Source organism: Lepisosteus platostomus, chromosome 14, assembly GCF_059453375.1.
Source record: "Lepisosteus platostomus isolate fLepPlt1 chromosome 14, fLepPlt1.hap1, whole genome shotgun sequence".
In the NCBI taxonomy this organism is placed as follows: domain Eukaryota; kingdom Metazoa; phylum Chordata; class Actinopteri; order Semionotiformes; family Lepisosteidae; genus Lepisosteus; species Lepisosteus platostomus.
Window position 1 is genome coordinate 2499814 of NC_142624.1, and position 121914 is coordinate 2621727.

The 121914-nt window shown below is 53.8% G+C and overlaps 5 protein-coding genes and 1 long non-coding RNA gene across 13 annotated transcripts; 2 read left to right on the forward strand and 4 right to left on the reverse strand.

Moving 5' to 3' along the window:
• Nucleotides 1-1350: 1350 nt before the first annotated feature.
• LOC148648683 (somatostatin receptor type 5-like) lies at nt 1351-18642 on the reverse strand. 2 transcript variants are annotated; one of them, XM_088606485.1, is made up of 2 exons: nt 18256-18642; nt 1351-5020 (listed from the first exon to the last, which is right to left on the reverse strand). In XM_088606485.1, the coding sequence occupies exon 2, from the start codon at nt 4960-4962 to the stop codon at nt 3337-3339; it is 1626 nt and encodes a 541-aa protein (XP_088462611.1). In that variant the 5' UTR covers nt 4963-5020; nt 18256-18642; the 3' UTR covers nt 1351-3336. The 2 variants fall into 2 exon arrangements, with proteins under 2 accessions (XP_088462611.1, XP_088462612.1); XM_088606486.1 differs by lacking the exon at nt 18256-18642 and adding an exon at nt 9767-10605.
• A 10633-nt stretch (nt 18643-29275) lies between these two features.
• rac2 (Rac family small GTPase 2) lies at nt 29276-51208 on the reverse strand. 2 transcript variants are annotated; one of them, XM_088606488.1, is made up of 7 exons: nt 51049-51208; nt 42179-42250; nt 41210-41327; nt 39644-39706; nt 32821-32980; nt 30984-31116; nt 29276-29732 (listed from the first exon to the last, which is right to left on the reverse strand). In XM_088606488.1, the coding sequence occupies exons 1-6, from the start codon at nt 51081-51083 to the stop codon at nt 30986-30988; spliced, it is 579 nt and encodes a 192-aa protein (XP_088462614.1). In that variant the 5' UTR covers nt 51084-51208; the 3' UTR covers nt 29276-29732; nt 30984-30985. The 2 variants fall into 2 exon arrangements, with proteins under 2 accessions (XP_088462614.1, XP_088462613.1); XM_088606487.1 differs by lacking the exon at nt 51049-51208 and adding an exon at nt 43258-43384.
• A 2977-nt stretch (nt 51209-54185) lies between these two features.
• On the forward strand, nt 54186-76084 carry LOC148648685 (cytohesin-3-like). Its single transcript, XM_088606490.1, has 14 exons — nt 54186-54344; nt 55060-55149; nt 62545-62627; nt 63867-63931; nt 66439-66505; nt 69131-69249; nt 69987-70067; nt 70770-70882; nt 71795-71943; nt 72244-72355; nt 73164-73240; nt 73497-73568; nt 74118-74272; nt 74808-76084. The coding sequence occupies exons 2-14, from the start codon at nt 55107-55109 to the stop codon at nt 74887-74889; spliced, it is 1218 nt and encodes a 405-aa protein (XP_088462616.1). The 5' UTR covers nt 54186-54344; nt 55060-55106; the 3' UTR covers nt 74890-76084.
• A 3424-nt stretch (nt 76085-79508) lies between these two features.
• Nucleotides 79509-92441, reverse strand: LOC148648686 (scaffolding CK1 anchoring protein F-like). Its single transcript, XM_088606489.1, has 5 exons — nt 91695-92441; nt 85447-85614; nt 84484-84605; nt 82638-83446; nt 79509-82275 (listed from the first exon to the last, which is right to left on the reverse strand). The coding sequence occupies exons 1-5, from the start codon at nt 92163-92165 to the stop codon at nt 82214-82216; spliced, it is 1632 nt and encodes a 543-aa protein (XP_088462615.1). The 5' UTR covers nt 92166-92441; the 3' UTR covers nt 79509-82213.
• LOC148648687 (uncharacterized) lies at nt 84751-85176 on the forward strand. The gene is made up of 3 exons (XR_015926423.1): nt 84751-84831; nt 84896-85006; nt 85053-85176. It is a non-coding gene; the product is annotated as an uncharacterized LOC148648687 (long non-coding RNA).
• A 2590-nt stretch (nt 92442-95031) lies between the features above and the next one.
• On the reverse strand, nt 95032-116350 carry LOC148648688 (GRB2-related adaptor protein 2-like). Of its 6 annotated transcripts, XM_088606491.1 has the most exons (9): nt 114968-116349; nt 111972-112070; nt 106689-106849; nt 100883-100974; nt 99421-99540; nt 98536-98725; nt 97328-97432; nt 96806-96916; nt 95032-96191 (listed from the first exon to the last, which is right to left on the reverse strand). In XM_088606491.1, exons 3-9 carry the CDS (start codon nt 106764-106766, stop codon nt 96015-96017), a joined length of 873 nt encoding a protein of 290 aa, XP_088462617.1. In that variant the 5' UTR covers nt 106767-106849; nt 111972-112070; nt 114968-116349; the 3' UTR covers nt 95032-96014. The 6 variants fall into 6 exon arrangements, with proteins under 6 accessions (XP_088462617.1, XP_088462620.1, XP_088462622.1 ...); XM_088606494.1 differs by lacking the exon at nt 111972-112070 and having other exon boundaries at nt 114968-116350; XM_088606496.1 differs by lacking the exons at nt 111972-112070; nt 114968-116349 and adding an exon at nt 111901-111933.
• Between the last annotated feature and the right edge of the window lie 5564 nt (nt 116351-121914).

Below are 121914 nucleotides of genomic sequence, written 5' to 3' on the forward strand. Positions count from 1 at the left end.
GGGAGTCTCCTTTTTTAAATAGATTTTAATAGAGAGACCATTAATTTAATAATTGTTGTAGCCACTAAGTCTTGTGAACTGGTTTGCGGGTTGTGGGCTGACTCGTCCAAGTGTATGTCCTGAGTGGCTCTAGGGTGTGTTTTTGTAGTTGACGATTTCGCTACCCGTTTCTCTCGCAGCTCGCTACCCATGGGTACTGGAAGACCGGCGTCGGTTTAAACACGTACGTCCTGGAGAAGGTTGCGTGGCTCCAAAATGTTGACCGAGTTGAATTAATTATACTGCAGCTTCCGGCTCTTTTCTCCCCACTGTTAACACCAGAAAACACCCCCATAAAAAGACCCCCCACCCCCACACCCCTCTTTTGCGGATGACCTTGTGCTTCCATGTGCCACGTTGGTCCTGCGCTCTTCCCTGCAGCCCTGGGAATGAGGCGCGGTCTGGGAACGCTCGGACTCTGTTTGCGGGTTCCTACAGGGAAAACGACAACTGCAGCTGAAAGGCAGCCAGCGCATATTAAATCAAGAGTGATGGACTGCCCAGCAGGAGTAAGCGAGTGGAACTGGAGAAAAGCAGATCTGATTGATCTGTCATTACTCTAGGCTCTCTTAGGGCTTCTTGGTGGGGGGAGCGGCGCTCGGCTCATCAAACTAATTGGGCAGGCTCCGGTCAGAGAATTCGGCTCGGCTCTCCCTGCGCCTGTGCTGGGGGGGATGAGTGCCCTTTGCACTTCCATTCGATTTCCCCGCAGGGCGTCAGACCCACCACCACTCAATTAACGTAAGGAGACTCTTAATTAGCTAATCAATCCTGCTGCTGAAACCCGCTTCGGTAATTAAGTCTCGGCGCTGCCAGAGCTCTGTTACGAGACTCAACTTCTTCTCTTTTCGCCCGAGAGCCGGGAGGGATTCAAGATGAACACCTGGTAGAGGAAAAACACGTAGGTCCAGCCAGTGGTGGGGAGTGTTGGAATACTGGCCAGCCCCCTCGTTGTCATCGCGCATGTGTTCGCACTGGCCAGTATTGCAACACGGGCTGCAAGGGAACAGGCGAAGGTTCATTCCACACGAAAAGAAAACAGACCCAACTTTGCGTCTCTTTTCCTTTCAGTCTGGAAGAAAGTTTTCCCTGTTCCTTTCCTGTGCAAGGAATTGGCGTGGAGGAACTGGTTTGCAGCCTTAATGTGGGATTTAGATGGAATCGGATTGTACCCGTAAATTGTAAATGGCCAGTAGACTTGTCTTGGAACAGAAGACTCTTGCCCACAAGGGAGCCCCAGAATAAGGAACGCTCCCCTGACGCTTGTCCCTGTCTGATGAGCCCTGTGAATGCATTCCCAGCTGCAGTCCGTTCTCAGGTCTCCATTGCACTTCAGTTTATTACAACCAGAAACACTTGATTGTTCAGCGATTACAGGCTGGGCAGACACGTACAGCAGAAGGTACATTGGCTACTGCACGATCTGTTCCCCAGGCGCCCGGCCGCGAGCACGGCACAGATTCGCCACCGTCGCGCAGGCCGGCACGAGAGAGGTGTTCCCCGAGGGCCGGCCCGCGCACAAGAAGCGAAAAATCACACGTCTGTGCTGGGAACAGGAGAACAAAACAATATACACACAGTCACTCTTACATTACACCTTGTACATGACCACACACATATGCAAGAAATAGATTTCTGTAATGGTCTGAGAGTGTGAGCCAAGCCTTAAAGGGGACTGTCTGTCAGCTTTAAGGCCTCTGTAGAGGCACCTCCTGAGAAGCTTGCGTGAGCAGAGGGGTAAAAGCGTTCTTTTTCAATCCAGGTTGGACAGTGGGGGTTCGGAACAATCCGAAAGTTGGCTAAATCTTTTTAAGGCATTTTTCTTAAATGATGGGAAGAAGTGGAAAGGTCCAGGGGTCCACAGCTGGATGTTTGTGATTGGGGAGAAGCCTTTGAGCCAGGTAGCCACCTGCCCCCCACCCCCACACTGTGTAGATCTCCTTTAATAAGCGTCAGAAACTTGCTTTCTAAAGCTGTTGGGGGGCCACGAGCGGAACGGAGAGGAGGAGAGAGAGAAGTGTGTGAGACCATGGTTCCGATGTATTTATAATCGAACGCCCACTTGGGGGGGAAGAGTCAAGCTTGGGATCGTGGGTATGTGTCGCGTTGTCCCCCTGCGCTCATTGAGCACGGGGAGTTGTTTCAATGGGGATATTCGCCGTGGAATCGGTCGAAGAGGAGGCTGACTGTTGTGGAGCAGGGGCTTGCACAGCTCAGTTCCAGGAGGTTGGAAAAACCGCAGCACCTGTCCCTCCACCTGCCTGGATGACTGGACGACTACATTGGCTCAGGTGTTGCTGTGCATGGGAACAGAATATTTTACAGTTCCAAAGTTCGTTTACTCGTGGTGGAGCACATTTTCCGCAGAAAACAAGCTTCTGTCTGAAATCCCTCGGATGGGACCCCCTTCTCTCACGGGCACTTGGAGACCTCAATCAGCTTGGGCAGCCCATCTGGAGGAGCTGGGGGACACCCGGGCAGGAGGAGGGACCCCAGAAAAAATGCAGGGGAAACTCCTGCACGGAAGAGGCGCCCCTGACTGTAGTCGAATCCAGGAAACCAGAGCCGTGAGGCTGCAGCACTTGCCGGCTTCCCAGCATGCAGCCCCACGCATCTGGTTTTCTCTTCAGGCAGTAATTGGTTCAGCCGGTTCGTTAGGTGAGTAACTGATTCAATGAAGTAATGAACCGGAGGCGAGCGGACCTGTATTGAGGAGGCAGCTCTGTAATAACCCAGTCCCCTTCGCAGGCTCTTTCCAACTCTTTCCTCGTGTGCCCTATTATTGGCAGGACCTGAGCCCCGCAAGCTTCTGCCATTTTCAAAACCTCGCCGCGGAGTCGTGCCCTCCTCTGGGTTTTCCGTCTGCACTGGTGTAATCCTTTTCCCCCCGGAGGATTCCTGCTTCGGTGCTCCCCTCGTTGCATCGTCGATGAACGCGCATACCGCGGGACCACGGGCCGCGGCTCCTCCCTCCCTCGACCGCGTCTTTTAGACGTGGCCTACGCTGTGCGGATGTCAAGATGGAGGTGGCACTTGCAGTAGTAACGGTTGGAGAAAACTTCGTTCGGGGTCTACGAGAAAGCACAGGTGGATTTTAGACAGCAGCTGACCGCCGCTGGGCTGCGTCGGGAAGTGTCCTGGTGCCGCGGTGGCTGACGCAGGAATCCCGCGGGGTACTTCATGGAGGATTTAGTTGGAAAAGAGGTCGGATCGGGGTGGGGATCCAGCCTCTGCTCGCTGCAGGCTGTACCGCGGCGGGAATCCTGGCCCCAGGTCTCTGTCACGGCTGCCTAAGGGTCACAGGTAGCTGATCTCCAGCAAGGTGTTCTTCTCCCCAGGCTCCTCGGGTAAGGGCTTCATGCTGCCGTTGGTGGCGCCGTTGAGCAGGCAGGGGGCCGGAGCCGGCGCTGTGCCCGAGTCCGGCGTCTTCCCGTTGGGCTCGGCGGCTTTCCTGGGGTTCCGGGAGGTTGGGGAGACGGTGGACGTCCCCGACCTCTGCCCTTTGGGCAGGAAGAGGGCCCGGGCCGCCTCGGGCTGCCCGTTGCCGTTCTGAGCAATGTGGCAGATCTCGGTCATCTCGGTGGCCTCCCCGTCCTCCTCCTCCTCCGCCTCGTCGTCGTCGTCATCGTCCTCCTCCTCCTCCTCCTCGGTCCCCCTCCCCCTCCTCCTCCTCAAGACATCCCTGGGCTCCAGCGCCCGCTGCCTCCTCCTCCTCCTCCTCTCCTCTTCCTCCTCCTCTTGCTGCCCCTGCCGCCGCGGTGGCGGCGGCTGCTGTTGCTGCCCCAGCTGCCCCGGCTGCCCCAGCTGCCCCGGCTGCAGCCGGTGGGCCGCCAGCTGCTCCTGGCTCTCGACTTTCCGGGAGGAGCGGCACAGGGTCTTGCGGAAGCCCCTCTTGAAGTTGTCCGACAGGAAGCCGTAGACGATGGGGTTGGCGCAGCTGTTGGCGTAGGAGAGGACCACCACGAAGAAGTAGACGCCCTTGGGCTCCTCGGGCAAGGCCACCACCAGGTTGATGATGTTCAGGGCGTAGAAGGGCAGCCAGCAGAAGACGAAGACGGCCACCACGATGACCACCATGCGGGTCACCTTGCGCTCGGACTTCTTGCGCTTGGTGGAGGTGGCCCGCACCTTCTTGCCCGAGCTGCGCACCTTCACCACGATCAGCAGGTAGCACAGGCAGATGACCAGCAGGGGCCCGAAGAAGCCCAGGGTGGAGGTGTAGATGATGAAGGCGGCCCTCCACACCTCCGCCGGCTGGGGCCAGTCGATGTTGCAGATGCCGCCGCCCCGGGGCACGTCGGCGAAGATCACGACGGGCAGGACCACGACGAAGGAGACGGCCCACACGGTCCCGTTGACGGCCTTGGCCACCTGGGGCTTCCGCCACCTGCAGGAGCGGATGGGGTGCACCACGGCCAGGTAGCGGTCGATGCTCATCACCGTCAGGCAGAAGATGCTGGTGAACTGGTTGATGCCGTCCACGGTCATCACCAGCCGGCACATGAAGGAGCCGAAGGGCCAGAAGGAGAGGGCGTTCTGCACGGCCAGGAAGGGCAGCCCCAGCATGAAGAGCTCGTCGGCGATGGCCAGGTTCAGGATGTAGATGTTGGTCACCGACTCGGTCTTGGAGTAGCGCAGGACGATGTGGATGACCAGCGTGTTGCCCCCCAGCCCGATGATGCACACCGTGAAGTAGATGAGGGGGATCAGCACCCCGGCCACGCCCGGCCCCGCCCCCTCCCCCTCCCCCTCCCCTGTGCTGTTGGGGAGGCTCCCGTTCTGGAAGAGCTCGCCCAGGGCCAGGCCGGAGAGGAGGGCGTCGCCCGTGGGTGGGGGCAAGAGGGAGGGCGGGACGCTGGCCCGGGCCTCCGACAGGGACGGGGCCATCCAGGTGGCCTGTGGTGGTCCAGGTAAGCTCTCCATCGAACCGCGGCGCAGGAGTAGCCTCTCTCAGTAGCGGCCCATCTCGGTGGCTCCTGTTCTGCAGAGACACAAGCAGGAAAGACTTGGGTGAAGCCATACTCCCACCACACACCCCCCAATCCAGCTCATCCAGAAATCTGCTCGCCCTGTTGTCCAGACTGTCAAGCTCAGCTCACGGTCTGACGTCTTTTGCATCAAAGGTCTGCTACATAATCGGTCTAATTATTTCATTAACTACGCTGTTCTTAAAATGTCTCGCCAGACTCGGAGGTGTTCGTATTGGTAACTGTACTGTGACAGAAGTGCATTTTCCCCCACGATCAATTGAAACTGTGATTATAACTTGAGGAAAAGGTTCTATATAGGTCTCTTTGAGACAGTGATTAAGTTCATTGATTGCTCAGGTTAGCCTACAACCCAGAAGACGCCAGACACTCCAGGACGTGAGTCTGACACCACGGGGGATGTTGTTCCTCTGGCTCCGGTCCCTCGGTTCCTGTGTGGTTTCAGTCCTTCCTCTCCCCTGCTGCACTGCCAGCCCTGCCCTCCTCTCCCTCCCCCTCCTCTCTCTGTTCTCCTCCAGCCTGTCGGCCCCCTGCACGAGTCAGAGGTCTTCAGGGCCAGCCTACCTTTCCGCCCACTTAATTATTATTTATTATTATTGCAATCTTCAATGATCCAGGAGGAAAAACGCGCTTGAGGGGGGAAAAGAAAGGTGTGGATCAAGCATCTCGTTAAACCAATTAAGTATCATTCAATTAAGTAACGAGCTTTTCCACAATGCACCCCCCGCCCCTCCCCTCACCAGTCAACCCAGACCCAGGATTGGGAACCCCTCCCAAAAGACAATAATCTACAAGGAAGAAAAGGCGTGGGGAGGGAGTAAACGTTTATCAACTCCGTTCTGCAGAGCAGAGGAGCTGGGAGGAAGGGAGAGGAAGAGCGAGTGTCTGTCTGGGCGCTTGCCTGGAGCCTGTTGACACCCCAGCCAAGTCAAACAGAGCCGTTCCTGGGCCAATACTGCAGCCTTAATGGCCCCTAATTGACATCTTTTCCGTAACCTAGGAGAGGAGCCCTGCTCCGGGAACGCAGTGCAGAGTAGAGGGCTTCGGAGGGGACTGCCTGGGTTTTTGTGTTCCGAGTGGCCGCGGTTCAGACCACGCGCGCGGAGAGAGCCTCCTCTCTTTCAGCTCCCCCTCGCGCCGGCAGATCCATCGTCCCGAGGCGCTAGAGCAGACCACCCTGCTGCTGCTGCCCGCTTCACGGCGGGGGTGACCTGCTGCCCCCGCCGGCTGTGTGCTCTGGAGACGGGTTGCCAAGCCGGGACCGAGCCCGAGGCGTGTTGCTAATGCTCCAGACCCGCGGCCAGCGACCTCCTAATGAAGTGCTTCGTTTCCTCTAAATCTAATTCACTCGGCGCGTCGTCCCTCAGGCTCAGGTCCCCCCCGACGAATTCGCGTCTGGCAGTCGGCAGATTTCTCCACTAACCGCCCAAACAGTGCGCGCATACCATCCGAGTCTTTCTAAAGCCAGCCTCACAGGCTGCAGCAGGCTTGTGTTACAGACCTTCGCTCTGGCAGGAATGGCGGGTGTGGCGTTCCCCAGTTCCCCAGAGCTGGCTGGGTGGGGGGCCGAGTGTCTTCGAACCCCAGCCACAATCCCAGCGACGTCAAACTGGAAGACCATAGGCCAGGTCCTGTTCTGGGTGAGGTTTGTTATTTTTATCACCACTACTTATTAGAATTAATTATTTATCATTATTCAAGTGTTATTATTATTATTATTATTATTATTATTATTATTATTATTATTATTAATTAATAACAGATGTCATAATCATCTATTGTTTTATAGAGCAGCTTTTCAAATTGCCTGGGGTTAAAATCCTAGGGCACGATTCCCGGTTCATTTGCCTGAACGCGTGAAAAAAGCGCGGCTCATTTCACAGAAAAGCCCTCTGCCGCTGTTTGCGGAGCATGACCAGTGTTCCGTACAAGTGGCGGAAGAATTTAATTTGGGCCAGCGGATCTGAACGCCCATTAGCACCAGCTAATACCAGCTGAAGCCAGTCTATAATTTCTCCCAACAGCACTCTGCCTGACAATCTGCCTCGCGGGTGCTTTCCCTGTGTCAGGCCTTCTGCCTGGTGACTCCCTGGATGGCTCAACTGGACACAGCTTAAGCTGGACAAAAGGTCTGGAAGCATACAGCAGATACAAGGACCATTCCTTAGGTAGGGCAGTATGATTCAACCCTGCTTCATCCGGTTATATAGGGAAATGATCATCCTCATTGAGAATTAATAGTATCGTACTGAGAACTAGGAATGGTGGCATTATGGACCAGCTGAGTGGACTATTGATTCAAGTCAGTAAAGACGTGCCCAGGATCCCAGATCAGAGAGGACTGGAGATCCAGACACACACCTGCAGGGATTTCATTGCTTAGTTCCATTAAAGCCTTAATTAAACTAAGAATTAAGTCGTTGGACTGGAATATCTGAATGCTTCCCTTTCTGCTCAGGCGTTGGGGAGTTTACGAGACGGATGGAACGCACCAGTTAACGAGCCGAGACCGGCCGTGCAGTCAGTGAAGGGCTCAGCTCAGCTGTGTGGCCGAGAGCTCCGCTGGAGCAGAAACAGGCCGCTGTGGGTGGGTTTGTGTGGGTGGGGGTGCCCAGGGCCCAGGGCCCAAGATTGGGGACCCCTGTGTTCCAGGGTGCTCCAGTGCTCCAGAGCCTTAGGCCAGCCCCACACAGAAATCAGTTGCATCCTATAGAAGCCTCTGAGGCCCAGCGCCCCTGGGGTCGGCGTGCTCAGATCTTGCAGCAGGTATTTTTAACTTGCCCTTCTGCAGCCTGGAGGGGGCTGGGGGGCAGGGTGACAGGAGAGCCCCAGACTCCGACCGCTGCAGCAGCCGGGTGATCAGCACAGCCCGGCTAAGAGAAGCAACAATAATGGACAAACTAGAGCAGCATCTGTGTGGCAGTGGGTCCAGGTTTAAAATCAGGCTCAAGAACACAGGCCACCTGGCTCGCCTTCATTTCTTTATGCTGCATTTCAAGAGCGATGCTTTTTTTTCCCCCATGAGCACTCAATAGTACTTTCTCAGCCTCTACAGCCTGGAGATCACAGCCAGGGTCCCTACAGCCTGGAGATCACAGCCAGGGTCCCAGTCCAGGATGAGCCCCTACAGCCCGGAGATCACAGCCAGGGTCCCAGTTCAGGATGAGCCCCTACAGCCTGGAGATCACAGCCAGGGTCCCAGTCCAGGATGAGCCCCTACAGCCCGGAGATCACAGCCAGGGTCCCAGTTCAGGATGAGCCCCTACAGCCTGGAGATCACAGCCAGGGTCCCAGTCCAGGATGAGCCCCTACAGCCTGGAGATCCCAGCCAGGGTCCCAGTCCAGGATGAGCCCCTACAGCCCGGGGCAGTGGATTTATGATCTGCACAGCAGTCTTTTCCCAGTTGGAAAAATGTCAGATTCCCGACCTGGAGACACCCTCCAGACTTTTGCAAAAAAGGGTAACGGCCTTAACAGAGACCGTGCATGACCTTGTTCTCCATGAGGAGCCTTCTGAATCCCCCCAGCTGGTGTTGGGCTTTCAGTTCCATTGGCGTTGAATTCTTTTCGCGGAGGAAGCACTCAAAAGGCGCTCCAGATCCTTAGAAAGTCGAGGAGGGGGCGTGGGAAGGGGCGTGCTCTGGCGGAGGAGACAGGGGGAGGGGGCCGGTGGAGAGATAAGCAGTCCCGCTGCGCTTGAGTGCGATCAGGGGTGAGAATGAGCCGCGAGGGGTCATGCGACGCTACAGCTGAGCACACATGTTCAATCTCTTTATCACAGAGGCGGCACACATTAATCACGAGCGCTCGCCTTCCTGGAGTGGGGGGGCGGGGCAGGAATGACTGGAATATAAAAGGAGGTGTCCAGGGATCCCATCCCTGCTCCTCTTGCTGCTGGTCCAAGCAGAGAAGCTGCAGGAGTCCAGGCTGCTTTGCTCCCCATTATTGCGTAGCCGTATGCAGGTTGAGTGTGATAGACGATGGACTCTAATAATAAGAATTCCTGAGCTCTTTTCTGGACACCCCACTCACAGCGCTGGACAGGTCATGGGGATCCCCTCCACCACTACCAGTGTGTACCCCCACCTGGATGATGCTCCAGTCCGCTCCCCACACACCAGCTCTCAGTGGGGAGGAGAGCAGAGTGATGAAGCCAGTTCAGAGAGGGGGGTTATTAGACCCTCATGGGTAAAGGCCAGGGGGGAAATTTGGCCAGGACACTGGGGTTACACCCCAACTCTTTTTGAGAAACACCCTGGGATTTTTAATGACCACAGAGAGTCAGGACCTCGGTTTTACATCTCATCCGAAGGACGGCGCCTTTTTACAGTGTAGTGTCACTGTCTCTATACTGGCTCCATCTGCATGTATTGATCTGATCAGGGGCAGCAGCAGCACTGTCTCGCTGCCTGTGGGTCTTTTTCCAGCAGAAGGGTATTTAAGGTCCTTATCGCAAACACAGCTCAAGTGCATGACAGAAACTCCTCAGGGGCAATTAAGAGAAGTCCACTGCGTGTGCCTCTGGGAAAGGCAGGACAAAAGGCTTTTCCTATCTTACAAGGATGGCAGTGTGTTTCCACTGGAGTGCAGCAGTATTGCTAGCTTACCTACAGGACTTGCGGATATTCTCCATGTGCGGCGCTTTGTACATTTTGACCCTGTATATAGTGTTTTTAAAAGCCTTCAAAGCTTATGAATCTGAGCGTGTATCTAATATAGATTAAAAAAAACGCCCTTACCTCTGTGGTCTCGGTTTCGTCCGCGTCTGAAACCAAAGCACTGTGTGTGTGTCACAAACCCTGGAGTTTGCCCTTTGCTGTCACGGATGTAGGAGGTGGCGAAGCTAAAATAGTCGCCCTCGTTCGGCAGCCCCAACTGGTGGTGCTCCAGCCAAATAGATTTCAAGACTAATGTGCGACATTAATCAAGGCTTTAACAGCTCGGCTCCCTCTTCCCAGAAGACAGAGCCTCGCAAAGCGACAGAGCCGCCTGTTTCATCCACCTGGTCTCCGCACGCTGCAGCCAAATGCCTGGTGGGTAGAGATTGCTTTGTTGTCTCAATTTGTCCCTTTAATTGATGTAGGCATTGAGCAGAATTAAGAAGGCGCAGGCGTGCTCTCGAATCCATTTTCAAAAGCATGTTTCAGTCATGCTCTGGCTGTTTCTGGCTGAACTGCTCTGGTCTGGGTCCAGCAGTGCGCAGATTCACTGCACTTCGTCAGAACTAGTCATTTCTTCAGCTTTGCACGTGGAAACGTTTTCATCCGTTTCCAGTCAACACCAGACCTCTTTACAGATTCGTTTCCTGGAGCTGCGAGGAGGAGTTTTCCACCTTTCTTTTGGGGTCCCACCTGACTGCGTGATGCCGGGAGAGGGCAGGCTTTTAAGGTTACCCCTCCCTTTCTGAAACCGAGAAAGGTACAGTGTGTATTGAAAGTTGATTTGGCTGGTTTGGTTTTTCATAACATTACCAGGAAATAGCTTTGCGCCGAACAAGGTAGTGCCTTACAGATATAAAAAAAAATAATGACATGTTTTTTCCTGCGTTTCATGCCCACTTGTAATTTTCCTATCTTAATTTGTAAAAGGGAAGATAAGTTTCTGGCCAGACTTTATTCACTGTAGCCAATGTAAACATAGATTACTGGCATTATTTGTTGGAGTAATTAGTACTTAGCACTACTACCTCCAAACATGAAAGATTTCCAATACTTTTGGTGTCACTACAGCACGAACGCTACAGAATACAAACTACAGCTCTTAGCAATCTGTAATATTACTTTCTTGATCTGGCCGACGCGTTTGCCCAGTCCACTTTTTTATACAGCTTATGCAGATGAGCATGTTTACTGAAGGCAATCAGAGCGAAGTGCAACAGCTGTGCCACCCAGGATTTGAACCTGCCACCTTCTGGTGCCCACTGCTGCCTACGTTATATGATAAGGTGAGGACATAAGCTATTTAGTTTGTTTCTCTGGCCTGACCCATGACCTCATGAATACTTGTTTCTCTTCTCTGTCGGGGTCTCACGGTACCCCTTCACTCTTTCTCTGACAGGTCACGATTTGGATTACATTGTCCAGTTTAACCCACTATCTCCTGCACCACCTCAATTTTTATTAATGCTTCCGGCCATTATCTAACTGCTTCTTCCAGTTCAGTGTCATCGTGGAGCTGAGTGTATCCCAGCAAGCAACGGGCACATGGCAGGGTACACCCTGGACAGGACACCAGTCCATTTCTTAGTCTGTTGTGTTTGTTTAGGCTCATTCAATTAAGGAGCGCCTGCAAATGAAGGTACATCCCACGGGGAGCTTGCGAAGGAGAAGGATGGGGGGGGGGAGGGGAAAAGGGAGGTGGGACCACCCACTTCGCACCCGTGCAAGATCAGAGCGGGGGGCTGAGCTGAGAACTGAACCTGAACGGGACGAAAACGGAACAGGATTGATCAAATGGCATGAAATAAACCAGGGGTGCACAGCCCCGTTCTTGGGGAAAAGGCTGTCTGCTTTTCATTCCTCTGTACAGAAAAATATTTTCTTTTTGGGGGGGGGGTGCGGGGACAAGCCCCCACACTGCCCCTACGCCCTTCTCCACCATCCGTGGCCCCAGCGCTGGCTGCCCCCCCGTTAATCCAGCTCCTAAAAGAGAGCCGCGGAGCTGCCAGCGGGCCACATTCATCCCTCTCCCCGCTGCTAAATACATCTTGTGCCGCCGAGCGAATCGAAGAGCGGCGCGATCAGATGGCGTCAGCCTCCCGGGACAGTTCACCGGGCCGGCGGGGGGGGCGCGCTGTTCCGTCACACCTGACGGCGCCTCCTTTCTTCTCGAACAAGCTTGAGCGCGGTTCTGCTTCCGCCTCCGAGTCCCGGCTGCCTTCGCCTCACCCGGCTCCCGGATGGGGGGGGGGGGGGTCTTTATTCCACATCACCCGCCCGCGAGCACCCTCTCCCTTTTCATCGAGCCGTGGAGCAGCGGGACAGCAGGATCGTGCTCGAACACGATCGGCACAAGAAACTGGACATTTAGAGCTAGTCGTTGTGGTGGGATAGTGGGGCAGTGGGCAGCATTCCAGCCTCGCCGTGCTGGGGCCCTGGGTTCGATTCCAGACCTAGGGTACTGTCTGTGTGGAGCTTGCACGTTCTCCTCAGGTTTTCGTGGGTTTTCTCCGGGCGCTCCGGTTTTCCTCCTACAGCCCAAAGACCAGCTGGTAGGTCGTGGACTCTGGGAAAACTGGCCCTGGTGTGAGCGCGTGTGTGTGTGTATCTGTGTGTGGCGTCCCATCCAGGGGTGTGCCCCGCCTTGCACCCAGGCACAGCCTTCATTCGCTGGAACGTTGACAGGTTCTAATAAAACGACTTTTCGGAGCAGGGCGAGTGCGCGCCCAGCTCGACCTATGGCACGCGGATGTGAAGCTGTGCTTCCCAGAGGACGTGAACCCGTGACCCCTCTCGGGGGGCCAGAGCCCCCCTCCCCCCTTCTCTGATTGTGCTCCATCAATCGGGATGCCCCGGCCGGGCCCTGCTCCACCCGCTGTGGAAACACCACAGCGGAAGGGCCTCAGGCGAGAGGAGAGAAACGCTCCCCAGCAGCAGAGGAGAATGGAGAAACGAGTACAAGACCGCCGAGCAGCTCTCCGGCCGCCAGGCTTGATAAGAATAATCCCACAGCAGCCCGCGCCTGAAAGCCCTGTTGATCAGATACGGCTCTTCTTATCGGCAGAGTGGAAAAGCCAACAGGCCCTGCGGCTCCAGAGCCTTATCAGGAGATGGGGGCTCAGAGCACCGAGGCCCGGCAGTGAAGGAGGCCCTTCTGGAGAAGCTGGGGGGGGTGGAGAGGGTGCAAACAGAACCGATTACCAGGCCTCTCGGCGGATGACAGATGAGGGCGAATTTCCAAGAGGCAGATCGAGGAGGGACCCCTAACGCTAACGAGCAGACGGCCGCGCGCCTCGTCTCGCCCGCCACCCGTGCGATCTTCCCCGGGGAGAGAGGTTCGGCGCTCCAGGCGGGGGTCGAGCAGCAACAGGGGGAAAAAAAATAAATAAAAGCAGCCCCCCTCTTCTCCGAGCCGCTCCGGGGGGACGGCTCTCGCGGCTTCTTCCTCCACCGGCGGCGATCTGGGTCTCTGTCGCCTGAACAGAGCAGGCGGACCCCCGGTCAGGGCGCTGACGGGGGGGGTGATGAGTTCAGTAAGAACCAGCTGAGCCCAGCACTGCACTGATGGAAGGCGGCAGGTGGGTGGGGAATGGAACCAGCAGCGAGAGGCAGCAGTGCACTGGGCCAGAAACCCAATCAAAAACACATCACCCTCCGTGTCGAAACCCGGTCTGATCAGCCCGGCAGGGCCAGCGCCCTGGTGATTCTCCCTGCAGCCCGCGGGGGGCGTGCCTCTCCTGCTGCCCCTCGGCCTAGCAGCCGCCCCCCGAGAAGGCGAGATGAGATAGCCGGGCAGCAGCTCTTGCTGGCCAAAACCCTTGCAGGGCGGCCCGTTCCAGGGCCGGACCCTATTGGGGGTCCTGGGTCGGCGCTTTTGCTTTCGGCTTATGTGTCTGGGCAAGTGGAAACGAGCCCTAAAAAGCTCAGGATCTTGACGATGGGAACCGGATTCACCGGAGACAAAGGAAGATCCAGGTTCACAAAAGGTCGGCTGGTTTCTGGGTTTTGAAATCCCAGCGCCGGCGGCCCGGTTTTGAAATCTGGGGACAGGACCCGACTGAGCTGTGGAAATGCTGGACGGGGAATTGTGCCCCCAGCTCGACCTGCTGCTGGGTAAGGTCACGTCAGATTCCGCTAGGCTGGCAGAGCTATCGGAGATGTCAGTTTACATACAGAGCCACCTTCAACCAGTTTTGCTCCAGGGGCGCCCCAGTTTCTGAAGCCTTTCTGTTGCTAAAGAGCGGGGAACCCCAGTCCTCTCCCCACGCCCCCTCGGGCACCCTGAGCGTGTGTCCGATCGAGAGCTGATGCAGTGGAACGTCGTTCTGGTTTTTAGCGCCCGGTGCGGTCCAGCTGGGGAAAGAAAGATGAAGGACGCGAAAAGCAGGTCTCAGTCAATCAAGTCACCACGCAAAACTGGAGCGAGACCGGAGGGCCAGAGAAGAGAAAGACATCATAAGGAGAGCATTAAACTCACAAGATATTTTCAGAGTTTAGTGCCCACCAGTAAGGTGGTGAATCAATTGCTCTTATGAAGGTCTTTAAATAGTCCCTGTTCATAATAATAGGAAAATGAGGGTTTTTTAAAGTGAATTGCGCAGAAGATTCTCGTCCTTTGCTTTCTGCAGGCACCCTGCGTAATTGTAAGAGACGTTAAAGCGCTTGTGCACCTGTTAAAAGACGGAATGCGATCCGGGAGAGGCGCAGGGCGACGCGCTGTACGACGGCTCTGGTGGTTGAGCAGGCTGTTCAAACTCTTTTTTATTATGTTTTTCGAGGATCAAGAGCTTGCAATCCGCCCTCCCCAATAAACGTCTTTCAGCCGAGATTATAGAGCTGAAGGCGTGAGATCCCCACCCGCCGCGTGGAGCCCATTCGCGGGAGATAGCAGAACGCCTCTGAATGAACGGTACTGACAAATCGCGAATCGTGCAAATGCAGATCAAGGCCGTCGCAGGTTCATAGGGGGCAGGTGTACAGGGGACATAAAAGCCTCTTTTGTCAAGTGATGCTGCTTATCCTAAGAGGCAGATTGTCAGCTGGAGTGCGGAGCGCGTTTTGCAAAAGCACCGCTAATTGTGCTTATGGTGAAGCACGCATTTATCACAGATGTTGTTTTTGCTTTTCTCCGCGCGCCGAGAGCTCCGACCTCGCAAACAGATGCACACGACGAATGCCTTTTTAATCGGCTCTCACACTAATGGGGCCGCTTTCAGGAACGCGCCCGCTGGCTTCTGGTGTTGAAAGGTAGTGGGGGTGGGTGCGGACCGTCACGTGTCTGTGCAGTCAACCCCTGAGTGTCGTGAACATTGGGGGGGCTCTCTCCGGTGAGGGACAGCTGCATACCCCCTTGACAGACACGCCTCCTACTGTGTGCCACTCAAGGAAACACACTCCCCAGGCAGGGAGAGATCATACAAACTGCGTATTACCTGAGATGGTGTGTCAGAGTCTTGGCATAGCTGCATAACAGAGACAGGCAGGTCTGCCTATCTACCTACCTACCTGGGTGCAAATATTCGCACCCATCTGCCAAATGGCTTAAACTGCACGACTGGACCACATCTATCTGGATCGTAGGAAAACAATGGCATGCTGCTCAGCTACTTGTTAACAGTGCTTTTTCAAGATCTACTAGTAATCCGCAGTTCCGTCAGTTTAAGTGAGGAACAAGAGCCTTAGAAAAGGTGACCAAACCAAAGGAGGCCATACTTGGTTTTTGCTCACCTGTAACCTTACGTCAAATACATTTTGCTGCCAGATGTCCGAGCTCAATGTGTCTTTAACCCTGCCTCGTCTCCGCCCAGCATGTCATTGAAAGCACCGCTGTACAGGATGGGTTGCAGCTCAAAAGGCTCCAGGAATCATAGTCTGTACTTCAACGCCTGGAAAAGCTCTTGATCTGGTCCCACTGCATTAGTAAGCCGCAGACACAGACACCTGCCCCCCGTCTGAGAGCGAATCAACTACTGCAGCAGCCTGCGATGTTACAGACCTCTCAGTGTAGCCAAGTATATGTGTTGGCCGTCTAGAGGAATGTCACAGGAGTGATTTCGACCTCGACATTGTGTTTTATCTACTCTCAGGGACACCTGAGGCACGCTGGAGCCCCACACTCACACAGACACGCACACGTGCCCATGCACACTGGGCAGGACACGCACATACTGGAGAACAATCTTACCGCAGGTCTTTGGACTGTGGGAGGAAACTCATATAGAGAACATGCCCTCCCCCCACCAGAAATCAAATTCGAACCCAGGACCCAAGACAGGGGGTCAGGGACACTGGATTTGTTTGAAAGGTTTCTGAAAACTGCACAGCCCAGCCCTCGATCCTTCAGCCTGCGCGCTCGACAGTGGGGGAAGATGTGAAAAGTACGTCAGCCCGTCTCGGACGCCCTGCAAACGTGGCATCCCGGGCAGGGGGGCAGAACCGAACGGGAGCCCCTTTTTCACGGCCGGGCTCCTGGAGTCGCTCCTATTCCGAGAAACGGGTGGGAGCCCCCCGGGCGTCATCCGTCCTGGTCTGTCGAAGCGGAAGATCGTGCCGCTCGAGTTCCTGAACGCAGCTCTTGGGAAGGGGCAGGAGCAGGAGGGGTTCCTGGACGCAGCTCTTGGGAAGGGGCAGGAGCAGGAGGGGTTCCTGGACGCAGCTCTTGGGAAGGGGCAGGAGCAGAAGGGGTTCCTGGACGCAGGTCGTCGGCGGGGAGCTGGGGGCTGTGGGAAGTGAGGGCCAATTTTCTCGCTAGGCTGAAGTGAGCGAACTCGCTAAACGAGCACTTACAGGAGAGCAAACAGAGGGGGAGGGGGAGAGGGGGGTGGGTCGGCGAAATCTGCCCATTGGGCTGCTTTCCAGACGTCTCCCAGATCCCGGAGCGGCGCTGATGGGGAGAGAGAGCTCTTCTCTGGTGGCGAAAGAGGCTGTGGCCGTGGGGCAGTGTGCCCCCCCCCAGTGAAGAGCACGTGGTCAAGTCGGACCCAACACGACCGAGTCCTTCTCGGACTCACGTCCCGGGTCTCGAGCCTCTGCAGTGGGGGGGGGGGCTCCGCCACCTCTTGAGGTCTCCCCCCTCGGCCCGGCAGGACCCAGAGACTCCCAGTGGATCTTGATCCCGGAGCTGGGGGTCCAGTGGTCGCAGGATTGGGGACGAGCAGTCCTCCTCCCGGGGAAGACGGGCCCCTCTGTCTCCGCCGCCCCTGGGAGAGCTCACCATCCGCCGGGGAGCCCGCGGTGTTCCCCCGATGGCGGGCCGAGCACGGCGCTGAGCTCGAGAGGACAGGGCAGCCCCTGGCGCCACACAGAGCTCACGGCGGTGCGCGGGATTCCCTTCCGCCCGGCGCCGGGCGCTGGGTCGAACGCCCTCCCCACTCCTGTGCCCGGAGGGACCCCGGTATCGCCTGGTGTTCATTCCCGCTGGGCTCTACATCGGGGGTGGCGCAAACCACCCGGGGTGCCCCCAAGTCCGAGCCGGATTTGCCAAGTGCCATCCCACCCCCCTCTCATGTGCCGAGATGTGTGCGCTCGGGGAATCGGCCGCCCTCGACAGTCAGGGGTTTTGGCAGGGCGCCCCCTGGTGGTCGGAGGCCCCAGCCCGCAGGGGCGCCCCGCTCTCCCCTAAGGCCAGCCCTGCCCTTTTATCGCCAGAGCTCGTGTTAACTGATCTGCCTGCCTGCTGGTTTTTGACTTTCTTTCGCCGCGCTCGGACCCGGGTTCCCCAGCTAAAAACGGACCATTTCCAAAGCCCTCGTCCCCCTCGTTGGCGCAGGTCTTGACGAGCGAAACGGCTGCTACGCGCAGACGGGTGGGGAGGACGATGCGTCCCCCGCCCACCCCGTCCGTCTGCTCTCCTCCCGGCTGCCGTGCCTGAGCCGGGCCGATCGGCGCAGGGCTGATCCCAGGCGCCGCACCCGCCCCTGTCGACTCCGCCGGAGCTGAAAGCCGGCGGGAAACTCCGCCCGGGGGGGGGGAGAGAGAGGAAAAACTGGAAATCGGCAAACTGGAGGACACGCGTGTTCTTCGGCACGGGTGGGGCTGGGAACCCCTTGAATGAAAGCGGTAGACTGAGGGGGAAACGGGTCTGCACCCCACTAAGGCTGACCACAGACCCAACCCCGGCTAGGAACATCCCCGCAGGCCGATTTCGGACCCTCCCCTCGGGAACCCCTAGCCTTCAGGAATGTCGGACGGTAAAAAGCCACTTCTGCGTGGACGCGTCGGGAGGCGGAATTGCGTGTGCACTCTGGCGGCTGTTGGCACCTTCCGCCGGTATTTGCGCACATTGCAAGAGACACCCCCACCACCGCCACACACACCTTCAAAGAGAGCGCAGATAAACTTGGTACCGCTCAGAAAATAAATACAAACCAACAAAAATATATATAAAAAAAACAGGCGTACGCGAACACCGTTTCCACTTGGGAAGCTAAAAAGATATAAAACAGCATTACTCCCAGGCAAGCGACGCCGCGCGTTACGGCAGAGCAGAACCAGGCGTTTGTTTTTTACCTCCAACGTTAATTTCCCCAGGAGGGAGACGCGCACACAGCCAAGGAGAAACACGGGCTTACCTGTCCGCCCTGTGGGATCTTGTCGGAAGTTGTTGGACTTCGGGAAAAGCTGCCCGGCTTGTATCCAGAAAGGAGGGTCTGAGGGAGCTAAGGACCGGCGGAATAGCTGTCAAGGAGGGGGAGGAGGCAGGAAATAAAGAGGGAGTCGCCGTGCGGAGCGCCTTGGAGCTCGCGGCGTGAGTAATTAATTAATACATGTGTTAATAGACACACAAACACGCGCGGTGCTTTCGCCAGCTGCTGCGCCCGCTCGACTGAGCCCGTGTCCATTAACGGGCGGGAATAAGTTGGCCGTATCCAGGTAACCACTCTCTCGCTCGCCGAGTGCTGGCGCTGTGTGCCGTGGGAGGTGTGGATAAATCACTTTAGACTTCTCTCTCTCTCCCTCCCTCCCTGCTTGTGTGTGTGTGTGTGCGTGCGTGTGCGCGCTCGCTCTCCTTCATCAGCCCAGGCGGTTCGGCGTCAGTGCAGGGGCAGGGGCTCGAGACGCGACGTCGCGCGGGGAAGCGCGTGTGTGTGTGTGTGTGAGCGTGGTGGTGGTGGTGGGGGTCTTCAGGGCACGAGGCAGCCTCTGGAGCCGGAGTCTCCCATCCTAAAATTCCCGGAGAGCCCCGGTCCGGTCTGGGGGATACTTGTCAAACTCCTGATCCACTAAGCAGTTCAGTCGCCCGATCGAGTGAGCACTGTCTTCAGATCTTCCGTCCAGATCGATTCCCGAGTGGCTTAGCATTGCGAATACCCGCCCGATCGGCCGCAGTTACACTGTCCCCCAGTCGAGAGGAAAGGATGGTTTCAGGGTCATGACCTGAGTTACAGCCCCTGCCGGGGAAATGTGGACAGATCCCAGAGAGCCCGTCCCTGTACTGATGGACACTGATGCAGTTTCTCAAACTGCAATGATTTCCCCATAATACTGATAAAGACTGAGCCCAGCTGTCGTTTCCCTTTACGCGCGTAAGGAGACAGCGGTGGCTCTGAAAACCACAGCAGGAAATCGTTAGACTGGCGAGCAGAGGCGCTTCTCCGGCGCCCTCGGGTTCTGGGCGAAAGGCAACGGGTCAGTTCCGGAAACGAGCCCCACCCCCACCCCCCCACTTCTGCGGGGTCGCCCTCTCGTTTGCTGCTTAATAATAAGGTATCTGCATCCTCGCGGCGGCCTTAATTACTTGTGACAGCGGAGGAAAACGAGCTTGAAAACTCGCCTGGCTTTGCGCCGCGCCGCGACCTCCCCCGGGGCCTCTCGGGGAATCGCGCGCCCAGCGAATTCCTTAGACTTATATAGCGCCTTTCTGGACAGGCCACTCACAGCGCCGTGCAGCTTAGGGGGGATCCCCTCCACCCCCACCAGTGCGCAGCCCCACCTGGATGATGCTCCAGTACTCTCCCCACACACCAGCTCTCAGTGGGGAGGAGAGCAGAGAGATGGGGATTATTAGGAGGTCATGATGGGTAAAAGCCGATGGGAATTTGGCCAGGACACCTAGGTAACACCCCTACTCTTTTCGAGAAACGCCATGGGATTTTTAATGACCACAGAGAGTCAGGGCCTCGGGTTTAGGTCTCATGCGAAGGACGGCGCCTTTTTTACACTGTAGTGTCCCCCATCTCTATAATGGGGCATTAGGGCCCACACAGACCGCAGGGTGAGCGCCCCCTGCTGGCCCCACTCACACCTCTCCCAGCAGCAGCCTCAGTTGTTCCCAGGAGTCTCCCCTCCAGGTACTGGCCAGGCTCACCCTGCTGGGCTCCAGTGGGGCTGCCAGCTGGGGGCTGCAGGGTGACGGAGCTGCTTTTCTCGAGGCGAAGCCCTTTAAATCTTTTTTTTTTTAAATTCTGGACAGTCCTGATCCAGTTCTGGGCCAGGGTGTGAGAGCGGGGATCCATTCCAACTCGGCTTTTAACAGCGTAAAGCAGCGCAGATCTCGGGACCCAGCGCACCCCTATATCAGCGCACCCCCATATCACACAGGTCCTCCGGAAGAGACCAGAATCCCTGCAGACACGCGCCGGTCTCGGGAGCGGCCGTGTAGACCCGTCGCTCAGCTCGTCGACAATTTCCGCGCAGAAATAACCATGGAAACTGTGACCTAAGTCACCAATTTTATTTTTTTTCTCAAATGGTAACCATAAGACCTTCAAGTGGACGATACAAAAGACGATATTTGAAAGCAGTGGGGGGAAAAAAAACAACTCCTTTACGCCGGGGGTGATTCCTAGCCCTCTCAGTAGCGGTGGTCTCTGCGTTTACCGAGCTAAAAACGTGATCTGATTAGTCACTAGGAATACTGTACATTATTGTCGCTTGTGGACCGTCCTTCGTCGAAGGATATTTTGTTAAATATCTGTTGTTGTTTTTTTACGGCTTTATAAGAATAGAAACGAGTCTTTTGAAGAAGGAAAATGTGCGCAGGCGTCAAAGTCCACATTTAAAAACCCCACTCATCTCGGACAGCGCAGGGCTGCAGGGTGTCTGAGAGCACTGGCCGCCGAGAGACGCGTCTTCCTCGCGTGTTTGAACAGTGTTCAGTGTTCAGTGTTCAGTGTTTTAGTGTTCAGTGTTCAGGAGGAGGAACACCTTCTACCCCCAATGCGTCTTTAGAGCGCAGTGCCCAGGCACAAGGCTATGGCAAACTACGGATCTTTAAATTGTTCCACACTCCTGCAACCCTTTGCGTAAAGAAGCCCCCCCCCCCGCGTTCCTGGTTTAGAGAGTGCACTTCCACAGTGGGTCCGCTCGCGGCCTCCGGTTTTATGTGTCTGTCCCCTGGTTCGTTGCCTCTGTGGACATAATCTCGCCTCTTCTTCCCATCCATTCCCCAGCCATCTCAGTGGAGAAAAACAAACCCCAAAACAAACAAACAAACAACAACCACAGAGAGCAGAACAGTGTCTGAGTGAAAGGAGGTTATTATTCAATAACAGACTGACCCCCCCCTTCCCTTCCTGACAGCGCCTGTCGAGAAACAGATTAAGTACTGTATTCACAGAGATAAAGGGGTATGATTACTAGGTTTGGAGCTAGCGACGTGACAGATCACTCCCTGGGGATCAACAGAAAACAACAGAAATTATAGCAGCTCACTAATTAAAAAAATGGCACGTTGGCGGGTCTTCCTTCCGTCCTCTGCTCCCCCGCCGCAGACACGCACGCAGCGTGAGCGCTGGCGCTATTACACCGTTCTTTATCCCGCTCGATGTGTGAACTATAGAGGCTTCAGATAAGAGGAAGAGAGTGGCGTAATCCTTCGGCCATCGTGACGGCAGACAACACCGCGGCTTCAGGCGAGGCGAGATCAATAACTCATTATTCGATCAGAGACTCTCCCGCCCTGCCGACTGGCGCTCCCGGCGCTTATCGCAGACGCGGATCCGGCTCCGGGAGCCGGTTGCCCAAGGCGGGGGTGGAGGGGGGGACCTGGTATGGAAACGAGCAGTTTCGCTCCGCAGGTAAAAGCCACCCGCCACAACGGGCGTGACCCTGCCCCCGAGAAACCCCTCCACAGGAGAGCCGCGGCCCCCGGGGACAGCGAGGTGAAAACACGGGGCCGCTGCAGGGTGATCTGAAAGGCACGTTTGGGCCCGCTGGGGTCCCGTAGTTAGTGAAAGACCCCCCCCCCCGCGTGGACGTGTGGCGTGCAGGCCGTGTTAATCAAAACCTCCCAAACGGCAAACTCTCACGTGCTGTACCGTGTTTCCCCCCCCGAGCCTGACCTTGTAAGGAAGGAAGGCAGGCAGGCAGGCTCGCAGACTTGTCCTCCTCCGACAAAAGTTCACAGGCTGTCGGCCGGGCCGGACTCAAGAAAGAAGCCTGGGTTCTGGGAGAGCCCGGGCCGAAGTATCGAAATCACTGTGCCATCGTCCGCTGGAGAAGGTGATCTTGTTGCAGGGGCGTTGTGGAGACCTGCTTCGTTCTGCTTCGTCGTTTATGGGTAGTTTATAGTGTTGCAGAAAGCCGTATCGCTCTGCATCGCTGCGGAAGCGTTGCATTGAGAACTGCGTTGTGCTTTGTAGTTTGGGTACACTCGCTTTATGAAGGCAGGCAGACATGTGTGTGTAGAATATTCTGATCAGACAGAGAAGCTGAGTATATTAACTCATAGGCAGGCTTAATTAGGGGCTTAGTGTCCTGTTTCTGAAGTTACTATCTTTGCAATAGGACACTTAATCACCCAGTGTCTATTTTCCAGGCTGCCTGACTGGTCACTTCATCGGAAACTGTCTGCCTGGACGGGACACATTCGATACTTCATAGGCTGGTCACTTCAGTCTGACATATTGGCAAGTGTGTGCTTTTGAAAAACAGGAGACTTGTCACTTGGCGATCTTTGCATAGACAATCCTTATTTTATTTACTGCTTGTTAATATTTTCTCCTTGGGCATGCATAAGAAAACCCTACACCATACTGGGGATATCCCTAAACAAATGGATTAGCGAGCCTGTTATCATGGAAGGACCTCTATTTTAACACTGGGGTTGTCAGCTGTCTGTCTCCTAGGTGTGTAGTGAAATCCCAGGGAGAAGCACAGTGAAAGCAATTCAATTATAGTGGACAAATGTGGCCAAAATGCCAGATGTCAGTGTCTTAGGATCTAGGAAGTGTGCAGGTCTTATCTAGGTAGACAAGGTGTACAGAGTGATTTATCGCCTGGTTCTGGAGACAGACAGCCGCTGGTGAGGAGCCAGCCCAGTGCAGTCCTGACGTCTCTTGCCTCGTGCTGCCAAGTTTTTCCGATGTCTCCCTCTTCTCGGTTATTACGAGAGCTTGGAGGTTCGCCATGCAAGTGAACATATGTCTGATGCATATCGGTGGGTAATTACCGCAACCCTGTGACGCGAAATGAGCACATGGCAGCCAGCTATCTCCTGGAAGTGTGGGCTGCTCATCGGCTCATCGGCTCGTCTCGGGCGGCGCCTGCCGAGACGGGGTACTGCGATGGCTTTGGGGTCGACCCCTGATCCACGTGCCGATTCTGAGCCTTGGTTTTTTCCGTTGCAGCGGTGCAGGTGACCACCAGCGCCCTTCCACTGAGCCAGCAGCTTATTCTGCCCATGTGGTTCCCTGGGCCCTCGCCCCTCGCTGTTGGAAGGGAGCTGAGCTTGAACTTGAACTTGAACTTTATTGCCATATGTAACCGGTACTGGTACAATGGAATTCTTACTGACAGAAAGTCTCTCGATTGTAAAACAAGTGTAAAAAACAAAACAAAGTGCAAACAGTGCGTCAAGACAATATACAAACAAACAATACACAATGTGCAAGTAAACATGTAGACAGTTTGAATGGTGTATGGTGATGGTGTAGGTGTGGTCCGAGGGGGATGGCTAAATGTGTTCGCCAGTCTCACTGCTTGTGGATAGAAGCTATTGAAGAATCTAGTGGTAAGTGTCCGTATGCTCTTACATCTCTTGCCTGAGGGCAGTGGGGTGAAGAGCTCATGCCCGGGGTGGTGACTGTCCTCTGTGATGGCCAGAATTCTACCACGGCAGCGGTCCTCATAGAGCTGTTTAATCTCGGTGAGACCGCAGCCGATGATCTTCTGGGCCATATTGACCAAGCTGCGCGTGGGGCTGCTGGGAGTTGAGTACGGAGTGCTCTAGCCAGCCCGCGTTAGTCTGGGGTTTTGGGGCGCCAGTAGCTGGACGTCCTGTGCGCAGCAAATCAGACCGGCTGTTCTAACGCATTCGCACAGTGCTGTAGAAGTAGGCCAAGCGGGCCACTGCAAAAGCTATTTCTGTCCTCTGGTGAGCCTCATTACGGCTGTTTCCTCTGATTTACACTGCTCGCTGAATGCTATAATTTTCTCAATTTCCCGGGGCAGCGAAGAACACGTCAACATTATTAGGTTGAACTTTAGGCAGTCAGCCTGTTGGCAAAACAGATCAAGCGCGATGTCACCAGTGGGTGCTGGTGTGCCGCCCACTTCAGAAGGATCAGGTCTGCAGCTGCCCGTGGAAACGGCTAGTCTTTCAGTGGTGCTTTATCATGGGCGACTTGTTTACAAAGAAGTTGTTTTGTAGAGTATTTGCAAAGAGGAAATCGTTGTCTTTGAAATGTCAGGCAATCTTGTTTTCTAGTCTCTGTGGTCGTTTTATCGCATTTTTAGTATTTTTAATACTAAATTAGTGTATTGCCCCACAGCTTAGAATGCTGCTGTAGGGACGGATATGTTAAATACATCTATTAGCCTCTTTTGACCCTGGGTTAAATACAGTACCTACGACTGCTGTTACTGCTGAAATCGACAAAAGCAGATTGCGTTCATGTCCACTCATGTTCATGTCTATTCAAATATTGACTCTAATGTCCACTCTGAGATTGACTATTCATGTCTATTCAAATATTGACTCTAATGTCCACTCTGAGATTGACTGTTCATGTCTATTCTAATATTGACATTCATGTCCACTCTGAGATTGACGGTTCATGTCTATTCTAATATTGACATTCATGTCCACTCTGAGATTGACCGTTCATGTCTGTTCTAATATTGACTTTAATGTCCACTCCGAGATTGACCGTTCATGTCGGCTCTGAGGTTGACCGTTTAGTGTCTGTTCAGTGATTGACTGGACTTGTATTAGCTCAGCCATTGACCAGTCGTGTCTGAGCACGGGTTGACTGTTGACTGGGTTATTGGGGTCCCTCCCGTCGTTCCTGAGAGGGGCTCGTAAAGAGGGGGAGAAAAAGAGAGCAAGAGGAAAGAGAGAGGGGGATGGCAGGCCTTTCAGGGAGGAAGAGTGGTTCCCAATTTTCGAAACAGGAGCCCACTTTAAACCTCTCAAGACATTGAAGACTAGAACTGTTGTTTAAAATGTAGTGTGAAACCACGGAGCTCGGATCAGACCTGCAAGGGACCCTAGAATTAACGGTCGACCTTCGGGGAGAAAACGCTTCTATTATTCTTATTAATGATCCCTCCCCTCCCTCATCCCATCATCTACCCCTTCCCCCCTCAGATGAAGGATTTTCTGATCTCCTGGAGACCCAGATCTCCTTCCTGCCCCTCCTCCCCCCCTGCCACGCGCTGTCTCAGCCTGGCTGATTCATCCCTCTCCCTCGCGCACTCGGAGCCACTTCAGGAGCATTAAGACGAAGGACGGAGGTAGGCAGCCTCTTCTGAATCAGAGTCCTCCACCGCGAACTCCATAATAGAGCTCGATTTGCAGTCTGCACAGAAGAGCACGCAGCAGCAGTCACGTGGGAAGAGCACTCCATCCAACAGCCCCCCGGCGGAGCTGAGAGCACCGAGGAGGGGCGGGTAGAAGCCATGACAGAGGAAGAAAAGGCAGAGGGCAATTGTTGGTAAAAAGCTTTAAGGGTTCATCCTGGACTGGGACCCTGGCTGTGATCTCCAGGCTGTAGAGACTCATCCTGGACTGGGACCCTGGCTGTGATCTCCAGGCTGCTGGGGCTCATCCTGGACTGGGACCCTGGCTGTGATCTCTGGGCTATAGGGGCTCATCCTGGACTGGGACCCTGGCTGTGATCTCCAGGCTGTTGGGGCTCATCCTGGACTGGGACCCTGGCTGTGATCTCTGGGCTGTAGGGGCTCATCCTGGATCAAAAATCCAGGAACTTTGATTTTTCAGGCATTAAGAACCCAGATTTCAGCACACAAACTGCACTTTTTTATATGAGATCATGCTTAAAACAAATCTCCGCCTACAGTAGCAGGAAGTCTCCTCCTGGCATTTGATCCATTTCGAGCTGTACCATCTGTGGGTGACTCTTGCGAGTACGTCAGTGTCAGTTGCTGGAGATTTATGCTTCTGATCTAATGTTTGATTGCATTTGCATAGAGAGGTGTGAGAGATAAAGAACCGAGTCTGTCTGTTTGCTTTTCTACTTAGTTGATCGAATCCGAGAACCCAAAAGCCTGCAGTTCATAAAAAAAAACCCTGGACTGGATCAGTCTGCTACAGATTAGGGGTCTTATTTCCTTATCTGTCTCGTATGCTACAGTTAGTCCGTGTACAGGGGGAGAGGAGATAGACAGGGGGAAGGAGAGAGAGGAGAGAGATGCTGTCCTTTCAGGCCCCAGAAGAAGCAGAACGAGAACTGGCCCATTGCTTTATATGTCATTATTTCTGATTAGACACCCATTTTCTAACCGTCCCTTCCAATTCAGGGTCGTGGGGGGAGCCTGTGGCTATCCCAGCATGCAACGGGCAGGATACCCCCTGGGCGGGACGTTAGTTCATCACAGACACATTTGCACGCGCACACCAGGGCCAGTTTTCCCAGCAGCCAGTCCACCTACCAGCAGGCCTTCGGACAGTGGAGCACCCAGGGGAAACTCGCGAGGGCGCGCGGTGGAGAACATGCTCTCTCTTCTCCGCCGCTGTCCTTGTCGCGCGGAGAGGCCGGGCGTCAGGAAGAGGACTCGGGGAGGGGGTGGGGGGGGGCTTCGGTCGAGCTGCCCCCCTCCCTGGCAGCGCGGGCATGACTGTCGCCTGCTCGTGTCACCCCTGCCGCCTGCGCTGTCCTGACATCCGGCGCCGGCCCGCGGCTGCTGTCCGCGTCCTTCCCACAATGCCGCTGGGGGGCTGCCCTGGCGCAACTGTACAAAGAGTGGTGGGGGTGGGGCTGTGCAGGAGCAGGAGGTTCAGGGTTCGACGATGTTTAGAAATGCATTCCTGTACCCCAGGGCTTGCTGTTTGTAAACACAACAGTACGGTTCCCAGTTCTGGCCACCACATTCCCATTCCGGGCGGCACATCCCCCTGGCTGCGTCCCAGGGAATCGGAGCCCGTGACTCGGCAGCGGCTGGAGCCCAGCGCCCGATCGCCGCGCCGCGGGGGGCGGGAGGAGAGTTGAAAGGCGGGCGTGCGGGGGGTCTTTGAAGGCGGGGGTCAGGGGGTTTTGAAGTCTCCGTCTCGCGGCTGAAGCGAAGGCAGGGGCGGCGTTTCTCCCACATGCCCCCGGGGAACGAGCTGCAGCCCGCAGGCTCCTATTTCATGACCTGCCCTGCCAGCTGGATGTGCAGGCCAGCTCGGTCTCAGCCAATCAACCACGCGGTCAATTCACCAATCGATCCAGTTAGCTGAGCTGACTTACTGACCATTTGCATGAAGCGTTGAGGTCAAGGAATGAGGTAGGATTAAAAGGGGGCTCGAGCAGGGAGCTGCGTCAGGCTGCGAAAGGAACAAGTAAAGGTTTACTTTCCCAGGCTGGAAAGAGAAGAAAAGAAACATGTTCGGGCTGTGGAGCTATCTTCGGGCGTGAGGACGAGAGGAAAGCCAGCAGCTGACAAAGCAGGAGGGAGACAAAGCTGGGAGTGGAGAAGAGGCGGGAGCAGGAGAGAAGCAGAGTGGCCACTCAGGTGGGCACTCGGGTCATTAAAAGGTGCAACAGGTAAATTAATGACACAGTGAGACTAATGGGAGCTGGACAAGCAGTGGACACAGGGCAGTAGTGTACAAGCTCTGTAGACCTGCATGTGGTTGGTGAGAGCGAGTCAGTGCCAGCACTTCGCCAGGAACAGGTTACAGATACCAGGGGCTTACACTTTTTGAATAAAATAGCCAACGTTAGTCTACTAGGTGGACTAGAACCTTTAAAAGGTTTCAAAGAGCAAGCATTACTGTACACAAAGGGTGGTAGGGGCTTGGAACAAGCTGCCCTGTCATCTTGCAGGACGCAGCTGGAGGAGACCCTCCGGTCCGGACAGGAGGCGCTTCTTAACCCAAAGAGTGGTGGGGGTGTGGAACAAGCTGCCCAGCCATGCTGTGGGAGCTGACACCCTGGCTTCTTTCAAGACACAAATCGAGGAGATCCTCAGAGGAGCACAGCAACGAGGTGCTAAATACTAAATGAGCTGGGCGGGCTCCTCTTGCCTGTAAACCTGCTGTATGGTCTGGGTCTTTTAAAAACAATCTGACGTTGGCAGCCACAGGGGTTAACACGAAAGATAGCAATATTGTCGTGATTAATTGTTAAAGCGCCAGTCTTCCCCGCTTAAGAATAATTAAGACACCTGCCACGGTCAGAAGGCGTCTCATCGGAGAAATCCAGCAGCGTTCCCAGCTATCCAGCTTGACTCCAGGAATCCTCTCCTGTTTCCACTGTGACACTGGAGGTTTCGACGGGAAATATTCGTCGATCCCTGTGATTTTTCAGGAATACTATGTTGGTGTGTGGCTGTTTAACGGTTTTAAATTATTTTGTATTGTAGGCAAAACAGAAATGAGGAACAGCAGAATGTGTGTCTTGTGTCACAACAGGATCCCCCCTCCCTTTCAAGGGCAGCGGGCAGTCATGACCTCCCTTAGATCCCAGTTTAGCGAAGGGTATGCCTTCCTCTCTGGGGGGCTCCATGTTTTTCCATGAGTCATTATAATGTACAGTTTTGTACTTGTGATCATTGTGCTATATACAGTACATATTCCACCCGTCTCTATGTCCTAGGGAAAGGCGTGTTGTTGAGTCAAAATAAATGATACCAACTATACCTGGACTGGGCTCCAGAGAACCAGGGTGGGGGGACCCCCCGATTTAGGGGTGACCTGTAAGAAGAACTGGACTGGGGCTCCACAGGAACAAAGTTGGAGACTCCTGATATAGGGTGACCTATAAGACAAACTGGTTTGGGGCTCCTTAGGACCGAGGTTGGGGACCCCCGAGTTAGGGAGACCTGGCAGACTGACTGGAGTGGGGCTCCCCAGGACTAGGGTCAGAGATCCCTGGTCTTGTAGCTTGTATCTTGTATCTTGTAGCTACAGCTCACTGCTCCGGAGAGCCCCTGCCTTTTCACTCCTGTTGAGCTCCAGGTGACCGAACTCCCCTCAAGAACCTCTCCCACTTACAGTAGGTGCTGAAGTTTCCTATAAAGCCTAAATCTAAATAAATCTGCCAGTGACAAAGCCTAACACATTTCATACCTGTTACACACACACCTGGACCCTGGGGGCCTTCAGTTCAAGGTCCCTGATTGCCATCCGTTCAGATCCGCTAACCCTCGTAAGAACGTACCCAAAGAAACTCAGAGTGGATTTGAGCCAGGGCAGGAAACGAAACGTATAAAGAGCAAGTTTTATTGCAATTTAAAATGCGTAAACACACTGTGCATCTCTCGCCAAATAGCATCTTAACCAGATATGATCGTAAAACAATGCTTCCATACTTTAATGACTTTACAGTACATTCTCTTGTACAGCCTTATAATACAAATGGATCAGCACACACCAGTCTGATAATTACTCGGTGTCGGGTTTAGTGGGTTACAGTCCAAGGGCTATGCGGACTGTACATTAACAGTAGGATACTGGCTCATGTCAAGAAGACACCGTTTCCTTGTTCTCTAGCTACTTACTACTAGTTATTAGTAAATGTTTAAATAAATTGAATTTTTATACACTAATTTGTTTTTAGGAAAAGTAGACAGATGATAATGAGAAAGGTAACTGCAGTGGAGAAGAGAGAGCAGACTCCCGGGGAGGCGATGGGCTTGGTCCTCACAGGGGGGCTCCACGTGCCTGTTGGGCGGAGGGAGAAAGAGGGCTGACTCGCAGACACTGCCCCCTAGTGGGTGGCTGACTGTCCCCAAGCCAGAAACAACGTCCCTTGCTTTTCAGGCTTGTTTCCTCTCCTCTCCTCACACAACGTTTATGGGGGTGAAGGGCCCCCCCCTCCCCCCTTTATATTAGAAAACAGGGCAAGTGGTCTATTTTTTTAATGTATTCGTACTGGCTAAGTCCAGGACAGGCCTTAAATCCAGTGCATTCCCTGCCTCTTGATTACACCGGCAACAGGCCGAGCTCTAGCCCTGTCGCAGATAATTAGTTTCCTTATCGACATTCTCCGCAGGCGTCAGCAGAATGTGTCGGCCGAGGTTCATTAAAACGGGCCGCAGAATGTAACCCGCCTCGCTGATGGGTTTTTGTAGCCGGTTTTTTTAAAAGAAAATGAATTGATCATTAGTTCCCGCCCCCCCCATCTAAACGTTTTTCCTCTTTTCACTCAGAGTTACAAAACTCCTGTCACCTCCCTCCTGTCACTCTCACAGCAGCGCACAGCTGGTCCCTCTCTTTCGGCCTCTCGTCTGTGCCTCCTCTTCCTCCCGCGGTCTCCCCCTCTTCCAGGCTCCCCCTCTTTCTTTCTCCTCCTCTCTCCTCAACCTGTCTCTCCCATCGCTCTCCTCCTGCCTCTCTCCATCTTTCTCCTCTCACCCTGTCTCTCTCCCCTCTTCCCTGTCTCTCTCTCTCTCCGCTCCCCCACTCCTCCTGACTTTCACCTCTCTCATCTCTCTCCTCTCCCCCCATTTTTCTTCTCCTCTTGTCTCTCCTCTCTTCTTCCCCATCTCTCTCCTCTCTCTTCTCCTCTCCCCGTCTCTCCTCTCCCCCTGTCTCTCCTCTCCCTCTCTCCTTTCCCTGTCTATCTCCTCTCACCCTGTCTCTCTCCCCTCTTCCCTGTCTCTCTCTCTCTCCGCTCCCCCACTCCTCCTGACTTTCACCTCTCTCATCTCTCTCCTCTCCCCCCATTTTTCTTCTCCTCTTGTCTCTCCTCTCTTCTTCCCCATCTCTCTCCTCTCTCCCTGTCTCTCCTCTCCCCGTCTCTCCTCTCCCCCTGTGTCTCTCCTCTCCCTCTCTCCTTTCCCCGTCTATCTCCTCTCACCCGTCTCTCTCATTTCTCTTCTTCTCCCCCCGTCTCTCTCCTCTCTCCTTTCCCCCTCGTCTCTCTCCTCTCTCTCTTCCCCTGTCTTGCCCTCTGCCCCTGCTCCCTCTTACCTTCAGAGCAGCATGCAGCCCCGTTTCTTGACCTTGGCGGGCTGGGGGCAGAGGACGGCACGGATGGCCTCGTCGAACACGGTCTTCAGCCCTCGCTGCGTCAGGGCAGAGCACTCGAGGTACTTCACCGCATCTGCGGGGCACAACAGCGTCACCGTCCAGCGCCTCCTGCCCACCGGACTGTTCCCTGCTCTGCTGGACTTGGTCTGACGTTCTTCTGCTTATAGGGCTCTCTCGGAATAGGATCGCCACCCTCCCACCCCTCTAGCATCTGAAAGCCCCTTATTCCTGACTGAGGCCCTTGAGCCACAGACAGAGGAGACTCCCAGGGGAACTGATCCGAGTATTCCGGATCTCCAAGGGCTGCCGTCAGCCCTGCCGACTTCTCCAGCAAGAAGAAGGAAACGCCCACCCAAAGACACTAAAGGCCAGAACGACAGGAAGGTGCCTTCAGAACCGAGGTCGGCAGGACAGCTGTTACACAAAGGGTGGTGGGGGTGGGGAACGAGCTGTGCGGCCATGTTGTGGGAGCCGGCGCCCCAGCCTCTTTCAGGGGACAGCTGGACGAGATGAGTTTAGAGACATCGGTCAGTCTTTGGGGTTCGAAAGAGCAAGCCCAGCAGACCCCCCTGTGGCTGTAGGAAGAACGTGTAAACTCCACCCTAAAGGTGCCCCCCGGCCAGACTTGAACCCAGGACCCCAAGAACTCACGTGCCAGTGTCGTGTGCTTTTGAGCATAAGAAATGGAGAAAAAAAATATTTTGAAAACTGTCTTCAAAATGCAAATACTGTGGCTCGCAATGGGTGGCTTGTCATCTGTTCATAATGCTGTAAAACTGATCAATTTAGGAGCTGGTTTCTAAAAAAAATGTTTATACAACATCCCTCAAGCCTGAGCATTAACTGGAAAATTAGAAATTAGTCACCACGCAGGCTTCAGGATCGGCCAATCAGTAAAGCTGCTGGTTCAGAGCTCAGATCAACTATCTAATTAAATAAATCAAATTAGTATCAGTCTGTTTGCTGTAATGTCTCAACTACGAAAAGGCAATCGCTCTCTGCTGAGGGAAAAGCTTTTTTTTTTTAAAGATTTAGCCTGCCAGGGCTATTTACCTACGTGCAGACGTCCCAAACCGAGGAGCCACTCGAAGCCGCGGCGCCATCTGGTGGCGACACGAGTCACACACCGGGAGGCATGAAGAAAGATGGCATCTTCAAAGCCCCTGTGTCAGCCACAGACTCAGGCAGTTCAGTGCATCCTATTCTCTCAGGTCCGGGAGAAAACCTGTGATCTTTCTGCGGGCCACGTACACTCACTGAACAGGCCCCTGAAAGGGTTAAGACAGCACTGGCCCAGGTCAGGGGGTAAAAGTGATCGCCGAAACAGCGGCGCAAAACTCTGGGGGTGGGAGGGCAGTGGTGCCGCACCTCTGGGTGCCACTAGGGGGCGACAGAACCCAAGGACAGGGTGTGAACGGAGCGGGCCTGTCCGACCTGAGCTGTGTCCCCAGCTCTCTCCCGCCCCCCGGCTGGCAGAATTGTCTCCTGCTAACGGGGAGGGGCGCTGGGGGGGCTCTGGCTAGCCGTCTTGCCCCAGCGCCCCCCCCTGTGGCCTCCCGGCCTCGCGGGAGCCCTCGCGGGCGCCGTGTACCCCCTGTGTCTGACAGGCCCTGCCGTTGCTCTGCAGCACGGTACTTCCCAACAGAACATCCCAACGGATCCTAAACGGAATCCCATCAAACCTGGCAGCGGAGGACAGGGTGCCTGATTTCACAGCTACGCGAGCCCCACGTCGCCCCCTCCTGGTCGCCCGACGCACACACGGGAAGATGCCCACCTATCTCCTTGGCCAGGGCCAGGCCCTGGGGGTACGTGATGGGCGCCAGCTTCTTCTCCTTCAGCTTCTCGATAGTGTCCTTCTCGTCCCTCAGATCCAGCTTGGTGCCCACCAGGATGATGGGGGTGGAGGGGCAGTGGTGCCGCACCTCCGGGTACCACTAGTGGGCGACAGAACCCAAGGACAGGGTGTGAACGGAGCAGACCAGTCCAACTCCCAGCCCCGGCTCTCAGAATTGGCCCCTTGTTATCGAACTCCCCATAACCCCCCCGCTGTTTTTTCTCGCACACGTCTGAGAGCAGCAGAAAGAAGAAAATCGTTTAATTCCTCTTGGCCGTGCTGTTTCTGACTAGATTTGCAATTGTGTGTTTTACAGCCTCTTTCAGTCAACTGGACGTGGACGCGAACTGGAGATAAAAGAAAAGGGCCGATCGAAGTGGCTTTCTCTCAAAGCACTGAGCCGAGTCTTGTCATTTCCCATTGTCCTGGTCTCTGTAACATGTATTGGCGATGCAATCTGTGCATTAGTAATTATCTGTGCAGGAAGGAAAGCTTTTTCTGGTATTGATGCACAATCTACTTGGACAAGACTCCCATTTATGGCATCCCAAATTGCTGGTTGAAATGCCTCCAAAACAACTAGGGTCAAATTTATTTTCTCCCTATATTTGTCCCTGCTATATTATCTTTGTTGACCGCCCTATCTTTCTTACACCCGAAGAAGGCTCCACAGCTGATAGTTGTGTTTTCTCCCTTCTCTTTTCAGCAGGGAATAAACCTCTAACTTGTTCCTTTGCAGCCTACGCACACTGATGCAGCTCCCCACCTGAACTACTAGAAATAATCATAATTCCTTACACTAATGTAGTGCTTTTCTGCTACAGAAATCTCTGCCATTACAGACTTTGAACCTTCCAACAAGTGCTGAATTGGTTCTTAGAATTCCTTAATGAACCCAGGAGCTACTTCGATAATCAACCACAGGCCAGGAACCAGGCTCGGACCCACGATGCCTGTTTATTACAGCCCAGCCTACACTGGGGTGAGCCCCATCAGCTAAAGAGGCCCCGCTAGTTAAGTTAGTTAGTGAGGCACTATGGCAACCGGCAGAGAGGAAGTTACAAGAAAACGCCTTGTTTTTGAGTTAAAGCACCACGAGGAGACAAAAATGCACTAATGCCAACAGTGATATGGCACAATTTTCCTATCCTATATTTAGCTCCCATTGTTTGAAATTTCAGCATCTAGCAATTCTCCCCTCAGAGCCTCATCTCATTAATGCTGTCCCCAGCAGCACCGCGGCATGCTTTCTGACAAACAGAGTGTCATCTATACAGCCTTTTCTTCCCCCTATCAGCTCTTTCTCTTTGTCAGCGAGTTTAGCAAAGAAAGATTCTTTTATGCAAGGGGGGCGGGGGGTTGGGGAGCTGTCGGTGAAATTCAGAAAACCGTTTTTTTTTTCTAACTGCTGCAAGTGAGTCACTACACACACAGTCGGCTTGAGAAAACGTGTTACTTGTTTTTTGGGCCAAGGACCAAAATGCAAAGAAGGTCGATAGGATGTGGGGGGGGAGGGGGATGGCAGGGCATGGAACAGACAACTGATGCTGTTGGACCAGAGGAATGGTGCTGTTAGAATAGAGGAATGATGCTGTTGGACCAGAGGGGTGGTGTTGTTAGACCAGAGGAGTGGTGCTGTTAGAATAGAGGAATGATGTTAGACCAGAGGAATGGTGCTGTTAGAATAGAGGAATGATGTTAGACCAGAGGAATGGTGCTGTTAGAATAGAGGAGTGGTGCTGTTAGACCAGAGGAATGGTGCTGTTGGACCAGAGGGGTGGTGCTGTTAGAATAGAGGAATGATGTTAGACCAGAGGAGTGGTGCTGTTAGAATAGAGGAGTGGTGCTGTTAGACCAGAGGAATGGTGCTGTTAGAATAGAGGAGTGGTGCTGTTGGACCAGAGGAATGGTGCTGTTAGAATAGAGGAGTGGTGCTGTTAGACCAGAGGAGTGGTGCTGTTAGAATAGAGGAGTGGTGCTGTTAGAATAGAGGAGTGGTGCTGTTAGACCAGAGGAATGGTGCTGTTAGAATAGAGGAGTGGTGCTGTTAGACCAGAGGAGTGGTGCTGTTAGAATAGAGGAGTGGTGCTGTTGGACCAGAGGAGTGGTGCTGTTAGAATAGAGGAATGATGTTAGACCAGAGGAGTGGTGCTGTTAGACCAGAGGAGTGGTGCTGTTACACTAGAGGAACAAAGCTCTGAGAAGAGAGTAATGAAGCAGCTACAGCAGAGCAATGATCTAGCCTGTCACGAAGCCGCTGTGTCTGTTTTTGCAGAATGAAGTCATTTAGCGAAGACAGCGCTGCCGTTTGTCAGCTCTGTTGCTCTTGCAGAGGCTGAAACCAATGGCAACAGCGGCTCTGTTTGGCCACAAGTGCATCTCGCCGCGCGATTTCTTTTTCACAGCCAAACACGTCTCTGTCCTTTCTTAGCCTGCTGCGGAGGAAGGCCAACGTCAGCCAGAACAAAGACCGGAGAGCCTTGAGGACGGACGGACCTTGGGCTTCACTCACTCACTCACTCACTCACTCACTCACTCACTCACTCACTCACTCACTCACTCACTCACACACACACACACACACACACACTGGGCCGCGTACCGCTGCGCAGCTCCCGTCTTGATCATCGCTGACCTTCACAAATGCCCGTTTTCCTTACAAGAAAAAGCCCCACCGCCTGGAGGGCCGATTCAGTTCGGCTCTCAGTCTTCCTTCCCGCGTTGATGTGCGCATTCCAGTGAGCACGCTGAGCTCTTGCGGCCTCTTGAGAAAAAACTGAAGCTCGATTGTTTGTTCTGCCAGGCTTGCCCGAGCCGATTTAAATCCTGATGAGGAGGAGCAGCAGCAGCAGGAAAAAAAAAAGGCATCCAATTTAGACCTTAATGAGGGCCCCTCTTGCTGTTTTAAACAAACATCCAGGAAACCTCCTCTTCTGTTGCCAGCTGCGTCAAACCAATAATACTACTAGCATCAAATGTAGGATGGCCATAATCTTTAAGCATGACCAGGGGGGGGTTTTGTAATTAGCCACTTGTTGATATCTATATTAATTACTCTTAAGACTGGAGAGCCATCATTTACATCTGAAGGTTTCATGAGTTTGCCCCCGGTTACTGCGGGCGTGGCAAGCCTGGGCACCCGGAATCTCTGCCATTGCAGGACTTTGAACCTGAATTGGTCCTTAATTGCTTAACGAACCCAGGCGCTACTTTGACGCACTCCGATACTTAAGGACTGGTTGGAGAGAAGACCTTCAATGGCCTATGAGCCAGGTGTCAAGGATGACCACTCGGGTCGTGTGTGTTGTTCAGTTTTGCCCCATAAGGGCAGAGCACTGCAGGCAAAATACAAAGCATAAATAAGGAGCAAAGCAACCCACAATGCTTTTGCAATACTCTGTAATTAATTACTTACTCTGTAAGTAATTACACGGACAAGGGTCTCCTCTCTCTGATGGCGATTATCAGACTAATCACCATCATCACTCATCACTACTACTGATTAAAAGTGGATGAAACCACCGATATCAACAGCTGTTTCAGCACGGCCGGCTTTTCCCACGAAGCTCCGCGTCTTCGGAGGTACGACCATCGGGACCAGATCCGCGCCTTGGAAAGGTTACCATGGATACTCCATTTCCATCTCTGCACGTCTGACGCGACGGAATTTCTTTTTACAATGGAAAAGGCTACTTGCGCTTTTATCTGGGGGGCGGAAAGAGGGATGACTTCGCATGAGGGCAGCAGCTATCGTTTGGACTTCTGAAAACTTCTTTTTTTTCCCCCTCTGCTCTCAGGGGCCGTCTGGCTGTGAAAAACTGGGCCGGACTGATTTGCGTGGCTGACGTTGAAGAGACAGGACTGGATCCTCTGGCTCAGCATGGGTGCAGTTCTGTCAGTCAGGTGCTGTTGGCAGGCCTGCGAGCTGCGGGGTACCTCTCAGCCTGTTGGACGGGCTGAAGACCTTGAGAGACGAACCGAATGGTCTCCTTTTCTAACAACTGACTGGCCTTTTGTCGGCGAGAGTTTAATTGTATCTAGGTGCGTCCTGCATTAACTTATTTTCCCCCCCCATTCATCAGTTCAGAATGAACAGTGACACGTAAACTACTGGGCAAAGAGGGACACGCATTTAAATAGGGGACAACCCAGCTTTACATCAAGAGTGGTGGGAGCGTGGAACGAGCTGCTCAGCTATGTTGAGGACATGGTTCTCTGGATTCCGGATACGAAACGGATGAACCCCTTACACAAAGGGTGGTGGGGGTGTGGAACAAGCTGCCCAGCCCTGCTGATGAGGCCTAACCCTGGCTTCTTTCAAGAGCAGCTGGTTGAGAGCCCCACATCAATTAGCTACTGACTCACAAACAGGGCTAAATGAGTCTAGAATGACCTCCTCTCATTTATAAGCTTTTTTATGTTCTGCTTGGACCTGGGCAGTTATCAAGAGATTTTAGTCAAAGGAGCGAATCTAATTTAAAAATTAATCTTGCAGCATCGCGTGTGCGGGAGGTGAAGAGTTGCACGGCGCTCGCAGGCGCTGAATACCCGGGTGGCCTGACGCCGCTCGGGTCACGCAACGGCACAGCGAGCGTCAGCAGAGGGAGATCTAACCAGCGGCAGTGTGAAATTGTCACGTCGCTCCGGGGCGGTTCGTCTTCCAGGGGGAGCACAGAGGTTAGGTCTCGTTTAACACCTTCCGAGAGAGAGAGAGCGCGCTTTGCAATTTACTCGTTCTGCTCGCTGCGCATCCCATCGGAGGCGAAAACGTGCCCCGCCGTGTCCGCCGCGAATCAGTGAACTGGCAGCTTCAGTTCACGCGTCGAGCGATTGTGCCGGCTGCCCCGGTATCCGCATTCATTTGTATTTCAAGGTTTTAAGTTTTTTTATTATTATTTATTTACACCCCGTCCCGCGCCCTCTGGCTCAGTCCCGGGCGGCCAGGAGCTGGTCGCGGTGGCGCGAGTGGAGCGCTTCACGCCGCGGACACGCGTGGTGTCGAGGGGCTGGTTGAAGTCGGTCAAACCGGTAAAAAAAAAAGGAGGGGCGCCCCTCGCTCCTTCACCCAGCCTCCTAGCCGAGACAGTGGTGGTGATATTTGCCCTCAACCAAGCCGTTTCACTCGGACCTTTCGAGTAAAACTCTGCTCCGGGACGTTTACGTGCTGTGGATATAAAACGTCTGCCCACCCGTATGGAAATGGCAGGTTTTTGTGATGTGAAGCCAGAAAGCAAGATGAATAATGTCTCTGGCTTTACATCACAAAAACCTGCCATTTCCATAAGGGTGGGTAGAGGGTGGGTAGACGTCTCATATCCACTATAGATCCGTGTTTCCGGTGTGACGCGTGTATTACAATACTAGAGTCTGGTTCAGGAAAAGCTAAACCGTGAACAAGTGTTTATTGCGCATTCACTAGCTCTTGATAAATTGTTCTCAGGTAAACTTTTTTAACGTAGACGTTATTCCACGGAACAAGTTAAAAGGTTTATTCCGCGTTGAAAAAAGAAGAAAAACGCAACGTTTCGGCTGTTTGGGCACCCGAAGAAGGCTCCACAGCCGAAACGTTGCGTTTCTTTTCTTCTCTTTTCAGCGCGGAATAAACCTGTACGGGTCCCCTCGCGGCCTGACGCAGCTCCCTACTTGCACGACTTGAGTCTAAGTTGTGGTTTTGTGAAACGTCTGTTAGTTGCGCGACTTCTCCCCAGCAGAGTTCGATTCCACACGTCACCCAGCCGCCGCGTCGCTCACGTCAGGCGGTTTGTCGGTCCGTCCAGCCCGTGATCTAGGCAGTGTGTGCGTGCCTGCTCACGGAGCGCACTGCCAGCTCCTCACCGCGGACCAAGGCGTAGCTCATCGTCAGTAGTTGGAGTGTGCACACACTGCCACCTAGTGTCTAGCACAAGTACTACCAAATATTTCCACCTGTTCCACACCAGTGACAAACTCGGGAAGCGCACTGCACCAGGGACTCTTCCACTCCAGACCCACCGGGGCATATTTACTTGAAGGCAGTTTTGAGTCTAAAAGTCTGCCTTCGTTTGCCCTCTCCTGTGAGGCAATAGAACTATCGGAATTCAGGCTGCTGATATGATCGGTTGTATGATAAAGATGATTGTAGCCTATAATGCATCAATAGGACCTGGTATAAAATATTGTGTACACATTTGATCATGTGACAAAGGATATGGCTGTGCTAGAATCCGTCCAGAGAGGAGCAACCAGAAACTGTACATTTCAGGGCTCTTGGGAATGAACTACACCGCCAGACTGAAGGAACTGAGTCTCTTCAGTCCGAAGGGAGTGTCCCACACCGCAAGACTGAAGGAACTGAGTCTCTTCAGTCCGAAGGGAGTGTCCCACACTGACAGGCTGAAGGAACTGAGTCTCTTTAGTCTAATAGGAGTGTCGTACGCTTCTGGGCTGAAGGAACTGAGTCTCTTTAGTCTTGAAAAGAGAAGGGACCTGATGCCTATATCCATAATGCTCCGAGGTGCTCACAAAGTCAAGATCCTCCTCAGATTAAACAGTGGCACAGGAACGGGCAGGAGCGTGGAACCAGCTGCCCAGCTGTGCTGCTGAAGCTCTCTGCCGGCCTCACCAGACCGTCCGGTCAGTCAGCTACTGGTCTGCCAGGGGGATCTCTCGAAGACGGGGAGAAGCTCCAGCACACAGGGCTGGTTGGAGGACGGACCCGCGGAGAGGAAGAAGAGGAGGAGGAGGAGGAGATGCAGCCGCCGCCGAGGGCACGCCGGTCACTCACCTTGGCCCGGACGTTCTCGTAGGAGGCCGGGCTCACCAGGGAGAAGCAGATGAGGAACACGTCCTGAGGGAGAGAAGGAAAGAAGACTCAGGCACCAGGGGGCGCCACTGCGCTGGAGCCGTGCAGCTGATCAGCAGGTCACGCCGAGTGAATGGGATTCTGCTTTTTCCAATCTGACCCGGCCCTCGGGCTTCTCAATAAGTTGGGCAGCGATAGCTTTGGTGCCCCCTACGGGACGCAGGAAAAAGTACAGGTGGTGATCGCTGCACTGTCATATAAAACAGTACAGGCCTTCTCTACGTGAAATGGCAGCGCACCCAGGCTGACAACACACAGACATGGGGAATCTCTGGAAAGGGAATTGGGCATTGGGAGCACAGTATATAAATCCTATAGGAACAGCAGGGTAGAGAGGGAATTGGGCATTGGGAGCACAGTATATAAATCCTATAGGAACAGCAGGGTAGAGAGGGAATTGGGCATTGGGAGCACAGTATATAAATCCTATAGGAACAGCAGGGTAGAGAGGGAATTGGGCATTGGGAGCACAGTATATAAATCCTATAGGAACAGCAGGGTAGAGAGGGAATTGGGCATTGGGAGCACAGTATATAAATCCTATAGGAACAGCAGGGTAGAAAGGGAATTGGGCATTGGAAGAACAATATATAAATCCTATAGGAACAGCAGGGTAGAGAGGGAATTGGGCATTGGGAGCACAGTATATAAATCCTATAGGAACAGCAGGGTAGAGAGGGAATTGGGCATTGGGAGCACAGTATATAAATCCTATAGGAACAGCAGGGTAGAGAGGGAATTGGGCATTGGGAGCACAGTATATAAATCCTATAGGAACAGCAGGGTAGAAAGGGAATTGGGCATTGGAAGAACAATATATAAATCCTATAGGAACAGCAGGGTAGAGAGGGAATTGGGCATTGGGAGCACAGTATATAAATCCTATAGGAACAGCAGGGTAGAGAGGGAATTGGGCATTGGAAGAACAATATATAAATCCTATAGGAACAGCAGGGTAGAGAGGGAATTGGGCATTGGGAGCACAGTATATAAATCCTATAGGAACAGCAGGGTAGAGAGGGAATTGGGCATTGGGAGCACAGTATATAAATCCTATAGGAACAGCAGGGTAGAGAGGGAATTGGGCATTGGGAGCACAGTATATAAATCCTATAGGAACAGCAGGGTAGAGAGGGAATTGGGCATTGGGAGCACAGTATATAAATCCTATAGGAACAGCAGGGTAGAGAGGGAATTGGGCATTGGGAGCACAGTATATAAATCCTATAGGAACAGCAGGGTAGAGAGGGAACTGGGAGCTAGGCTGTAGCGATCTTGTCTCCAGGGTGGAGCACGTCCAGTAAGGGATATGGACCCGAGGTGATACAGACTGCAGTGTGGTAGGGTCAGTGGTGTATTACAAGACTGGGGCAGAGGGGATGGTTGACACGGGGAGCTGTGGGTCCAGATGTGGCCGGGGCGTGTGCGCGGGGGGCCAGCCCGTCTCGGTCAGTGCGCTGTGCTGCACGGGGAGCCCGCGGGCCCTACCGTCTGCGGGTACGAGAGGGGCCTCAGTCGGTCGTAGTCCTCCTGTCCGGCCGTATCCCACAGCCCCAGGTTCACCGGCTTGCTGTCCACCATCACGTTGGCGGAGTAGTTATCAAACCTGCAGGGAGGAAGCCTCAGTCAGCCACGCCTCCCGGGGGGTCGTGACCTCTCGGGGGTGACGCTCTCCCCTCCTGCGTGTCCTTGAGCAGAGCCGCTGAACACGTCCCCCGCCACTAGCTCCTGAGTGAAAAGGTGTCTTATTTCAAGCTGGAGTTTCCCAGTACGGGGAAGGGCTGTCCCCAGACTCACCTGTGACCTGCTGCTTTAAAAAAAAAACAGTTTTCAATCTGCACTTTCATGCGTCACGATGAGACACCAGATCCCCCTGCCTGGGAGACCCTACAGGACAAATCTCTCCTCGCTTCCCTTGCAAAATGCCCCGGCTCTTCTTTCTTGTCTGCGCCAGCTGATCCTGTTTGGCCAGCGACGCTGGTACACGTCAGGCCTCTCTGAGCCCGAGGCCACATTCCCGCCTGCTGATGAGACTTGAGCTGTTCTTCAAGGCTCGCTCCCAGACTCCTGCCCCCCGACTGCTCTTCCACCCCCCCCCATGAGGTCAAGAGAGTGACCAAATCCACTAGATTCATTAGATTTGCTCCTCTTCCTGAGTGCAGAGTCTCACTCCCCCTGAATGCCAATTATCCAATTAGAACAGAGGGCGTCTTGCTCTCAGTCAGAGCAAGCGGGCGACGCTGAGGTCCGGGCTGTCAGCAGCGATCGGAGTCCAGGCCCCTCTGGAAGGCTGTGGGTTCAAATCCCAGGAGAGGGACCTGCTGCCGTGCCCCTGAGCAGATCACTGCATGCGTCAGACTGGTCCCTCCAGTCAGAGGGCCGGCTGTTAAACGTGACTTGGCTCGGATACAAGCTTCAGCCAAATCAAAACCGAACGACCGGGGGTCAGATACTCACACAGTGGGGATGTACTCTCCGGGGAAGGCATTTGTAGTGTAGCTGATGAGAAGACAAGTTTTCCCCACAGCTCTGAAAGGGGAAAAAAAAAAGGACACAGTCTTTTACTATTGGTACAGCCCCCGGCTACTGGCTTTGAGCTCTGGTCTCTGTGTCTGAGGTTAAAATGAAGACCCTTAGCATGTTTAAGTCGCGTCTGTATAGGGAGTCCCCGGTAACCGGAAGGCTGACTTTTATGTACCGGAAGCTTCGTTATCGATCGCTTAAAAGCCACTTTTCGGCGTGTTAAGAAGTCGGGGGAGCGCACCCATCCAACGTCTGTAAGCGAGAGACGGGACAGCCGCCCTCAGGACACAGCTCTGCTGGATGAAATTCAAGAGGACGTCCTGAAAGTGAGTGTCACAGATTTATACCACCGGCGCTTGCAGGGCTTGCTCGGGGCGAGAAAGACCACTGCGGACGTTATAGACTTGGAACGGGAAGACGTGGTTCGGTTCGGCTTTAACGTTCTACGGCGGACCTGACGGACCGAGAACGTCCGGCCCGGAGTCGCCAAGAGTCCAGGAGCTGTGAATGTGAGCACTGCTACAGAGGCGAGACTGACCCTGGTCAGTTCGTCTCCCGCAGAGCAGGTGTGGACTGTGGGCCATTTAAAAACGCCGAATCTCGGCCGCATTCACGCTGCGCTCTCCGCCAAGTTCTCCCATGAGCGAATGAAAGAAGAAAGCTTTTTGCAGCCTCTCCACACCTAAATGTGTTTTTTTTCCCGTCTGACTCGAGTCGTTGTTTCTAGCTGTATCGTCTGTGAATGCATCTCACTTCTCATCCTTGCAAAACGTAAAAAAACCCGATAATTTTAGCAATCTGGGAAAAGTATTTGCACACCTTGATTAAAACATTCCTTTAAGCGCCTATTATCACAATATTCAACACGAATGCAGAACTTCTAACTTCTCGTAATTATCGTTTTATTGAGAAACTCTTTAGTAACAAAAACAGAACTTCGGCCTCTGAAGGGTTAAACCCGGACACCAGAAATAAGGAAGATGGCGCTGGGGGGGGCAGGGACTTTCCGTTACCTGGTGCAGCGCTCTCCTGTTCGTGGGGAGGACTCCCCGCGGGTCAAGAGACCGGCCGGCCTGCGCGGACACGCCGCGGCGGAATGCGGCGCCTCGGGACGCATTCCTGCCGGGTGGCGTCGAGCTCGTGACGCGAGAGGAATTTCGCCTGGCGGAACATCAGGTGCCGTGCGCGAGAGGTAGAGGGTTCCCCCGCCCCCCGTGTTCACTTCCTGCAGCTGCGAGCTGTTGTGTGTGTGTCTCTCTCTCCCCCCCGCCCCGCGTTCACCGTGCTCTGTTATTCATGTGGCGTTGTGAGCGCGCCAAACCCCCCCTCTGCTACACACCCGTTCATGGCTGGGGGCAATAAGCCCCCAGCTCTGCTGCCCTGCTGCCCCTGGGACTGGCACCACCGCCTCCTACCTTCTACCGACGCATACTCGCACGATGGAACAAGTACAGGTTTGAAGTCATGCTTTAAAGGAGAAGAAGCTCAATGTTTCAGCCGTGGAGCCTTCTTCAGGTGTGAACCCTTTGCCATTGCAGCCTGATGCAGCTCCCTGCTTGAGCATATTTACATATTGATGATGTGTGTGTGATGACCTGTCGACATCGTGTGGTGTTGTCGGCTGTACTGTGTGTGTGTGTGACCGCTGACCCGTCAGGCAGCTCACTGGACACCCACAGCCTCGCTGCACTGGGAGCGAGAGAGACAGCACTGGCTGTCCTGGGTGGCACCACCGAGCTCAGGGGCTCCAACGGGGCCCGTCTTCGTTGTGCCCCAGGTTGGCACACATGCCAGCGACAGAATTCCCAGAGGGGGTGGTTGTCTAAGGGCGTGGCGCGGGGTGTTTTTCTTAACCCACAAAACAAAAAAGCAGAACCGGAGCAGAGGAGCCGCCGAGCTAAATCCGGGCCTGAGGCGGTTCTGCTTCGCCGTGGGTCGGCGCTGGACCGGCGCCGGAGGCACAGGCGCTGCCGGTCGGCCCCCCCCGCTGTCTCTCGGCCCCTGCCACCCCCCCGGCCGCCAAGGTAACCGTGGCAACAGGCGGGCCCACGTGACTTGCAGGAAGCCAGGCTGGGGGTTTTGCATTTCCTCTTTAAAAAAAAAACAAAACCAAACCGAGACGCAGGCGAGAAGATGTGGCAGGGCGGACAGACGACAGGGCGTGACGGCGACCTCCTCGCAGGGGTTTTGGGAGCTGTCTGTGTGGAGCTTGCATGTTCTCCCGGGGTTTGTGTGGGCTCCCTCTAGGTGCTCTAGTTTCCCCTCACAACAGAGCTAGGGACTTAAAGATGACAGAAGATTGATCACTAACTAGAGCAGCTGAGCTGTCCTGCTTGGCCCTCAGCGGGGACTGCAGATAACGCTCACGTTGTGTTCTGGAAAGTGTGAGAGGCACCTTCAGTTCCCCCGGCAAAAGCGCTTGCTTGCGCTGCTCGCTGGGTTTAAACTAGGCGAGGACACGAGCTCGTTTTCAAAACCGAATCTCTGAGCGTCATGATCGTGGCGTTCAGCAGCCAGGAAGCCACACAGCCATATCCGTTACCACCCCTGATTCAGAGCAGGAGTGTCACGCCAGCTCACACTCCTGCTGAGCTACAGGGAAGCAGTACAACATTTGCCTAAAGGGCTGCTTGCCGTTTCCATCTGTACAAGGAACTGAGCTCCCTGCATGACGAGTGGAAGCAGATTGGTTTCCCTGGGGACAGGGAAGGTAAAAGACAGAGATACAGGTCACTTACAGATGGGAGGCAGACATTAAGCCCATAGCTGGGTAGCTTGTTCCACACCCCCGCCACTCTTTGCATAAAGAAGTATCTGCCGTCCTGATTGGAGGATCTCCTCCTGCTGTTTCTCGAAGGAAACCGGGGTACTGGCCTCAACAACGACATAGCTGGGCAGCTCGTTCCACACTCCTACAAACCTTTGTGTAAGGGAGTATCCACTGTTCTGACTGGAGGATCTCCTCCAGCTTGTTCCCCGAAAGAAGCCAGAGTATTGGCCACCACCACAACGGCACATTTTCCCTGGTGATCGCTTATTGGCCCACCTGATCGGTGGGGGTCGGTGGTCCCAGGACCCTTGGGGTGGTCCTGTGAGACGACCCGAGGGGATCCCCGAAATGAAGGAAAACCAGTTCACTTGCTTCCCAGCTGTGCGGGAGTTCGACACTGTGACACGCAGGGGACCCCCTGATCTCCTGCTCTCGGCTAAATTCCTCATCTCTTCCCACCAGCCTTGTTTGTCCTGACCGTGGACTTTGGCTTCACTTCCAGTTTAATCGGGGAGTTCTTATTCCGAGGGACTTTGGCGTAAGGGGATCCCCCAGCAGTGGCAGTGGCTCTGCCCAGCCTCTGAGGAGAATCCCTGCCCTGGGAGAGGAACCAGCTCTGCCTTGAGCCAGGGAGCCCTCTGTTCCACACCCCCACCGCCCTTTGTGTACAGAAGTGCCTCCCGTCCTGACTGGGGGATCTCATGTAGCTGTTCCCCGAAAAAAGCTTGTTCCAGGCTCCCACCACTCTTTGCATAAAGAAGTATCTGCTGCCCTGATTGGAGGATGTCATCCAATCTTGAGGGATTTCTTGTTTCTTGAGGGCGCCCTTCCCGGCGTGGACTGTCAGGACACTGCCCGAGTTCTTCCAATGCTTCCAAGAAGGAAACCGCTCTCCTCTTTTCTTCTGGGAAAAGTGTCCATATAGAATAGCTTTTAGAGAAGAGTTTAAGATTAGGAGTAAACATTGTGTCACTGTGTGGTTCCGCAAAGTGGGAACTCCCCACACTGTGTAGTTAATAATAAACCTTTTCCACTCGTCTGCGTCCGATACTACCTGCTGGTAAAGATCTGGCCAGTCAAGTGAGAAAAAAGCAGAACCTGTCTCACCGTTCCCAGTAAATAGGCTACATCTTTAACTTCCATCCATTCTCAGTTTCACAGAACCAAATGCAAAAATGCCATTCTCAGGACCACTCGGAGGTTCTAAGTCCAACATAAGCCCCTACAGCCCGGATCACAGCCAGGGTCCCAGTTCAGGATGAGCCCCTACAGCCCAGATCACAGCCAGGGTCCCAGTCCAGGATGAGCCCCTACAGCCCGGAGATCCCAGCCAGGGTCCCAGTCCAGGATGAGCCCCTACAGCCTGGAGATCCCAGCCAGGGTCCCAGTCCAGGATGAGCCCCTACAGCCTGGAGATCACAGCCAGGGTCCCAGACCAGGATGAGCCCCTACAGCCTGGAGATCCCAGCCAGGGTCCCAGTCCAGGATGAGCCCCTACAGCCTGGAGATCACAGCCAGGGTCCCAGTGCAGGATGAGCCCCCACAGCCCGGATCACAGCCAGGGTCCCAGTCCAGGATGAGCCCCTACAGCCTGGAGATCACAGCCAGGGTCCCAGTCCAGGATGAGCCGCTACAGCCCAGATCACAGCCAGGGTCCCAGTCCAGGATGAGCCCCTACAGCCCAGAGATCACAGCCAGGGTCCCAGTCCAGGATGAGCCCCTACAGCCTGGAGATCACAGCCAGGGTCCCAGTCCAGGATGAGCCCCTACAGCCTGGAGATCCCAGCCAGGGTCCCAGTCCAGGATGAGCCCCTACAGCCTGGAGATCACAGCCAGGGTCCCAGACCAGGATGAGCCCCTACAGCCTGGAGATCCCAGCCAGGGTCCCAGTCCAGGATGAGCCCCTACAGCCTGGAGATCACAGCCAGGGTCCCAGTGCAGGATGAGCCCCTACAGCCTGGAGATCCCAGCCAGGGTCCCAGTCCAGGCAGTGCGCAGCAACCAACTGACAGTGTATAAACACGGGTCTGAGACTTGGCTCTCCCTGCCTCCCTCCTGGCTAGTCCTCTGTGGAAACCAGCCTTGCCATGCTTAATCACACATCCACTCTTTCTCTCATGAGTAGCGTCGTGACTCTTGTGCAAATCATGAGACACTCCCAGCCTCCTCCACTAACGCATTGGCCATGTTCCTGTTCTCACTGCTTCTGAGTTGCAGTGAATCATAAAACCCCCCACCACCCCTCTCCTGGACAGGTCTGCTGGTCCGCTTTGTGAACACGCTGTCCCCCCCCCCGGGAGAGGAGGAGGGTGCTGCCGAGACGCAGAAGGGGAACTTGCCGAGCCCGGAGAGCTAGCCGAGGGTGAAGAGGAAGTGTAACTGAAGAGTTTCGCAAACGCGTGTCAAAAAAACAGGAAGCGCTTTTCAAAACGATCTAGCTCACCGCCGCCGCCGCCCCCTCCTCGCTCCGTCTCCATCTCAGGCACGCAGATAAGATCGCGCTGTTGGGCGCGATAAGGCGCCATCTCGTGTCTTCTGTCCTGTTTCTGGCCTCTCCCCTGCAGCAGTCTGATTTCTGTAAGCCGGTGGCACTGGTGTGGCCTTGACGAACCAGCCTCCCATTCAGGTCTCATTCCCGCCCGGCTCCGGGTCCGTCTCCAGGACTCCCTGCCCGGCCCTGGTTCTGAGTTCCGAGTCGGGCCGCCCCCTCTCTCCGGGGCAGGGGTCTCCCTCTCGCCAGCGCTGCCTGCCCCTGTTGCAGACGCCTTGTTCGGCAGAGGGCCGCTGTGCTTCTGGACACGCGGGTGGGCGAGAGGAGTTCCACGCCACTAATGTCAAATTGCTCAACGCCTCTCGGATGCCGCTCGCCTCTGGAGCCTAGTGCCTGTTTCTCACGCTCTCGGGAAGCATTCGAATGTGATGCACGAGTCCCTGCAGCCCTTCGCCATGATACTGGGTGTGTGCGCACAGCGGAGCGGCGATCCAGGCCTGGCACCGGGCTAACGGTATGGTCAGCGCTGATGAGGCACAGCAGAGAGAGTAGGGAGGCTTTCCCGCCACTGAGCTCCGGGGTCAGAACCGGGCCATATCTGGGCCGGGACCAGGGGTGAACAGATCCAGTTCAGCAGAACCACGATCCATCAGTTTGAGCAGTTAAGTGTGGGCGAGGGGATCTTCCTTGCCAGTCTTGCCTGCTTTCCTAAAGCCAGGTTGCTCTTCCACTGAGAGAGCAGTACTTGCCACAGGCCACCTCCATCATGTCACCTCACTGAGGTCCTGAGGTCCCATTGCCAGAAGCACCATATTTAGCAAGACATTTAGCAACAGCTGGGTGGATGAAACGTTGTCATTTCCTTGGTTCACAAGCGACATCCCTGAACCTTCCTGGGTGTAAGTGTGCACAGTAAGCCTTACACTATTTCCAGCTCACAAGACGCTGCCGGGGCAACGATGGGCTGGTGGAACAGGAGCAATAAGGTGGCAGGAGGTGATGTTCTCTCCTAGCCCTGTAGGGGGCGCCATGTCTCCTGGTCTTCACTCCACCCTGGACTCTTGATGACTTGATTTGGATCAGCTGTTCACCTGACCAGTCCTTATTCCCACTGCTTCCAGGTTTTTACACTCTTATTGAGGACTTTTAAGTTACCTAGGACTGACTGGGACTGCAGTCCTCTCGGATCATATCCACTGATATCACTGGCGTGTCAGTGACACTCCTGCTTATGCCTTTATGCCTTGCTCTCTGCCTTGCAAAATGCAATGAGCTGAACTGTACGACGTCGTGCTCTAGTTTCAGGAGCCCGGATCTCTGCTCTGCTGCAGGAGAGCCGTCTTGTAACCATGCACCTCACCGGACACAGTTACCCCACCTCTCAGTGACGTTTTGCTTCATTGTGTAACTGTAGAGAATAAGCTGAATATTGCATCTGACCTTTATCTTAGAACAACGTGCATAACAGTGTACTAGATAAATTCTCTGCAGCACCGCACTACTCTCATGATAAATTAATGTAATAAAATACGAGTCACCTTAGATAAAGGGCAGGTAAATTATTACTGTCGAGAATGCGAGCAATTGAACAGGGCACTGGGAAGATGAGTGGAACGTGGACAGCCAGGTGCATTAAGGAGAGGGATCAGCTGGACACTCTTTGCACAGAGAGTTGTGGGTGTCTGGAACAGACTTCCCCAGCCATGCCGCTGTGGCTGAGTTGCTGGGATTCTACAAGAAGTGGACCGTGACGGAACTACCAGGGCGGGCCAGATGTTCTGAATGACCTCTCTCATCTGGACCCTTTTCTCTTCTGTCCTTGTCTGGCCAGAGAAGATTGTGTGAGGGTACCTGATTAAACTATTCACGGTTCTCAAAAGGCACAATTACTAGTGAAACACGAACCAGAGAGCACCAGTAGGAACTAGGGGGAAATGCATTTAAAACTGAGGACAGGAGGCACTTGCTTACCCAGAGGATGGTGGGGGTGTGGGACAAGCTGCCCAGCCATGTTGTCGAAGCCGATACCCTGGCTTCTTTAAAGGCACAGCTGGATGAGACCCTCAAGTCAGAACAGGAGGCACTGCTTTGCACAAAGAGTGGTGGGAGTATGGAGCTGCGTTGTTGAAGCCAATACCTTGCTTTCTCTCAGGACAGCTGGGTGAGCTACTAGCGACCAGACAGGTGGATGGGCCAAGTAACCTTTATGATTCTCTTGTGGAGCCAGTCAAAGCAAGGAGAAATGGAGAGAATGCACTCTACCGATTCGGAAAGTTACAGATTGGCTCCAGCAGCGCTTTCTGGGTCTGAAAGGCCTGTGGTGATGTCCGGAGGCACAGCCAGATCTGTGTTCTCCTCGATCGTTCGCTACTCGTTTAAAAGAGCATTTCAGCAAGACACGCTGACCTGCCGGGCCTCGTAAAACCCAAGAGCCAGGACACTACCGAAATCGCCAATTCACTCCTCCTTCGACCACGATAGAGAATACAGCCCTGGCGCAAGGGAACACGCTTCTGAACACCCAGGTTCTGTGCCGTTTGAGTTTTAAAAACAGGGCTTTCTCAGGGTACATGATATATCCGTTCCGTTGCCATCAGGAAGTAAATACGTGACGAAAAACTGAGCCAGCAACTGTACTGACAATGTCGCTCTGAGACAGACTTAATTAAGTCGCGCCGGCACTCTCGGCACAAATATTGACCGTTCCCCGATAAACATTATCGTTTTAAAGGTTTGGCGTGATGCTGTATCTGATCTACACCGCTTGCCTTTCGATCTATCGATCGGGTTAATGGAGTCTGTTTCTGATCCGGAGGAGTCCAGCTGCACAGGACCAGCCGGCTTCATGTTCCTCTGCGGGACCTGCCACTGTATCTGTGCCCCTCTCCGACAGCACGCGTGTGCAGGTCGCTGCGCGCCGCGCTCTTTCCCTCGTTTCGCGTGGATTTCAAAGTTTGTTTTGTTTAATCACCGGCTTTGAAAGCGAGCGCTAAAAAAAAAAGTTATTACAACCGATACTCCCACCCCACCTCCTCCTCTTCCACCCTTCCTCCGGCGAAAAGTAACTTCTGTACTCAGAAACCAGCGCAGTTTAAAAGGGAAGGCCGTCTCCCACTCTTGGGGTGCGCTACACGTTTTACAGCAGGGCAGCGAGCTCGGTCCGCAATACAAAAACCTAATTATGCCCGGTAAATTAGGTTAACCGTTCGCTTGGCTCCGTCCTCTCTCGCTATGAGCGCCGCTTTCTTGTACAGGACATCTGCGCTTTTCACAGGAAGCTACAGTAGGTCGACTGTCCTAGGTGAACTTCACACACTACCGTGTAGCCCGCGGCGCCGACTTCACCACGTTTTGACCGGTGTCTTTCAGCGCCGGCCTGGGCGCCGCATCACCCGCGACCCGAAGGAAGGGCGCTTTTTCAATGAGGGATGAAAAGTTTTCGAAGGAGCTGCCGTCTCTGAATTGATCCGCATCGTCCGGGGCACGGCACGGCACGGGAGTCTCAGTGATCAACTCCACCAACAAGATTTAAAAGCCACTTACCCATCGCCTACTACGACGCATTTGATCGCCTGCATCTCGCTGTCTCAATTTCGCTTTCTCGGGCTTTTGACAAACCTCCAGATCCGAGGCGAATGTAGAAAGGCAGCGAGCGAGCTGAGCACAAGATACAGGAAATAAGTTAACAGTTTTTTTTTCTCGTGCGGGGTGGCGTTTCTCTCGCTCTGTTTCTCTCTCTCTCTCTCCTCCACTTCTGTTCTCGGTCTCAGTCTCGAATTGCGTCAACTCCACCTTTTTACAGGAGCAAACGTGTCAGGGTTTGTTAATAACCACAGGTAATTAGAATGATTTACATCTCCCGGGGGATCACGAAGAAATAGACATATAGGAGGGAACTGCACCAGTAACCCCACCTGGGAGACGCACAGTGATCATTCTGCACCAGCAGCCCCTCCTGGGAGACACACAGTCATCATTCTGCACCAGCAGCCCCTCCTGGGAGACACACAGTCATCATTCTGCACCAGAAGCCCCTCCTGGGCGACCCACAGTGATCATTCTGCACCAGAAGCTCCTCCTGGGCGACACACAGTGATCATTCTACACCAGCCGCCCCACTGCACAGCACAGCAGGCGGACTGGTGAACTGGTCAGCCTTTGGAATAAGAGGGGACTTCAGGGAGCTCAGACAGTTCAAGCCCAGAGCCGCGGAATTTAGCCAGAACAGCAGGGTATACGGGTGTACACACCCCTGGTGTTACTGCCAGGACCTCCCCGTCTCCCGCCTGTGTGCTGGGCACTAGAGAGCCATAAAGCATGAAGAGACGATTCTGAAAGGCGAGAGACGGCAAGGACGTGGGCAGCGTCTCCGGCTGGACGCGCACACAGTGCGTGACCGGGTGAGCAGGCGGGTAGATGTGTTCCTGTTCGGCTCTCGGTACCAATTCCAGCAGCCATATCACCCTGCAACTCACAACTGGCAGCCCACTGAAGCTCAGCAGGTGTGAGCCTGGTCAGTACCTGGATGGGAGACCTCCTGGGAAGGTTGCTGCTGGAAGGGGTGTTAGTGGGGCCAGCAGGGGGCGCTCACCCTGCGGTCCATGTGGATCCTAATGCCCCAGTATAGTGACGGGGACACTATACTGTAAAACAGGCGCCGTCCTTCGGATGAGACGTAAAACCGAGGTCCTGACTCTCTGTGGTCATTAAAAATCTCGAAAAGAGTAGGGGTGTAACCCCGGCGTCCTGGCCACATTTCCCATTGGCCCTTACCAATCATGGCCTCCTAATAATCCCCATCTATGAACTGGCTTCATCGCTCTGCTCTCCTCCCCACTGATAGCTGGTGTGTGGTGAGCGTTCTGGCGCACTATGGCTGCCGTCGCATCATCCAGGTGGGGCAGCACACTGGTGGTGGTGGAGGGGATCCCCATTACCTGTAAAAGCGCTTTGAGTGGAGTGTACAGAAAAGCGCTATATAAGTGTAAGCAATTATTATTATTATTATTATTATTATTAATTCCGATACTGTGCGCCGAGCACGCGAGGGCCTGGGGCACAGACACAGAATGGCCACACGGGGGAGACAGAGCCCGTGCTAAACAAGGGGCTGATATTTCAACGGGGAGGCACGGTGGCGCAGGGGTTCAATTCCAGACCTGGAGCACTGTCTATGGGGAGCTTGCATGTTCCCCCGAGGTTTGCATGGGTTATTCCCACAGTCCAAAAAGCATTCTGGTAGGTTGTTTGGCTTCTGGGAAAACTGGTCCAGGTGTGAGTGTGTGTATCTGTGCGTGCCCTGCAATGGACTGGCATCCCACCCAGAGTGTATCCCACCTTGTTTGCCAGGATAGACTCCGACTCTTCCATGATCCAGTGTTGGATAATGTGGTTAGAAAATGAATAGGATTGCTGGATATTTCAATCGTGAGGTTATATGCGTCATAAAGTCAACCCAGTGTATGTTTTAAGTCACCACGTCTTATGTGCAATCGTCGTTGCGAGCTTATATACTTCAGTCCTAATAAAGACACATATTGGTGCTACAGCCCTTATTAAATTAACCTGGTAAGCGCTGAAATTAAAAAGCACACGTTTTGTAACACGCCCGTGAAAATTGTACGGCAGCGATGCTGAGTTTGACGGTACAGTCTGAGCACTGAACATGCTTAATTACAGCAGTGTGAGCCTGCCCAGTACCTGGAGGGGAGACTCCTGGGAAAAACTGAGGCTGCTGCTGGGAGAGGTGTTAGTGGGGCCAGCAGGGGGCGCTCACCCTGCGGTCTGTGTGGGTCCTAATGCCCCAGTATAGTGAGGGGGCCACTACACTGTAAAAAAGGCACCGTCCTTCAGATGAGACGTAAAACCGAGGTCCTGACTCTCTGTGGTCGTTAAAAATCCCAGAGTGTTTCTAAAAAAGAATAGGGGTGTAACCCCAGTGTCCTGGCCAAATCTCCCCCTGGCCTTTACCAGTCATGGCCTCCTAATAACCCCCCTCTCTGAACTGGCTCCATCACTCTGCTCTCTTCCCCACTGAGAGCTGGTGTGTGGGGAGCGGACTGGAGCATCATCCAGGTGGGGGTGGAGGGGATCCCCATGACCTGTCCAGCGCTGTGAGTGGGGTGTCCAGAAAAAGCGCTATACTGTATAAGTGTCGGGACTTAATTATGATGACACCCCTCCTTCCAAATCGCCCCGGTTGAGTTCAGTCTCGGGTTAAGTGCGCGCGTTGAGTGCTTTGCCCAGGTGCTGCGCCTGCTTTTAAATTTAAAAGAAGACGCCCCGTTTGTTTTTCGACAATGAAGGATAACACCGTGTCGGTTCTCCTCAGGTCTGGTCAAGTGTGGTCCTCACGGAGCCGGGGCCGCCACACCCCGTGCATTTCATAAACAAGCATACAAACATGAAAAACTAAGCAAGCGGCCAGCCCCAAAAACCTATTGCGTGGATCCCTGTTGATTTCCACCTGTGTGGGGAAAAATCTCTCCTTTCCTGCCAACATCTGCAGGCGCGCAGTCTTGAGAACCACCGTTTCAGCGACCGGGTCCCGAAAATTAAAGGCGAGGCAGCGAGCGAAGGACGTGTCGACGTTTCCAGCTCGCTCGGTTTGGGGAAGTGAGGCTGCTTCTGCTTTTGGCACTGATAGCTGGTAACTGAGAATTACGCGGGGGCCCAATGCGAGAGAGGGGGCGGGCGCTCGCGGAGCGCTGTGACGGAAAACTTCGTCCTGTAAAGAGACAGAGCGGTAACGATTATTTGTACTTTTATTTCCTAATTCGCCGGACACGCGATAAAATCGCTGCAGGAACGCGCGTAAATGACGGAATTCTGCCTCCCGGGTAAGTTGTCTTTCTGTTTAGATACAATTACAGGCGCATCTCTGGAGTCGCTTTACGTTGTATTATTTCTTTTGGGGGGACGGGGTAGAAGAATATTCTCTACGGTCCTCCATGCCGAGTCCCCCCCGCAGTGATCTTTTTATTGCCCTCCGCGTGTACAAGACCCTGGGTTTGTCAGGAAAAACAAACGAACCAAGTTTGGTAGCGGTTGTAATGAACTGACAGGCGTTTGCGTTTTTGTTGGGGGGGTGTTTTGACATATATTTCTAGCTTTGTTCCTGCTGCCTTCGCGCTCGGCGAGATAAGAGCACCCTGCTCTCTGAAAACGACGTTGTTCACGCAGGGTTTGCCACTGACCTAAGTCACGTTAGACACCGATTTGAAGTTGTTACCTCTCCGGCTGGCCCGTTGCGTCCGCGGTGCTCCTGGGTCGCTTGGAAGCTTTAGCGCTTGGGCAGCTGGGAGAAAGCTGATCCAAATCTGCCAGTAACGGTCCGATCTGGGTCTTTAACACCTGCCTGTAACACAAGACTCACCTGAAGGCTCCTGCGGCACCCCTATCGTATCCCGGTCATCAGTCCTGGCTGCTCACGACCTTAAAACTAACCCTGGACCGGTCACTAGTTACCTCACGACCGTAACAAATGAAACACGTCAAGTCTGGGAAGTGATATCGCTGATTTTTATTCTTTCTTTGTGTGTGTGTCATTCAAAGCTTCCAGAGGTCAGATGGTCTGAGCCGGCGTCTTCGGAAGAGTCAGGATGGACGACCCCACAGAGGCGCAAGGCGAGCTTCACGATACGGGTAACCGAGATATGAGCGCGATTGAATAAGACACCGGGCGCGAATGCGAAATATTCGGGGCGCTGTGACCTTCTGCTCCACGCAGCAGCCCCGTAGGTGTGTGTGTGCGTGTCAACGCCGCGTACTGCCAAGAGAGGCGAAAATCCTCCGTTTAGCAAGCAACGAGGTGTCTGTCATCGCTGGGGCCAGCTCACTCGCGCCTTCCTCCGTGCTCAAATCCTGCCAAGAGTCGAGAGGAAGGAGTCGGTGAGGTGGCCGCACCGTACCCCTCCTCTTTCCTCACCTCGCCCTGGTCTTCTGTGGGTTTCCTCGGTCCGTCCGTCTGCGCTTCTCTCTTTTTTTTGCTTGTCGGGACGGCTTCGATCGAGGCCCACGGTCTCGGGTTCGGGTCTCTCGGTCCTTCGGCACTGGGAGCCACTGGGAAGCGGAGTGTTTCCCATGCGCTGCGCTGGAGAGTTCTGGAGTCGCCGAGCCAGAGCAGTGCTGTTTGCGAGAAGGACGCCTTCAGCACAGTTTCTTGAATGTTTAGCTGCGGAGGCAGAGTTGTAGCCAGGAGTTGTTATTATTACTAAAGAGCAGAGCCCTTGTACACCGACACAAGAGAGACTGACCTTCAGGCACCTTCTGTCTAAGAACCCCAACACAGGTTTTTCAGAGAATAAGACAGGGAACAGAGCTCGTGTACTTGTGTACAGTATGCACAGAAATAATAATAATTCCTGATATATTGTATATGCTTTTCTGGAAACTCCATTCAAAGAGCTTCACCAGTAATGGGTGACTCCCCTCCACCACCACCAGCCAGAGTGCTCCAGTCCTCTCCCCACACACAGCTCTCAGTGGGGAGGAGAGCAGAGTGATGAAGCCAGTTCAGAGAGGGGGGTTATTAGTTCAAGTTCATGTTTATTTGTCACTTCAGCCATATACAAGTATACAGTGGAACAAAATATCCTTCTTTCTCGTCCACAGTGCAAATACAGGCAGGGCAGACAGGACACTGACATAGACATTGTAGACAGGATACACTATGGATGCACAAAAGGGCAGATAGTGGAAATACATAATACAATACACACAACGCACTGGGGAAGGGAACACAATTAGGAGGCCATGACCGGTAAAGGTCAGGGGGAGATTTGGCCAGGACACAGAGGTAACACCCCTACTCTTTTTGAGAAACACCCTGGGATTTTTAATGACCACAGAGAGTCAGGACCTCGGTTTTACGTCTCATCCAAAGGACGGTGCCTTTTTTTACAGTGTAGTGTCCCCCATCTCTATAATGGGGCATTGGGACCCACACAGACCGCAGGGTGAGCGCCCCCTGCTGGCCCCACTCACACCTCTCCCAGCAGCAGCCTCAGTTGTTCCCAGGAGTCTCCCCTCCAGGTCCTGGCCAGGCTCACCCTGCTGGGCTCCAGTGGGGCTGCCAGCTGGGAGCTGCAGCTGATAGAGCAGGATGAAAGATGTACACACAGAGAGGTCAGTTGAAGTGATGCACGAAGCTCAAGTGATTTGACTATTCTTCCCCTTGGCTGTCTGGATATGGCAGTGGAGTGTAGGCGTCCAGCTCTTTGCTGAACTGGGGCAGCGCGTGTTGAGTTCTCAGTGAGCCAGACTTTCAGAATTACACCGAGCGGATGATAGTGTTTGAAGTTGCCTGCATGTGTTAGACTTGAGTTTCAGTTGGCCCTCCAGAGAACTTATCTGATCTGATCTATACAGCGCATCGGCTAGCCTGGGCTTCTGCGATGTGCGGTGCAGACAGACTTTGAACTGAACTGTTACTGACGAGCTCGCCTGCATTTATTTCGGTACTCTGCTCTGTAGGCTTGTAGGTGCTAAAGATGACCTTGTGCTCTTTTGGGAGGAGGGGTTTTAAACACGCAAAGTTAGTGCTTGAGTTCGGAAGCTGTGGCCTGTGAAACTGCCACAGGAGGCAAGGTTCAAACTAAACCCCGAACTGGAACTGCCCACAATATTTCTGTTGCAGGCATGGCTTGAATGCACATGCTGAAATGTATTAGCCCTTGGGTGCATCAGGTCCTGCTGATGCAAAATGTCCAAGGCTACTACCTAATACCCTGTGCAAGCATGTTTCAGTGTGCTCTCTAATGAGCTTGGTGTTTTCTCTCGTTTGCATTATCTTTGTGCCAAAGGTGACATATGAAACCTCTATTTTGTGCATGATCATTGCCCAAAAAAAAAGGTGTTGCTTCACTGGAAAAAGCTCAGCAGGGTGAAAACGGATACATTCTCAATGTGCGTCAGCCTATATCTATACTCCAGCCAGTAAAGGGAATGTGACCTCTTAACCAGTTATAGGAGAGACTTGTGGGAGTTTTGACTCAGATCTTAAAAGTCCTGAAAAGAGCTACCTCAAGCTCAGATGTCAAATGTGCTATTAACACAGGATGTTCCTGCAGCAAACACAAGAAGGACCCACCCCCAACCTCCCGTCTCTCCTAGAGACAAGGACAACAGGGTGTCCAGTCATATCGATGTAATGAGCAGACAGAACTGCATTCAGAGCAATCACCGCTGGCGCCCAAAGTCAAGAGTGTTTCCCCTGAGTCAAAATCAGCCATGCACAAAATAAAAACCCCTTTCCTTAAAGGAAAAGCATCGGGGAAAGAAGTGCATCTCTTTAGAGGGCTGCCAGACACATCGCTCATGTGGAGCGCTGACCAAGGGGTGAGATGAGTGTGACACAACACTGTGCACAAAATGGAGCACACACCAACACAGCTGGATCTAGGGTAACTTGTTCCTTGTTCTGCGAGAAGCATGACCAGATGCTCGTGCAGAAGGGTGTTTAAGACGTACCGTAGGGAAAGCATGACTGTAATGTGGGACTTATGCGTGCAGAGCGCTTATCCCATTGCCCCTCTACCCCAGATTGAGCTAATTTTGCAGAATGGGGATGTCCCCAGAAATTGCAGAAGTTCTCCTGTCCTGGATAAAAAATAAATCAATCTGCCATCATCCTGTCATCCCATGAGTCATGGTGTTGCGTGCGAGGCAGGATCTGCTCACGTTTTTAGCTGACTTTGGTTTCCTGTTTTGCAACGTGTGTGTGAGGATAAAAAAGAGGGTCCAGTTCTTTGATTGGGGGGTGCAAAGGAGAACCAACTCAATGCACAGAGAACATCCATCCATCTTCTAAGCAACTCAACCATTTGGGGTCACCTGTCCCAGCAAGTAATGGGCATAATGCACACCCTGGACAGGACACCTGTCCATCAGAGGGCAGACACAGACACACACATTCACACACCCTGGACAGGACACCTGTCCATCAGAGGGCAGACACACACTCACACACCCTGGACAGGACACCTGTCCATCAGAGGGCAGACACACACTCACACACCCTGGACAGGACACCTGTCCATCAGAGGGCAGACACAGACACACACACTCACACACCCTGGACAGCACACCAGTCCATCAGAGGGCAGAAACAGACACACACACGCACACACCCTGGACAGGACACCTGTCCATCAGAGGGCAGACACAGACACACACACTCGCACACACCCTGGACAGGACACCTGTCCATCAGAGGGCAGACACAGACACACACACTCGCACACCCTGGACAGGACACCTGTCCATCAGAGGGCAGACACAGACACACACGCACACACCCTGGACAGGACACCTGTCCATCAGAGGGCAGACACAGACACACACACTCGCACACCCTGGACAGGACACCTGTCCATCAGAGGGCAGACACAGACGCACACACTCACACACCCTGGACAGCACACCAGTCCATCAGAGGGCAGACACAGACGCACACACTCACACACCCTGGACAGCACACCAGTCCATCAGAGGGCAGACACACACACAGACGCACACTCACACCAGGGCCAAGATACCCATGAATCCGAAGCATCTCTTTGGACTGTGGGAGGAAACTGGAGCCACCTTCCCCCAAGCACTTTCTAATCCAGCCTCCAAGCCTTCATCTTCAGAAGGGCTTTCATTAATCTGCCCCCTGGCTCTTCTTCTGCTTTCTAAACCGAATGGGCTAATTTTGTTACCTCTCGGTTCACTTTTGAGAAGTTACTTTTAAAGGGGCCCATATAAAATGAAGATGACGATGATGATGATAACAACCATCATCATCAAGGGGGACCTGGGGGGGCGGGGGGGTCACCCCTCCTGAACCTGCATTACCAATGCAATGAAAAGCACAGAAGCAGCACCTTATGGGAAAAAAACAAACCACACGGGGGTTTAAAGACGTGCGTTCAGCAATGACCTGAGGACCCTGGGTCACGAGATGGAAGGAGTCACGCCTGCACAGACACCGTCAGCCAAGCCGAAGTCTAGGCCTGGCCCTGGGCTGGAGGTAGCTGCAGTAGCAGTGCTCTCTGGGGCTTGTGAAACTGGGGCCCTGCAGGGCTGAGACCCACAGGTGCAGGAGAAAGAGAACTGCAGCAGGTCAGAGAGCGAGGGCTAGGCCCGATCTGTATCTGCGACCGCCGTGTGGGGCCCCTGCACAATGAAGAGGAAGTAGCTGTCGTCTTTGGCTGGAGCTCTGTGGTGCAATTCTAGCTGTGCAGAGCTTGCACAGCAATGGAGAAGTGCGTTTATTTGCAGCTCGGCGCAGCTGACCAGCGCGATTCCAGTTCTAAGCTACAGCGCGTAGAAGCGGGGGCTGTGGTGGAGGTTTTGTTCACTTCTGGGTAATCGTTTTTAGGCCCGTGGTGCGAGCGCGTCTTCCTGTAAGTTGTCATCGATCACTGGAAAGTCTGACCTGCTGAGGTCGGAGGGAGAGTGAAGAGAATCCCGTAGGAGGGTGATATCGGGAACGGAAACTCTTGAATAACGCATTCAGGGTGATCCTGCCTGGCATAGCCGGAAAATCTGCATTTTGAATCTTGGCTTCTGGTTTTTGTTCCACGATGGTGGACATGACACTTGAAACACTGCACCCATATGCTTTTGGCCATTTTGTTTCTTTACAGGGCGATTGACAGCTAGGAGGTGGGAGTAGAGATTAAATATTGCTTCTCTGCTTTACTAGTCTGTTGCACTTGTGCAGCCGATTAGCTCTTGGGTGCTGGGTTCAATACAAGACTGGAGTACCTTCTGCGTGGAGTTTGCATGTTCCCCCCCAATGTCTGGGTTTTCACCCCAGTGCTTTCCTCCCGCCTCCCAAAGGCCCACTGGCTGGGTTCATCTAAATTGTCCCTGACAGACTGGCGTGCAGCCGAAGGTGTAGGCCCCCCCTCGTGTCCAGTGCTCTTGGAATTGGCTCCCAGGTGTCATCCACTAGCTCAGCCTGGTTCACTGTCGTGCACTCTGCTCCGCTAATCAACAGCTGAAACCCACTCTGAGCCAGAGACCGCGCACCTACCGCGAGCCGCTTGCAGGTGGAGGCAAGGAAAGAGAGGGAACGGGCTCGCAGCGAAACGGGGCCCGACGGGCCAGACGCGGCTCGGAGCAGATCCGAGAGGGGGATGGGTTAGTGTCATGTGAGCTGGCCAAGGGGAACAGATGAGTTGCTGCGAAGCTCGTCTCTCTTTGCTGTGAAACCCACAAGCGCTGCCTATACATTTCAGAGGGGTGTGGGGGTGTGTGTGTGTGGGAGGGGGGGCTGCGCTCTGCAGCTTTTAAGAGGCAGGAGGGCGATAGACCATGAGACAGGTTGCCAGAGAGGGGAACAGGGCAGGCAGGATGTGGGAGGATATTAATAACATTGCTTTACACCCGTACCTATAGTCTTTCGATAGCTGCTTGTTGATTATTTTGAGATGCAGTCCGCAGCAGAGGAGACCTATAGGAACAGTGGATTGCATGCTGGAGTCCTCAGAAGCACTACAGTTTAACACAGATGGAGGCTCCTTAGCCCCTTGTGTGATTTGGAAGACAACTGGTTACACAAGAGCTCATTTGCAAGTGCTGTTACTAAGGGGGGGAGCATGCTTATCCAACCCATTTATGTAGATTTTTATTTAAAAAAAAAAAACATTTCCAAATGTTTGAGCGTTTGTCCGTGGCTTGGAGGAGGCTGCGTCTCACCACGCGTAAAGGGAAAACCAGTTCAGATTGAATGCATCTGGAGTTCAGGCTGTGAGGCCACAGATTGCGTGACTCTAGAAAGGGGGTGCAGACGTTCCCCTAGGCACCCTCGTCTCGAGCTGCTGTGGACCGCAACGCCACAGGGGGTCCACGAGGCGTCTCCCCTGAACAGAACCCCGCTCTGCTCTAGAGCTGCAAACTGGAGAGCAGCTGATGGAGAGACGCTCCGTGCCCCTATCTCCTGACCCAGTAACAGGACAAAACAGAGGTCACAAAGCCCGTGCTTTACATACTCAAGCAGAAGAGAAAACAGAACTATCCCTCAGTGCTACCTGGGATTTCTTTAAATGAACAGTAATGACCTGTTTCAGGATCTGAAAGACACACATCTGACGTTGATGTCAGATACAGAACACTTGCATCTATAGTATTTGTGATCTTGTCTATTCTAAACAACACAAACTTTAATTAAACGGTTTAAACTTAATGTGCACATACTGCCCGGGCTCTAATCTAGACGTGTGAAAGAATAGAGTCTACACGAGTGCTCACACAGTAATGGCTGTGGCCCAGCTCTGGTTTTGCCGACGCTGGCTTCCGTGCCACATCCCAGCCCAGCCAAAGGTGCCAGTCTCCTGCCGCAGGAGAATCTACTCCTCCAGGTCCTCAGTGGGGGACGTCGCCCTCAGCAACAGGGCTGGGGGTTCGGCTCCAGTGCTTCTTCGCTGAATGAGGGCCCTTGATGTCTCACATTGTGTCCGGTCAGACGCGGGGTATCGTCTGTGTTTTTCCAACTGCATCTGCAGCGATAAAGGGAACCGAAGCCAGGCCATTTTCTCCAGCAGGGGTGGCCAGTGTCTGTGTTTTGCAGAGCCAAGCTCGAGTTTGTTGCAGATTGCGGCCGACTGAAGACAGGACCTCCATATCGCGGCTCGATTGTGAATTTGCCCTTTCCGTAATTTCCAACTTTCAATTATTCCCAACCTCACCCCCTCCCCGCTGCGAGTTTTGGAACAGGCAATTAAGTTCATTAATTAGTAAACGGAGTGGAAACTAGGACAACCACGAGTGCGCTGTTGTCACTTCTTTCGTTGGCATGCTGGAGAGCCCCAGTGTACCAGCAGCTTGGCTGAAGTATCTGTCAGAGGACTGCTGCAGCTCTCATCGAGCACTGCCGCGGGCCCTCGTAGTGCTAATGAATCCCAAAACCAGTGCTACTTGTGCACCAGTAACCAGCTGCAAGCTATAGAGCTCAACTAGTGCTCTGTGTTGTACCGATTGAGTTCCTTAGTCGTACCTGTGGTTTTTTTTTAATTCATTCCTTTGGTTTTGTCATCGGATCTCTTGCAGTTCCCCTGACACTGACGGCAGATGAGAGGTCGGAGATCGAAAACATCAAGGTGCACAAACACGACCTGTTGGAGGACATCCAGGTAACATGCAGGTCCCGCTGTGCAACTGCAAGGGCTGCTGGGAGCTTTCAGCTGCTCGTAGCGTGCTGGTGCGCAGGGATGGGCTGCGAGCAGTTATTACCAGTTCCACATCGGTCTCGATGAGGAGAGGGCAACAATGAGTCAACCCCATAGACCCCATAACCTAGATCCCCGTTCACAGATCCTCTCTGTTTTCAGGGTGATATTCATATCTGACACTCTCGTTTCCTTCCTGTCATACTTATGCAGTTCCCCGATTAACGTGTAATTTGCCACATGTTCACCTTTCTAGTTTAGTATTCTCTGCAATTAAGTCCAGGGTGTCCCATCCTGCTCCTGGCAGGCCAGTGTTTCTGCAGCTTTTCATTGCGGCCCCGAGAGGAGGACCTCAGACTGATCCTTGGGGTACACCCATTAATAACCCATGCTCACTTCCTTTACCCATCCATCCATTTTCTAACTGCTCCCTCCAGTTCAGGGCCGTGGGGGAGCCTATCACTGCAAGCACAGCCGCAGGGCAGGGCACACCCTGGACGGGACGCCAGTCCACCGCAGGGCCCACACACAGACACACACTCACCCCGGGGCCAATGAACCCACAAGCATGTCTTTGGACTGCGGGAGGAAAACCATGCAAACACGGGGAGAGCATAGCAACAGCACGCGCTGCACGCCCGGGTCTGGAATTGAACAAGCTATGCTAGGAAGGAATGCTGACCCCTGCGCACACGTGCGATAAAGCTCTGGGGGAAAAAGTGCTCCGATTCCCACTCTGCTGGGTAGGTTGTGGGGAGCTGTTTTTTCACTTGGGATGGACAGTGTGGGCTGGAGGCTTCTTGGAATTCATGTCACACCGCGAGACATCTGGTCCCCAGAGTAAAGGATGCTGACAGCCCGAAATCTTTAGAAAAAGAGAAGCAGCCAGGCTTAAATGGGCAGAGATTCGCTTGTGTTTCTGCCTGCCAAAGCCACAGTCCCTGAGTCACGTGACCCTCTGGCCAGCACCGGGGCTTTGTGGCAGGAGGGGCTGACTCATCCAGCGTGTGGCCTCCACCTGACCTTCCGAAACTTAGCAGAGGCCTCGCGCCGGGAGGTGTCTCCTCGGTGTGAAGAACGAGGTGCCCGTCTTCCACTCTGGGGCTTCTGGTTCTGTCGGGACAGAGGGGTGAGGAGCTGGCGGGGGGGGGCTGACATTGACAATGGCTGACATTGATGTTCCTGCCTCCCGTCTGTTTGCAGAAGCTGAAGATGGAGATCGCCAACGTCATCGCGGAGATCGAGGGCTTTGAGCAGGAGGAGGAGAAGTGAGTAGGGTGTCGTAAGGGACCGAATTAAGAAATGAGCTCATCTGGGTGCAGACCAAGCGGGACTTCCTGTTCCTGCTGCTCAGATGCTTAGCGTGACTCCCTGGCGGACAAGTGCATCCTGAGAAAGTCACAGCACGGAGGTCAGGCAATCCGCTCCTGATTTATGTGGTAAAATGTCATCTAAAACCAGATATGGAGTTACATATCAAATTGACATTAACTGCTGCATTATGACTTTTGAAACAACAAATGACAAAATCTGTGAGATGGCACGGCCGGTAGAAAAAATAATTCAGGAAGTGTCAGGCTGGGTGAACAGTAAGTACTTGAAGGTGACATTACACCACATAAAGCATTAAAAGCAATTTAAATTGCTGGAAATTGTGTTCAGGAAGACAGTACCCAGGCGGTTCAAGTTACGTTTGTTTTATGCACGGATTTCAAGGCGGTTTGATGTGAATTTAACTTGCGTGGTGCAGGACTCCTCAATTTTGCGAAATGAGGCTCACAGCCCCAGCCCTGCGGTCAGGAGGCTGGGTCATTGGAGACGACGACCTCCTGGACGTGACTTCCCAGAATGCTCTTGGAGGGCCTGTGTTGAGCGTCATGTATCGGCTCCTTAGCAGGAGATGTGCAAGGCTTTTGAAATACATCCTGATGATGTAATAAGATTTTTTTTCTCCCTATCTGCATTGCTATCAAGAGGCTAATTCCAATTAACAGTGCTGAGGAACTGGTGTAGATCAGTGCGTAAGACTGAAACATAGATGCACTAACCCAGCAGTCATGCTGTCTCTGAGAAATGCCCATGACCACTGCGGTTCTTTAAATAGGTGACGGAAACTGCTAGTAAGATCTCTAGTTATTTTTACTAAGTCTTCCCAGTGTGTCACAATCGGGCAGAAAAAGAGGAACAGGCGCAGCTGTCTGGACAGGCTTCAGATTCAAGGCTCGATTGCGGGGAAGACTCTGTCTCGAGTCTTCGCATTTCTGCTGGAAGTGACTGAACTTGTGCCGGTTTTCAAAGAGAAAACGTTATGTGATTTCGCAAAGTCACAACCGCACAATTTGTACTGATAACTCTTCTGGTTGGCTCTTATGATAACACTACCAAGTGGAAGGCAGTGGTGCCAGCTATCTAGCTTCTAGCTGATGTGGATAGAGGTCTTCTAGCCTTCTAGTCTGAAGTTCTGGAATAGATGATGAGGCTGTGATTGATGCATTAGTTGAGTAACAGTTGCGAATGGTTATTCTTTTTTGTGAAAATATGGGTTGTGAACTAATGTGATGTGATATACTTGTTTGAAATCATAGAATAATAAATTTAACCCACCCATCCATGCGACTGCAGTATCTACCCCTCCGTACACCTGCCTACCCATCTACTGTATACAGTATATCTACAGTCTACCCACCTACAGTATACACCCACCAACTCCTCTACTGTATATACCTACAATCTACTCCTCCATACACTTGCCCACTCATCTGTACACCTGTCTACCCCTCCCTACACCTGTCTACCCCTCCCTACACCTGCCTGCTGGTCTGTACACCTGTCTGTCCCTCCCTACACCTGCCCGCTGGTCTGTACACCTGTCTGTCCCTCCCTACACCTGCCCGCTGGTCTGTACACCTGTCTACCCCTCCCTACACCTGCCCGCTGGTCTGTACACCTGTCTACCCCTCCCTACACCTGCCCGCTGGTCTGTACACCTGTCTACCCCTCCCTACACCTGCCCGCTGGTCTGTACACCTGTCTACCCCTCCCTACACCTGCCCGCTGGTCTGTACACCTGTCTGTCCCTCCCTACACCTGCCCGCTGGTCTGTACACCTGTCTGTCCCTCCCTACACCTGCCCGCTGGTCTGTACACCTGTCTGTCCCTCCCTACACCTGCCCGCTGGTCTGTACACCTGTCTACCCCTCCCTACACCTGCCCGCTGGTCTGTACACCTGTCTGTCCCTCCCTACACCTGCCCGCTGGTCTGTACACCTGTCTGTCCCTCCCTACACCTGCCCGCTGGTCTGTACACCTGTCTGTCCCTCCCTACACCTGCCCGCTGGTCTGTACACCTGTCTGTCCCTCCCTACACCTGCCCGCTGGTCTGTACACCTGTCTGTCCCTCCCTACAACTGCCCGCTGGTCTGTACACCTGTCTGTCCCTCCCTACACCTGCCCGCTGGTCTGTACACCTGTCTACCCCTCCCTACAGCTGCCCGCTGGTCTGTACACCTGTCTACCCCTCCCTACAGCTGCCCGCTGGTCTGTACACCTGTCTACCCCTCCCTACACCTGCCCGCTGGTCTGTACACCTGTCTGTCCCTCCCTACACCTGCCCGCTGGTCTGTACACCTGTCTGTCCCTCCCTACACCTGCCCGCTGGTCTGTACACCTGTCTGTCCCTCCCTACACCTGCCCGCTGGTCTGTACACCTGTCTGTCCCTCCCTACACCTGCCCGCTGGTCTGTTCACTTGCTCACCTGCTTCTCTTTGTTTCCAGCAAAACGATCGAGAGGGAGAAGCAAGTGGCAATCGGAAAGAAAAAATTCAACATGGACCCGAAGAAGGTCAGCTCGCGTTCCGACCGTGCTCCCTCTTCGCGCCTGTGCTTTCCGAGTCCCGCACTTTTCCCCTGACTTCCGGAAACCTCCGGGCTGAGCGGATGGCCTGTCCGGTTAGCTCTTGTCCCGGTGGCAGGGTGCTAGCACCAAGACCTTTACGTGACCTATCTGTGTGGACGTGGGTGTGTGTGTGAGGTGGGGGCGGGTGAGCGCAATGGGCTGCATCTTCGAGCGAAACGAGCCTCTCGCTGTGCCGCTGTCAGCAAACGGCAGGCGAGGACTTCACCTGCTTTGTCAGCGCCGAGCCACATCCTTCCTGCTCAGAGCGAGAGGAAGCTGCACCCCAGCAGAGGGGAGGGCGAGCCCAGTAACCACGTTTGTAGCGTCTGTCCGCCCTTCCAGTTCCCCAGCCAGACACCTGTCCGCTCGTGTGTCGGGCGAGCCGCCCATCTCTCCAGCCCGTTTCTGCCTTTATCGATAAACCGCTGGGGGGGGGGGGCGGCCCCAGCTTCTTCCACACAGCCGTCTGGCCCTGCTTCCTCGGTCTTCCTCCTGCTGTTTCAGCCTTCCTCCCCTGAGGTCCGGTCCCACAGTTCCCCCTGGTCGGGGGGGGGCCGGTTTGTCCTGCACTGGGAGCGGGGGTATTCCTGTCCTTTCGTTCCGCCTGCTCTTATTTCCCTCCGGAGGGATGTCGCTGCTCCCTGCACGTGTCTTCCCACGATGCTCCGGGCTCCTCCCTCGTTCCGCTCGAGCTCAGGGTCGCAGTACGTGACCCAGGTCAGGCGGTCCTGGGAAGAGAGAGACGTTCCTAAAACGATTTCGGTCATTTCCAACCTTCCGAAAGCCCAGAGGTTTTATTCCTGGATGTTATTTGTGATGTCTGTTAGTTGTGTGTCATCTTGTCACGAACGCCAAGCGAAGCTTCTGCCGAGTGCTTCAGATTTGGTTTGATAAGCGGGTTTTACGTGCTGTCGTCTTGCTCTTGAGGTGGCAGGGTGCCGCAGGGCTTGGTGTGTGGGTTCTGTGCAGCGATGCCGCCGCAGGGTGAAGGGCAGTGGAGCGGCGCCCTGTGCCTCGGTTTCTCTCTGCCCCTGCGGGGGTCTTGCCTAAGAAGAAAGGAAGACGCACATCACCTCGCTCTGCATGAACGGGCCCGCGGGCCTGAGGCGCTGTGGTTTCGTCGGCAGGACAGCAGGCACGCCAGCCACTTGTTATTTCAGAAACAGAGAACTTCCTGGCACTGTGCATTGTGGGCGACATGACACTCTGCCTCCCCCAGCCACAAAGGCTGAATGCGGGTTCTTCGGGTTCTGGGTCCGGCCCGGTTCTCTTTCACTGGGCTGTGTTTTTGGGAGACTAAACCGCTTTCCTGCTGCTTCGCGCCACAACCCTCGAAGAAGAGATTTCTTTTTCGAGCGTCGCCTGCGAAATCAAAGATCTTCGCCCACGTGGAGACTGACACCGGGAAGCCTGAGGATCACGTCTGATCAGTCCTGCTCTGCGGGATAGGAAGTGACTGCTGACTGACACTCGGAAGCGCTCTGACTCAGTGTGGGACTGCGGTGAAGGAGCAGAGGCAGATATTCAGCTGCTCACAGGCAGACGCCCTGCGTTTCGACAAGCACGCTGGACAGATGGTAAAACACACGGAGCAGACCTGACGCAGAGCAGGCTTGTGCTCGACAGCAGCGTTACGTAACTAAAGGGTAGCCTGCCCATGCTTCCCACACAGAGATTTCTTCCTTTCTCTTCCCCCCACCGGCTGTGCATTCATTTAGACAGTTTAGGGGGAAAACAAAACAAAACCAAATCTTTTTTTTTTCCATGCCGGGCTCGTATTTCATTTGTTTGACGTGTGGTTGCCAGTGAATCTGCCTTCTCATGAGAGGTTCTGTATCGAGAAGTCATGCACCCTGTGGGAGGTGTGTCTCCTGGCAAGAGAAAGGTCATTGTGCAGGTTCGGAGTCCAGGGTGAGGATCCAAGTGGAGAAGGCCTCGTCTTTTACACCCGTCTCCTCCAGTCCTGTGTCTTCTGGCTTTCAGTCCAGCGGAGCTCTCTCAGTTGAGCTCGTCAGGCCCCCGAGCTGCAGCGGTGAGCCAGGCGCTGGGACTCACCTCTCTCCCAGGCTGGCTGGCTCAGTGACGGGGCTGAACAGCACCAGTGGGGCCCCACAGCACTGAGAGCGTCTGACAGCATCTCTCCCACCTGTGTGTGTGTGTCTGCGCGCGTGCGCGTGTGTGTGTGTGCACTACATTCACTGCTGAACAGGTGGGGCTGTGCAGAGATCTGTCAAGCTGGGAGCTGCTGTTTCACTGCATGGTGGTAATGACAGTCATGGAAGATCCAGTGTCAGACTATGCCCTGAGTCCAGAAAACCGTTAAGCCATTATTTGGTTTAATAAAAGGTTCATTACATTAAATTAAGAGCTCTGTTGGAAGGAAAGCCAGAATATTGCTGGAACACCCAACGAAACTGGGAATCATTGATTTAAACCAGAGCGATACCTTTCCTAGGGCTTGCGGAGTTACACCGGGCAGGCACAGGTTTGATTTGTCTCAGGCTGCAGGCAGAGAGCTTGACTTACGAAATATGTCCCCCTGTTTTCTCTCTTCTCTCTCCCTCTGTCCAGGGCATCCAGTACTTGATCAATAACAAACTCCTGGAGTGGAATCCGCAGACAGTGGCTGACTTCCTGTACAGGGAGGAAGGGCTGAACAAGACAGCCATCGGGGACTTCCTGGGAGAGAGGTAACCATGACAACGTGCTATAGTGCTGGGGCACACCCTAGGTGGTCTATAGGCCAGGGCTCATTCTCCTCTTGGAAGAGCCAGCTGGAAATGGAAGCACATGTTCTGCCCCAGCAGTCCCACAGCGCAGCCGATCAACTGGTGGATTGAGGAAATGACTTCACTAGTTCAATTTAGGAGGAAATTTAAGTTGGGCACATTGAGTAGGATCCAACTGGACTTTAGTCAGGACACTGGGATTAACACCCTGATTAATTTATGGGTTTTATTTATGACCTGTCACCTTACTGTGCAATTGGATTGGAAGCTGTAGCCTAGAGACAAGAGCACCACCTACTGGACCATCAACACCATTAACAGCAGCACCCTAATTCATCTTCTCTGCATCTTGTAAACGTTTACACCTTTAACACAGAGACGTTACAGGATCCCCGGTATTATTATTAAGGCGTGGACAAAAATCATCTCCTAGATCTAGGAGCAGGGGACTGCTCCTAGATCAGAAAGGGAATGAAGTCCCCAGTGAGGAATTTGAGAACAGGTGCATGTAGCACTGTAAATAGGGGGGTTTCCTTGACGTCAGCCAGGAGCTTCTGGGAGAACCCATTGCACCATGTTGTTGAAGCCGAAACTGGGATCTGATGGCACACAGAGGGATTAACTCCGCGATTCAGCACTGGCTGGGGCTCCTCCCAGCAGAAACCACTCCTATGGTCTCCTTTCTACTTTCTTCACAGGGAGGAAATGCATCTCAAAATCTTAAAGGCCTTTGTGGAGCTCCACGAGTTTGCAGACCTCAACTTAGTGCAGGCACTGAGGTGGGTCATCGCGCACACGGCACACGCAAACAGATACGTCAGAAGAGGTACTTTTACAGAACTAGAAATTCTGTAAGATCACAAACACTCTGACAATCAGCTACATAATTATCTGAGGGATAGTGGTATTTATCCCTGTGGAACTAAGTGGAGCAGTCACAGTATAGTGGTACAGGCGGCACTTGTTAGTCATGTCCCTTTTTGTGTTCTTTATTGTATAAGCCCATCCTCCATTAAGGAACAATTTTCAACACCCTTTGATCCCTGCGGATTTGGGGGGGGGGGGGTTTGCCGACAACCGCACGCACTGTCGTGTTGCACGGTCAGAGCGCTCCCAAAAGTCTTTGCTCCGTTTTCGGTTGTGGGGGACGTGACATCACGCCAGCTCTTTTCCCACAATGCCTAGCGTTTCCCCTCTCGACCCTCTCGTCTTTGTGAAGAGACACGGCGAGGTTATTCTAAATATTTATCATGCTGAATCTGTATACTCGTCAATTCTAATGGGAAATAAGTTCATTATACTGTTTTTTCCTGTCAGTCATCCACCAGGAATAATGAGGAGCCCCTGCAGTAGCAGTGCGGGCGGTGGTTTGAGTAATCAGTGTGGCCCCGATGTGTCCCAGGAATGGGAATAGATGTCGTCATACCCGTCGTATCGGTGTCAGCCTCCAGCTAACCTGCCTGTACGTTTGCTCATTTCAGGCAGTTCCTGTGGAGTTTCCGGCTCCCTGGAGAGGCGCAGAAAATTGACAGGATGATGGAGGCCTTTGCCACACGCTACTGTGAATGCAACTCTAGTGTCTTCCAGTCTACAGGTTTGCATGCTAACCTCCGTAACACCAGGGGGCAGTATGGCGTACTTTAAAGGGGTTTTGTAATAGGCTTTACGGTGATCTATGATTTTGTTGCGCACTGGAATCGTTTAAGAAGCGGTCTTTTGTTTACAGTGCATAGAAACAAAATTGACACAAACCAAACAAAAGCCCAGAGCTCCTTTTGAGTTTCTTGCTAGACTACTTGAATGTCCCTGACTCACCTATTGGACACCTATTACCAACCTGAAAGCATTCAGTTACTCTTTGAGACTCTTCAATACTTTGGTCTAGCTCTGGGCCTCCTCAGGTGCACTTCTTCAACGATTCCAGCTTATAGGTGCTCAGCCAGTCTCTGACTTACTTTCCTCATATCCAGAGATGCATCTGCCCTCTGTCCTCAGGGCAAAATGGTAACTGACTATAGGACCTCTGAGCTTCCTGCCTTTTAAATTGATGCCTGACCAATCGTCTTGTTCCAAGCAGTCAGGTGACAGAGGGCAGCCGCTCAGTCCACACGGCATTCTGGGGAATGTGGTCCAGACAAGAATCTCCAACCGATCTGGACCCATTGCCCTCTCAGGGTCTCAGACATGACTTAATTGATTGACACCGTGCTGCACTAAAAACTTTTCCAAGTCTCCTTAAAGCAGCTGCACCTGCAGAGCTGGGAGACGGTGCTAGAATTTATCTCGTAAAGCCAATTATGTGCTGATTTTTGTCAATCAGAACTGAGCTGGAATAAAAACCTGCAGACACAGGACTGTCCAGGACCAGGATGTAGGTGGTGTGAAGTAGCCTGCCTCTGACCCTCACCAGGTTTTAAATAATCACCCGCCCCTCCATGCCACTTTAAACTAAGGTTTCTCGAGTACAAACTGCCCCAGCTAAGATTATGCCCCCCTATCATTTCAGACACCTGCTACATCCTGTCTTTCGCCGTCATCATGTTGAACACCAGCCTGCACAACCCCAACGTCAAGGACAAGATGACAGTGGAGAGGTTCATCATCATGAACAGGGGCATCAACAACGGAGGGGACCTGCCCGAGGAGCTGCTGTCGGTAAGCCCCGCTCGTCTCCGCCCCCCCCCGCAGACAGGAAGAGCAGCACCTCGCCCCCATGGACCGCGCTGTGTCCAGAGCTGGCCCCTCGCGGCCGGGAGCCTGGGAGAGCAGGACCACAGCCTTCCTGGGGAATGTGGTCCAGACAAGAATCTCCTTAAGATAGCCTTAGTCAACATGCCCTGGGATCTCCCTACTCCGGCTTGGCGGTATTTGTGCCCTTCCCCGCGCAGGCTGATGGGAAAACACAGTTGTTAGGCATGTGGACCTATTTCTGCCTCTCTCCGTCTGTCTGAGCAGAAGCTGTACGAGGGCATCCGGAACGAGCCCTTCAAAATCCCAGAGGACGACGGGGATGACGTCACACACACCTTCTTCAACCCCGACCGCGAGGGCTGGCTGTGGAAACTGGGTGAGACAAGCAGTCCCTGCTCCCACTTGCTATCACCACTACCCTCTCCAGTGCTGGGCTGTAAACTGATTGGGCCGAGCAGATTCCCAACTGATCCCGATGTCTAGATCCGAGCAGATCAGAGCTCAGTGGAATGTTTCTGCCCAAGGATGTGATATACTTGCATGGGAACCTCACTGTGATCTCCAGGCTGTAGGGGCTCATCCTGGACTGGGACCCTGGCTGTGATCTCTAGGCTGTAGGGGCTCATCCCGGACTGGGACCCTGGCTGTGATCTCCAGGCTGTAGGGGCTCATCCCGGACTGGGACCCTGGCTGTGATCTCCAGCCTGTAGGGGCTCATCCTGGACTGGGACCCTGGCTGTGATCTCTGGCCTGTAGGGGCTCATCCTGCACTGGGACCCTGGCTGTGATCTCTGGGCTGTAGGGGCTCATCCTGGACTGGGACCCTGGTTGTGATCTCTGGGCTGTAGGGGCTCATCCTGCACTGGGACCCTGGCTGTGATCTCTGGGCTGTAGGGGCTCATCCTGGACTGGGACCCTGGTTGTGATCTCTGGGCTGTAGGGGCTCATCCTGGACTGGGACCCTGGCTGTGATCTCCAGGCTGTAGGGGCTCACCCTGTCCTTTGGAGTATTGTATTATATCATTCATTTTGGAAGACCCCTACGAAGGAACTTTCTGAATAGATGGCTATTTTTTATCTGCAAAAGTTGACTGGATTACTTTCAATCTTTTTAAGTTCTTTTTTTCAGGTTGCTAAGAGTACGTCAGCAATCTAAAAGAGTTGTTTTTCTTGATTTCTTGAAGGCGGAAGAGTGAAAACCTGGAAGCGAAGATGGTTTATTTTAACTGACAACTGCCTCTACTACTTTGAATACACCACAGTGAGTGTTAACTTCTTTCTCTCTTTCTGTGGGCCTGGTCCTGCGCTGCTGTACTTCCCCAGTCTAATGCACAGTGTAGTTCTGTTCTGACAGCTAAGCTGTAATGCACCTGCAGCTGTCTCTGTCTGTCCCTAGTGCACAGGTCCACACTGCTTCCTTCTCAGTGTCTGCTCAAATTCAGACCTGCACAGGCACCTTGGTTTAGGCGTGTCTCGGGAATGATCTCACGACACAGTGTTTTTTTTTTTTCCCCCAGGATAAGGAGCCCAGAGGGATCATTCCACTTGAGAACCTGTGTGTCAGAGAGGTGGCGGAACCCAGGAAGCCGGTATGTTCTGTTCAGGACCGCGGGCATGGTCTCGGGTTGGGCTCTGTAGCCCGTCTTCTCAATAATTCGACAGAGCAAGTCCAAGTCCAGTCCAGTCCTTAGCACTGTCCCACTGTCTACCAGTCCCTAACAGCTCCAGTTCTGGGACCAGAGCCCCTTGCTGGGATTTGGGTCAGGGGAGTGGCCTGGGGAGAGCCTTCCTGTGCTTTTTAATAGCTTATAGGGTAGCCCATCAGGTTAACCCTTGTTGGGGGGTGTGTGACCGGGCTGTTTGTCCTGGCCGCTGAGCCGGGTCTTGTTGGGGGGGTGGGGGGTGGGGGTGTGATCGGACTGCTCGTCCTGTCCAGTGAACCGGGTCTTGTTGGGGGGTGGGGGTGTGACCGGGTCTCTCGCCCTGGCCCGTGAGCCGGGTCTTGTGGGGGGGGGGGGTGTGACCGGGTCTTTCGCCCTGGCCCGGTGAGCCGGGTCTTGTTGGGGGGGGGTGTGTGACCGGGTCTCTTGCCCTGCCCGGTGAGCCGGCTCTGAGTGGCTCCTCTGCTCTGTCCGCAGTACTGCCTGGAGCTCTACAACCCCAACAGCAAGGGCCAGAAGATCAAGGCCTGCAAGACGGAGACGGACGGCCGGGTGGTGGAGGGGAAGCACCAGTCCTACAAGATCTCTGCCGCCTCCGCCGAGGAGAGGGACGACTGGATCAAGGCCATCAGGTGAGAGAGAGAGAGAGAGCGAGAGCACTGCAGCTCTCCTCGCCGCCAGCGCCCTTCCCCTCTTCCTCCTCCCCAGGCGGCCATCTTCTTCAGCTGTAGCAATGACTCGTGGGATACGCGGCTGCTGGCTCTCGCCTTGTCTTGGCGCTGGAAAACGGGGCCGTCTGCTGAGACCTCGCTCTCGGCTTTGCATCGTTTTCATCAGGCTAGGACAGCTGGCCAGACTCTGTAAGGAGGTGGCGGCGCGATGCTGTTATAGCAGAGAACTGAGCCTCTCGTACGTCTGGAAAATCTCTCTCCCCGACAAACAATAGTCATGGCCAATATGTTCAGGACATAAAAATAAAAGAGAGCCCTTTTTAAAACCATGACTCAATTCTCCGTTTTAAAAGGTTTTGCTTATTTAGGCTGTGTGTGCAACACCAACAACTTCCTTTCCTCTTCCAGTCAGGCGTTTGCTCAGCCTCTAAAAAGCCCCCCGCCCATGCTCACCTCGCCCTCTTCCCAATACGTGATCCTTCCATCTCCTTCCCAGGGCCAGTATTTCTAAGGATCCCTTCTACGACCTGGTGTCGGTCCGCAAGAAGAAAGTGATCAATCAGGTGGCTGGAGACTGAGGCGTGCGCGTCTCCCCTCGCCGAGCGCCGCGGGACCGACCTGGGCTGTCTGCATCTCTCTCACACTGTCACTGTACAGGGACTATACTGTAGAGGACAGAGGACAGCAGGGGCTGTGAACCTCCACTGGACTGGCACTGTGGGACTAGACTGGACTCCTGTACAGTATGTCTCTCTCACACTGTCACTGTACAGAGACTATACTATACAGGACATAGGAGAGCAGGGGCTGTAAAAAATGTAGCATAACCTCTAGACTCTTCCCTCTCGTTGTACTTTCTCGCAATGTTGTTTTCTGCTGTTGGGCTTAAGAAACAAAACCCGTCTTGGCAGGAAACTTGCCCAGAGGAATCAGCTCTTGTTCATGGTGCTAAACTGTGAAAACCACCGTTTTACATCGTCTCCTTGAGCAATCGAGTCATCTGCTCTGGAGATCACAGCCAGGGTCCGTCCAGGATGAGCCCCTACAGCCTGGAGATCACAGCCAGGGTCCCAGTCCAGGATGAGCCCCTACAGCCTGGAGATCACAGCCAGGGGCCCAGTCCAGGATGAGCTCCTACAGCCCAGAGATCACAGCCAGGGTCCCAGTCCAGGATGAGCCCCTACAGCCTGGAGATCACAGCCAGGGTCCCAGTCCAGGATGAGCCCCTACAGCCTGGAGATCACAGCCAGGGTCCCAGTCCAGGATGAGCCCCTACAGCCCAGAGATCATGTTGAGGTTTTACCAAAGAGTATTTTGGCCAGACAATTCTGAAAGACCTTGTCCACAGCCAGTCCACACACGACTGGAAGACATGTTTGAAAAACATTCTTACAAAAAAAGAAAGCAGGCATCAGGACATACTGTCCAGAACTCTTTCCTGTCAGGATGAAGCCCTTGTCCATGAAGCCCTGACTTTCAGAAGTTTCTAAGCTCTGTTTTTTTTCTGTGTAGATAGGCATTAAAGTACAGAAAGATATAATAATTTCCATTGTACATAAAAATCTTTATCACTATATTTATTTTCAAATGTATGCAATAGAACAGAGATGGAAACACCAAGCTTACTAGTGGATTACACTGTACATGATCGTTCTGCTACAAAACATGCAAAAAAAAATGGAATTTTGAAGTAATGCGGTTGTTATTCATTCATATTTATGAAAAAATGACTATGGATGAAAGTAAAGAAATGAATGAAAGTTCTTAAATTAATCGGGACATTTATTCTTTCATTTTTCCTGGTTAGTCCATTAAGAACAAAGTGCAAAGGTACCTTGGTTACTGGCGGTTTCTGATGTACTGCGGATATGATCACGTCCCTCAAGACAGGCACGCCCCTCTATCCATTTTTTATCTGCTTCTTCCGAGTCAGGGTGGTCGTGAAGGAAAACGGGAGTCTATCCCAGCAAGCAGCGGGAACAAGGCAGGGTACAACCCAGACGGAACGTCAGTCCGCCGCAGGGCACAAACACCAACTCGCGCCAGGGCCAGTCTTCCCAGAATGCTAGTTCACCCACAGTACCAGAAGGGCTTTGGACTGCGGGAGGAAACGGGAACACCCACGGGGGGAAAAAAAAAGAAGGGAAGACCATGCAAACTCCACACAGACAGCCCCCCCCCCCCCAGGTTTGGGAATTGAGCCTGGAGCACCAGCGCGGCGAGGCAGCAATGGTGATCACTGAGCCACCCCGCTGCTCCCCGGGACAGTTAGGATATGCTGTATTAAATTGTGAGATACAGGGCGGTGTCTCCAACACCTGGCGAGTGTGTACTCTAGCTGTAGGGTTCTCCAGCTTCGTCAAGTGTAAGCAGGAGCAACGTCGCCTTCAAAAAAAAAACTGCAGTAAGCATCTTGGTACCAAGTGCCCGTTCCTCAGCGGCACGTTCGTGCAGAGGGCAGGGGCCTCAGGCTGCCCTCTGCTTTCCCTTCCGTTCAGCACTCAGAGGAAGCACGACTGCAGGCTGGGACCACCCCCACAGAGACCCCCTCTGCTTCCCTCGCCCCCTGGCGTCTCCCTCCTCCCCCTCCCTGCACGCAAGGGGTGCGCGCGGGGCAGGTCAGGAGAGAGGCGCCCTGGGCCTGCTGGAGGCTCTGCTGAAGGAGCCCAGGGAGAGGTGCAGGAGAACACGCCCCCCCCAGGCCAGAGGCTTCGTGCTTACCCAGAGGCCTGCGGCCCCACTCTGCAGGCTGCAAAGAATCCGGGAATCGAATCGGGTTTGCCGGGGGGGGGGGTTGGGGTACAGTACAAAGCCACCAGGGGCCTGCTCACCTGCAGTGTGGACCTCTCTGTGCGCCACAGCCAGCCTCATGGGGCACCTTCTGTGTGGAGTCTGCATGGTCCCCACCCACCCCACCATGTTCACTCCTGTTTGATAAAGCCAGGCAACTCACTTCTGCTTGACACCCCCAACAACTCCCCTAGAGGATGTGTTCCCTGGTGCCCCTTCGCCCACCTAACTTGGCACAGTCTCCCTGTCACACTGCAAAAAAAAAAAAAAAAAAGAAGTCCCAGTTCTCTTTTCCACTGTGTGATCTATTTTAAAATAGCCTCTGGGTACAAGTTTCACCATACATGTAACTTCTTTTGAAAAAGTTCTAGTTTCCGAAACGATCAGTTTACATGCACGAAGCGGGGTGCACCAGGAGGCGGGGGTGCACCAGAAGGCAGGCTCACACACCCCCACACCGATGACACACGCGCTGTTTTACCCCGTTTCGAGCTCCAAACGCTGCATTAATTTGCCTGACGGTGCAACGTGCGCTCCGGGCTGGTGTTAACGACCCGCTTCGAGCGAGAAAAGCAGAGTTTACACACACATCTTCAAGAGGACACATTTCTCACAACACGAGGATGACACGCCTCCCCCTCCCGGCAGCCCGGGCCCTCGCCACGGCGGCAGCCGGTTTCTAACCCTCCTGTCCGCCCGCTGCCGCCGCCGCCAGGGACCTGCTGGACTCCGATCGTCGGAGGTTTCGAAAAAGGAAACCGTTGTTTTTTCAACGCATTTCGGCCCTTCGACTTTTGTGACCCGCGCCGTTATCGCTGCCCACAAGGGGGCGCCATCGCCTCACCTTATTCTCTCAGGTCTTCTAGGACAGCCGCCCAAAATGAATTCTGGGCTTTTGTCTAGTTTCAAGCCCGAACTCCCCCCCAAAAAATATTTGCAATCAGGTAGGAGGGGTCTTTGCAGGCCTTCTGCCTGGAGGTTAGTCGAGGGTGCGAGTCGGATTCCTCTCTGTACCTTAAATCCAGAGACGCGCGCGATTCTTTGCCTCGAACCCGCTGCAGGATGTTTGCGCGCTGGGGGGGTGGAGGGGGGCCGGGGGCCGGGGGCGCGCGCCCCCTCTCTCCTTCTGCTAGGCGGTTTCGGCGGCGACACGCGGAAGCTGCAGGTACCTCCCCCAAGCCCGCGGGCAGGAGCACAGAGACACAGCCCGAACCTGCTCTGCGACAGTCGGGGATTCTCCCTCGCCGCCCAGCTCCTGCAGCGCCTGGGCTCTGTAGCGTCTGTTCCACCCACGTTCTCAGCTGCGTCGCTGATCGTAATTGGCAATTTAATTAGCTGCGTAATTGCAATACTTCTGAACCGTCTCCGAGGTGATTTATGGGCAGCTACGTTTAACATAGTAAATATCTCGTGCAATCAACCGGAAAAACGCCTTAAGAGAATATACAGTATATACAGGAAGTGTCATTTAGAAATCAGGCTGCTTAAGTGACTGCACCTGTTTAGAATTCACGCCGGAACACACACGGCCCGCCAGGACCGGCTCCAAATTAATAAAAAACTAGAATCAGAACAGCAGTCGGTCCCACTGGGGGAGGAAACGCGGCAGAGCTGCAGCCCAGGCAGTGATCTCCTGTCCCAGCCTGCGGAACAGGAGACCCAGCCTCTCCAGAGCCTGTTGTAGCTTGTAAATGGTGGGCGCTAGCCGAGCCAGGACAGTGATCTGAACTGGAAAGAGAGGTGGGGGGGGAGAGGGCAGGGAAGAGAAGGAACGAGGGCAGAGGGAGAGGAGGAAGAGATAGAGAGAGGGAGAGAGGGAGGAGGCTGTTCAGACTGTGGCCATCGGACTGACCTCTTCTGGACAGCATGCAGGTGTCCCACACCTAACAGTCTTACAAGATGTGCTTTTATAAGCTCAGAAAAAAAGGCTATGTCAAGGTGTGGAAAAACACACGCTGGCCCAGGTACTGGGAAGGGTCTGGACAAACCCAGATTACCCCTCTCTTTCTCTGAAGAGGTAGCATAGAGCCGGTCAGCTCCAGCCCAGTCTGTATAATCCTTTACAGAGCCTGTAGTCGCTGAGCTCTTGCAGGTGTTGGATACTGCCAGGTAAGGGGGTCACGTCCAGTCCCTGAGCTGGGCAGCTCACCTCCACAGCAGGAAGAGCTCTGGTGCAACATGACCCAGGCGTGTCTGTACACTTCTCCATCCACCCACTGCACCGCAAAAACCTGAGGCATTTTGCAACGTCCTACTCTTTTGACTCAGATCGGTCTTTTTCATGGAAAAAATTAAATCAGTTCAATGACCACCACCACCTCCATGGAATTTAAGCCATCTTGTTCTCTGCTGACAATTCCTCCTGCTGTCACTGGATTGTTTGGTACAAACCAGCGCGTACAGTACATGCACCAAAATATATTTATTTTTTTTCCTGCATCATTCCCCACAAATTAAGGTATTGGTTACAAAACATTCAAAATGCATGACCATTTTGGAGCATCTAAGTAAAAGATCATTCCATATTACAGCTTTTAATCTCCACCTGTGATCAATACTGAAAATAGTTTAATTGGTATGTTGCATAGATATTTGGGACCAACTCTTCATGGGCGTGTCCAATACAGGAACCCTCCCACAATGGGTGTGGCAAGCAGGGTCCCTCCCACTGTGGGTGTATCCAAACACAGCACCCTTCCCATCACAGTCTGTTTATCACCTATCAATGGTTTAGCTGGACAAGCTGAGGAAAGGTTGAGTGACGTCTTGTGTGCTGAAGTATCCTTTTTGATTCTCAGGGCTGGCCGAAAAAACAAGTTAAAAGTCTGAGCTAACAAGCCACTCAATTAAGCCATTAATTAGCATGGGAGATGTAGAGCTGATCGGGAAGGAAAAGCAGCCGACAGAGTTCCTGCAGGACCTGGGCTGGGAAATACTGCTACACAGCAATCAAGACCCCACACCGCTAACCTGAAAATGGCCAGAGGCAGAGATCCAAGAGGAAAACATGTTGTAGAACTACAACACGACAGTACTGACATGACAGTGCAACACCACTTAAATGTGGTGATGTCAAGGACGGCCATTTTTACCCAGAATTCCATCACTCCTTTCACAGTTTCACAGCAGGTGTGTGTCAGGCTACAGTGCAAAGGCAGGAGGAAGCAAGAAAGATCTTGACAATCACATGGCGGCTGATTAGAGGGGTTTACAATGGTCCCTTTCGGATCATCTTGGAGCTTCTTCAGGTGGAACCCCTTGGGTCACAACTCCCAGTTCTCACCCGACGTCATGCATTTCAGAGAAGAATATTGCACGATGAGATCACAATTCAAGGGGAGGAATTCAGGCTTCCCCGTCTTCCTGGCAGGGAGAAGGGATCAATGTATTTGGGGAAAATGGCAGAACCAAGTCATTGTGCCACCTGGTAAGAACATGGGAGGGGTCTGTGGGTGCTCTCCTGGAGTGTGCCACTGGGCAGGGACGTCAAGGCTAACCCAGGACAACCTGGCGGAACCATACATCTCGGCTGGCCCTGGAGAGTCCGGGAATCATGGAAGATGGGCTGGAATCTACTACACAAGGAAAAGAGGCTCCTTTGTGTTTGACACTCCACCCCCTCCCATCCCTCCACAGGGCAAGCCGAGGGAAAATGGAGGGATCACACCCGGAGTGCTCCAGCACACCACCGTGCAGGGCGCCTGGTTCAAGGGCCCGGGCCACTCTGGGTTCTGATCCACCAGGCCGGACCCCCTCTCCGCACTGCTACCCCGGGACCGGCCCCGCCCGAGTTCCTCTGAGGATTGGCGGCGGCCCGCGTGGGGGCGACGTACGCCAGCTCAGGACCGCGGAGAGAGGGCAGCAGGTCATCGAGCGCGCCGCCAAACCAGCACAACAAGGGTGAACCCCTGCAGAGATCAGGAGGGCTCCTCCGCCAGCCGACATCCATCTGGGGCTCAGTCCACCAGCCCCGTAACCCAGGGGGCAGAAGCACAGCAGCACCAGCCTGCTCCGAGAGGACCTGCCTTGTACTGATTGTTCCCCTTTGGCATTTGGAGCGGTCCCAATAAGGTTTGGGACACCCCCTTCTCCAGCTGTAGGGAAGTTCCCTACAATGTCCGACAGGGAGGCGTGAAAGTTAGGGTTTCTTTCGGCAGCTAAAGCCGATGCAATCAGTCCATCTGCGAGCACTGCGCTTGGACAAGGGCCACAACTTTCATGTCGAGTCAGAAGCTGGAAAAGGGAAACGGGAGCGCAGAGCATCGCTTTGATCATTTTGTTAAAAGACGGTTTTAGGCAAATCAAGGCCGGCAATATCTCCCTGAATATTTTCCATAAGGAAATATGGCATGAGTAGATCATTAGTCATCATTGCTTGGCCTTTTTTGTTAAAAGGGAAATTTGAATGTGGCAAAGCCACAGAAACACCGTTTCCGAAAGAAACTGTAGTGCAGCAGTCTTTCTGAATACTGTTCCATAGCATTTCTCTAAAACAAACACCAGAGCAGTAGTCCATGAGGACCTTGCTCAGCAGCTTCAGCTATCGTTAAGAACTTGCAACCAGTTGCCTAAAAGGCCTTCATCTGAACCTGCAGCTGTGATACCCTGGGTTCCTTTTAGTGATGTCACAGAACCACTGAAACACCAGCATCTCAACGGCCTGCTTGCAGGCATGACCTCTGGTTCGTGTGTTTTTTTAAGTGTGCACACAGAGATAGAGGCTGCTGCAAGAGTCTTTTCATGCACTGAACTTTAACACTTAAGTCACTTCAGAGCTAAGGTGCTTTATGCAAACAGGACCTCATGCACTGACTCAATTCCGATACTATCTGACAACAGGGCTCAAATGGCAAAGAATACCCTCAAAACCCAAATACAGTATCCAGGGCACTAAGTTCTCATTGCGGGAGGAGCGAATACGAGCTCCAAACCACACCGATATTTTTAGGGACCCAGATGTAGACAGCAGCTCATTTATAGTCACTTTGTCCCGACCCATGGGGATTCCCGTACGACACTTCCTTTCCTCTTGAAGTAAAATCCTTCACGTAGAAGTGTCCATTGGTAGGTCTTGGGGGGATCAGTCTTTTCCCCTGCTGCGTTGACCCTCTCTCAGGACAGGATGCATTCTTTCTTGTTCGAACGGCCGACAGCCTCTTTGGAGCCCTGTATGCCTACAGAGGCAAACACAGTGACAAAAGGACAGAATTAAGAGCTGGAGTTCACAGACCAGGACTGTTTCTGCTGCCGGTAGTCTCTGGCTAGCTCATCTAGGGCTCTAGTGTTTTGGTACTTTTGTTCTCGAGTGGGTGTCGTCAGCCTTGAAGCTGAGCCGAGCAGCACTGCCACTCAGCTGAGTGGATAGTAGTAGGAGCAGGATTTTGCGATGACCCTATTTTTGCTCGCACTCCCTGCCTGGGAGAGAAATTCAAATTTTGTTCTCCACCCTCGATTTTCAAAAAAACGAGCCTGAAAACCCGCACCAAGGGGAGAGCGGACCGCAAACCGCAAGCGAAGCCCGGTCGCGCGTACGCACCTTCTCCGTTGGCGTTGCTGACGGTTCTCAGAGAGACGCTCCGCGAGACGTGTTTGGAGCCTCTCTTGTCCTTCCTGTCCGGGGTCGGGAGGGGGGTCTCGGGCTTAATCACGACCTCAAAGCTGTCCTCCAGAGCCTGGCTGGAGTTCGAGGGCTGCAGGGGGTGGCGGCCGAGGGCGGGGGCGGGGCCGGCGTTGCCGGGGGGCGTGGCGTTGCCGGGGGGCGTGGCGTTGGACCCCGCGACCTCGCTCTGTTTGCCACTTTTTCCCCTCCCGAGGTAGAACCTTATAGAGCTGCGCTGCTTCTTCAGGGACAGCCCGCCGGGCTTTTTGGTACCACTCTTCCCCTCGGCATCCTGGGCCCCGGGCCCTGGGAGCGGGGACACGGTGTCCGCTCTTTCACTGCTAGCTTTCTCGCCTTGCAAAAACCGCCGCATGATCCCCGGGGAGCCCCCCCCGTTGCCGGCGAGCTCCTGGCAGGAAGTGGACATGCCCAGGGTGTTCCCCACCACCAGGGAATACTTGGGATTGTGGTACTTGTGCGCCGGCGCCCGGATGTTGCCGGGAGGGCCGCCGTGGATGTCCATGGCCTGGAACCGAGAGGTAGTCGGAGCGGTCGGCGGCCTGGACTCCGTCTTGACCGGCGCCGGGCTGGGCGCGGGGGGGGCGGGGACGCCCAGCTCCTTGTACAGGTCCACGGGCAGCGAGGCGGCGTAGAGCTCCCGGAAGTCGTGGTCGAAGAAGTCCACCACCTGGCCCGTCATCACCGTGATCAGGTTGCGGTCCATCCTGGACGCGGTCCAGGTGAAGCTGCAAGACAGCACCGCGGTCAGCGGGGCGCCGGGCTCCTCCACCCTCGCCTGCCCGGTGAGCACGGAGTCTCCGGGACCCCGCGGGACCCCGATCTCTTAATTTAATATACAGGCCTCGTCCAGCGCACATCAGGACCGTTATGTCGAAAGAATTAGAATTACATGCACACCTGCCCATATTAATGCATACATTACCCTTCTATGAAGCAGCAATTACTGCAACGGAATTGTAGCTGCCATTGGACGTGAAGGGAATCCGTCTCGATAATTACAATTACTGCCAACTGCGGTGCTGCAGTTGTAATTACACGGTAGTGGTAGCAGGCGGATTTCTCAGAAGGGCTCAGGATGAGCAATTTGCCGAGCTTCGCAAAGATGCCGATAAAATCTTGCACCGCTCAGACGGCTTTTCGCGAGCTCATTTGCAACTCCCTCGAAAAATTCACCTCGCATGAAAGTTATTCAAAACCAAACCGCACGATGATATTTATGGAAAGAGGAATATGAGCGGATGAGCTCTCTGGGCTGCTGCGTCGCAGGCCAAACTGCAGGTGGGGCAAGAAAAAAAAATGAATACTGAAATCAGCACAACCCCCCGGATCCCCTACAGCTCTCACCTTTTTTGTTTTTTATAAACTGAATTGCATGTTCAAGTCCCATTTGAGAAAAGGAAACCAATAGCAGGGGCTTGACTTCATAGGCACAAGACCTTGCGATATGTCCTCAGGGGATCTCTCATAAACATGCGTGGTGATGCGACTCTCATCGGGCCCCTCTGACCAGAAGTCAGATCAGTGCGTCCCGAGGGGATTTCATTAATACCCACTTCTGCTTCAATCGGACAAGCTTCCTCGCGACGCTTGTGGGGAGGGTCTGATGAAGCAGACATCGCCAGCATTGCATTCTGACTGCTTCCGATTCCAAACCAGCCTTCCCCCCCCCATCTAACCAGTCCTTTATTGTTTATTTAATTGCTAATTAGCAAGGTTGGTGCAACGACCCAGGCACTAGTGGTACTGGAGTGCTGCCTCTCACCTGTAGGATCCCGACACCACCTTCTCCCCATCCACCAGCATGTATTTGCTGCTCAGGGCTCCGGGGATCTTCCCGAAGGACAGGGCCAGGCCGATGCCCTCCACCGTCCTCACGCGCAGGTTCTGAAACGGGCACAGACAGGGGCAGGCGGGGCAGGGGAAGGGAGCGGGACAGGGCCTAAAGGCAGGGCTAGCTGGAGCAAGCGGAGGAGTCAGGACGAGATACAGGACAGGTCTTCCTGACCGTCAGCAGAGTGTGAGCGCTGCTGAGCTGAGCAAATAGATCTGAGCTAAGAGATCTGTGTTGAGAGATTGAGCTGAGCTAAGAGATCTGTGCTAAGAGATTGAGGTGAGCTAAGAGATCCATGCTGAGAGACTGAGCTGAGCAAAGAGATCTGTGCTAAGAGATTGAGGTGAGCTAAGAGATCTGTGTTGAGCTGAGAGATCTGAGCTAAGAGATCTGTGTTGAGAGATCCATGCTGAGAGACTGAGCTGAGCAAAGAGATCTGTGTTGAGAGATTGAGGTGAGCTAAACCAAGAGATTGAGCTGAGCTAAGCCAAGAGATTGAGCTGAGCTAAGAGATCTGTGCTAAGAGGTTGAGCTGAGCTAAGAGATCTGTGTTGAGAGATCCATGCTGAGAAACTGAGCTGAGCAAAGAGATCTGTGCTAAGAGATTGAGGTGAGCTAAGAGATCTGTGCTAAGAGATTGAGGTGAGCTAAGAGATCTGTGCTAAGAGACTGAGCTGAGCAAAGAGATCTGTGTTGAGAGATTGAGGTGAGCTAAGAGATCTGTGTTGAGAGATCTGTACTGAGATCTGAGCTGAGAGTTTGGGCTGAACTAAGAGTGCGAGTCGTAAAGGCCTTCTGGTCTGGATTACTGAAAGGGCTGGGCTTGATCTGCTGTGGGCCGAGCCGTACCGCACGTCTCAAGAGCCGTCAAGCGTGGGGACAGGCAGGCGTTACCTGCAGGTGTCTGCCGTTGATGTGCAGGCTGTGGCACATGTCGGTGAACTGGGGGGCCCCCGCGGGGTCCAGGACAACGTAGACGGGCACGCCGCGCTTGGCCGAGGCGTCCAGCAAGTCCTGGAAGATCTGGACGTCGGTGAGGGAGTCCATGACGACCGCCAGCACCTGCAACACACGCGGACGCACGGAGCTGGTGGGACGTTCCCTCGAAACACCCGGCCGCCCCCCCCCTCCCCGTCCCGCCAGGTGCACCCGCAGCCGAGACCCCTTCAACCTCCCGAGAAGAACAGGGCCGGTGTAGCTGGGAGGCGTGAATCGCACCACACTCGGGTCGCAAGGCGAGACGGAACCCCAGATGCACACTTCCTGGAAGCGTGCAAAAGCTTAAGCAGCCGCGTGGCGAGATTCACTAGAAACGAGCGTGCAAACGCCAAACTCACCCCCGCGGCGAATATCTCAGAGAGCGAGCTGGCCAGACTTCGGCCTCTCCCAGTTCAACACTGACTGTATATCTAGCTGTCCGGGGGACAGCTGGGAGAAGGTATATTGTAGGCGTTACTTGTAGAGAAGGACCACGCCATACTTTGGCTCTTTGGATGCTCTTGACCACACCCGCTCAACCTAGGCGGCTGGAACTGCTGATCCAAGAGAAATTAAACTGCTCAGCGCCAGGCTCGTTGTCGATGTTGCGGACACTTTCCCTAATCGTAGGGCTCTCCATCTCCTCTGCTCTTGCCCGCTCGGCCTTTGTCCCTCGTTGGCCAGAAACACACTACCCTTGCGATCCCGTGCCGATCCCGTAGCCCATCGGTCAATCCTGACGGGTCTGTATTTCGTTGGTGTAAAAATAGTCTTTTGGCTTTCGGGCCGAGTAGAGAGAGGAACAACCAATGTTAATGACGAAGATCACCTGACCGCGAGCCAGTAAGATCTGACTGGTGAATGGGGCGGATCAGCTATAATTCACACGTTCCCTACGGCCCGCTCATGTGAAGTTCACCTTGAGCGGCTGTGCTCAGGGTTTTAAAGACTTTGATCAGCATAAGTCAGACTGTTCAATGACAAGCTTGGTGGCTCCATCCCAACCTAAGCCGTGTCAACAACGGTCGGATTTTCAATCAATAAAAAAGGAGGCTTGGAGTAAACTGCTCTTGCAACAACACAAGTACACCTTGCACCGTGGGTGACTCAGCGCAATGACTTAGGGGCGCTCAGGGCTGGCACCCACTCACACCCCCCTCGTGTGCAGTCCTGGCCCTGGAGGGGTCAGTGTGTCTGCAGCAGGGCTGTCCAGTCCTGGAGGGTCAGTCAGTTTGTCTGCAGCAGGGCTGTCCAGTCCTGGAGGGTCAGTCAGTGTGTCTGCAGCAGGGCTGTCCAGTCCTGGTCTCGGAGGGCCAGTCAGTGTGTCTGCAGCAGGGCTGTCCAGTCCTGGTCCTGGAGGGGTCAGTCAGTGTGTCTGCAGCAGGGCTGTCCAGTCCTGGTCCTGGAGGGGTCAGTCAGTGTGTCTGCAGCAGGGCTGTCCAGTCCTGGTCCTGGAGGGTCAGTCAGTGCGCCTGCAGCAGGGCTGTCCAGTCCTGGTCCTGGAGCTGGAGGGGTCAGTGTGTCTGCAGCAGGGCTGTCCAGTCCTGGTCCTGGAGGGGTCAGTCAGTGTGTCTGCAGCAGGGCTGTCCAGTCCTGGTCCTGGAGGGTCAGTCAGTGCGCCTGCAGCAGGGCTGTCCAGTCCTGGTCCTGGAGCTGGAGGGGTCAGTGTGTCTGCAGCAGGGCTGTCCAGTCCTGGTCCTGGAGGGGTCAGTGCGTCTGCAGCAAGGCTGTCCAGTCCTGGTCCTGGAGCATCAGTGCGTCTGCAGCTGGGCTGTCCAGTCCTGGTCTCGGAGGGCCAGTCAGTGCGTCTGCAGGTTCCCTCTTCAAAGCAGGAAAGGAAAACCTTACAGACACCCAGGCCCTCCAGGACCAGAACTGGACACCGCTAGACAATAACACATTGCAGCAGCCGTGGACTATGCAGAGATGAGCAATCCTGGTTCAAGCAAGCCAGTGTGTTCGCAGCTCCTTATTGGCTTCATTGAACTCAATAATTGGGGCTGCTGAGGTGCAAGTGCACTGAAAAAGACCTAGAAAACCTGCAGGCACACACACCCTCGAGGAATGCTCCGGTGTTTCCTTCCAGGACAGGCCCAGAGCTTTCCAGCTGCCTGTGCACACAGACACACCCCAGTTCCGCTCCGCTCCAACACCTGGAAAGGTCAACTCGCCTCTCAGCTGCATGCAAACCCTGCGGCTCCACCCTCTGTTATCTGCAAAAGCTCTTTCTCTCTCTCGGCTTCTTGCCACAGCCGGGAGAAGGTTTCGTATGAACAGGGAAATCCAGCAGGAGGGAGACGCTGGAGATGTGTTGAGGTGCCGTGTTGGGGGCAGAGCAGAACACTGGCTGTTTGGGATGCTCCGACAGGGGCTTTTCCCCAAACTTTGCACACATCTTAAACCATTAAGCTGGGAGCTCCACTTTGATAACATTGGATTCTCAAGATGAGGGAGCCTTCAGCCCAACTCCAATCATAGATGAAGAGGAAAAGTCTCCGACAACACGGATCCCCCACAGAAGGTGTAGCACCAAAAAGGAATTTAAGGAGTAGAGCATTGAAAACAGATGACAGGAGGCACATTCTTACACAAAGGGCGGCAGGAGACTGGAACTAGACCCTCAGCACTATTGCTGAAGCCGATACCCTAGCATTCGTCCAAGACTAAGCTGGATAAGACCCCCCAGGTCAGCAGTACCACCAGGTGTGATGAGCTGAATGGCTTTTAATTGAGAATCCTTCTTCTGATCCTGTGACCTGATCTCTCACAAGCATTACTGTATTCAACAACTGTGAGGAGGAGTAAATAGAGTATTTAAGATAAATCTATGCAATTACACCCTGATCCCCCACGAACCCAAGATGTTTGTAAAAATGTTTGCCGTAAGGAATTGAGAGACTGCGTCCTCCGTGCTCCAAAATGATTAAATTTTAAGCCTTTCATTATATGCAGAAGTTACATCCACATGAGGCCAAACAGCAAATAAGCCAGAGCAATTACCTCACTTAAAATGCACAGAGAGGTTGCTTAGCTCATATTTTTTAAATGACTGGTAGAGCAATCAAAGCACAGATGGCTTCATGATTAAAACACAGGGGGCAGTATTCAAAAACCACGCATTGAATTGAAACTTCAAGTGCTCCGAAGATCAAGGTTTTGCAGGAATTCCAGAATTGATTTCTGCACTGGGACCTGTGGTGCAGCTCACAAGACAGGGACTGGATGAAAGTCCTATGCAATAGGAGCTGGTGTGCCTGCATGCCTGTGGTCTCTGTTTGTCTGGTGTTTAACCTCACAAACACTGGGCTGAAAGACTTCTCCCGTCTCTCTGGTGTGGCTTCCAGGACACTGAACACCGCATTTTAACCTGAAACAACTCTTCTTTGCAGGTCGGAGTCTTTCTATTATCCCGAGAGCAGTGAGAGACCGACTGTGGGCCGTTTCTGGAGTGTGGGAGCGACTCGAGAGCCCAGTCAGACCCCACCTTGAGCAGCACAGTGTTCAACAACCCTGACATGATCAGAGTTCAGTTACCGAAAACCGGCTTCCAAACCAGGCCAAACCCGGAACAAAACTCAATATTAAAAAGGAGAATTGGTTATAATGTATATACTATATAGTGGAAACATGTTACCCCCCATTACTCATACCCATGAACACGTTGATTTAAGACACATCCTGCTGGATATTAGCAGCAGGAATGAGCTTCCCTATCCCAGCTCTCAGAGTGAGCCATCACACTCAGAGGTCGAAGATCACATTTGTCTTTCTGCCACACCTGTGTGGAGAGACCTGGCTGCGTCCGCCTGCTGAGTCAACAGCAGAACGAATCCGTGTGGATCCAGAGGCGCGCACGGCACTTTCAGTCAAGAGCACAGGAAAGCCACAGAGCGCGGGCTTCTGCGAGCTAACTTGCTGTGCAAATAATTTTATAACAAATAGCTTAAATTATGCATTCAACAGGAGGGCCCGAGCGGAATCTGATTGGGAGGAATGCGCACTCAATAAACCTAGAAATAAAAACCTCTCTCAGGTTCAGCAAGCTGTACTCCAGTTATGAAAGCAATGAATAACCTTGCTTCAGAGAGACTGTAATTGAGAATATGCGTCTGGGCTGATGAAAACAAACTGGTTTCACTAGAGGGCTCAGGCAGCAGCTGGAGAGAGACCTGTTGATTCTGCCGGGCTGTTGTCAAGACACTCCTGCCGGGGGGAGCCATCGGCGCCCATGGCAACATCAGTTGGAACTAGTGTACAACTTGGGATATTTTAAAGCTTTTTTTTTTTTGTTTAGTTTTTTAGTTTTGTTTAGTCTTTTTTTTTGTTTACTTTAATCTGCACAGTCGAGGGGCCTCAGTCAGGTGGGTTCTCTCCAGGCGCTCTGCTGTCCCATCCTGCCTCACTCCCACTGCCTGCTGGGATAGGCTGAGACTCCCCACGATGGTGCCTCGGACCAGCACTTATGAAAACCGAAGGCTGGTCTCTACGTCGCTTAATTTCACGAGTTATCCGGGCCTGAGACCCCCTGGGGCTCCTCCGATCCCACTGGGAGTCTGGCTCTTCCTCTCCCCTGCGCCCACATGGTCAACTGTTGCTATGGTAACTGCTTCGGAAGTCTGTGGAACCCTCCGTAACCAAGTTCCACGAAGGCTGCTAGGCCAGATCGAGCGATTTCATTGATCACTGTTCAACCGTACCGAGTGTCTGGAAACTGCTGGGCCAGGCCTCTGCAGGACCAGGGTGGGGGGTATCGGCAGGGTAGGAAAAGCCGTCAACATGCTCCAGTCAGGCCAGTTACGAGCTCAACTGGGTTAGGAGCGGAGCTGGGATGAAACCTGAGCTCCGGTTGGGCTTCCCGGTCTATATAGTCCCCAGCTGCTGCGTCCCTGACCGTAGCCACACGACTCCCAGTCTGGCCCCCTCACACTGGCTGCCAGCACAATACAGGATCGGCCTTACTGTTTATGTGTAATACCACAGAGATTTTAGCACTGAGGGCAGGCCGTGGTATTAAAGAAAACATCAGTAATGTGCCCTTTTGCTTGCCAAGAGAGTGCCAGTCTCCCCAGAGATGCACGCTGGCTGACACCCACCCGTTCAAAGAAATGTTTGCACAAACCAGGAAGTGAAGGAGGCGATTGACCTGAAGTTACCGTGGCAACAGCTGGGGGCCTTGTCCCCATACAGATGACCTCTGAACCTGAGCAGATTATCCCAGCACCAGATTAAACAATAAACAACCTGTAATACCTACTGAATAGGGGTGTGGGGGTGAATATTTTCCACCCCCCCCATCTTCAGAAGGTCTTAGCCAGGCTGTCTCAGGGCACGATAAATTAACGTCTAGGTTGCGCCTGGGCTGCGAGTGGAGACGCCGGTCGGACTGCGTACCGGAAGTGCCTCTGCCTCGCGTGCCCCGCCAGTTCCGGCCGTGACAGAATAAAGAAAGTGAAATTAGGCGTCTTCCACAGCTGGGTTGTTTTTACAGTCGCCTGTGCCAGTGAAATACGGGCTGTCATTAAATTATCTAAAAACGAGCTGCTTCGATATCATCAGTGTTGTTGTTAATAATAACAATAACAATAATATTCTTGTAAGTAAATAAAAAAAATGACATGGGGTTCATAAACTATACAAGGCCTATATGAACGAAAAAAACAGTCTCTTGAAAACCTCAAACGAGTGATATTCACACCCGTTGTCAACCTTGAGTTCGGTCCAAACGAGCTGACGGTCTTTTTATGGTTCGGGTCCTGGCCGAGGCTGAAGATACGGAACCTTATGAAGGTGTGAGCCGGGAGGGACACCGGAGACCGACGGGCTCCTAGCACCCCAGTCTATCCGCATTACAACACATGAACTGAAATCGGTCGTCTACAAACCCTTCGTTATAACCCCGCACGGTCACACGTGCAGTGAGACATGAAGGATGAATTATACCAAGGGTTAACACCGCGAACAACTACAATCCGTGCGAAACACTACTAGTTACTGACCTGTTGACAACCGTCTTGCTTTTAAAATTAGAATCACACACACAGTGCCTTGGGGGGGGATCCTGGAGGTATTTTATTCTGCCCGGGACAACAGCCCGGCGGGGTAAACTGAAGCGCACACTGCCGTCCTCACCCCTCGCGTCACAGGGCGCGCCGGCCGGAACTCACCTTCCTGGCCTCCTGGATCAGCCTCCGAACCACCGCCTTGATGTGGGGCCCGTTCTCCTTCGGGGGGTGCGTGTGAACCGTCACCCGGGTGACCCCCTTGTAGAAGCCGGTGTCCGGCCAGCCGATGTCCAGCGGCGGCACCTCCGTGTCCGACATCTTGGGCCAGTAAGTGGAATGCACGCCCGAGTCGGCTTTGGACCCGGCCGCGCCGGGCGGTTCCGAGCCCAACTTGTCCTCGCCGTCCGTCTCGTACTCGCGGAAGGTTTCGCGGATCCTCCTGATCTCCCGGGAGGAGAGGAACTCCTTGATGTCGTCCTGCTTGATGCGCATCCTGAAGGCTCCGTCGCCGTTCTTGAGAAGCTGCTCCACTGCCCCCCGCTGTTCCTCGCTGTAGTAAAACTCGGGTTTGGACTCCGGCACCTTCTCGTTGACGTGGTCGTCGTCCATGCACGCCAGCTGGGAGTCGGCCATCGCAATGCCACTCCGATCCCCTCCGCCCTCCCCTGATGAGAAACACTTAAAGCCGACGTCTGCCTCCAGAGACAACCGGGAACATCTTCGCTTTCACCTGTGACTAAACTGCAGGTGAGTTGTGTCTGGGCGGGGCCTAATGAATGGGCGTGGCAGGGGGCGTGGGTGGAGACAGCTCCAGCCAATCACTCTTCTCCCCTATCAAGGAATGCGGTATCAGAGGGATCTGGGCGGGGTTCGCAGACGTAAACGTGTCCCGTTTAGGAAAAGCCGGCCCTTGCTTTGATTAACTCCGTCTTGACTCATACAGGAGAAGGAAAAGGTCTAACCAACTGTAAATCACACGCATGCACGAACGTTTTCAGCCTTTACCTTTATTGATCGACAATGCTCTATGTGGTATGTATGCAGTCGTCCGGTAATAATGTATGTACTCTAAATGTTAACATTGTGTTACTCGTATCTGCTTTGGCAACGCTGTAATTTATCGGCGCTGCCAATAAAGACCCTTGAATTAAATTGAGTTTCCGTCAGTCTCGATAAAAGACCTGATTAAGACAAGCACAACAAAGGAATGGACAGAGAAATCGATATTAGTAACACCACTCCTTTCAATTTAAAGAGCTCGTGTAAGCTTGATCATACAAGAGCAAATACCTTCCCTAACATACACAATCCCCGAATGATTTATCATTTGATTCAGTTGTATTCCCCCCCAAAACTGCATTCTCTCCGTTTGTAGCCCTTATTGATTTTTAAAGACGTCGATCAAGGCTTGTACAAGGTTTGTACTTCTGTAAGTGTAACGATCAAGCAGTGGACAGAGACAATATCCTTCCTTCTGTGTAATATTTGGATTGACGTCCTGCAAAAATTAGTTCCGAGCCTGATTTAGAGGAGATTGCTTCATTAAAGACCCCCCCCCAAGACCTCCCCTGCTGGTCTCGACCTTGGCCCTGATGAAAAGATCCCGTACACGGCCCGACCGGGCTGTCCGCCGAATCGTCCAGTCCGGAGAGCCGCTCAGCTGCGGAGTGCCAGACCGGCCCGTCAGAAGCGAACCGACACCGAACCGCAGCAGCAAAAACGCAAAATGAAAGACTCATCCCAGATTCGGGGGGGGGGGGAGGGCATCTGGATTCCGCGTGGGCCAACGCCCCAGGGGCAAACAAGAGAGCCGCGCCCGCCGTGGGCTGCTTCGGAAAACTATTTGGAAAATTTCCTGCAGTTCCCTGTTCCTCAGCCCAGTCGTCATGGCAACGGGGCGGCCGCCCGACTGGTTCTGGTCCCTCTGCCCCATCGCCCGGAGCCTAAGAGCGACGTGACGTCACTCATTTTCATCTCGGCGCCTCACGCCGTCATGCCCCGTGATACGGTGCAGCTGGGTCCAGTGAAACGCACAAAACACAGCTGGTTCTTTCAGGCCTCACGCTGATAGCGCGGATCCCTGTCTCTCGTCATTGCCCTGGAACAGCTGAAGCTGTTAACCGGCTCTCGACCTGGTTTGTCAACAAACAGTGAACTGCTGCTGCAAGGGGTCGTGCTAATTTTTAAATGTCGCCTCCGTTTCTTCCGAGACCGGGGAATGAGCTGACGGCGGAAGCTGCCGAGCAGATGGCGGTGCAGGCTCTCATGCTATTTATCTAATCTTCTACGTAGCGCATTAAAATCAGCACATCAGTACAGGAGCCGCTGTGCATCAGATAAAAAGCTCGATTCGGGTCGAGCCGGGGCACGAGCCACAGTTAACACCTCTCGGTTGGTTCCTGCTGCAAATGCACGTGACTGCGAAGGAGGAGGAGGAGGAGGAGGAACGCGGATAGTTGATCAGCGATTGAAAGGCAGATAAGAGGTGGAGAAAAACAAAAACACCACCGTATGAATGCCTTCAAAGACGATCCTGCTCCTCCGCTGACAGCTGGACTTTCCCCCAGTAGAAAGACTTCCTGGATCACGGGTTCCGCACTGACGGGTGCGGCGTGCCTTTCATACCGACGCCGGCCGTCTGTGAAAAGACTGCCCTTATTTTCCAATAAGACTGTGGGCTTGGGTGGTGGCCTATTGTCCCAGGTGCACGCACAGGTATTGTACAGCAGAGTGCACCTGTTGGGGAAACTGAAAGTGTGCCATCACTCCCCAAATCGAGCGCCGATGTATTTAGGCTCTGGCTGATGTCCACCCTTGCCGACTGTCCACTGCATTCATCGCTCAGCTTAGCCCGTGCTAACTGGACAGTGACGCCCCTGGACCCTCTGTGGAGCCCGTGAGTCCTCCAGGACAGCGCCTCACCAGTCACCTGCAGCAGCCAGGCTCCTGGGTCAGGAAGTGGGAAGACGATGGTTTTCCACCCAGTGACCCAGGGGAAATAAAGACACTTTGACGCTCAGAGGAAGCTGGCTCACTGGGGTGCTTGGGCAGCAGCCCGACTAAACAAAAGAAATGAACGTGCAATGAAAAAAAGTCCATCCAGTGGACAGCTCCACTCTGACCGGCAGGAACACCTGAGGCCTGAAGCCGACCGGTTAAGAGGGAGAGAGCATTTAGAACCAAACTCTGGAGGGACTCTACACAAAGGGTGGTGGGGGTGTGCTGCTGTCAAAGCTTGGATGCTGAAGCTGCTGGAACGGAGATGGCCACATGGGTTTCTTGTGGTTTGTAAGGTGGGCCCATCTGCTCGAGGTCTTCAAGCCCGCAAGAGTTGGCGAGATGTCAAGCGAGCACCTGGCCAGACTAGTGGTCCTCCCCTTGCCCCTCTCCCCACTCTCCTCGCGCCCCCCAGCGCACCCCCAGGTGCCCCCGCCGACACCGCCGTCTCTGGACAGCAGCCCAAAACAAAACGGATTGAAAAAGAAGGGGCAGAGGCTGGTTTGGCGACGATATCGTTCTCATTTGTTTTTATTAGAACTCGTACGACAAACAACACGGGCAATGGACTCTTGGGACGGCAAGGCACTTGGGAAGAAACAGAGGACCGGTCCTGGACTGAGATGGACCGGTGCCGCTGTCCGGCGAGCGGGGATGGCCCACGATGCACTGGGGACGTCTCTCGGATGTGGCCGATCCTCCAGCAGGACTCCGGGAGCCGGCGAGAGGCACAGACTGACCCCTGTTGCTACTGGAGGTCAGCGTGTCCAGAGCCAACAAGCATGCTTTGCGCCTTGGAGCACTGGACCCTCATAAACACACACGCACACGCACACGCAGACCAGCAGAATCAACGTGTAGCAGGGCAGGGGGGTGAGGAGTCGCAGGGAGCCGAGGGTCCCGCAGACGGCACGCGGACCCTCATGTCACGCCGGCCGCGATGAGCCGCCACTGCCTGCGAAATCCGCGAGCTGCTGGGGCAGGCCGCACTCCGAGAGGTTTGGTCCCGTTGCAAGCAGTTTCTTTTGTAAAACAAACAAACACACACAAACGACAGCAATTCCGTTTGTTGGGATTGGGCCGGGGAAGTTTCCCTGGGTGTGCTCAGGGTTTTCGCAGGAGTGCCGGTCATCGCGCTCGGTAAGGAGCACGGACAAAAGGCCGCAGGAGACCGATCTCCGCTGGGACGCTGGAATCGGCTACACGGCCTGGGCTGGCTGGGAGGACAAACCCACATTAAACACGAGGCTGAAGCAATAATGAGAAACAGTGAATTAGAGACCCGGGGGTGCCCAGCGATTCTCTCTCGAGAAAGCCACCATCCCTGCCAGAAGCTTTCCAAAATCATCTTTTTCTACAACATTAGTATCACTAACGTGCCCCCCCCCTAACATGGGAGATGGGCCGAACCATGGACATGTTCTCAGGGAAGCATGCTGTGTTTCAGCGGAATGTTCCACTGCTCCCTGGACGAGGGGGGTGTTCTCAGAGTGGTACGATGTAGTTAGAGGGGAAGAGGCCTGTTTGCCCACGCAGCCTCCCCCGCCACCAGGAGGGGTCCGAGCGGTCCAGAACCTCGATGATGTCGCCGGTGCGGAAGCCGAGTTCGTCGCTCTCTTCTGCCATGAAGTCGTATAGTGCCTTCACCCTGAACACTGAGCTCTGCAACACAGGAGACGCACACTGGAGATCAGAGACGGGAGGCGACAGCAGACTGCTGCCAAAGACGGATTTGTACTGAACCCTTATGCACTTGTGCCCGGCTCTGCCTCCGAGCTCCGCGTTTCGCTGGAGTTTACATGATCCCTGAGAAAGCTGTTCTTTTCAAAGGCAAGATTCCCCGTGCTTTTTATCGTTCACATCCAGACAGGACGGAAACCTAAGGGTTACAGGGCTGTTCTAATTAAGCTCAGCTGGCACTCTGCGTTCAGGCTGCTGCCTGGTGCCTGGCGACTGCTGATGCATGACTGTCATGTCCGGACCGACAGCAGATGCATCATAAAAGTGGAGTCATTTAATCCAAGCTCACTGGGAGGCACCAGCAGATGCAGCAGGGTCCAGCAGAACGAGGTGAAGGTTTTAGACCCCATCCTCCAGGACCAGAGCACGAGAAGGTTCAAGGCCCTGTTAAGTGGCACAGCTGGGGTCTGAACCGGGAACTGCCAGCCACACCATCACACAAGGCCCCCCACTGCCTCCGGGAGCGGAGGAAGACGATTCTCCTGCAGCCGCGCGGACATGAGGGGGTGCTGCCGAGCGCTCTGGGCCGTACGCACCTGTACGGGGGGCAGGGGTTCGGACGGGCGTCGAGGCGGGCCGCAGGTTCCGGAGCTGCCCATCCCCGAGTGCGGGGCGTGCACCCGGTCATCCAGGCTGCTCCGCTTTATCTGGATGAGAGAGAGAGAGATGGGAGAGAGGGGGTGGGGGGGGATGTTTAGAAAACTTCCAACTCGGTGCGCCTGGGAAAAGCCAAATCCATTGGGAATTTCATTTCCCAGAATCCAGTCACAGTGGGCAGCAGAGGCCCTGGGCTCGGTTCCTCAGTTTTTAGCAACATGAAATGCACCTCTTTGCAAGGGTCTTCAGCAGATGACGGAGCAAAGAAGCCCAATAAAATATACAGCCTCCTGCTTCTCCAGGCCCTGAGCGCAGTCCTTAACCCCTGCATGCATGCTAAGAGAAGGAGCTACATCAATATTACAGAGAGAGCGACTGCCCCACAGGGGTCTCCGGCCGGGTCTGCTCAGGCTGTCTGGTCTCCCCATCAGGGATTGGACGGGGGACCCGGGTGTCCTTACCTGTTGGGAGGGGATGTCGGAAGGCCTGCGATGGGCTCCTGGATTAGGAAGACCCCCGAAACCAGCTAAGGGGTGGCCTCTCTCCTCGTGACTGCCCCTCTTGGTCTGAGGGAAAGAGAGAAAGAGCAGGGGGTGGGGAGTCGAGCAGACTGACTGGCCTGGACACTGCAGGAGCTCCAGCATGTCTTCCGGTTTCACTCCACCCTGGACTCGCAGCGACCTGACTCGATCACTCCACGGGGCTCCCTGACCTCTGGCTGCAGGCCTGTGCTCATTGGGGATCCTAGTTACCCCCCAAACCTGGTGGCACCGGAGACCCTGCAGTGAACATCAGTGCTGTAGCACCGCAGCGCTGCGCTGGGGCAGGGAACGCCCTCCTGGGCTACAGAGCGTGTGGAGAGCACGAGGTTCCTAGGGCTTATGGGAATGAATATTAACCACCTCTGGCTGCCGGCTGTTTCAGAATGCTGAGCAGAGGACAGAACCATTTACAGAGGCTTCCAATTATGCCTTTGCATATAAACATTGAGCCATAATTAGCAGCCAAGCACAGCTGTTTCACCCTTATTGGGTCTCCCCACATGACACGGGCGACTCTTGACTGCTGAAACAGACACTAGAAAGGATATGTACCTAACAAGGAGCGCCTTCAGTTTATAGTATTTCTTGAAAGCATGCATCTACTGTATGCACCCTTATAAATGAATCTGCCTCACTGTCTGAAGTCAGGCAGGTCAAGATGAGAAGCTGTAATAAAAGCAACACACTGCCTCTCTAAAGGTGGAATCAGAAGCCTGCTTAGACAGTTAGCCAGCCCCCTTCTGCACTGGGAAATGGCAGGCGCTAATTAATACTCATCTTCATTCATTTGCAGTAACTAGGGAAATCTACACAGACGGCAGTGCAAATTAGGAGATATTCAAGCACAGCTTCAGACCACTACAAATACCCCAGATCTGCTCCTCATCAGGACCGTACAGAAGCGTGCTGGTTTCAGTGGTCGCAGGACCAGCTGGACCACGCGGATGAGTCCTCACGAGGGCGAAGCGCTTGCCCGTGGCCGCTGTGGAGCTCAAGGCCGTTCTGCTCGCCAGCCACGGCTATCCCATCATCCCACAAGCCGCCCGCCACCCACGGCGGCGTCGTTCAGATCACCCGGGCCTCGGCGCCAGATCGGGACCGGGACCGGGACCGGGGAGGGGGGTTACCTGCATGTGTGGGGGGAAGGGCGGCTCGTCCCGGGACCCGTCCCGCAGGAAGATCTGCTTCTGCTTGGAGATGGAGTTGGTCTTGTAGTACTCCACCAGCTTGTTGAGGGAGGGGAACTTCTCCGACCAGAGGAAGTAGCTGCCCTTCCCGTCCTTCATCACCTTGAAGTGCTGCACGTCCGTCTCGTGCCTGCGGGGGGGACACGGGGCTGGCGTCAGGTGGGCAGGCGGGTGGGACTCTTGTGCAGGACACGTTCCTTTTCAGTCCTGCATTTGCCTCTTCTGGGCTACCAGCGGGACTGAATTCCCCCCACACTGCTAGCCACTGCAATTCTTGGAAGGCTGTCGGCTTCTATCTGCGATTTACACCGGATATCAGAAGTCTACGCACCAGTTTTGTCTTCAATTTTGCCTGAAAACGATCCATTTGTTTTCCCACTTCAATATCTGATGTGATCGGTCTCGATTTCAGCCTCGACATCGGCGAAAGCTGAGCTGTCGGTAAGGGCGTGTGTGGACGTCCGATACCCCCTGTACATCCTGTGCTGCCTTTCCTCCCCTCCCCCCTTAAAACACTGCGCCCTGGGGTCCAATTTGAAAGGGAAATTGGGAAAAACAGTAAAACCGACAAAATTCAAAGATATTTGTCTACCCTGCAAAAAAAAAAAAAAAGGGCAGAAATCCAATGACCGGTTTTCAGAATTGAAAGGGTATAATTAAAAAAAAATAAAACCGAACTTTCTGCTTTTAAGATCAAACGCTCTGTTGAATTGCACACCAAAGCCTGCTCCTCAAACGGGGAGGTTTTCACACAGGCGCTGGCCTCCAGACTGGCAGTGAGGTGTGTCTTCCCAGGAAGTAGACCCCCCCCTCCGGAGCTCCCACCTGACGGAGATTGAGAAATCCCCCGGAGAGCTCTGGCTGCCACGGATCAGGAAGGTGCCCACCTCCCGGGACATCAGGGTCTCCTCCGCAGACAGGCGCCGGGCATCCTCCTGGTACCAGCTGGGAGAGAGAGAGAGAGATACTCTGGGATTAGAGAAACATTCTTCCCGAAATTCAGAAATTGAATCCCAGAGTTCCCACACCTGCCAAAACCACAACAGGTCCCAATCCTACTGGGAGAGGGAGGAGGGAACTCAGTTGATCTGGCAGCCCAGTATGTGATCTCCTGTCCCAGCCTGAGGAACAGTGAGTCTGTCTCCCAGTAATGCTCCAGTCGCCTACAGTATATGTCAATATTTTATTATATGTCTTTGCTGTAAATGTCTGTAACATGTCTGTAGGTTTTATTTTACTTCTATTTTTTTGTCTTGTTCCATGTTAATTTTATTTGCTTTGGCAACACTGATTGTGCCCATCGGTCATGCTAATAAAGCCCCTTGAATTGAACTGAATTGAGAGAGAGCCCAGGGACAGGGGCGTCAGGGAGCAGGGTGTTGGCACGAGAGCCGACGCCAGAAGACCAGCAGCACGAGCTCCGGATTCCCCGGGACTCTGCTGCCGGATAAAGGTCTCGGCTCTGGAGGTGAAGCGCCGGATCCCCGCGGGACAAGCCCGCCGCTTTTTTTAAGGACTCAAGGCGCGACGGGAGATACGCGGGAAGGGAGGTTTCGTTAAGAGAAGGCTCGGGAGGTACAGGCTGTGACAAAGGCACCGCTCTGGAATCCCTCTTCCGCGTCACAACCCGCGCAGAAAGGAGAGCGGGTTGTGACGTATAAACGAGCAGATTAAATCGCGACGTCTGCGCTTCCGTTATGTCATGTAAAAGGCCATTTCTGAAAGTCTGAAACAAGATATCACATTTCTTTTAACCAAGGTTCACAGCTGAGAAAATGTTACACTGCCCTGCACTTTGGAGAGAGAAAGGCAACGGGTGACCCCTAGTGGCCAGGTGTGGCATAACACACTCACCATTCCACAAGATAGCCGAACCTCTTTCCTAGCAAATGGTAACCCCGTTTTTTTTAAAAAGGGGGGACAGATATTGAGAGGGCAGTCCAGAAGCAGACAGAATAGTTTTATTTGATTAGTTCTTGAAAACAGCTAGAACCAATGCACATGGGGAAATGCCAGGGAGACTCCTCGTCAGCTGAGAAATGTCACTTTCCGTAGAGGTGTTGATCTATCCGAGCTCTGCCGTCGGTGCCGTGTAGGCCAGGAAGTGAATCAGGCTTCAGGAACACTAAGTGTCCAGTCTTCCCCTGGTGTGCCTACACTGCACACTGGTCTCCTCTTCCCACACCAGACTGGACACTCTGCTCAGGGTCAGGGTCAGGTGAACTGGGTTCAGAATCACAGCTGGACACCAGGCTCTCCTCTCTCTACCTCACTCACTGCGTCTCACCTGGGCACTCGTCTCTCTATGTAGTTTCTGGGCACAAAGCCTTCATGACCGTGAAGCTCGGCTCTGAACCAGTCATCTTGAGTCGCTAAGATCTGAAAGAGAGAGAGAGAGGGGTTCACACAGACACACTGACTGGACACTCCAGTACATGAACACTGCACTGAGAGAGAGGGGTTCACACAGACACACTGACTGGACACTCCAGTACATTAACACTGCACTGAGAGAGACCATCACCAGTGTGTAGCCCCCATCTAGATGATGCGACAGCAGCCAGAGTGATCCAGTACACTCACCACACACCAGCTCCCAGTGGGGAGGAGAACAGAGCGATGAAGCCAGTTCAGAGATGGGGATTATTAGGAGGCCATGATTGGTAACGGCCAATCTCTTTAGTTATCGCTTTAGTCTTGACCTTTGACTACAAGGAGACTTGATTCAGTTATTAAAAATCCTCAAAAGTGCTGACAAAACTGACCCAAAGGAACTCTTAAGAGCCAGCAGTGAAAGACCGTAAAATGAGTGGGAACACATTTAAGACGGAGAACAACAGGGTGCCTCTTTACCCAAAGAGTGGTGGGAGCGTGGAACAAGCGGCCCAGCCATATTGTTTCAGCTGATACTCTGGCTGCTTCCAAAATGAGATGGAAGATATCCTTGGGTCAACTAGCTACTTGCTACCAGATGAGCTCAAGGAGCTGAACAGCTGCTTTCTTGTCACTTTTCCTGAGTGATTTCAGCTGGTGGCACCAACAACGGCTGAAATGACTGGAGAGAGATCGACCAGGAGAAGCTGGAGTTTCAGAGAAGCAAACTGAATCTTAAATGTACCAAGGTGTCGTCAACAGCTCTGAGCCACAGCGTCCCTGTAACTGAAAAGTACTGGACAAACCGGGCTCCTGTGGAAATACTTCCAACACATTTCTGCTCGCCTTTAACACCCGAGCTGCCTCCTGAAATCTGCTTTCAATTTACAGGCAGGAAGTGAAAAACCACAGGCAAACATTTTATTGTTTGACAAAGACGCAAGAAACATGGGATTTTAATGCCAGATAATCACAGCATTTTACAGTGGCTGCACTTCCTCTTAACGAGGATTAATTCGGCATTAAAACGCCGTGCTCTCACTTGCGCAGAGCCCCTGAATTCCACAGTGAAATAAAAGAGGCAAGCTGAGCTGGCTTTATGAGCCAGTGTGCTGGGATGGAGCAGAACGAGCTAAATTAGCTCTGTTATCGCTTCTGTTAATGTGTTGTCCCGGCTGTCACCAACCTGCGCTGCGGTCTTAAAGAGACAATGTCGAAAATCCCCAAACAGGAGAGACCACAAACCTCATCCCAGCCTAACCGATTCCCAGGTTAGCGCTTATTGGATTGGATTTTTCCAGGAGGGAAGCAGAGAGACTGTGTTGAAGCTAGAACTGTACCATCAGACAGTAAATACTACTGTAGGCCACTCGAATGCCATTGCTACAGAAGTCGTTCTTCCTTAAAGAACCAGAGAATCTCCCAAGAGTAAGAGAAAAATCTGGAGCAGCTGGGGGGACGCAGGAATGAGTGCTCCGCCGCCCCCCTTTCCACAGAATACATGGCTGCTCTCAGGAGAGCCCCCCCCCCCCAGTTGTGAAAAGGCAACAGAATTTAAATGCAGGCCCCCCCCCACCCCAATATCAAGTATTTTTTGACATGTCGTTACTGACGGAGGAGGGGGTGTTGATTAATCCTTGGGGGTGCAGAACAAGTCATAACAGGGCCCCTCGTCTCCAGCGGGGGTTGGATTATTACTGGGGTACACCCTCTCTTTTGTCTTGGGGTGCCACGGGGGGCATGAACTCGGTGGCCCCTGCTGGCTCCCCTCTCCCCCAGACGAAGTTTCGCAAAATCAGTTCTCGAAGTCCGCGCCATCGTTTTCTGATTGCCCCTCCACGGGCGAAGAGGGAGTGCAAATGTCCCAAGCATCAGCCTCCTGTTCGACAGATCGTTCCACATGCAGGCCTTGGCTTTCGCCTTTCCGCTGGTCAGAACTGAACACGTCACCGCGGTCACGGTCTCTGCTATTTCTTTTTTAGAAACGCCCCTTTACCAACAAAAAGAGTGAGGTCAGCTCAAGTGGTTAACTGCTCGAGCGATTCTCCATTCGAGATCTATTCATGCAGCCGGATGCGCTAGGTTATCGCTGAGCAGACTGCGCCTCTGGTGTCCAAGGAGAGCTCGTGAGGATAACTCTTCACCTACTTGTTTAAATCTTGCCTGTCTGCCGGTGACCTTTGACCCCCGGGCCCCAGCAGCAGGGCCAGGGAAAGAGGTGGAGGCGAACCCAATGAGCGCTGCTGCTCTGCCGGTCCGTTCGTTAGCGGGAGGGACCACACCGTTTCCTGCGCGTTCGTGAAAGCGTCCGGCCCAGCCGACTGAAGCAGGGGTTCCGATTTGAAACCACGGCAACCGCGTGGGTGCTTCCGCTGGGAACAGTCCTGCGTGCCGGGGGGGGGGGGGGTCTTCTTCTCCAAGAATAAACCCACCCAAAGACCAAAGACCCATCTGTGCGTCTGTGCATCGGTCAAAATTAGCAGGTATCGCGTAAGAGGTCAGTTAAGGAGCTCGAGGTCCTCCTGGGGAGATGGGGAGGAGCTGGAGACGCAGTGGTTTTTCAGCTTTCCTGTAGCCTTGCGGTTGTTACGCTGTACCACGTGCCTGGACAGACGCCAGGGCTGCTGAACTTCCTCCCAACAACCCCCCAACGTGTGCACGCTCTCTCACTCTCTCTCTCTGCTCCACCGTCAGGCGGGGGGCTGGTCTGGTCACAGACCACAGCCACATCTCCCTCCCGCCCCCAGATCAAGCCTCTCTCTCTCTCCCTCTCTCTCTGCGCCGGGTCGAGATCAAGAGCAGGGATCAAACGCGCCGACTGCGGCGCCCAGCGAGAGGGAGGCATGGCGCGGGGCCGGACGAGCGGCGTGGCGGATGTGAAACGCTGAGGAGCGCTTTAGCGCGGGCGTGGGAGGGAAAGAGGAAGAGAGAGCTTCTGCCTCGTCTACCTCTCCACCCACAGCTCCATCGTGATGGACTGATACTGCACTTGGGCAGCGCTGCAGACGTACAGTACAGGAGCCCAGGAGCCGTACCGGTACAGTGCACAGGGCTCTCGCAGTCTGCGACGTCAGCTCACGCTGTAACCCAGTGACCTGCATGGGCTGCAGGACCCCCAGGGCCTTAACCCAACCCTTAACCAACGCCCTGAGCTGACTTTCGCCTTTTTGAAGCGGGCTCTTCGGAGCTGTGAAATAATCTATTCAGCCTGCCGCATCGCGATAGTCACTCCTAGCTCCGTCAAACTTTCTTCCACCGAAAAGATACGTTTTTCTTTTTTAAAAAAAGGAGATGACTGACAGGCATCAGCGTTCTGGACTCTTTAACTGGAAGGTTGTGGGTTCAAATCCCAGCTCTCCAGCTTTAGAAAGGGGTGTTAAGGTTACCTAAGATAAAAGCATCAGTCATGGACAATTATTGTTAAGATGACCAGTTTGGGATCTCCCGAAGGTTTAGCTGGTAGAGGTGTCTGTGAGAGTGCCGGTTGACCCATGCAATCACGATTCGGACCCTGGGCGACGTCACTACAGTAGCTGACAGGTGATATTAGTCTTTGAAGTATGAAATCTAATTACTGTGGCCCTTGATAGTTAGTAAACTGCACAAGCAGTTTCCACTGGGCACAGCAGGCCCACTGGTACTGCTCATCCACTCCCCACTCCGAACCTGACAAGGACGGATAAATCGATGGCATTTCCACAGACTCCCAGACTCCCCTCCGCCAGGGCTGACGTTACACGGGTCCAGACTGACGTAAGCCCTAGAAACGCCCCAGCTGACTGAATCCAACGTGCTTGGCGCAACTGAGCATCTTGGGAGAACTTGAGCATTTATAGCAAAGGGACAGTAAAGACTGCCTTTCTCTCTCAAATTCTTCCTTCTTTTGGCCTGCACTGCTTAGACATTTTGAACTGACAGTACTCTCACAGTACCTTACTGGAAACAGCTGCAGGGGGGGTATTTCTGATGATGCGGGGTGTGAAAGGTTTTCAACACCCCGGACGACCAGAGAGGGGACTTCCGGCGTACGTCTTTTGCAATGGCTCTCCCGGACCTGAGCTCACAGCGCGCAGGGACAAGACAGAGAGGCGGCGGCCTGCTGGCGGCGCTGAGAAGGCGGACCCACCGGGGGCCGGAGAGGGAAACCCCCCCCCCCCCCGCGCCAGTCCCCCGTGCAGTGGCTGCGTTTCGATCACAGCTCCTGCTCTGATCCGGACCGCACGGACCCGACCCGACGGGAAAGATCCAGGTAGCTCTGGTCGGAGCAGCACAGGGGTCAGGCGAGGGCAGCTGCATCTGCCCAGCAGGGCCCGTGGGCTGCTACAGGCTGCTGGGACCGATTCAGGAACACGGGGGAGGGAGACCCCTTTAGTCTGGGACTCTGCTCCTTGCCCTCCTTCTATTAGCCCCTGGCCCCACACAAGAACATTCCACTTGGAAACTGCCTCTGGAGCTCGCGATTGCAACACGAAAGTTTCGGGGGCGGCTGTAGGAGGAAGAGGGTGTGAGATTCCCCTGCTTTCCCTCCGACCTCCACCCTTTCTCCTTCTCATGAGGAGAACATAAAAGTCAGAACCCCGGTTTGCGGGGAACAGGGCTGTGAATCTGAATGACGACCAGGTCAGCCTCTGTGTTCCTCACCTGTGAGCGAGCAGCCCCGATGAACAGGCCCTCCAAAATGAAGCCTGGTGGGGAAGAGAAACTACCGGCTGCTTTTTATCTCCTCCCTCTGTATAAACCTGTGCAGCGGGCCATGCCAAATAAGGGCCGCCGTGTAGGTTAGCTCGGAAGGGATACACGTGTCTGAAGGTTCATTGCTTCTGCACTCATCCTTGCAAAGCAACTGCAGGTACAGCAACCTCAAGCGGAAGCTCAGAGGCGCAGGTTCCCATGATGCAAGTGAGAAGCTAGAACATGCTCGGGGTTGTCGCGATGTGCAGCGATCTGCTCCAGAGCCGGCCGAGCAGAGGCACACTCACACACAAACACACTCACTCACACACACACACACACGACATGTCTTCCCGCCACCTGACGTTAGTGCAAGCCCACCCTGCCTGGGGACCTGCATCAGGCCCCCGCACGACACGTCCAAGTACGAGGTATCCCACAGGCCTTTGCGGCGCCCTGCGTTTAGGCGAGCAATGCCAAGCCGCGATCTGACAAGCTCAACGCAGCAGGCTTCTTCAAAGCCAACGGTGAAGCACGAAGCACGGGTCACAGGTGGAAACTGGGGGGAAAGCGCATTTAAAACCAAGAAGGGGAGGCGCGTCTTTAGCCAAAGGGTGGTGGGAGCATGGCACAAGCTGCCCAAGCAGTGATGATATGGCTGATACCCCGGTTTCTTTCAGGAAACAGCCGGAAACTAACTGCCTGAGTGGCAGCACGTCCCGAATGGGCTCCTCTGGTTTGTAACCTGTCTTATGTTGGGTCCAAAATGAATCATCTGTGCCCCCATTAATATTGCAGAGCCCAGACAGAGCACAAAGGACTACATGAAAGGAGGAATCTACCAGCTGCACAGAAGTGACACATTCAGATGAAAACTTCGGGAAATTCTTGGTAGTTTATGACATGCTTTACATGCTTCTATAAGCACCAAGGCAGACTAATACCTGACGCAGTCCTATTCTGGGATCGAGTCAGGTTTTCCCCCATGTGACAGGCACACGCTAAAGGTGCAGGGCAAACTCAGGGGCCCCTGCTACCCCTGCCCTTACCTTGAGGATGTCTCCCTTGCGGAAGCTCAGCTCGTCCTCCGCCGTGGCGTTGAAATCGAACTTCCCTGTGGCTTCCATCTTGGGCACGGTGAGATCAAGGGCCAGGGGTCAGGGGTCAGGGGTCACAGAGCCGGGGTAAGGAAGAGACTTGTTCGGGCAGGCTGTGGAGAGGAGACAGGGGGGAGAGTTAGGCGCACACACACTTACAGTCTTTGTCTTAACATCCCCCCCCCTGCGAGGCCCTGCCCCACAATTTCGTTTTCAATGAAAAGGTACTTTAAATTGCAGCACTTAGACGAAAGGGGAGTGTCGAACATGAACTCTACTAGCTCTGCGGCTTCACACTCCGGTCCACGCCTCACCCAGACATCACTCCCATGATGCTCTTTCCTCCCAGGGTATTTCCACCATCTCAGGATTTTCTTTCTCTTTGTGTTTTTGTTCTCTGACAGTTTTTTATTTATTTTTATTAAATGAGAATGTTGGCCAAACAAAAACAAACAAACGCAGAAGATAAATCTCGTTTTTTTCCCCAGGTTTCTAGTCTTTAACACTCAATTGAATTTAACTTGCCTTCCTTGCACAAGACCTTGTACAAAAACCCCGAACCTACTGACCTCTCTCCAGCACTCCGCAGGGGTGGCCCGCACCAGGTCCACCTGCAGGTCCTACTCCAGGAGGTGCCCCCGGGTTCAAGGACCCCCGTCTGCCTCTCTGGGGTTCACCTCCGGTCTGCAGTGCACACGCTGTGCTTAAGCCAGCACTGCTTGACGTGATTAATCTTCTTAGACGTGGCCTTCGGAGCGGACTTTGCTCAGTAAGAGAGGAACTATCGCGTGCCTGGCAGAGGCCATAAATAAATCCTGCGTCCCCGCAGAGCCTGTTTGACTGTGGGGGAGCCGACAGGAAGTGCTGAGGAGGGAGCCGAGCACGACCGCGGCACCAGGTTCATGATGCCGAGTTTGAGGCGCAAGAGGGGCGTGGGGACTCTGGGGGGGCCCCTTCCACCCCTCGGGCCTGCTCTGACAGAGGCCTGCGAGTGTGGACAGCGGGGGGCGGGGTCTGGGGGAGACGGAGAGACGGCCAGACGGGGCCGGAGCGCGAGACCACAGGCTCTGCAGGGGGCCCGTGTGCTCTCGGTGTGCTCAGAATACACAGACCCCCAGCCATCCTGCTGCCATTGCAAAACACCAGAATCAGAATTATTTCTCCCTATATTCCTAACATCAAGCCAGCGTTATTGATGATGATGATGATGATGAAGAAGAAGAGATCTGGCACGGGAAATCCAGTGGTGGAAAACAGAAGGACATAGTGTGATGGCTTTATAAATCCAGTCACGTTATCAGTCGCGGTGAAATTCCCAGCTTAGTATTATCAAGTCACAGGAACGTACAGGGCACAGAAACCATGGCCACCTGGTTATAACAAACAAGACAGCGGAACTGGGGGTATCGGAATACCAGACTAGAGCTCAGAGGGGCACCTCAGCCCACTTCTTTTAGCAATCGTGATCACCACTGGCGCTCTGGACCTGGCTCTGGGGCCGAGAGGAAACTCGGAAGTGAAAAATCACAAGACGGCTCACAGGGGCCAGCGCCAACACTCACACACGGAGGAGACTGCTCTGGGAAAGCACCGTGTCGATGTGCTGGGTCTTTCAGGTCCCCGACGCACCCTGAAAGACTTCCAGATGATGAAAGCACCGGCCCTCTGCGCTGCAACATCTTTGCACAACACAGCAGGTAAATAAATGATCTGTTACAGGATGTTTCTTTTCTGGGTATTTCCATCCACACTGTACAGAGTCTACCTGCCTGAATGTGTGTTGCTTGGCACAGATTCAGAACTGAACAGCACTGGGCTTTCCGATCATGAACTACGGTTTGCTTCCTGGCAGAACGAGGAAGAAAAAACAAAAAAATATCCCTCTGGCAGCTACTGGACTGAAAGAAATACCACAGCTGACCCACACCTGAATTCACCAGCACATACAAACACCTGACTGGACTGGAGACACTGCTAGAGACTCTGCTGTCCCTCTCCTCTCACACTGCCCCTGAATTCACACACTGACACTCCTGACTGGACTGGAGACACTGCTAGAGACACTGCTGTCCCTCTCCTCTCACACTGCCCCTGAATTCACACACTGACACACTCCTGACTGGACTGGAGACACTGCTGTCCCTCTCCTCTCACACTGCCCCTGAATTCACACACTGACACTCCTGACTGGACTGGAGACACTGCTAGAGACACTGCTGTCCCTCTCCTCTCACACTGCCCCTGAATTCACACACTGACACACTCCTGACTGGACTGGAGACACTGCTGTCCCTCTCCTCTCACACTGCCCCTGAATTCACACACTGACACACTCCTGACTGGACTGGAGACACTGCTGTCCCTCTCCTCTCACACTCCCCCTGAATTCACCAGCACACTGTGTGCGCGTCTATTGTATAGAAGAAAAAGAGATGAATCAATCAACGCAAAGCAGATTAATCCACTTCAGCTTTCAGGGCAGTGTCCTTTTAAATGCTCACAAGGTGCTCGATATTTTTGTTACTTCATCTGAAGCTTCCAAGACTAGATGGCCTCCTCTCCCTTCTCACCATTCCAATATTCTGCCAACGCCTCTGATTGACAGGAGAAAGCGAAGACTTATCTAGGCTTGAGAAAACGTTTGGGCTCATCTGCGGCGTCGATCCCGAACGGCGCCGGAAGCAGATGACTCTAGAGGTCCGGAGCGGACAGGATCGGTGCCGAGTGGAGCCCGACTTTACCGCAGGAGTCTCCTGCCCAGCCCTGCTGCAGGATCCCAGGAAAAGAGCACAAGACTGGGACGGCGTCACGGAATCGCCAAGGTTTTTCGAAAACTAGGAGTTAAAACGTGTTACTATCTACAAAGACCCAAACAGTAATCCTTTAACTTGGCCCCAAAAAAACACACACGCATCCAGTGAAAGCCAAAGATGTGAAGTCATAAGCACTTTTGGAATTTATTATTCTAAATCCCAAACATTTCTCAACACTCGAAAATCTTTCTAAACTGTAAGGATAACCCCCCTTCTTCATTCCAGTAACAGCGCCTTCTCCTGCACGGACAGCATTCCGACTGCTGCGGATCCTGCTCGACCTCCACTCGTCCGTCTCCTCCGCCGAGGCAGCTCGGAGACGGGGAAGGTCCAGGCGTGTTCCTTCCTCGCTCTCCGCGCCCTTCCTCACCTGCCTCACTCGCGCCCAGCCTCTCCAGCTGCCCCGCACAGGGGAGGGGCCCAGGTGAAAGAGGAACTGGGCGCGCCGGCAGGCTGGGCTGCGTCACATTTTCCACCCTCTCCGTTTTTTCCCTCTTTTCTTTTCATACCTCGCGCGTTAATCGGTGACTTATTAACTTCACCCGGTCAGGGGGCCAGTACACCGCAACAGCACAGGCACAGGACTGCGCTCGGCAGCCCAGGCCGAAGTCGCGGTGCTTCTCCCACCGCCTCCCACCTCTGACGACTTCCAAGGGTCACCTGCCTGGCCATCAGCTGTCCTGAACTGCCTCCTGGGTAATCCCGTTACCCTCAGGAACTCCCAGCTCCGAAACCCTACCGCGAGAGGATGGCCGCGCGCTGAGCCTGATGGTTTTCGCGGAGACCTGAGTGGCGCACCTCCAAGATGACAGCAGGGCAAGCTCAGCAGCGCCTCCAGCAGGTCGGGGCGGGTAGTGGGGAGATCATGGATAGATCATGCAAACTCCACACAGACAGCACCCAGGGCCCCAGCACTGCAAGGCCATGCTAACCACTATGCCACAGCTCCTCCCACAGACTGAAAATCCATTGGTGGGGGAAAAAAAAGACAAATTCAGGAATTCCCTAGTTAAGACAGGGACTGCAGCACACCTCCCTGCCCTAACCAGGGGAGGCCTGTGTGTCATGAGGCCCGGGCTGCTCTGCAGGGACCGGTGGATTCCGTTCTCCTTCACTCTCACCCCCGCTGTAAGATCAGAGCACTTTATCGGCTGGATACAATTTCTTGCACGAGGAATTTGTCTTTACGCAGACCCCAGCTTGCTCTCCATGAGACACACAGGCAGGGAGAGAGAAGCTGGGGGTCAGAGCGCAGGGTCGGCCATTGTACGGCGCCCCTGGAGCAGATGGGGTGAAGGGCCTCGCTCAGAGGCCCAGCGGAGTAGGATTCCTCTGCCGGATGCGGGATACGAACCGGCAACCTTCCAGCCACAGATCCTGAGCCACAGTGCCACCGCTCCGCCCCGTATTAGTGTGACTTCTGTTATTTTTATTTTAAAAGAGGAAGGAGACAGAGAGAGAGAGAGAGATAACATCCTTTATCTCCTTTTTTACAAGTGGCCAGCAGCTGACGGCCTGGAGAGCCCCCGTCTCCCCCAGGGAGAGGGGACAGATTGTGAAATATTGCCCGTTTCTTGACTTCTAAATGCCGTTCACTCCTTGGCCTGCTGTCTCCTGCCTCGAGGGCGCCCAGAGATACAGGCCCCGTGGTCTCGGAGAAGATTACGTAGTTATTCCAGGAAAAGGGATCATGCACTTGCTGGAACTTCCCCACTGTATCTGGACGGGATCACAAGACGTTTAGTAGAAAGCCGGCGAGCACCAGCCCTCCACCCCTCTCGGGAACCGCTCTCCACAATCTGCCCGGCTAACTGCGCTGTCACAAAGCTGCAGAAAGTCCTGCCGCCGCGTCACTGGAGCAACATGCCTGAACCAAGCCATCCAGGGTCGGCGCTGCGATTTAACCCGACTCTGCTTTTCAAGAACCGAGGAGAGCCTTTGAACTGCTGTACAGTTCGTCTTGGAGTATCGAAGAGCTCCGTTTCCAGAAGACGCTGCCGCCCCTGCTCCAGGAGGAGCACTCCTGTCTTTCATCTCCTGCTGCCCAACTCTTGGACACCAACCCACCCTGACTTGTCCCTAATCCAGAAAGTCCAATGTCCACTCCATGGGCACAACCCACTCTGACACCAACCCACCCTGACTTGTCCCTAATCCAGAAAGCCCAATGTCCACTCCGTGGGCACAACCCTCTCTGACACCAACCCACCTTGACTTGTCCCTAATCCAGAAAGTCCGATGTCCACTCCATGGGCACAACCCTCTCTGACACCAACCCACCCTGACTTGTCCCTAATCCAGAAAGTCCGATGTCCACTCCATGGGTACAACCCTCTTGGACACCAACCCACCTTGACTTGTCCCTAATCCAGAAAGTCCAATGTCCACTCCATGGGTACAACCCTCTTGGACACCAACCTACCTTGACTTGTCCCTAATCCAGAAAGTCCGATGTCCACTCCATGGGCACAGTCCTCCAGCAGGTTCTGTAGGTCCCCTTAGAACATCAGCGGCTTCACACCTGTTCAGGAGAGTTCAATTAAACCTCAATCAAGATCATGTAACCTGGTCTTCAATGATATTTATAGAGCTCTACAACACCGGCTGGACCGTTGATCTTGACAGATGTACTTCCAGAGTCATGCTCTGAAGCCAGTTTGTCTTGTTCACATCAACCCTGCACCTCAGATCCAATATAACAAGAAGGATGTGCCCTTAAAGCCCACTTCAGCAGCTCAAATCAAATCCCAACTCGTGACCATCAAGTCCAGTGGCTCCCAGTGCTGGTGACCAGGAGACACCCGCTGGTTTTCATTCCATCCAACTGAAGTTGTTTCAATTGAATATTTGCATGCCGTTTCCTGTCACAAGTCTGGAAGTTTATTTCACTTATGAAACAGAAGAGTTAAGGCTCCGACAGAGAGCAACAAGGAACAAGCAGGTATAATGGCTGGGAACAAACAGCTCACAGCAATTGTATTAGTAAGTCAATGAAGGGTTTGACTGTGTCACTGAGGGCTCAGCTGGAACCAGCAGGTGTGAGTGGGTGACCAGGACAAGGACTGGGAACCACTGATTTAGTCAAATAAAACAGAGCACTGTGGTGTCAGTGGTGCCCTTCACACAGATGGAGACCAAGGGTGAACCATTCTGAGCAAAGTGGCTGGTTAATCCATACATTTCTACCAGCAAAAAAGCTAAAACACGCAGCAGCTGAAACGCTCTAGCAGCTGAACCATAACCGTTAGTGTACAACCTCACCCTCACCTTGATCTCAACCCAAACCAGGACCAGAACACCCCCACCCCCACCGTGACACCGGACCTCACTCATTTACCACCTCCTGTACCCTGTTCCCCGCAATAAACCAGGGTAACTCAATTTACTCAGCTACGGCTGGAGCTCCGGGCTGTATCACGAGGCCGAGACACACCACACGGTACCATGCAGCGAACTGCGATAGCTGGCAGTGTAAGAGAGGAGTTACCAGGGTCCGGCACAGTTCCCTGGCGATCATCGCTGGCTTACTGGGTTAGTGCCGAAGGGTTAGTGCCGACGCACTGTTTATCAGCTCCAAGCCAAGACACCTCTCCGCACACAGCACAAAGTCGACTCTGTGCCCCCGAACGAGGCCTCATCAGGAAATGGGTCCTGTAGAAACGCCGGCGTTAAGGCCTGCTCCCGAGTGCGTTAAGGGCAGCGTGCCCGACCTGACCACGCAGAGTGGTCCCTGGGATCTGCTGCCCCTCTACAGAGAGCCTTGAGATCCGCTGCCCCCCTCAGCAGTGTTCCCTGAGATCTGCTGCCCCTCTACAGAGAGCCTTGAGATCTGCTGCCCCCCTCAGCAGTGTTCCCTGAGATCTGCTACCTCCCTGCAGAGAGCCTTGAGATCCGCTGCCCCCCTCAGCAGTGTTCCCTGAGATCTGCTACCTCCCTGCAGAGAGCCTTGAGATCCGCTGCCCCCCTCAGCAGTGTTCCCTGAGATCTGCTACCTCCCTACAGAGAGCCTTGAGATCTGCCGCCCTCAAGAGTGTTTCTTGGGATCTGCCGCCCTCCACAGGAGAGCTCCTGGGGATCCACCACCCCCTACAGGGAGGCCCCAGGATCCACTGCCCCCCCCAGGGGTGTTGCCTGGGAGATCCGCCGCCCCGAGCTTCCCTGGAATAATCCCAGGTCCAGGACCGAAACGGGATCGTAACAAAACTCGGGACTCGGAGCTGCGGGTGTGTCCGGCTGGAGCCACAAGCAGAAGACATGGGACCAAGACTTGAAGGCCAATCAATCAATCAATCAATCATTTCTCCCAACTCCGCTCCTGCTGGAGTGTCTACTGCGACTGGACCTCCGTCACCGGGCTGGACTCATTCACCTCCTGGACGGGCTCCGCGGGCCGGAAGGGCGTTGCGCTGCATGCGAACTGGACCGCAGGGCGTCTCCGGAGCACCTTTATGATTTCGGGGAGGACGTGACCCTCTCTTCCGGCCACGTGCGCGGCGGGCAGGGGAGGCCACGCCCAGAGCATCCCAGAGGGGCCCCTCGGGGGGCCCCCGCTCACACTGGGTCACCTGGCGCCCAGAGGGACCGAGGAGCAGCGGGAAGGAACGCCAGCGTCTGTGTCGGACGCCCGGTGCCGAGCCCCTCCCCACTCGGGCTGTGCGGAGAGAGGCTACCCCTGGGGATCGCCAGACCCCCCCCCAGAGCGGGCCGGCTCTCTCCCTCAAGGGGCTCCTGGCCTGCTGTACCGCCCCGCCGGGCTGATGGCGGACACTGGCCCACCGGCCGCTGTTGGAAACGGCCTGCAAAAACCTCCGAGAGGTTTTTATTTTTTTTGCCTCGATCGTTAATGTTCTTTCTTTTTTTAAAAAATTAAACAAAACGTCACAAGCGCCTAACAGCTGTTAGAGGCCGTTAACAAGTTAACGACATGAATCTCCCGGCCGAGGGAGAAAGCTCGGAGCAGCGTGCGTCCCGTCGGGTCTTTAACGCCCGTTCTCGCATGTTGTCGCTCACAATAACAAGCCGCCACGACCTTTTCTTCCCTATTTTGTGTCGGCCTCGGAGGTGACGACGAGAGGCGCCGAGCTCTGAAACGGAAAGCGCGGCGAGGCGGGCGCCGTTATTACTGCATGTCGCCGGCACCGTTAGAGAGCGAAGGCTTGTTCTGCACCTGCCCGGCCAGCCCCGTCTTTCACTGCTAACTTTTAACGGGGTTGTTTCTATGCCGAGATCGCAGCGCGACGCGGAAGACCTCCGGGCTGCAAACCCCCTCCGGCACAGCGCCACCGAGCCGGCGGCCCCGGGTGCGAATGTCCCCGGCGCAGGTGTGAGGGCGAGGTGGGAGACGGGTGGGTTGGTCTGGGAAGGGGGGGGCGCACACACACACACACACACACACGCGCACGATCGATATACACTTACCAGCCGCGTCCCCCCCACCACCACCACCACCTCCAGGCACGCGCAGCAGCTTCCTCGTCGCTCCTCGAGGCGAAACGCAAACGAACTTCCCGTCCGAAGCACAGAGGAGAGGAGAGTCCAGAGAAAACCCAACAAACAAAAAAGTCAGACACACTCCGGTTTCTTTCGGGAAGCAGCGAAGGGGAGGAATGTAGAGCGGGTTAAAAACCAGTGAGCGAAGAGGGTGAACGCATTGCAAGAAACAGAAACTATCCGGAAGACAGAAATAACGAGCGAGCTGGTCTCTTGGCCCCCTCCTCCTCCTCCCTAGCTGCGCTTCTCGCAGGCTCTGCGCTTCTGTAAGTTTGGAAACGGCTTCTTCGGGCTTTTTTTTTTTTGCACGTCGCACCTCCTCCTCCTCCGGCCCCGCCCCTCGAGCCTCACGAGCCGCCCCCCACCCGCGGCCCCGCCGCGAGCGGAACCCCGGCCTGCGCGCGGGGCGGCGGGACCGCGGCAAAGGGCGAGGTTCGATTTCGGGTCGAAGAAAACAAGCCCGAAACAACAACAACAACAACAACAACAACAAAAAGCAATATTTAAAAAAAAGGAACCCGCATGCGATTCGGCCCTGACGGCTTCCTCCTTACAGGTGTGCGCAGGGGCGCCTCCCTCTGGCCGGGACCCTCATTACCTGCCCACACTTCACACGACACCCGGATTTTTTTTTGTTGTTGTGAAGAAAAGACACATTTCCAGCGCGGAATGTCACCTCTGCGCTCGGGTCTTTCCGCAGCCCGCACGCCCGACGACTCTCCCCACTCCGACGTGTTAAACTGTAGCCCAAACTGAGACAAGACTTCGTTTACAGCCAGAGCGTCTACCTGCGTGGCGCTGAGTTGCTCTTGAAACGGTTCTTGGAACAAAGCCGTTTTGTGTGAGTGTTTGTGTGTGTGTGTGTGGGGGGGTTGTGTTTCAGCAGCCCTGCTGGTGCAGTGATGCCCGTCGCCCCCGGAGGGGATAGTTCGCCCCCCCACAGCGAGGGCTGGTGTCGCTGGGCTCGGCTCCCGGGCTTCACGGACAACGACACACGCGTGGGGTTTAGTCCCCCTGAGGTCCGGGCTGAGTGACACCTGTTCTGCAGGTGCCCGTTTCAAATACAATGTCACTGGGGGGGAGAAACACAAACACCCCGGGACGGAATCAACAACTACTGCATTTCTCAATAGAACGGGCTCATTTCGTGGTACAGGGAAAGCAAACTTTACGAAAGAAAAACACCTTAAAGTTAAAAAGACACCCAGGTCCGCCAACTACTAAGGGAGCGCCGATCAAGAGTCTGGGCGCAGGGTCAGCCATTGATACGGCGTCCCTGGAGCAGCTGGGGTGAAGGGCCTCGCTCAGGGTCCCAGCGGGGTACGAACCGGCAACCTCCCAGCCACAGAGCCACCGCGCCGCCCCCCTGTACTGTAGCTACTGTACCAAAGTATATAATGTTATATATAATAATGTATAATATAATGTAATAATAATAATAATAATAATATAATGTTTCTTTATTAGCCCTATACAATTTCTTGCATTAGGAATTCGTCTTTTCGCAGACCCCAGCTTTTCTCCAAGGAGACACAGAGACACACAGACAGGGAGAGAAGCTGGGGGTCAGAGCGCAGGGTCAGCCATTGTACTGTTGGGGTGAAGGGTCTTGCTCAGGGGCCCAAGGGAGTAGGATTCCTCTACCGGCCGCGGGATGTGAACCGGCAACCCTCCAGCCACAGGCGCAGATCCTGAGCCACAGAGCCACCGCTCCGCCAAGTTTTTTTTTGTTCCCGGGCCGCACGCGCTACAGTTGAAGCACGACGCCCCCCCCCACACGCGACAATAACCGCAGCCGAGGAGAGCGGACTGGTGCAGCCCGGTGACGCAATGCCGTCCGCAGGGGAGCGTGGACAGCCGGAGCCGCTCGCCGGAGGAGTTCCGACTCGTGTTTAGCGGAAGAGGACTTGGTAGCAAAAAAAATGAACAAGTAATAGGTTTATTCCATGCTGAAAAAAAAGAAGAAAGAGAACACAACGTTTCGGCCGTGAAGCCTTCTTCAGAAGAAACGTTGTGTTCTCTTTCTTCTTTATTTCAGCATGGAATAAACCTATTACTTGTTCCTTTGCAGCCTACGCATGCTGACGCAGCTCCCCACCTGAAAAAAAAAATAATAAAGCCTGCAGGTCCGAAATGTCCGTTTAGTGAAGTAAATCGAAGGGAAGGCTGCCGACAGGAAAACCCACAAACGCACCGAATTCTTCGGCACACGGAGAATATTTTGTCGAAATCGGGCTATATTATAGAAGTTATACTAATACAGAATAAAATATGCGTTCTAGAAAAGATACTGTTAGTCTGGAATCTCCAGAGAGGAGCACCAGGGCTTTAAAGTAATGTCCCCATATCCCCAGTACTCAAAATCCTCAAAGGCACTGACAGAGTCCACATCCTTCAGGTGGGTCTTTAGAATATGCCCCTCTGTCTCTGCCACGGGGGGGTAGAAATCAATCTGACAGCTCTGTGCTGCCAGGGAAAAGTTCAGAAAGTAATCGCCAAAAATATACCAACGGTAAAAAAAACCCAGCCCTGGTACAGTTAACACAGAGACCTCATTTCAGACCGTCGGATTCAACGAAGATGCGACACCTACGCCAGTTGCGACAGGCTTGTACAAAAACAGTTTTGAGGTTAATTTTGGAACACAGGAAATTTGCAGCTGCGATTGAAGTACCTGATGTGTCGCGAGTATTTCCCGACGACAGGCGACACGGGGAAGTACCAATGGGAAGCCATCTTTAAAAAGCTCAGATACATCATCTCCCTGCCCGGCCAACAGGAGTGCGACTGTTTCTGGCTCAGTCGACGGGTTCAGATGTTTGCCCCCAGATGCTGCATGTCGAGAGACGGAACATGAAAGAACATCATGAATTTCGATTGCCATAAGACTGCAGCATAAAAAAAGCCAGCTTTCAGAAATGACTGTGTAAGTGAAGATTATAATTGAAGCTGGTGTTAATTAGTACAGCGTTAAGTGTGCTTTATTTTAAAGTCTATATTTCTGTGTAAAAATGTTACATGTATAGCTAAATGTACTACTTTTGATGAATTAAAAGTTGCATAAAGGTTCAATACCTGTTCAACACTTACGCTTACAGTGAGCCTGGTTTACAGGTGAGCCTGAAGAAGACTCCAGAGCCGAAACGTCTCTTTTCTTCTCAGAATAAACCTTCACCTGTTCCTTTGCAGCAAACGCATGCCGACCCAGCTCCCTACTTGAATGTCTTCAGTCCTCGTTCTCATGCACACCTGCTGGTTGAAATCTTGTGATCAGTAGCCTCAATATACCTGTAAACCTACAGGTGTCAATATGAACAGGAGTGTGCAGGAGGTGACCAGTGGACTGTAGATCTCCAGGTGTCAGTGTGAACAGGAGTGTGCAGGAGGTGACCAGTGGACTGTAGATCTCCAGGTGTCAGTGTGAACAGGAGCGTGCAGGAGGTGACCAGTGGACTGTAGATCTCCAGGTGTCAGTGTGAACAGGAGCGTGCAGGAGGTGACCAGTGGACTGTAGATCTCCAGGTGTCAGTGTGAACAGGAGTGTGCAGGAGGTGACCAGTGGACTGTAGATCTCCAGGTGTCGGTGTGAACAGGAGTGTGCAGGAGGTGACCAGTGGACTGTAGATCTCCAGGTGTCAGTGTGAACAGGAGTGTGCAGGAGGTGACCAGTGGACTGTAGATCTCCAGGTGTCAGTGTGAACAGGAGTGTTCAGGAGGTGACCAGTGGACTGTAGATCTCCAGGTGTCAGTGTGAACAGGAGTGTGCAGGAGGTGACCAGTGGACTGTAGATCTCCAGGTGTCAGTGTGAACAGGAGTGTGCAGGAGGTGACCAGTGGACTGTAGATCTCCAGGTGTCAGTGTGAACAGGAGTGTGCAGGAGGTGACCAGTGGACTGTAGATCTCCAGGTGTCAGTGTGAACAGGAGTGTGCAGGAGGTGACCAGTGGACTGTAGATCTCCAGGTGTCAGTGTGAACAGGAGTGTGCAGGAGGTGACCAGTGGACTGTAGATCTCCAGGTGTCAGTGTGAACAGGAGTGTGCAGGAGGTGACCAGTGGACTGTAGATCTCCAGGTGTCGGTGTGAACAGGAGTGTGCAGGAGGTGACCAGTGGACTGTAGATCTCCAGGTGTCAGTGTGAACAGGAGTGTGCAGGAGGTGACCAGTAGGCTGTAGATCTCCAGGTGTCAGTGTGAACAGGAGTGTGCAGGAGGTGACCAGTGGACTAGATCTCCAGGTGTCAGTGTGAACAAGAGCGTGCAGGAGGTGACCAGTGGACTGTAGATCTCCAGTTGTCAGTGTGAACAGGAGTGTGCAGGAGGTGACCAGTGGACTGTAGATCTCCAGGTGTCAGTGTGAACAGGAGTGTGCAGGAGGTGACCAGTGGACTGTAGATCTCCAGGTGTCAGTGTGAACAGGAGTGTGCAGGAGGTGACCAGTGGACTGTAGATCTCCAGGTGTCAGTGTGTGCAGGAGGTGACCAGTGGACTGTAGATCTCCAGGTGTCAGTGTGAACAGGAGTGTGCAGGAGGTGACCAGTGGACTGTAGATCTCCAGGTGTCAGTGTGAACAGGAGTGTGCAGGAGGTGACCAGTGGACTGTAGATCTCCAGGTGTCAGTGTGAACAGGAGTGTGCAGGAGGTGGTCAGTACTGTAGATCTGCAGGTGTCAGTGTGAACAGTGTGTGGAGTAGGTGATCAACACAAACATCATCTGTTGGACAGTCCAATCATTTTTTCAATACCCCTATTTTTTAGTAAGCGTGCAATGAAGACTTGCAAAGTTCATGTCATGTCTGCAGTTATTTTTTTCCTTCCTTGTAGATCACCTGTGCAAGAGCTGCAATTCATAATACATAGAATGGTTCTGACTGCTGTGAAATAGGATGTTAACTTTCCAGAAACTGAAATGCTTTATGAGCAATACAAACTATCTTTTGTCATCTTTTTTGGTAGTCTCAGTACAAGAGGTACAGCTCCAGTGCAGTTTTGGGAAGTACATGCAGTGAAAGATTTTAAGTCAGATGAGCAGGTGCTGATTCTGTTGGAGTGAAAACCTGGACTGCACATCATTCCCCCAGGCCCGGAGCCGAGAGCCACTCGTCAAAACATGCTGTCTCACCCAAGGCAGAATTTAGTGTGGTGCAGAAAATAAAAATCAACTAAAAACAATACTCTGCTGCAAGTCCCCGCCGCTAAACTATGCTGAAGGCTGCCGAGAGGCTCTGCAAACCGTTTCGCAAGACCGAACAGCTGGGGAGCCAGAAACTGAAGTTTCTCAAGCGCGATTTTCGAGCGGGGCATCTGGTTTACAGGAAGCCGAGAAGCAGCTGGTGCAGAAAGCAGCAGTGCTGCAGGCGGCTGTGGTTTGTCTCTCCCCCTCCCTCCGCACCTCGCGGAGCTCCGCTTATCGCGCCCGAGATCTCCTGCGACCCAGTTGCCGCCCGTGCGCGTGCGCCGCAGCGAGAGAGACCGGGAGCACGTGGGTCAGGGTACGAGAAACAACTCCAGCGTGTCGGAGATCAGGAGATCAGGAGATCAGGCGCAGCCCTGAGGACGCTCCTCGGGCTCCTGAGTCAGGTGTCTCGTCCGCTAAACTCTGCGCTACGCAGAAGCACAGCCTCTCCGCCTTGACAGGGGTGCTCAGTGGGGCCCCAGCTCGGGGTCCAGCCTGTGACAGGAGCCACAGGCCCTGCTGACAGGGAAAGGAACACTACAGGTCCGGCGCCTCAGCAGCTGCCTGGGGCACACGAGGAAGACTGCAAGGAAACCCTGCTACTCAATCTGGATAGCCCTGACACTTCTCCAGCGCTTTTCTGGACACCCCACTCACAGCGCTGGACAGGTCACGGGGATCCCCTCCACCCCCACCAGTGTGTACCCCCACCTGGATGATGCTCCAGTCCGCTCCCCACACACCAGCTCTCAGTGGGGAGGAGAGCAGAGGGATGAAGCCAGTTCAGAGAGGGGGGGTTATTAGGGGCCATGACTGGTAAAGGCCAGGGGGACATTTGGCCAGGACACTGGGGTTACACCCCTAATAATAATAATAATAGTAATAATATCTGAAATATCCGAAATATAGCCATTGTTCTATTCAGCACAGTGAATGGTTTTGACTGGGCCAAACTATCCATTGTCTCTAACTGTAACCACGGGACAAACACTGCAGAATGAGAGAAGAACCAAGGATGACTGGGTTGTTCAGAAGTACCTTCAAGCACTCGTCCTGGCAAGCGGGAGGCAAGATGCGCTGCTGAACTTACCGACTGCAGAGACACAGTGCCGATACTCGACGTCCGAAGACGTGTGAAATTTCCGAGAAGCCGCGGGGCCTTCGGGGAAGGTAAGCCTTTGGGACAGGTGCCAATCAGATAGGTAACCGTGTTGGAAACCTGGCCAGACACGGTGTCTGATGTCGGAGCAAGTCGTCTCTTTCTCTCTCTCTCTCAGAAAGAAAAAGCTGAAGCGCGTTTCTAGAAAAAAAAAACGTTTCAGAAAATGCAAATTCACGAGGGTGCAGCAGACTGCAGGTCGCCACGAGGCTCAGGGCAGTCCACAGAGCTCCCGCGCCACTCGAGAAATTACTGGCTGTCACCAAGAGAGGGTTTCATTTCTCAACCCGCTACTTTTTCTCACAAGTAGGTGAGCTGGAGTCATCCCTCTGCGCTCCTTTTGGACGACGCGTGAAGACGGCGATAAGCCATCTCTGCATCCAGCAAATTATTGGACTTATTGGGAAATCCTTGCTTTTTAAGAGCACACACGCACAGCGCACAGATCTCGCAGATCCCAGTGTTACTCAGAGACTCAGGGCCTTCCTCTGCATTTGCCAATGGGGCGTAAACTGTGCGATTATCCCAAAAATGACCTCAAAC

What these genes read in the sequence shown, in the direction of transcription:
- LOC148648683 (XM_088606485.1), bottom strand. Translation starts at nt 4,962, where the DNA reads ATGGAGAGCTTACCTGGACCACCACAGGCCACCTGGATGGCCCCGTCC.
- rac2 (XM_088606487.1), bottom strand. Translation starts at nt 43,361, where the DNA reads ATGCGTCCCGAGGCGCCGCATTCCGCCGCGGCGTGTCCGCGCAGGCCG. An exon ending in GGAGAGTACATCCCCACTGT is followed by an intron (nt 41,328 to 42,178) that starts GTGAGTATCTGA and finishes TCCTCCCTGCAG; the next exon opens with GTTTGATAACTACTCCGCCA. An exon ending in CCCTCTCGTACCCGCAGACG is followed by an intron (nt 39,707 to 41,209) that starts GTAGGGCCCGCG and finishes TCTCTCCCTCAG; the next exon opens with GACGTGTTCCTCATCTGCTT.
- LOC148648685 (XM_088606490.1), top strand. Translation starts at nt 55,107, where the DNA reads ATGGACGACCCCACAGAGGCGCAAGGCGAGCTTCACGATACGG. An exon ending in GGGCTGGCTGTGGAAACTGG is followed by an intron (nt 72,356 to 73,163) that starts GTGAGACAAGCA and finishes GATTTCTTGAAG; the next exon opens with GCGGAAGAGTGAAAACCTGG. An exon ending in TGGCGGAACCCAGGAAGCCG is followed by an intron (nt 73,569 to 74,117) that starts GTATGTTCTGTT and finishes CTCTGTCCGCAG; the next exon opens with TACTGCCTGGAGCTCTACAA.
- LOC148648686 (XM_088606489.1), bottom strand. Translation starts at nt 92,165, where the DNA reads ATGGCCGACTCCCAGCTGGCGTGCATGGACGACGACCACGTCAACGAG. An exon ending in TCAACGGCAGACACCTGCAG is followed by an intron (nt 84,606 to 85,446) that starts GTAACGCCTGCC and finishes TGCCCGTTTCAG; the next exon opens with AACCTGCGCGTGAGGACGGT. An exon ending in GTGGTGTCGGGATCCTACAG is followed by an intron (nt 83,447 to 84,483) that starts GTGAGAGGCAGC and finishes GCTGTCTTGCAG; the next exon opens with CTTCACCTGGACCGCGTCCA.
- LOC148648688 (XM_088606494.1), bottom strand. Translation starts at nt 106,766, where the DNA reads ATGGAAGCCACAGGGAAGTTCGATTTCAACGCCACGGCGGAGGACGAG. An exon ending in GCAAGGGAGACATCCTCAAG is followed by an intron (nt 100,975 to 106,688) that starts GTAAGGGCAGGG and finishes TCTCTCTTTCAG; the next exon opens with ATCTTAGCGACTCAAGATGA. An exon ending in GATTTCTCAATCTCCGTCAG is followed by an intron (nt 98,726 to 99,420) that starts GTGGGAGCTCCG and finishes TCCCCCCCGCAG; the next exon opens with GCACGAGACGGACGTGCAGC.